The 105,681-nt window shown below is 41.1% G+C and overlaps 2 protein-coding genes and 1 non-coding gene across 3 annotated transcripts; 2 read left to right on the plus strand and 1 right to left on the minus strand.

The window, feature by feature from the left end:
- Window positions 1-2,097: 2,097 nt before the first annotated feature.
- arpc5b (actin related protein 2/3 complex, subunit 5B) lies at window positions 2,098-7,118 on the plus strand. The gene is made up of 4 exons (XM_070832445.1): window positions 2,098-2,385; window positions 3,629-3,701; window positions 3,880-4,056; window positions 4,661-7,118. Exons 1-4 carry the CDS (start codon window positions 2,246-2,248, stop codon window positions 4,721-4,723), a joined length of 453 nt encoding a protein of 150 aa, XP_070688546.1. The 5' UTR covers window positions 2,098-2,245; the 3' UTR covers window positions 4,724-7,118.
- Window positions 7,119-7,611: 493 nt separating this feature from the next.
- On the minus strand, window positions 7,612-88,708 carry hmcn1 (hemicentin 1). The gene is made up of 107 exons (XM_070831948.1): window positions 88,453-88,708; window positions 70,899-70,969; window positions 69,030-69,188; window positions 68,826-68,948; window positions 67,426-67,597; window positions 66,731-66,837; window positions 62,154-62,274; window positions 61,776-62,039; window positions 61,509-61,653; window positions 60,506-60,627; window positions 56,665-56,934; window positions 53,647-53,788; window positions 53,236-53,363; window positions 52,960-53,073; window positions 52,610-52,768; window positions 51,120-51,311; window positions 50,940-51,035; window positions 49,179-49,306; window positions 48,933-49,077; window positions 47,661-47,773; window positions 46,461-46,620; window positions 45,702-45,867; window positions 44,975-45,102; window positions 44,399-44,650; window positions 43,976-44,071; window positions 43,554-43,748; window positions 43,296-43,426; window positions 42,231-42,378; window positions 41,863-41,989; window positions 41,609-41,763; window positions 41,200-41,478; window positions 40,484-40,765; window positions 39,059-39,167; window positions 38,801-38,970; window positions 38,403-38,557; window positions 37,926-38,049; window positions 37,646-37,747; window positions 36,977-37,153; window positions 36,588-36,739; window positions 36,206-36,329; window positions 34,054-34,229; window positions 33,738-33,834; window positions 33,251-33,373; window positions 32,958-33,113; window positions 32,203-32,484; window positions 31,892-32,059; window positions 30,430-30,543; window positions 30,117-30,203; window positions 29,811-30,002; window positions 29,506-29,679; window positions 29,315-29,428; window positions 28,946-29,091; window positions 28,649-28,799; window positions 28,137-28,334; window positions 27,937-28,050; window positions 27,640-27,827; window positions 27,192-27,288; window positions 26,795-26,956; window positions 26,489-26,602; window positions 26,186-26,388; window positions 25,831-25,912; window positions 25,566-25,697; window positions 25,227-25,376; window positions 24,828-24,987; window positions 24,580-24,704; window positions 24,280-24,463; window positions 23,670-23,767; window positions 23,287-23,565; window positions 22,995-23,191; window positions 22,758-22,839; window positions 22,484-22,620; window positions 22,252-22,393; window positions 21,848-21,992; window positions 21,506-21,633; window positions 21,238-21,394; window positions 20,885-21,006; window positions 20,562-20,726; window positions 20,206-20,313; window positions 19,878-20,015; window positions 19,630-19,764; window positions 19,223-19,492; window positions 18,485-18,675; window positions 18,043-18,256; window positions 17,759-17,893; window positions 17,450-17,640; window positions 17,091-17,172; window positions 16,584-16,853; window positions 16,138-16,308; window positions 15,857-16,027; window positions 15,243-15,413; window positions 14,938-15,108; window positions 14,573-14,743; window positions 14,028-14,198; window positions 13,793-13,939; window positions 13,514-13,651; window positions 13,222-13,343; window positions 12,747-12,984; window positions 12,445-12,507; window positions 12,101-12,220; window positions 11,853-11,987; window positions 11,649-11,762; window positions 11,392-11,517; window positions 11,121-11,249; window positions 9,553-9,921; window positions 9,219-9,338; window positions 8,995-9,121; window positions 7,612-8,861 (listed from the first exon to the last, which is right to left on the minus strand). The coding sequence occupies exons 1-107, from the start codon at window positions 88,706-88,708 to the stop codon at window positions 8,495-8,497; spliced, it is 16,875 nt and encodes a 5,624-aa protein (XP_070688049.1). The 3' UTR covers window positions 7,612-8,494.
- Window positions 39,590-39,671, plus strand: trnas-aga (transfer RNA serine (anticodon AGA)). Its single transcript has one exon. It is a non-coding gene; the product is annotated as a tRNA-Ser (tRNA).
- Window positions 88,709-105,681: the final 16,973 nt, after the last annotated feature.

Raw genomic sequence — 105,681 nt, forward strand, 5'->3', positions numbered from 1 at the left:
CCTCGGCTTTTGATGTGCTGAGTCATTCACATAGCGCAGACGGGTTGGGGCCCTCCACAAAGCCAGCAATGAGGATACTCATGACCAATGCACGCAAGGCTGTGTGTGTGTGTGTGTGTGCATGCGTATGTGTGTGTGCATGTGTGTGTGTGTGTGTTTGTGTGTGTTAGACAGAGAGAGAGAAGGAGGGAGTGGAAGGAGAACAGAGAGAGTGAAGGAAAAGAAACGTGTACACATGATTTCATGTTTTCTTACAGGACTGTCTAATGACTGTCTATAGGAAAGCTGTGTGTGTGTGTGTGTGTGTGTGTGTGTGTGTGTGTTTTTACCGGCAGAGTCAAGACTTTTTTGGGAAGTGAGGTTATTTTGGCCTTTGGTTGGTTGGTCCTCCCTACTTCAAAAGGTTGTTTTAAGGTTAAGACCTGGCCTTATGGTGAATCTTAGGGTTAAGCATTTAGGTGTGATGGTTAAGGTTAGGGTAGGGGGCTGCATTATATAAGTGAGAGTTCTCGCAAAGATTGAAGTACAAGTTATATGTGTGTGTGCATGTTTGTGTGTGTATATGTGTGTGTGTGTGTGTGTGTGTGTGTGTGTGTGTGTGTGCACATGTGTGTGGGGGTTAAATGATACTCCCCTGTTTCACAATCGTACCATCCTGGTATCTTGCTATTCTTATTACTTATCCAGCGCAGTGAGCAACACTGACTTCCTCACTCCTCTGAAACCTCCTTGGTCAGATATGTCTGATATGATGCGTGTGTGTGTGTGTGTGTGCTGGAGTGAATCGGAGGTGCGCAATGGGAAATACATTAACATGTGTTATCCTCTCTCCTCCTGAGGCGAAGGGCCGGCAGTCTAGACAAGGAGATAAGGATATTAGAAATTCCCATTCCAACAAAAAGAAAGGCATCAATGTAAACTAGGTGTGTCCCACTTTCTTCACTTCCCAGAAGATGTCCGTGTTTAATATAATGGTTTATATTGGCCAGGATCCATCGCAATGAACTGTGTGCCTGTTACCCATGGCAACATCACAGGCCTCCCAGCCAAGATTTAAAATGAGCCCCTGAGTTTGAGGACGAAAAAAGTCTGAAGGCGCCAAAACTTTCACTCATTTGTCTTGCAGCTCGTCAAGCGGATACGTCTGTTTGTGTTTACTGCCTCTCTGATTCAAAAAAAAGATGAGTGTGTGAACTGGCGACATGGAAAGTGTGTCTTGCATCCTGCAAAGGCAAAAATGCACTTTCACATGACGCAGTAAGGCCCTGAGATCATGCAGCTGACGTGGTGGTCTGCGGAATTACCACAGACCACCCATTACTGGTCCAGTTAAATAAATACATACGCCACAGCAGTGATCCGTAGCACAGCAGTGGTCAGTCAGTAGATGACTTGAGTCAGCACAGACATACACACACACACACACACACACACACACACACATATCAGTGCAGATCATCTTTGGTTTGGATTCCAGCTTGAAAACCCCAAATGTAATCACTGGAGTAGTTGCATCTGGGTCCAAACATACGGGTGAATTATAGTCTGTGTCAAAACCTCATTCCTTAAACGTTGTTTCATCTCAAAACATTAGAATCTGGCTGAATGCCTGAATCACTGCAGAGATAAGGTCTCAACATTAATCCTGGATACTGGATTATTATAATGGTTTATGGTCAAACTCCTTTTTTTTTTTGTCCACGTGATGAAAGTTTATGTGATTTCTTTCCTTAAAAAAATTTAATTTTCTAATCATCCTGCATCTTCATATAATTTAATTTACTACAATCCAAAATAATTTGACCCACCCCTGGACATTGAGTGATATCTGCACCTTTTCTGTCTCTTGACTCTCTGCTGCTGTAATAAGTGAATTTCCCCGGTGTGGGATAAATAAAGTCTCTCTTATCTCTTAATATCAATATTGATGTGTTTGGCAAAGTGGTTTAATTTCTTATGTTTGATCGCCCTCTAGCGGCCAAATGTGGGAACTACAGAAAGCGACCTGCAGTTCCACATTCTGACCACCAGGCGGCGACGACGTGTACGCGGAAGCAGAAACCGCACAGAAGAAAAGGGAGGAAGGAAGTGAGGACGCTGCCTGCCTGCCTGCCTGCCTGTGACAGCCGTATCAGAGAAAAGCAGTAAAAAAAACAAAACAAAACGAAAACAAGAGGCCGGACTTCAACGTGGACTCTTGTGCTTTTCTTTTGGTTAAAACTAAGACTCCCGAACCGCCGTCGACATGTCGAAGAGCACCATGTCCGCCCGCTTCAGGCGAGTGGACGTGGACGAGTACGACGAGAACAAATTTGTGGACGAGGAGGACGGAGGAGAAAACCAGCTGGGACCCGACGAGGCAGAGGTGGACTCCCTCATCAGACAATATCCTTTTACGTGATTAGCTAGCCCGGCTGGTAGCATACACGGAAGACGGCCGCAGTCGGCGGGCTTGTGTTTGTTTAAGGCCACGATTTATCTGCTCATTTTGCTCCATATGTGTCGCCTCTGTAAACGGGGCGTTTTTGCAAGTAGGCCAGTCGCTGTTCAGACCTGCCTGGCAGTCACATACCAGGGATTTCTGCCCCAAGACAGAACAGGCTGTCTACGTGTAATAACTGTAAGCTAGTGTGCATGAGAATAACTATAAGGTCGCCTTTATTAAGCTCAGTGTGTACAGATTTGTGTCTGTGAGTGAGCTTAGTAAGATGAGTGTTGCAGAGGTGTGGCTCTCTGCTAAAGGTCTTTTTTTTTTTTTTTATATTGTCTTTGATACAGCTGGTACATTTTGGCTGCTAAGTGCTTCTGCTGAGGTTGTGTGTTGTTTTACAATTGCTGAGCCTCTGGTTTTAGTCTTCTAGGCCTTATAAGGCATTAAAGTGCTCCACTTCCTCATTGAATAAGAGCTACTTCCCACCTCATGTCACAGAGCAGGAGAACTACCAGATAGGCTCACAGCTTTTTTCTTTATTGTCAAATTTTGTAATAATAATACTTAAAATATGAAGATAAAAGGAATACTGACATGTGGCTGTGTTGTGTGTAATCATTCCTCCTGTTTATTCACTTGCCCTCCACTTTATCTCAGAGCTAACGAGGGATCTCTTCGCAGCAAGTTTGGACAGGAGGAATAATATGGTGGTTGTAGCATGAACTCTTTTAAAAATACATACACTGTATGTGTGTTTTGTTTCAAGACAGACCTGAAAACAGTGTGAACCTATCTTTTAAGGTGGTCATTTCTATTCTTTTATGAATGCAAGACACTGCTATTTATATTGCTCATTTCATTAAGGCAAACTCAATGTGCTGTACAGTAAAATGTTTGTGCGAGCACCCACCCTGCAGATGTACATCACACACACACACACACACACACACAGTAACTAATCCTAAACCTGAGAAAACTGAAATTTGTTTGCTTTTGAAAGTGGAGACAGTTGTGACAGATTTCCGGTCATCATAGACTAGATTATCTTTCTTTTCTACTTTCCTTTTTCTTTTTAACAAAAAAATGTGTTTGGAGTCAAACTAATAGCCATTAATGTGCAGATTAACTTTTAGCCACTATGGTGATTCAGAGGAGGGCCCCTGCTGTGCTGTGTTGTGCCCTTGACCCTCCCCGCACAGGAAATCTCATGGAGGCTTTGCAGGCAGTTCTGAAGAACCCACCAATCAACACAAAGAACCAGAACGTCAAGGTGGGTTTGCTTTTCTTGCTCAATAATGGTTTGAACCATTTCTAATAAATCACTTTGTAGGCTTTAATGCTTTTGAATGATCCATCCGTCCATCTATGCAGTCTGCAGAGGCCTGGAACCAGGCTCGCCGCTAACTGAACTCCACAGCAACTCCTCTTGTCAAATGTCTTGTTTTCAGGACCGAGCAGAGGGTTTGGTGCTGAAGGTGCTCAGCGCCTTTAAGAGCAGCGACATTGAGAAAGGGGTGCAGTCCCTCGACAAGAACGGTGTGGACCTGCTGATGAAATACATCTACAAAGGCTTCGAGAGGCCGTCAGAAAACAGCAGCGCGGTCCTACTGCAGTGGCACGAAAAGGTCAATAATCACACTGTATTGTCTGACATAGTCATAAAGTGACGAGGGGAGATGTTTCCTTTAAAGCCCTCTACACAAATTCTATTCTACAGACGCACCAATCCAGCCTTTTTCATTCTTATACCGATTCTGATAACCAAACTCAAGAGTATCAACTTGAGCGAACCAAAGAATTCTATAATGAAATTGACAAAAAAAACGTATTATTTGTTATTTGCTTAATAAGGCGAGTCTCTGATATCAGTCATATCAATGTGTCCCACATTGATTTTGTCCTATTTAGATAAAACTGGCTTGACTTGAGGGAAAAGCTGACATTTGAGATGTTTTTGATGAGACAGATTTTAAACTAAAACCCCTCCAGAGGTCTAAAGACAAAGATTACAAAGAAAGATAAGATTAATCTTATAAGATAAGATTTGTAGAGCTGGATCATCAAGAATGTGTTGGAAAAATGTAAGTCTGTGAAAGTGAAAGTTTTCTCTTAGATGTGGCTTTAGAAATATTTTTTCTTTTAACACGTCAAAGAGAAATGGTAACTGTTGAACAGAGCGTTAGTTCTAAAAGAAAAATCCTGACCATATTTTCCCTCCTGTGTCTCCAGGCTCTGGCAGCCGGAGGAGTGGGCTGCATCGTCAGGGTACTAACAGCGAGGAAGACGGTCTAAAAGAGGGGCGGAGGATCCGTTCGCTCCACATCGCTGACAGATACAGGAGGACTGCATCTGTACTGTACTGTTCATGTAATCTAACAGATGGCATAGGGACTAACAGGGAAAAACTGATTTTTAACCCGATGTGATCCTGATGCGTTCAAGGCCAGACTAAAAAAGAATCAAATCTGGGTCACATTATGGTAAAAATGGGTTTTCTTCTTTCTTCCCATGCATGATCACAGCCTACTTAAATCAAATTCGTCACAGGGTGCCACAGATAGCTTCACAACCCATGTGTCTGTGCTCCTTCGCTTAACTATTTACCCCCCACCCCCCCTTCTCTCCTCTCTCCCTGTCATTCCTATACAGTTGGCGCTCTTTCTACTCACCAGTGGTTCTCAAACCTGGGGGGGAATAAATCTTAGAAAAACGCAAGTAAAGGCAGAAAAACATGTTCTAGCAAAAATACACAAGATTTTGTTTGAGACTTTCCTCTAACTTTACATCTTTTTTTCTTCTAAATTACTGTAACATTTACCTCTTCAAGCCTCTAAAAATAATTCAAATAGAACAAGAATAAAAAAAAGTTACTCCATGTTTGAACCGGTCAAAACCAGGAGACACATGAACGCGATGCGACATGCGTGTGGACCCCCTTCATTTTAAGTGCTCACAGGCAGAAAAAGGTTGGGAGCCACTGCCACACACACACACAGTACCTACTCACTTTACACACATTTGTGCTCAATCACAGGCATGACGCTTAGAAATGTATCCTCCACTGACTTCCACACAAAACACACAGAAGGTTTCAGCTTTGCTTCTCTCAGGAAAACTCTGTGTTTGTTTTCCACCATCCTCTTGTGTTATCTTCGCAGCAGAGACTTCCTGATGGAATAAAAGCCCGATTCTGTGTCAGTAAATCCTCTCATTGCCTCTCCCGATAACACTTAAGCAGCGGGAGGCTTCTGAAAAGCACAGTCACAGATGGAGGGTGGTGGATTTGCTCACGGGGGTCGTCGTGCACGGAGGGGAGGGGTAGGGGTTGCCCCAGTTAAGGATTATTACCCTCAATGCATCTCCACCGCCACTCTTATTAATCCCTGTTTATTGCTCCTCACATCCCTCGTGTGTCTGACTTTGTGGTGCACCCTCCGCTACTGTACAGGACATCACGCGGCTCTGCTGGTACTGTTTGTAGGAGCTGCTTTCTGTCTGTAGTTTCAGGAAAATAACCCGTCACCCCGAGAGTCCTTTCTGAGATTGCTTTTTTTATTTTGGTATTTAACAGAAAAATAATCTAGGATTAAACATTTTCCTCTTGGTTTTGCTTTTGTTTTATAGTCACCATTTCTGCATCAAGGCCAAATCCCGACTTAATAGAAATTAAAAGGTTTGACAATATCAGCATGCTTGAACTGCAGGAGACATTAAGATAAGATCATGATAGTTTGTCTCTACGAAAATGGAGAGGGAGTTAAGAAGTATATATGTGTATCATTTGCATGATCCCATTTTTGAGATTTTGAGTATTTTTCTCAAGCATTTCATACCAGTCTTTTGTACTTGTTCTGTGTCTCTTCTGGAAAAAAAACAAAAAATAGATTTTTGTATTGAATTTAAGTTTGAATTTAAGCTCATTCATTCACACAAATGGTGTTGTCTGTCAGTAGGATGTCACACTGTCACTACCACGTACACTTTTAATCTCCATACGTCTTATGAAAAGAGGAGGCAAACTGAAAATGTAATAGTTTTATCTGCCTTATCTGGTAGATTATGTTTGTTGCCAAATGATTTCTTTTGCTTTCATGGAAAAAAAATGTAGCTTACATTGATGATTTAGTCGCCATTGTGTATTAGAGAAGAACTTTAACAACAGAGTGGTGGAGTTATAACTATAAACAGTATAAATGAACATAAAAGCAAAGTGTGTTATGGATCAAAAAGTTGCGACCGTGCTCCTTATGTAGACGTAGTGATGTGGGCGGGGAGTCTGTTCCAGCGTAATGTTTTGTTCCAGCTTATTTCCAATCAAACACTGAGTGGAAATTTCTCAATGGATGTCGCTTTTTCTGAAACACAAACGTATCATCACAGTTGTGTTTCACTCGCGAGTTCTCACCAGTTGATATTTAGACATGGCTTTTCATGTTTGAATACCGTCATCAGTGACATTAGATTCCTTTTTCTAATGCAGTAACGTCTAGTTTTACATGAAAACAAAAAGGAAGAATGGTCTGGTTTCTTCTTCTGCTTCATGTATTTCTAGTCCGATGCTCTTCTAGCCAAGGGCGTGAAGACGAGGGAGCATACCAAACTGATGTACAAACTGCCTTACTCGATATTCCTTTTTTATGTTTGTGCTTTTTTGACAAAAATAAAAAGGTATGAATGCTGATCATAACACGGTCGTGACTTCTGATGTTTTACGTGCACTCTGCATCTCTTTGCATTGATCAGGTGTGCAAACAACAAGAAAACAGGTTATATTAATTGTGTTTGCCATCACTTTTCATGCATTTTCACATTCTGAATAGTGGTACTAATTTCTCCTTAAAATTTTATACTTTGTCTACCAGCTACAGTATTTATTTATCCAGTTTGGCTTTTTTCTCCGTTTGTTTCCATTCCAGCCAATTTTTCATCATTTCATCCCTATTTCTGTATTTATACATTATACATATATCAGATTAACATATTTATTTCTCCTAAAGATAAAGAATTTCACACAAATAAAAATGACTTCACACAAAAAAAACACATCACTGAGTAAAATGTAAGGATGATTCCAGAGCATAAATAATAAATGTGTCTTATTCCTGACACCGTTTTTACTCCATTCTTGTACATAATTCTTCAAAGTTTGATAAACCCTGTCCCAGATGTGACGTGCTTCATATGCAGTGGTGCTGCAGACATACATTAAGCTGAATTTCAGTGTATATTCATTTATTACATTTTTATTACAAAATGGATACAATAAGTATGACAATACATTATGAGGAAAAAAAAAACATATGTACAAGTCATAAAAATAAAGTACATCTTGGTATCAACTATTGGATGGAGCAGTATGATGTGATCAGTGTACTGGTTGGATAGAGTTTCTATTTTATGCGCTCGTGTATATGATAGGCCACTACCTGAGGATGTAGAATATGTAACAGTCAAGTTTTTTTCTATTGCCGTAATAAGCACCATATCTGAACAGTCACAACTCCACGTATTGGTGACTGATGACACAAAGGTGGGAACAGCCCGGTTCTCTCGTTCAAGCACTTCCCAATAAGTTAATAATAGGTAGATGTAAATAAAAGGCTAGCCAAGCTTTCTTGAGTAGGGTTGAAGCCTACTCTCTGAGCCAGTGGTGGACGCTTCGGCTTTGAGGAGCAAAATCTTGTTGATCTTATAAATAGATCTAAAGGGGCAGGGGAAAATAACAAGGCACAATATCAAACATTTCACCGAAAAAGTCATGACAGACTGAGGAGAGGATTCCAGGGATTAGAGCCAATGAATAGTTTCATCCAAGCTTCCGGTTACCCTCCAGTTGCCTGTACTGTATCCACTTCAAATCTACTTCCTCATGTCTTCAGGGCTGTATGCACTCACCGGGCTCTCTCACACTGGACGCAGTCTTTTTTTTTTTTTTTTTCTCAGTTTGTTTACTGATGTGGCAACTGCTCTAAAACCACACCCACTCACTCTTATCTCAGTGGTGCTGCACGCGGAGGACGCAATTCATCGCCACGCCTTTGTCCCGCGTCATTTAAAGTGCTCTCAGTAGGGGTAGGCAGAGACGGCGATGTAGACGATGAAGGTCGTCTGGTACTCGATGCCTCCGTCTTCGCTGTAGGAGAGGGCGCGGACCTTCATGCGGTACGTGTGGGGCTCTCGTAGCGCCTGCGTGGTGAACAGCACTCCCTTCAGGTTCTCGTCTCGCAGGGCGAAGGGCAACGTGAGGTCCTCGTCCACCACTAGGAAGGTGGTTCTGGGGTGCATCACTCCGTCCTGTGTGTAGGCCACCAGTCTGATGAGGTCCTGGTTGGCTGCAATGCCAAAGGGAAGAGACAGCAGCTTGTACTCCAGAGCGTAAGGGCTCAGCGCACACTCCAGGTCATTTGGTGGGCAGTTCTTCAGGCAAAACCTTTAAAATTTAATGCAGATTTCAGTTGAGTAGAGTGTGGGAAAGCAGAAAAATAACGAAATAATAAGAAAGAGTCTTTTATTAAACCAAAAGGGACATTTCTTTCTTTAATGGATTCAGTGTCAAGGCTTACCCTGTGGTTGGATCCCTCTGGTAGTTTGGTGGACAGGGTGTGTCAATACACTGGTAACTTCCTCTCATGTTAAAGCACATCTGGTTCGCTCCGCACTGGATGTTCTGTTCCAGGCACTCGTCTATATCTGTAGATACCACAAACATTGTTGCAGAGATGCTACACTGAACGCCAAATGAAATGATGCCGATGGAAGGACTCACGGGGCAGCTGGGGGTTCTCACCTTGACACGTCTTGCCATTGGTCATGAGGCGGTAACCAGCAGGACAGAGACACCTGTGACTCCCTGGTGTGTTCATACACTCGTGCTGACAGGCATCCCTCACCTCACACTCATTGATGTCTGTTGGTGTCACACACGTGCACAAACACACAAACAGTCACAGAAAAATGTATAGAAAAAAAAGAGAACATAAATGATGTACTGAGACACATTTTTAAAGCTCACAGTCCCATATTTAGAGCAAACCCATAAGCAGCCATGAAGCAAAGAGACACTTTGTCTATTAACTTTCATCCTCTCCCTCATCTCAACCCTGCCTTTCCTCCATAGTTACCTAAGCAGGAGCCACCCCTGGACTCAAACCCCTGCAGGCAACCATGGAAGCCCTGCTGCGTGGAACGTACAGGAGTCTCTCTGCGACTCCGGCTCCTGTAGCGCCCCCTTGTGTTGGCAGAGTAGGAGTGGTAGCTCTGAGAGGCCAAGTTGTGGTACAGTCGCTGGTGGGAGCTGCGCTCAGGAGAGGATTGTGACGTTCGGTAGCCGAATGAGTAACTTTCGTAACTGGGCAGACGCTCCAGACCAGCACAGGATTTGCCATCCCCCAGCAGGTGGCGTCCCGGCGGGCAGGTACACTTGAAGCTGCCGGGTGTGTTGATGCACTCGTGGGCACAGGGCTGCGGTAGCCGCTCACACTCATTTATGTCTGCCCTCAGCACAAAGAAAGACCAGCACCAGGAAAAGACAGAGTGATAGAAAAGAAGGAAGGAGGGATAAAAAAAAAAAGTAGTGTAGTGAAGTAATGGAAAAGGGTGATATTTAGGGGGATGAATAGAACGAATAAGATGGTGCAGGCCATGAAGACAGATGAGGGAGATGAGAATGAAAGGGGGAAAGGGTATATGTCAATTACCCCACTGTACAACAATACATGTTCATGTCCCTAAGACAGAAATGTATTGAGACTAAAAATACATGATTTGAATGAGAAACTGAGATTACCTCTTCTCATATCAAATATAAGGAATGCTTTGTAGATTTAAAAAAAAAAAACAACTTATATTTAATCCTGAGTCTAGTTTTGCCTGTGAAATGATATCAAATATAAGACATATTTGATATCAGGTACAAAATCCAATTCATGCCAGATAAATATGTCACAAAGACAGACATCGGCGTACAATGTTAATGATGTCACAGGTGAATGTGTGCCAGGAAATAGCCAGATCCAAACATTAAGGTAACAGTTTGAAAAGTCAGAACCAAAAGAGAGTGAAAGGAAACAGAGACAGACAGAGCTGTGAGGTCATGGTGCTGGTCTTTTTATGGTCCCATTTATTTTCAGTTTTCCTTCCTCTGCAGTCCTTTCTTACCCTTTCTCTTACTCCTATCTGCCAGCGTAGGTAAACAGGCATAGCATCAACCTGGAGCTACAGAGGACCTGATATCATGCACTGAATCTTTGCAGGGTCTTTGCGTTTAATGTCATGAGTTAGTCAGCAGTTTTAATTGCAGCATTGTAGAGATGTAAGCAAGCATTGGCAAACTATAAAGTCTGACCTATACTGGAGATGACACCAGAGTTATTTTAGACTTTCAACAGGAGTGAGTCACTGACACAAAGAGAGAAGTATGCTGGCAGAAGCAGGCAAGCTGATGCGAAGTGTAAAGGAAGAGCAGTGCAAATATGTTTCACACTGTTTAATTGCTTAACATGCTGTATGCTTAGGCAAATCTCCTCAGCTAAACAGGATTACACACCAGCAAGTGGAAGTATCACCTGTCTAATTGCTGCAAATAAAGCCCCTTTGAATTTCATAATATATTGGCTAGTGTTTAATTTGTGTTTTCCTCATGCTTGATTAGGAGTTGACAGGATATGAGAGACATAAAGGGTGTACATACCGACACAGGGTCGTCCTACTCCCTGTGATCTGTAGCCACGTGGACAGGTGCAGTGGTAGCTGCCTCGGGTATTCTCACAGATCTGATTGTATCTGCACTGATGAGTTCCATCTCTGCATTCATCGATATCTACGACAGGCCGCGGAGGACACAGAAGTATAAATCAGGGTGTCAAACTAAAATCTCTCCCAGTTTGAACTTTTCTAAAATCTGTATTTCAGCGAATGCTCTCTGGCTCAACAAGAAATACTGCATGTTGTTGAACGCTCACCGACACACGTCCCATTGGCACCTTTGGTCATACCATTGGGGCACAAGTCAATACAGGTGTAACCACCCCGTGTGTTTTTACACTGCTGATCTGATCGACAAACTCTCTGTCTGCATTCGTTTATATCTGGGGAGATGAGAGAGAGAGGAGAAGAGAAATTAGGGAAATTATTGTTTATTAAGAAAACCCAACTAGTAATCTACTATTATGAATAATACAGATAAAGCATTATATGGATAGGTGTGTTGCTGTGTCACCTATACAGCGTCGGTTCCTGAGTTGAAAGCCCGGCTCGCAGGCACATCGGTAGCTACCAATCGTATTCAGACAATGCTGATTGCACGGATTGGACTCCTGGCACTCGTTCACATCTGAGCAGCAAAGACAGCAATTGCAAAAAGTTTCTTGTAAGTAACACTCACAGCAAAAACTCAGTAGATCGATAAAGCCTGTTGATGTACCTGAGCAGCTGAGACCATCAGACGTTCTCCTGAAGCCACGCCCACAGCGCATGACACATCGGTAAGAGCCAATCGTGTTCTCACAGTCCTGTCCATCATGGCACACGTTCCCACCCAGCGAGCACTCGTCAATGTCTATGAGAATGAAGAACGTAGACTTATTTAAACAACGACCTGTTTGGGCAGTAAGAATGCCAACAGCACTGATTCAGAATAGCTGGGTGTACGTTCGTGAGTTGTGTACCTACCCTGACAGGTCCTGCCGTCAGCTGAGATGGTGAGGCCCCGGGGACAAGAGCAGTAGTAGGTGCCCATGGCGTTGTGGCAGGCATGAGAACAGGGATTCCCGACCTCACACTCGTTCTCATCTACAGCACATAAATAATACATCAACAACAATACAATACAATATGAAAGCTCTGTTGGGTATGTTTGGATATGCTGCTAAATCATTTAAATGTGCCTTTTAATCCAAAACGTGTCTCAAAAAGCGAATTACATATCACTAATAATAAGTAGCCATAGAGTGCAATGTTATTTAACTGATTCTGATTGAGTTAGGATCACCATAATTTGTTGTAATAAACGCTACCTGCACAGTAGGGCCCAGCAGACACCAACGTGAATCCCTGTGGACACTGGTTACTGCGATCTCCTGTGTTTGGTAAACATTTCATCATTTAATTGAGATTATATTTGACAAACATAACAAAAACATAACAAAAACATAGAGAGAAAAAAGAAATACCAGTTGTATAAATTGATGACTAAGGAACAGCAGAGGAAAAACACAGAGACAAGTAACCTAAGCAGTCTTTTTCAGTCCATCTCTCACCAGAGGTCAAAAAATGAATCCTACATTCATTCAGTCCTTTTCTAGACCAGTATCCTCACCCTTGGCGATACTAGCTTGGATGCTATACACCAACATCTCCTCCAGGGGGTGGTAGTGAGCGCTGATAGCTGTGGCGTGCAGCATCTCTACGAGGTAGGGCATCTTGCCCTTGGACCGGTCATAGGAGATGGTGTGGTTCCAGGAGTAGGGCACACTCTCCCTGTCGATGCTGAACATGCGGGTGGACAGAGCGTACAGCTGGCCTGGACCCGTCTGGATATAATCCTCTGTGTAGTCCTGTTAGGCAGTTTGAAAGTATTTTGACACACTTTAGCTAATTAACAAGAAACCACATATACTGTAATGGATATGTGATTTGTAATAAACTGGCTAAAATAGAACTGAAAATCATTGGTCCTGTTCAAGTTTGACACACTGAACTATGCAGCATTTGTCGTAATGTTTGTGTTTTTCTGAGTTTCCCTGGATTCAATCTGTTTTAAACCAAGTAATGCATATACATATGCTTATCACCTTGATGCTGATGTCAGCATGTGAGGGCAGCTGCAGGATGTGTCCATTCACTACGATGTCCAGTAACAATGCTCCATCTGAGTCCAGGCCTCTGGCAATGTGGGTCATCCTCAGGATCTCACCTATCGAGACCCAATTCCACCAATATTATTCACATTCAAAATGATCAGGCAACATTTTCACTATTTCGTTAACAGCCCCAAGGCTCCAGGTTGAACCCACTCTCTGTATTCATATTAACAGCTCACCTTGTAGAAATGACACAGACACACCAGGGCTTGTCCATTCTTACCTGTGGCAAACTCCACCTGTGTCTCTCGCCTGAAGATGCCTCCTGTTAGCGTGTAGCCGTTGACAGCCTCTCCTACTTCCTGTGCAGTGGTCCAGTAAACAGGGTTCAGGATAGAGATGAGTTTTCTCATTGCAGGGCCTTAAAATTAAAAGCAAAATCTCATTTATTATGAGTGTTATTGAGAAAATTCACAACTTAGGTGCATTTGTTGCATGGAGTCAGGTATTATTTAGCTGACGACACATCTGAACATAGAAGACTTCAACATATGAAACTGACCTAATGTTCTGGGTACATTAGTGATAGTTGCCTTGATGATTCTGCCGCCAGACTTGCTGTCTGTGATGGTGGCATTGAGGATGGCAATTCCAAACTCAATGTCATTGATGTTTCCTATGATGCTTCCTCGTGCCTTCTGGGGCCCACCTATCAAAAAAAGAAGGTATCTAAGAATGCTTTGTCTGCTGAGCTCAACTGCACACATATACAGTATGTACTTACAAAAACGGCTTACCTGGACAGGCCTGAGTGTTACACCTGGACAGCTGAGAGGAGTCTCCTGGACACGGCCGACCACCGTTGCTAGAAGATGGATTATTACAGAGACGGACACGTGCCCTCTCTCCGCCCCCACAGGAAGCAGAGCATTCTCCCCATGGCTGCCATGAACCCCAATTACCATCAACTGCAAAAATATAGCCCAAAAATGTACAATAAAAAACACACATTAACATACAAATGATACAAAAAAACATGGCAAAAAAAAATACAGCAATTGCCTCATAATCTGATTTTTTCACACATTATTCCACATTATGTTTCCACTATGCAGGAATACACTAAAAAGGGACTTGTGGGTTTGTTTCTCTCTGGTCCCATGTTACTCACCCTAAACACTCAGTGACTTCAATGTAAAATAGAGCAACAGGTTAGTTTTATTTATTTGGACTATTTACAGCTACCTAATTTTTCTTGTCAAGAGCATTTTCTGCACATGAAGGAGCCTCTCTACCCTTAACATTGGTGACCCCTGACACAGTCTTAAACATGCTGACTCACCTGGACAGTTGGCTGTGCCACATCTCTGTATCTGTGTGTCTGCACCTGCACACGCTCTCCCACCATTGGCGGGTCTGGGGTTGTCACATGTCCTGTAGCGCCTCATCTGACCTCCATTACATGTCTTGCTGCAGCTGCCCCAGCTACTCCATGGACCCCAGTTACCGCTGACTGACAGAGAAGAAGTAAAAATGTCAAAGACACAAAACGAAAAAAAAGAGGTAAGCCAAAAGAGCCGACACATCACTGGGAAGATGTTTTTACAGATAGATATACAGACATAATTAAATATATAGAGAATATGTGTTTTTGCTGCATTTCTAAAATCTAAGCAGTGAGAGCAAATAAAAGTTAACATCGCTCACTGGGGCAGGGGTCACTATTGCAGAAGTCAATGTGCACGTCGTTGCCTTCACACTGCCTGCCACCATGCTGAGGGGCGGGGCTGGCACAGAGGCGTGTCCTCTGTCTGGTCCCGCCTCCACATGAAACACTGCAGGCTCCCCAGCTCACCCAGGATGACCACTTCCCATCCACTGGACGGCACAAAGAAAAGAAGACTTAGACTTAAACTTAAATATATGAAATTAGATTTTAGCATTGACTCTCAGATCCACTGAGATCTCTTTCAATCTGATTTTATTGTAAAGAACAATCCCTGAGCCCTCACCAGGACAAGGTCTCTCCTTGCACACTTGAGTTTGAGTGTCTGAGCCCTCACACTGCCGCCCATCAAATGCTGGAGGAGGGTTGTTGCACAGCCGGATTCTTGACTGCATACCCTTACCACAGGTCTCACTGCATGGGCTCCATGGTAGCCAAGACCCCCAGTTACCCGCCACTGCAGGAGTAAAAAGATTTCGATACATACAAGCCTAATGTCACAAATTGGCCCAGTGGTGGAAAGTAACTGGTGCATTTTCTCAACAACTGTACTTAGGTGCAATTTTGAGAAACTTGTACTTTACTTGAGCATTTCCATTTCCATTTGAAGCCACTTTATAATTCTCCTCGACTGCATTTCAGAGAGTAATTAAACTACATGAAGTTGTTAAAAACCCTTAAAAAATGGAATTTCGTTCATTGTTGCCCTCTGAAAAGTCAAACACTAACTTCAATATTTAGAAGTTGAGATGTGTGATTTTACACGGATGGGATTTTCACTGTTTGTACTGTGTGGCACATCCAACACTCATTCCTGCTAGTTGCACCTCCTTATAACAGCTATTCATAAAGTTGGTATTCTTCTGCTGCATTTATGGAAAACTTAATTTGATTACTCACCTGGACAAGGTCTGACACTGCACATGATGACCTCCACTGCCTTCCCCTCACAAGGTCTGCCTCCATGTTGAGCTGGAGGGTTACTGCAGGTCCGGACCCTGGTTCTGTTACCCTGACCACAGGTACGAGAGCACTCCTCCCAGAGAGACCACTCTGACCAGTTACCATCCACTGTAGAGAGATAAAGGTACAGATATTGTTACCATATATGCCATTTGCTTTTATAAATACTGAGAGAACAGGTTGAATCCTCTGCGTCTGATCTTTCAAAGCACTCTCACCTGGACAGGGCTTTCCCTGACAGCTACGTGTCTCTGTGTCTGATCCTGCACAATGACGCCCTCCATTGGCAGGTAGAGGATTGTTACACTGCCTTAGCCTCTTCTGGGACCCAACACCACAGGACACACTGCAAGGACCCCACTCTGTCCACTCTGAGAAGCCTCCGTGAACTGGAAACCAAATTATTACACATTAACACAGCATATCTTTAGTCATTTGGTCAATTTAGATGGTAGGCTGCTTTTGATTTCTTCTTTCTTTACTGGATATAGAGAATGATTGAAAAGACAAAAAGTTCTGTTAGCAGTGCTCTGTGGAAGAAACAATGCCCTCTTGAACATGATTGAATATTTTGTTCAGTGCAACTACATAACTACATTTGTTACGGGTTAAAATGAAAGTTGACTCAAAAGTAAACAAAACAAAATCACAGTGTCCAGCTCACCTCGAACAGTAACAGTGACCCTGACCAGCACTGATCCTAGCAGGTTTCTGGCCACACATTCATATTCAGCAGTGTCCTCCTTCTGGGCACTGCTGATTCTGAGGGAACCATTGGACAGGATGGAGAAGCGGTCACTGCGCAGCAGGGGACGCCCCTGGCGGGACCACTCTATCATGGGGGTAGGCTCACCCTCGGCCTGACAGTTGAGCCCAAATGTGGTGCCAGCATCCACCACTGTATCCACTGGCTCCACTGTGATGGCGGGCGCACCTGGAAGAAGGGCAGAACCATGTGATCTAGCATTTAAAGGAGAATTCCACTGATTTCATCAAAATCGGCTTGCTAAACACAGGGAGCACTAAAATAACCCCCAATATCACCGTTAAAGGTGCAGTCCTAAATCACCAGATAACTCTTTTAGGTTAGAATAGCTTTTATTTTTTATCACGTAGCAAACGCCAGATCTTATGCTAAATAAAACTGACACAGAAAAGACGAGACACTTACTCTGCAGAGTAAGCGTGACACTCCTTTCCACCACTCCAGCATCGTTTGTTGCCACACACATGTAGTTGCCTGCATCTTCACTCTGTATAAAAGTTCATTGAAACACAGCTCATTATTATGATCATTAATAAGTTTCATAAGGTGTATATATATTTAACAAATGCCTGTCTGAAAACCACACATTATGAAACTACTTAAAAGATAGTTGTTCCCAAATAAGCACACTGAAAAGGGAAATTGGGTTTAAATGATTCTATCTCAGGTGGCTGAACCACCGCAGCACTCAGATTTGACCTTTTTATCAACATTATGTACAGAATATCACACAGAACAGCTCTCAGTCTCGTGTGTTTTCCTACCACTGTGCCATAGATGGCCAGAGAGCCGTTGTCCAGCTGACGGATGCGGTTGCTGATCTGGATGTTTATTCCACTTTTGCTCCACTGGATGGTGGGCAGGGGGTCTCCCCGTACCTCGCAGTTCAGGATGGCATTGCCACCCAAAGGTTCAATACGGTTGGAGTGAGGGTCCCCGTCAATGATAGGAGGCTCTGGAGACAGACAGAAGAACTTGCTGTGACTTTATGGACACAGACCTTGATTAGTGTTGAGTTGTGAGTTACATGGTAACACTTTACTTCAAATAGTTTCATGGCAGTGTGGTTTTACCTTTGACATAGACAAAGCCCAGTGACTTGATGGTTCCTACGCTGTTTTCTGCCACACAGGTGTAAGTGCCAGAGTCGTCTTTGCTCACTCTCTCTATCACCAGCTCACTGTAGCCGTTCATGTGATCGTAGTGAACTAAAGCATTAACAAAGAGCAGTGAAAGACACTATGAGAAAAAACTGTTAAAAGACTTAATTTGATTTTTATGTACTACTCCTGATATAAAACATGCTAAATACAACTGATATAGAACATTTCCTAATCAGTGGGATCTTGCTAGATACCTGGCATTATGTTGTTGTTGAAGGCCCACATGATTCTAGGTGGGGGGATGCCACTGACTCCACAGGCCAGCAGGAGACGCTCTCCCTTATTGAGAGCCACATCTCCGAGCAGCTCAGTGAAGACAGGGTGAGTGTGAACAGACAGGGTCACTGTCCGACTGTCCTGTCCAACTGCATTTGTGGCAACACAGGTGTAACTGCCTGCATCATCAGGCTGATAGAGAGGGAGGGGAGAGGAGGAGAACAGGAGCATGCAGAAACAAATGTTTAAATGGCACAAGACAACAACATGCACTAGTGGTGGCCGAGCTCTAAACAATCTTGAACACTTGGATAGAATCATAGCCAACTAAGCATAATTAAATACAAGCAAATCTCACTTTTCAGCAATCTAGAGACATTAACAAGTGGGGAGATTTCTCTTTCTTTGTGTTTCCCATACCTGGGTGATGTCGATAACCAGCTCTCCAGAGGGCAGGATTGTGTACTCCCCTGTGCTTTCCATGAGGGGATTACCATCCTTCTCCCAGGACAGGCTGGGCTGAGGGACCCCCTCCGCTAAGCACACCAGTTGAGTCTGACTGTTTTCCACCACTGACACCTCCTGCTCTCCACCACGAATAGAAGGTGGGACTGCAAATGCAGAGGGTTTACTTTTTCATTATCACATCATCATCACATTATCATTTCAAAACATTTGTCTTGTTAAAGTTTTATGAAACATACAATCACAGAGCTGTTTGGTAGCCACTTATACCGTGTAAACTACATTTTACATATTGAGGCAAAAGTCACAAAAGGGAAAATACTATACACCAAGAAACAGACATGACATTTTTCTTCCAGCTTTATGGCAATCACAGATGATGTAACTACTAAAAGTTTCATGGGAAAACTGAAAATAAATTCACTGGAAGTGGAGTTACATGGGTTGGGCGAAGTAGCCACCTCATCTTTATAATGAGAAATGGTACTTTGTATTTTATGTAAATGCTGTGATAACAAAGTAGGTGGTGCAGTTTAACAATATACTGATGTTGAATGCTGTCATACTGATTGTACGGTATGCTCTAAAGAGACAACTTAAAGGACAACCATGATGTAAATTTTACACAAACTATGTTTGGGGTGTCTGGTGTTCAGTGACGTGGTTTAAAATACTGTATTGACTGTCACTTACTCTGTACGGTGAGGCTCATCTCTAGACTGACAGTGCCCGCTGCATTGGCAGCAGTGCAAGTGTATCGTCCAGTATCACTTGGCTGGATGAAGGCGATCTGGAGGGATCCTGAACTGAGCACCCGCTGGCGTACGGATTCTCTCAGCGGCTGCCCGTCTTTATGCCATGACACAGAGGGGGCAGGGGAGCCATCAGCTTGGCACTGTAGCGTCACAGAGGAGTCCACAGGTGCCAGGTACTTTTGAGTCGCTGAGCTGATCACTGGGGGGACTGCAGGACACAGCAAGTAGAAATATTACATGCAGGGCTATTGTATCATAATACATTAAATTCTAGTATTCTTCTTACATCCCTATACATAGTACAACTGTTTAATCAAATTACCATTATTTAAGTGTGTGCCCTACCTTGTACTCTGAGTTTGGTTTTGCCCAGTGCAGTGCCTGCAGGGTTTTGAGCCACACATATGTATGTTCCAGAGTCGGACACAGAGGCCTTAGAGATCTGCAGACTTCCATTAGGCAGCACTGTGAAACTTCCACCTGTCATGAAGCAATATACATGATGTTATGACTAATGACTTGTGATTACAGATTCACACATGCCCACACACACACACACACACACACAGGATTAATCAGACAGGATTAATTACGTGTGGTGGGTATATTGATGCCCTCCTTTTGCCAGGTGATGGTGGGTCTGGGCGAGCCTGTGGCCCTGCAGGGCAGAGTGATGGGGTTATTCAGGATCACATCCAGCATGGGCGGATGACTCTGGATTACTGGGAGCTCTGGGGACAGAGATGGGAGAAGAATGATTCACAGAAAGATATTGAAAAAAGGAATGAAGTGTTAATGTAAACACATGCACGGTTTGAATTAAATCAGGATCCATGACTATATGAAATTCTGAATAATGAATATGTTTGGCTTGTTGCACTCACAGCCACTAAACAGCAGTGTGTCTCAGGATGTTCTTACCCTGCACTGTGAGCTGTACATGGCGGTGGGTGGAGCCTGCAGCATTCCTGGCTGTGCATGAGTAGCGTCCTGCATGACTCAGCTGAGCTGAGCTGATTTCTATTGGACCTGAGCCAAGAATCACACACCAAATCAATATAACTAATAAAGCTTATCAGAGATGACAATTAGTAACTAAAACACAGCCTCTATATGGACATATCAAGTAACCTAAACATTTATCAGTTAGTCTTAAATTTAGCAAGCATATTTTTGTAGTGATTTTATATTATATTTATATTATATTTGGGTACAGTGGTATTACCAAATAAAAGTTGTGTACTTCTGGATGATATTTGCATTAATATAATTCTGACCTGTGGCCAGGATGCTGTAGCCCTGTCCCTCTTTGGGAAGCTTCATGCCATCTTTGCTCCAGTTGATTGTGGGCGCTGGGACGCCAGATGCAGTGCAGGCGATGACCACTGGGGACAGTCTGGTTACAACTAGCTCTGTGGGTTCATCTGCTATGGATGGAGGAACTAGAGGGACGTAAGTTAGAACATGTGTGAAATATATCTGTGAAATGTATACATGTTGAAAATGTTTACAACTGAAAGATCGGTTTAATCACATCATGATAAAATATCAATGAACATGCATAATAAGAATGATTTGTTAACGGGTGCTGTGTACTCACCATGGACAGTGAGGTTGATGAATCTGGAGTCCTCCCCTGCCTCATTAGAGACCACACATTCATACACTGCTGTGTCCTCCACTGTGGGTGCTATAACTACCAGGGATCCTGATGATAGTAATCTGGAAATAACAAAAAATTAGTATTTCATTCACTATGATGCCCACCATATAAAAAAATGGCAAAATCAATACGATTTTCAAAAAAGTTAATCTTACGACGCATCACTCAGGCAACAAAACTATTAGCTTGGTCTAAGTTGAGTGATTATAAAATGTCTCTTATTTCCAGTTTTGTCTGCTGAGTTTTTAATCTTGAATTAGAGAACAGAGAGGGAGAAAACCTGGATCAACCTGTACATATTCTGGTTCTGGTCAGTATTGATGACTCGACTATTTTTCATCCAGCTGACAGTGGGTTTGGGAATGCCGGTGGCCTCGCAGGACAGGGTCGTCTGAACGTTGACTGTTACTGTCACATTGGTGCGGCCGTCAGCGATGGAGGGAGGGACTGAAAGATGTGAACCAAGGACCATAAAATTACCAGGTGACTATATTTGTGGGTGACTGAGACCATTCAAAAAGTATTCATGTGTTCTGTATGCACGTATCTACCACTCACCATATACCTGCAGATCCACTCTCTTACGTTGCGTCCCAGCTTGATTTGTTGCCATACACAGGTAGCGGCCAGTGTCGGTCACTTGAGCAGAGTGAATGTGTAATGACCCATCCTCGGCAAATGTGTACCTGCATGTTTGTACACACTAGGTAAGGCACAACATCCAACAATTCCAATGAATGAGTTGTGCTAAATTATTCAGATCCACCTCTGTTATTTAAAGTATACAGATCTAATATCCTGGAAACCATCAACACCTAACATCAATCAAAAAGATTAGAAAATAATACTCATTTGAGAATCAGCAAAAACTCATCAATGTTATATGAAATGTGGATTTACCTGGGGTTGTTTCCTGCCAGTATGGCACCATGTTTCCGCCAAGTTACGCGAGGAGGTGGCACTCCACTGACAATACACTCAAGCACTGCTGGCTTGTTGATGTGCACCGACACTGTCTGGGAGCCTTCCTTGATTGTTGGGGCCACTGATGAGACAGATACATAGTTTTTAAGTCATTTGTAGTTGGGTAATAAATTCAGATTTATGATGAATTATGGAAGGAATTGTGAAAAGACAAGACTTTTTCAAGTCTATAAGAAGGGACACACACACACACATATATATATATATATATATATATATATATATATATATACACACACACACACACACACACACACATATATATATAAAACAAGTATTTCTATAGATACATGAGGTGTAGATAAAAGATAAAATTGTACCATTGACAGCCAGGTTAAACTGTCGTGTAGTCTTGCCAGCGATGTTGCTGGCCACACATGTATACTGAGCTCTGTCACTCAGCTCAGCCATGTTGATCTGTAAGTAGCGGCCACCTGATAGAATTCGCACTCGGGCAGAGGCCTACACAAGGATAAAAAGTGATTTGTGAATACATTTACGGAGAAGTCATAGCATTGTATGGATAGGTTCTTTATTTGTTTGATTTCTGACCTGCAGTGGTTTGCCATCTTTGAGCCAGGTCAGAGTTGGAGGTGGGACAGCATCGGATTTGCACTCCAGTGTCACCTGTCTGTTCTGCAGCACTGACACGTCCTGAGGAGTACTCTCCCCCGCAATGTTAGGGGGAACTGTTACAAGAAAACCACAAAGAGACCAGCACCGACATGGATCAATTGTCCTTGTTTGTGCATGTCATCTAAGGTAATTAACTTCAAGCCATGTGTTGTGCACACTGCAATGTGTGTTACACATTTGTGTCACTCACTATGCACTCGAACCAAGAACTCCTTGTCATCATCTCCTGCTGGACTGTTGGCTAAGCAGCTGTATCTGCCCGTGTCCTCCAACTGAGTACAAGTGAAACAAAGAGTGTCAAAGAATGAAAACAATGAAAAAAAACAAATCTCTGCACTATATCTATACTGTATGTAACGTATCTGATCAAGTTTAAATTTAATATAGAAGACATGGGATTTCACTGTAACAATCCCTGGTGACGAACCTGTGCCGAGGCCACACGGAGCACCTCTCCTCCCCGGAGGAGGCGCAGGCCGTCTGTCTGTGGGAGCGGGCGTCCATCCTTCAGCCAGGTCAAAGAGGGTGCAGGGATACCTGAGGCCTCACACTGAAGCTCCAGGACATTATTAACCACAACAGATACTTCTGCTTGTACACTAGAGTCCTTGATGCGTGGAGGGTCTGACAAAGACAACACAGAAAACAAAATGTATTTTCTCATCCATGAATCAAAAGCTGAAGCTTAAGTACAGGAGGTATGATATGCTTTTATTCACCCAGAACTTTCAGGTTGAAGTGGCGGCTTGCTTGACCAGCAGTATTATTAGCCACACAGGTGTAGCGCCCTGTATCTTTGACTTGGGCCTGGATGATTTGCACAGTGGTATTCAAGTTGAGGAATTTGAGGTGGGGGTCAGAAATTAGAGTCACCCCGTCTTTGAGCCATGACACTGTTGGGGTCGGGGTCCCATCAGCAACACAAAGAAGAGAAGCCAAGTTTCCCCTGACTACAGTCACATCCTCTGTGCTCCCTGCTCCATCCAGACCAGGAGGGACTGAGAAGAGTAATAAAAATTACAGTTGATAATTATTTTTTGCTGAACAGTGTTCGGTGTTTTATTGTTTAGATTTTACAAGTGAGCAATGTTTTTAGACTCACCATGCACCTGTAGGTTATAATGTCTGTTGTCCACTCCTGCTCTGTTTGATGCGACACAGGTATATGTGCCACTGTCGGACACCTGGGTTCTTGTAATCCTGAAAAATATAAGTATCCTGTTAGATTTTGACTCTCGTTGAAGGCATAAAATAACCGACAAATCAATACACCGACAACATTTACCAGACTAATTCTTAGATTGAAGTTTTTAACACTTACTATCATTGCTAAAGAAGTAAAACCTTAGAAATCATGTCAGAGATCCCAAAATACTTCTTATTGCAACCCATTACAATGAAATAGTATTAGGTAGGGTAGTATTAGGTAGGGAGAATTTCCATGCTGATTAAATAGCAGGAAAATCTGTAGGATACCAATTCAAGTGATTCAGTAAATTGGCAAGCAACAAGATTTCTTTGCAAATTTTACACATACAATTAGAACTAACGAATTACCCTAATGTAACACAGTGCTTTGCAATAAATCCATCTTATGTGTGATGCTGGTCAGCATTTTCCCCTCATATAAGATTCTAAGCTAATTCTTAGTTAAGAAGTAAATGCAGCACCATGTGTTACAAATTCTCCCGGAGCCCTGTCCACTGACCTACCGGAGCACCTGTCCAGCAGAGAGAAGCCGTATGTGGGAGGACACAGGCAGAGGGAGGCCATTTTTCAGCCAGTTGAGCTGGGGAGGAGGAGAGCCTGTAGCAACACACTCAATGTTTACAGAACTGTCCAGAACTGTGGTCAATCGCTCAACTGTCTCGGTGTTGCCGTTTATCACAGGAGGCACTGAAAAAGAAAGTGAAAAGCAAAGTCAGTGACATGAAAACATTTTCATGCCATCATCAAGGACAAGTGGATGTTTGTACTGGATGATAACATGTAGTATGTATTTGAAAACCCACCATACACGTTCAGATTGAATATCCTGTCCTCTTCTCCTGCAGTGTTGGTAGCCACACACGTGTACTTGCCACTATCGGTGGTGTGAGCTCTAGTCACAGTCAGTGTGCTGCGATCTGGACTGATCCTAAACACAAAGGCATCATTGCATCAAAGTTGTCATCATTACAACATCACTTATAGCTGGATTAGCCCACTGTAAAATCCCCAATTTCCTTTTATTTTATTCTTCCTTTGTGGTAAGCATTACCTGAGCCCCATGCTTCTCGTATTGTTGATGACTTCCCCGTCCTTCAACCACTGGATGTTTGGAGTCGGGGTTCCCTGGGCTCGACAGACCAGCTGGATGCTTTCATTTAGCAGCACTCCCATTTCACTGGGCAGCTCTGATCCAGAGATACTGGGAGGGACTAGAAGAGTTTTTTAGAAGAGTTAATTACTGGTCTTAGAACAATCCTATGATAAACCATAAATTGGTAAATACAGGCATTTGTGTGACAACATATAAGCTTGACAACATACAGTTGACACATATAGACTGACAAAATCATGTCATAATATTCCAAGGTGCTTCTCTGGAAACAAATACGCAAGTGATTGGAGGGTTAGGTTTATTTCATAGTGACTGCGACTATGCGTGTGCATGTACCTTGTATGGTGAGGTGATAGCTCTTGCGTGCCTTGCCCTCCACGTTGGAGGCCACACACGTGTAAGTACCACTGTCAGAAAGCTGTGACCGTGCAATCTGCAGCTTGCTTCCTCCTGAGAAGATGTGCATCTCAAGAGACTCCGAGTTCTCTAAAGAAATATGATGGTCATACATTTGATATAAATGAAATGACAATGACAAAGTTACCCCTTTCTCTTTGCCTAATCCACCTAAATAATCAATGTTCTCTCCCAGGACGACAGATGACAAAACTGTTGTGGTTTGTGTGATTAACAAAAACCTTTAGTACTGCTCACTTAAACCTAAATGCAGGCTACCTATGGGTCGTCCATTTTTCAACCAAGCAAGGCTGGGAGGAGGGATTCCTGTAGCATCACAGGCAAAGGTTACTGGGTTACTGATGATTTCCACAACACTTTCCTCTGCTGGGCCATCAATAGTGGGAGGAACTGAAGAAAGAGAGAGAGAGAGAGAGAGAGAGAGTTTTTGTTCAATATTATGTTTTAAGTGGTAGTCATTGCTTTAAAATACAATTCATGAATTTCACGATTTTTGAATAAATTAATATCAATCATGTGTTACCATAGATATTCAAGTGGAAGTTCTTGTCCACTTGTCCAGCAACATTGGTGGCCTTGCAAACATACTGTCCAGTATCAGACACCTGAAGAACCATTGAGACATATGAGGAAGATGTAGAAAAAATACACAACAAAAAAACATTAAAAACAACAGTCTGTCAGTATAGAGTAAAATGTGTCAAAGGTTTGGTGAGAAATTCCATGGAAGCCCAGTATTCATGTTAAAGTATGTTTCGACCTAACACTAGGTGTGTATAATACATTTACATTTGACTTGACATGTGACCTTTGAAAGATAAATAAATAAAATTGATTGAGGACAAGAACAGACATCATGGCAGCCATTGATCTCTTACCTCTGAGCCTTTGATCTCAAGCATCTGTCCCCCTGCCAGGATGCGCAGGTTGGCTGATTCTGTCACCACCCTGCCGTTCTTGTACCAGGTGATGGTGGGAGGAGGTACAGCGTTGGACTCACACTCCAGAGTTACTGATTTCCCAACAAGCACATTCACCACCACAGGAGAGTCCCCACTACTGTCCCGGATACTTGGAGGAACTGAAAGGGGGAGGAGAGAGGAAAACAATATATTATGTAGAACTATAGGCCAAACTCAGGCCATCAGTGTACAGTACACAGAGTGTGGATGTGGACTGACCGAAAACGGTGAGTTGGATGTGTTTGTAAGCCTCTCCTGCTGCGTTCATGGCCACACAACTGTACTTTCCTCCATCAGACACTTTTGCTTTCAGAATCTGTAGCGTGCGACCACCTGAAGGCACAAACGGACACATAGACACATTCAAAATCTACTGCAATGATGCTGTTCACGATCTTTTTATGGCACGATCATAATCACATATTTTAAATATTCTTTTAATGCAAAATGGCTTCAGTTGTCATCTACTGCTTCAAGTTCATTCTATTAAATGTGACCCTGTAGAAGTTTCCAGGTTCACGGTACCTGGCATGACCAGTGCATTTGTGTTGGCCTGAATGGGGCCCCTGTCATTTAGCCAGCTCAAGGTGGGAGGGGGGAAACCAGTAGCTTCACAAGAAAGAGACACAAAGTTGTTCACCACCACAGTCACAGTCTCAGGACTTAGGCCGATGATGGTGGGAGGCACTGAAAGGAAACAGATAAGAAATACTGAGTAAAGTAAATATTATTTTTACGCTTTATCACTTTAACACTTTTACATCTTTAACATTTTTACACATTAATTTGCAGGACTTTGACAGTCTTGATGCGAAAGCAGTAGCTTATACAGTAAATGTAAGTTTATGTTTTCATCTTGTTCATCTGTTCACAAATTGAGGCAGTTTAGAAAATGCAATTCATCGTTTCACATATAACTCACCATGAACATTAAGATTAAAGGATTTTTCTGCACTTCCAGCCACGTTGTCAGCTACACAAACATAGCGCCCCGTGTCAGATACCTGAGCAGTCAGCACCTGGTGGTTGGGAAAGACGGAGAAACATAAAACCCACTAAGAACACAGATTTACTGTAAACAGACCTAATATACCATATTAAAGCGTTTCTTTTTAATGGGACAGAGATTTCCGATGTAAATGTGTATTTCATTTATCTGGACGCTTTCATTTAAATATAAGTGGATGGTCTCAACAGCTTTTAATTGCTTATTTATTGCATGGCCCTACTTACACAGTATAAGGGTTTTTAATTTTCTGGTCGTTCTGTGTATAGGATATGAATGAATCATGAAATATGAATTTCAATACAAAAATGGGCTATGGCATAAGCCGTGTTGAGAACAACTATCTGTGATTCCTGGTTGTTACCTGAAGTGTTCGCCCATTGGACAGGATTCTATGTGGGCCCTCAGAGCTGATTGGCTGGCTGTCCTTAAGCCAGGTGATCTTGGGGGTAGGGTTTCCATCGACATGACACTCCAGTTGGGTAGTCTTATTGACTAAGACTGTGACCTCATCAGGAGAATCGCTGTCTGTTCCGTGTATGATCGGGGGCACTGTTGCAGGACAGAAATACACAATAATAAATTGTTCTACGTAAAAGGGCTTTTGCTCCAGCTCTGTTAAACTGACTGATACTTTGCACCACAAAGCGTTTTTACTCACAGAGTACTCTAACATCGTACTGAATGGAGTCTTCTCCTGCTTCGTTGACAGCCACACATGTGTACCTGCCTGAGTCTTCAGCCTGGGCTCTGGGAATCTGTAGCACTCGCCCCCCTGAGAATAAAATGAGGAAAGGTTAGTATAAATCCATCCTTTGTCTTGTTTCCTGTCTTTCTTTCTGTTTTCTTTGTCTATCTCACCTGGCAAGATCAGAACTTTGTCATTGGAGGTCAGCAGTTGTCCATCTTTGTACCAGGTGAGTGTTGGAGGGGGAACAGCATTGGTCTCACAGTACAGAGAGATGGGATTGTTGAGTATCACATCACGAACATCCAGTCCAAAACCTGGGGAAGACGTGGTATCACCAAATCCACCAGGTCTGTTGAAATTAGGTGGAACTGAACAAGGGAAAAGAAAAACAGGAAAAATATGATAAAGGAAAATAACCCTTCTTTGAGCATTTTTGGAAACTTGTTGTGAAGTGTGGTTGGAAACACAATCAAAGCTGTTGCTGCTTTTATTTCAAAGGCATTGATTTTAAATTGAATGGTAATATTTTAAAAGGGAAAATGATTTTGCAGGTATTAACCATTTACACTACGCAGTTTTAATATTACAATGAAAAGCCACAAACAACAGTACGAGAATGCTCTTTGATCCCATGAAATGCACAAATAGTCTCAACACATCGGCATCAGTCAACCCAGTTCACCTTGTATATTTACATCAAAGTCCTTCTCATCCTCTCCAGCTATATTAGTGGCTACGCAGGTGTAGCGGCCAGTGTCTGACACCTGAGCATGCTTGATCTGAACAATGCGACCGTTGGCTGTTATGGACACATGGTCATCTGCACGCAGGATCTGTGGTGGAAAAAGTGCACAAGAGGAGAGAATCAAAGTAGCACTTACAGATTATTTTAAAGAATTAGAAAGATATAAATAATACATATTATATTATTTAATCCCCGTATCCCATAAACTCCCATGGAATCAAATTTGATTTCTACCTGTCCGTCTTTATACCACTGCAGTGCTGGGGAAGGAAAGGCCTGAGCTGCACACTCCAGGGTCAGAGTGCTGTTGACTTTGATCTTGACCTCTTTGGGGGCCAGCCCTTCTCCTGGGATGTCATTCTTATTGATCTGGGGGGGAACTGACATATGTATATAGGTATGTTTATATGATCATCAATCATTTTTCATGATACAGATTGTATGTAGAGTTAAACTATTGATAAAAATCAGATTACTGATGATTATTATCAGTGATTTTAGTTATATTCAGTTGCTCATGTAAGCACATGAAATGTCTCATATGAAAACCTTTTCTTTTCTGGTAAAGCAAGATACAGTTTTCAAAAGATGCAGGAATCTCACCATAAACCTTGACCTCATAGTGCTTCAGCGTGTCTCCTGCCTCGTTAGTGGCCACACAAGTATATCTCCCAGCATCCTCTTCTTTAGCATTGAGGATCTGCAGTGTTCGCCCACCTGCGAGAGCATGAGCGATGAATGACATACTGCTCTATTCTGTTCAGCTTGACTCTTATCTGCATGTGATCTCAAACCTGGAAGGACTCGGACGTTGCGACTGGACTCAAATGGCGTGCCGTCCTTGAGCCAGGTGATGAGAGCAGGAGGGTAGGATTGGACTTCACACACCAGAGAAGTGGGGCTGCTCAGAGTTACTGTCACCTCCTCTGCAGAACCGTCAGGACCTGACCCAGCAATGGTGGGAGAAACTGGCAAAAAACAAGGAAGGAAGTGCTGAGCAATCAAATCTAAAACATGACGTAAATCCATTTAAAATATTTTGAATTCTAGAAATGATCCTTGATTGATTAAAAAATTTAAATTATGTTAGAAATTGTACCCAGGACATTGAGGTTGAAGTGACGGCTGCGATCTCCTGCACTGTTAGATGCCAGGCAGCTATACCTGCCGGTGTCTGCCACTTGGGCCCCAGAAATTTGGAGAAAACGGCCGTGAGACAAAACTTGGTGGCGTCTGTCAGGCACCAAAAGCTGTCCATCCTTCAGCCATTTAATCTCCGGTACAGGATTACCTGGGGAATTATCATATTGTTTACATTAAGGATTGATCAAGGTTCAGAGGCAGAACGTATGGTTTAGATGTCAATGTAGATATGTATATATTATAAAGATAGTGTGTTAATTACCTGACACCTCACAGGTGAGAGTAATGTTGTGTTTCTCCTTCACTTTAGTATCCACCACAGTCCCCTCGCCCACAATGCTTGGAGGAACTGTCGGATTAGACTGAAAATCAATTACATGGTTCTCACTGTCCCCCATTCATTAAAAAGCTTTCACATTTTCACAAGTTCATTACATTGCTTCAGATTCAATATCACCAGATTTTCACTCCACAAAGGATTTTAATCCATACAGTGAAGTTGATGTAAACATTTTCATTCAATATGATGCCATCTCACAAAATACTTAAATACAAGATGTTTATTATATCTTTACCGAGAATGTCGAGGTCAAAGTTCTTCCTTTCTTCTCCAGCACTATTTGACACAAGACAGGTGTACCTCCCAGCATCCTCTACTGCAGCATGCATTAGACGCAGGCTGCGGCCCCCTGGGGATTAAATAGACTAATTACTATCATTTATCTATTGTCATCATGGAATGTTTTCAAAGACTATGTTAGCATTAACTTGCCCTTTTTTCCCAAAAGGAAAACATCCTAAGGAAGTGTAAACAACATTTGAAGGCTGTTGAAAGTAAATGGTCCCTATCTCTAGAACCTGGATCAATTAACAAAGAATTTAGACAGTTTACAGCTGTTTAAACCACTTTACAAACCACTTGAATGTGATTCTAGTCAAATTGCATCTGTCTTTGTCAACTTTGTCTTAACATGGTTCATGAAAATCTCCTGAGAAAACAAGTGACAAAAATGGACACGATATGAATTCTGCAGTTCACTGAATTAACCCTCAACAAAACATCGTATACATAACTGATACACTTTTTTAAGACACCTCAACATAAGCACACCCCTCTGACCACACCAGTGTCTTTACAAGTGCTTTGTTTTATGAGAGTTACATGGTCAACTTTTTCTAAACAATGGTGCTTATTTGGTTCCAAAATAATTCCCAAAAAAGAATGTCAACTTGGCAGAGTGATTTAGGTAGCCTACTTAACTTCAAAGGGCCACAATTGAATTAGGAAGAACCAAATACATCTTGTTATTTGAAGCAACTGCTTCAAATCTCTGTCTGTTGAGTTTGGCCCCAGTTGCAATGATCCTATTACCGTATTTACCAGACTATAAGCCGCTACTTTTTTCCCACGCTTTGAACCCTGCGGCTTATACAACGATGCGGCTAATCTATCTATAGATTTTTCTTCGCTAACGTTTCAGTGACGGTTTCAGTGCACAGGAGGAGGGTGAATAAAAACATTAATGACTTTTCTGTTTTGTTCGATCAGCCGTTTTACTGCCGTGTTACAGGCACCGTTTGGAAACAATTAAGGTATGTAAATAAACATTTACAAAATCTTTCTGTGTAAATATCTCATTTCACAACGTATATATATCTGCGGCTTATATTCCGATGCGCTCTATAGTCCGGTAAATACGGTACATCTTATTACTGGTGATGTATTGCAACTGCCTGGCCTTTGAAACTATCTATAAAGCAAGATAGTTCAAGTTACTCCTTAGAAGATTTAGCCTGCCTTTCAAATTCTTGCTGATTTGCCTCTCTTCGTCTGTTCGAATGAGAATCTAAACTAAGAAGGAATTTCATAGACCTTTAAAGATATCTGGCATGATATATAACGCATGAAGGCCAAGCTTGAAAAACAATTTCAACTTGAAACACTGCGTATTCTGTGAGATTTTTTAACTTGGGTTTATCTAAAGAACGTCTTCCCCACAGCATGACAGACAGTCAGAAAGCCACCCAGAAACTCACCTGAGAGGATGCGTACTGAGCTGGTAGCTTTGATTGGCCGACCGTTCTTTAGCCAGGTGATGGTAGGAAGAGGGATACCAGAGGCCTCGCAGCTCAGAGCAACTGGGTTCTTCACTACCACTGACACATTTTCTGGCAACTTTGCCTGACCAATTATACTAGGTGGGACTGAACAAGATGAGAGGGAATGGGAGAAAGGGACAGAAATAATTTAGGACTTTGAGATGAACTGTAACCTTCCAAACTGAAGCTTGGCGATTAAAAAAGATAACAAAAAGAAAACAACTTAAAAAGCAGTTGATAATCCATACCATGCACACTGACATCATGCTTGCTGTCAGCCTGTCCTGCCACATTGACAGCGATACAGGTGTAGCGCCCCGTGTCTGACACCTTGGCATCTTTAATCTGCAATAGCCTCCCCTCATTCAGGACCTTGGCACCATGCTGGCCTGTGATAGGCCGCCCATCTTTCAGCCATGTGACTGCTGGTCGTGGCACACCCTCTGCAGCACACTGTAGGGTCACATCACCTCCTTTTGTCACAACAGTATCATCACTGTCGCCCTCGCTGCGTCTGATGGAAGGGCGGACTGAAGTGAGAAAAACAAGTGAGAGTGATGCACATGCTCCCTTGAGAGATGCTAAGCACTTAGAGTATAGCACAGCCAACATACTGTATGTACTGTCAGCGGTACCACATCATTTCATACTGAGTGGCTTCAAACTAATTTGCTGGGCAAACTGTCTGCATGATGTTTTAGATTTTAAACATCATACAAACATTTTTAGATTTGTAAATGTCATGCCTCTCTTAATTGTTTTGGTAATAATGGGCATTCTTTTGGTATCTTACCCTCATTCTAAGCCCTGGTCCAAAATACTAAAATTAGAGGACACATTTTGTGGACTGGACCTTTTTTTTCTTACCATATTTAGCACACTTACCTCCCAACATGTGAAATACATCACTTCCTGTTGTCTATTTACAAGTGTTTAGTAATTTGACCAACCTATAAAATAACTTTGATCACTAGGTGTCCCAGATATGGTGGCAAACACGTACCATAAACCTGCAGACTATACTCCTTAGAAGTGGTGCCAGCAGCGCTGGAGGCTGTGCACGTGTAGGAGGCTGTATCTGTCCTCTCAGCGCTGGATATGTGCAGCTGGCGACCGCCGGACAAAACCCTGAGCCGTTGGTCTGACTTGAGCTCTGAACCTGGGACACACACAAACCACAGGTTAAATTTGATCCTCAAACATGTACTCAATGCATCATACAATGACCAAATAGCATATTTCTTTCTTGCTGTCATTTGGAGTGTCTCTGTCCCTTTCAAACTCACATACACTTACCGTCCTTCCTCCAGGTTAGGCTGGGGGGTGGTATGCCACTGGACTCACACACCAGAGTGATGAGACTTCCTTCAATCACTGTCAGTGGAGACACCTCCTCTGAGCCGCGGATACTGGGAGAAACTGCAGTAATGACAGGACACCAAAGGGAGGCGCTCACATGTCAAGCTAGATTTTTGAATATTTCACCGATGTTAAAGAGAGTCTAACAAAACCAAACACAGCAAGAACACTGCTGTAACATCTGTTTGAGAAAATGTGACAGAAGAATAACACTAAACAGGTCCCAAAGAGGATAACAATAACAACAATGTTTAGATCACTTTTGAATAAAAAGAAAACCAAACATACAACACTAACTGTGGAACACAGTTAATACTTTTGCAACTTTTAACAAAATCAACAACAGAATCAACTTTTTAGTAAACACAAACTTATTCTCATGAGCAATAAGAAATAATAGAGCCAAAAATTAAGATAAACTCACCCCAGACATTGAGGTTATAGTTCTTCTCTGTTTTGCCAGCAACATTGGTGGCTTCACATGAATACCTGCCTGAATCCTGCACCTGGGCGCTAACGACCTAACAATTAGATTCACAGACAAATAATGAGCTATGGTAACAAAACTTTGATACTTTCTGATACTTTGAACAGGACATTTATTCAAAGAGGTGAAAAGTAAGAGTACAAAAGTTTCGATCAGGAGGAACCACAGAAACTGATGACATTGAGACTAAAGTGAGTGTCACCTCTTACAAAGATTTACAAAATTGTTTTCTAATCTCTAACACCACCTGTACCTTGAGCACACTCCCATCGGCTGAAACTGTCAGACCAGGCTTCCTGAAGAGTGGGCGGCCATCTTTGCGCCAGGAGAGGGTAGGTGGAGGGATTGCATCGCTCTGGCAGTGCAGCTCCACTGGACGACCGAGCATCACTGTGGCATTCACCTCCTCGCCCTTGATGTTGGGTGGCACTGCGGCAAACAAAGAGGCAAGCTACTGAACATGTTTCTTTGATAGATTATATCACCAAACATGTCCTCTGAAAAGAGAACCATGTATACAAAATGAGGCACTAAATGAGGCACCAATACATACTATTCACATGTTCTTTTACATTAACTGACGTTGAAAGTTATCCTGCTAAGCCCCTCTAAATGCTGTAGACTCCTCATATGACCTCATGAGGAAAAAAATGAATTGCTTCCTGAGATTCACGGGCTCTGTTAAGTTGGGCATCTGGTGCTCTTTAAGCACTAATTCTGTTTTGGGGTATGACAGAACCATTAAACCAGTTCAACATTTTTTTGACGTATTAACAATCAGTACCCTCATTTTCATGAAATCTGATCTCCATGGAAATGATTAACATGCACTGGGATGCATGATGACTCAGGAGCAAAGAAATTCCCATAACAATGTTCCCCTGTGACTATCTAAGCATAATCACAACCAAAGATGAGTGCTGCTGAGACCTGTTAACAAAATTGGGCTTGATTTGCATGTGGCACAAACATGTCTGGGACCAAAAAACACACCTCTGAGCCACAAAGAGGCAGACGTTAAAAAGTAAAAGTTAATTGACAACTTTGGTACAACGACTCAGGAGATGCCTGGAGGTCTTCGTCCTATGTTAGACAATGTCTCTGCCCTAACAGCAGACTGGACTCCTTAAATATAACATCTAAATCTATCTAAACAACATCTCCTCTGCATTATAGGTATTAGAGAGACAAAGCACATTGGAGAAGGACAGAAACAGGCTCTCAGCTCAGTATTTGGCCAGACACAGGAAGCTGCTGAAGAATGGTAGCAATTACCACAACAAATCTGCCTTTATTTCTCCGGACACGCTCTTTTTGATCTTTCTGGGGAAATGTATGTCATGTGGATGTTAAAATAGGCATTGAGAGATAAACACACACAATCTCACAGACTTTACAAACCCATGTATGCAAACTCCTTGTCTCCTATTCCCTCAGTGACATTAGCTTTGATTAGACTTGTATAACAACTGATTTGTCATCAAGCTCAACTCTGTGTAGGAAACTGGCAAGGTTTATTGAAATGCTAAACTTAGTCAAATCAATCTTCCTCTGCTCACACATGTTTTGCTCAAGGCCTTTTTCAAATATTTTTCCAGTATTTGATTCAATTCGTGTGTTGTGCTGGATCAGGTGCTCTGTTGAAAGAAAAACTACAGTTGGCCATAACAATGACTTAGTAAAACATGACGGGGAATGAGGAAAAGACATCAAAGTCATGAACAAGAAGACTTTAGGAGAGGAATTATAAGTACTGCTCTTTCAACGGTGCCTGTCAACAACTTGCCTAATAGAGCTAATGTTTTACTACTAAACTAACCCAAAATGCATGCTCATTTTAAAGCGTTTAAAGTAATAATATATTATAATACTGGGATAAAAAGTTCAATATGCAATCCAAAAGTCAGCAAAGGGGAAATTCTACCACCTGAAGTAAGAATATAGGATTAAAACTTACTGGGGCTGCAACTTTCACTGCTGATTTGTCTGTCAGTTGTTTTCTGAATTAATAGGTTAATTGTTTTGTCACATTTTGTTGTCTAAAATTTAGAATAATGACAAATACTCAAGATTAAAATACAAATATATTCAGTTTGCAATCCTAGAAGATAAAGACAAACAGAAAATCACACTTGAAAAGCTGGAACCAGCGGAATTTATATTCAAAATTACTAAAACAATAACTCTACCTCATATTCTTATAGTAAAATACTAATGATTTTGCTTTGGTGCAACTAAATGTCTGTAAATACAAACATTACTAAAAAAAGACTTTTTTCACAATGTCTCCTCCTAAAAGTAAAGTATGTTGCAATGTGTATACATACAGAACTGTATACTTACAGTTGTATGTAAGCAGAATGTACACCACGTACATGTATTTAACAGCTGCTGAACTTACTCACCATAAACCCTCAGGTCGTACTCTCTATGTTGTTCTCCGCCGGCGTTGACAGCCACACAGGTGTACCTGCCTGTGTCACTAACCAGTGCACTGTTTAGAGACAGCACTCTGCCACCAGACAACACCTGAGAGGGAGACAGCAAGATGTGAGAAACCAGACCAGAGCGCATCACGCACATACACACACACACACACACACACAATCCATCAAAAACCCTACATTATAATACTATCACTCTGACGTATGTCATGTAATGTATGCATTTAATGTAAATGTATTATTAAATTATTTAGTAAATATCACAATTTGAGGAGACATTATGCGACAGTTTATCTTGAACAAAAATGTATAATAACAGAGTTCAAGAGTAGTGTGTATACACCTGTATGCCATGTGATACACTTGCCACAGGGCTGCCATCTTTAAGCCAGGTGAGGCTGGGCACAGGAACACCAGTGGCCTCACACTCGAGCCTGGCAGCTTCATTCACCACAACTGTTACTGTACCACCTCGGCTGGAGATGACTGGAGGCACTGCAAGAAAAAACACAAAATGGTCTAGAGTAATTGCATAAATGCATGAGAATCTAGTCAGATACAGTGGATTTCTACAATGTTGCTTGACTTTTATGAAGTTGGATAAGGTGGATAAGGCTTCTTACAAGTCATCTCCTAGTTATAGGGAAACATTGCTGTGTTGTCTTCCTCTCTTTGATTTCATGAAGATTCAGAGAATCTCTGTTTAATGTATGCCATATAAAAGTCACTCACCGTACACCTGCAGGTTGTGGGATATCTCAGCAACTCCGGCCAGGTTGACCGCTACACATCTGTATATCCCGGCATCAGACAGTTGAGCCCGTTCAATCTCCAGCACCTGGCCACGCTTCAGCATAGTCACCCCAGCTGCACTTGTCAGTGGTCGGCCATCTTTGTACCAAGTGATAGCTGAATTTTGAGAGCATGTGGTAAAGGCATGAAGGCAATGAAAAATAATATTAATGTGCATTTTTCATGTTATTGTTTTAATTGTTGAATTATGCAAAGCTAAAGTAAAGTAGCTGAAAAACAAGATCTCTGTGTTTTTGGAGCTTAAAATAGATTTCTAATAAAATATTTTCCAAATGTAACAAAGGTTTCACAGATCATTAGATTGTTGGAATGAAACATCTGCTGTAAAATTCAGAAACATCCCAAGAAAAGAGTGTTTAATTACACTGGAGAGCGACTGCTTATCTGTAATGAACCGTAATGAACACTGGAGAGAAAGGCTGCCTGTAGGGAGTCATCTGAGATCAATTTTCTGCTGTTCTATTAATGGGTCAAGATAAGGAACGCAGCAGCACAGACAATTCCAACTCAGCAGTCAGAGGAAACTACACCCTGGAGATTGTCAGTGAGCACAGCAGGATGGAGGAGGAAGTTTTTGAGCCTTCTTACCAGGTAATGGGCTGCCTGTGGCCTTGCACTCAAGTTCGGTGGGAAAGCCTGACAGGATGGTCTGGTTGATGATCTCTCCAGAGGAGGGGATACTGGGAGGCTCTGGAGGACACACAAGTATTACACACAAGTATAACAATTTATCAGATGATATTCTCCTCTTCCCACCTTGTCCCTTGACACAGACAGTAGAGAGAGGTATATATGACAGAAACCAGGAGATGAGTGAGACAAAAGGGACAGAAACACGCAGAGATTACTGTGTGTATCTTTAAGTTACCATGGACACTGAGCCGTATGTGCTGTTGGGCTTCACCAGCTGCATTGGTGGCCAGGCAGGTGTATCTCCCAGAATCCTCTAGTCTTGCCTCTGTGACCTTTAACATTCTGCCTGCCGACTCCAGCTGTGACAGAAACAAGCAAAAACACACGCAGGATGCAGAGTTGAGACTGAAAATTACTTTTCATGTTAAAATGTGTGCATAGAGGTATATTCTACATGTTGGAAGAGTATACACAGACATTTACTGTTAGAAACACCTCACAGGCCAATAGTCAGAGTGGTAACTTTATTTTTTCTTTTGTGTTGCATTGCAGTGATTTAGATGACCAAGGGCAACCTTGAATCCAAACAGTGAAATTCAGTGACCGTTTGGTGCATTTCAGCAATCTGAGGCTGTGTGAACAGTTAGCCTAAAACTGGTGGTATGTCGCATCAAAAGGAATAAATTCATATTCAGTCAATCCGGAAACCAACCTTAAGGTGCCCCCGTGTTGTGTCAACAGGTCGGGCATCTTTAAGCCAGGTAATGCTGGGAGGAGGGATGCCACTGGAGATGCACTCCAGACTGATGGTCTTGTGGAGAACCACTGAACGTTCTGCAGGCCCGTTGGTACGAATGGATGGAGGAACTGCAGGGACGAAAATGATTTTCTTAGAAACACTTCACAAGAGCAAATTTAGAAAAAAAGGAATTACAAAAGGGTGGAAAGTGGTATTTACTCAAAGTGGGAGCATCCTTGCAGCTTGCATTTAAAGTATAAATGACATGTATTACAATTTTATTTTAGTGCATCCAACTATTCACCATGTTCATTTGCCATCAGAATGAATTGCAACTGCAAATCAAATGACAAAGTGTTTTAATGTTTTACCATGGACAACCACATTGAAGTCCCTCTCGTGGTCTCCAGCTTCGTTAGTGGCCACACACTGAAAACGAGCCGTGTCAGAGACCTGAGCGCGGGAAACCACCAGCCGTCGACCGCTGGCTGCCACCCGCAACCCCCCACCCTGTCTGACTGGTTTTCCATCTTTATACCACCTGGAACAGAATTGTTGTTACAGTGAATATGCGTGTGTTTTCATGTGTGTGTTTGTTCGTTAGTGTATGCATGAGATGTAGAGCTTACGTGATAACAGGTGCAGGTGTTCCAGTGGCCTGACACTCCAGCTCCAAAGGGCTGTTGATTATTACTGTGCTGTCTGTCACGTCATCAGCTCCATCGATGAAAGGAGGAACTAGAATTGAAAACAGAAAATATATGTCACGTTTTGATGTAACATTTCAATGTATTCAACTCTGAAAACAACAATAAACACTTGGCTAATTTCTTCATATTTGAGACTGAAAAACCATGTAAATAATGAATTAAAGGCTGTTTTTAAATGTTTAAACAATTATAATATCATGTTCAAGTTTGAAACTTTTGTTACTTTTTTTTTTCTTTCTTTATTACTGCTTCTGATAGTAACCATATCAGAAGAGATCAGTAAACATTAAAATGAATGCACAGACTTGCTCTGTTCAAATGTTTTGAACTGAACTGAGTTCTTTCAGTCACGCAAAGCCACTGTGAAATGGCAGGTGTCTGTTTCCCATGTGGAATGCACACATGGTGTCGTCAGCACAAAACAGCAGTGTCAGCTAAGGTTTCACATGAGTTGTCGTGGCCGAGTGGTTAAGGCGATGGACTAGAAATCCATTGGGGTCTCCCCGCGCAGGTTCGAATCCTGCCGACAACGTCAATGCTTTTCCAGCTGTCACACACTACTAAAGACTAAACTAATCATGACAGGCTGTAGATATTAGAGTGCCTGTGGTCGCTCATAGAAGTGCCTTGCCATAAAAGGGAAAATTACATAGCTCTCGCTGTTTCATGCCCAGATGAAAGCACTAGCGCTGCTTTTCTCTGGTATCTAATGATAAGGATTGTGAAAAAGTTAAAGGTAGAAATAAAAATGAGCAAATCAAGGTACTAACATTTACTGAACACGTTCATCTTGGAGCCTTATTGAGAGTGCTTTACAGACAATATTCTGATTTATGATGACAGCTTAAGCCATATTGCTCTACCAATCATTGTATGGCTGAGCTAACATGGACCAAGGCAGGTCATCAACAAATGTCCTGCAGCAATAAAACACTTGTTTTATAGCTGCATTTGTGGCCACTATAGGTATAGAACTGCTGGTAATATACTGTTCTGTGAGTTTTTATTAATGAGGACAGCTTGAGTAAAAAACTAACTGGAACCAACCAAAGAAATTGATGTGAAAAGAACAATGAGGTCAGGCCAAGGCTTTAGAAAGATTATAGTGCCCCAACATGCATGCACATGAACAAACAAACCTTCCAGAAAAGTTATGTTTTGCAAAATTTAAAAAGGTACTACATGTTCTTAAGTGCATAGAGGTAGCCTGCTTGTTATCCCATCAACTCTCCTTAGTTTGAGTCTGCCTGACAGTGACATTGACAGAATAAAACCATAGGGAATGTGTGTATGTGCTGTACATGTTAGTACATAATTATATCAACAGTTATTGTGTTTTTATACCTAAAACTCTGACGTCGTATTTGACTTCCTTCTCCCCAGCGATGCTCGTAGCCACACAGACATAATGTCCTGAGTCTGACACCGTGGCTGACAGGATTTCTATTTTCCTCCCCTGCTCGATAACACGGACACTTTCACCATCACGCACAGGAACTCCATCCTTCAGCCAGGTGAGGGATGGGGGAGGGTGACCCCCTGCCTCACACTCCAGGACCAGTGGCTTACTGAGGACAACTTTTCTCTCAGTGAGCCCATCATCACCCCCCACAATGGTAGGAGGCACTTGGGGGAGAAAGATGCATAAAAAAAGGAACAGAGCAAAAGGAGGGTTAAAGTTTCAAGGGCTTTCCTGCTTGACTGATATCTTACTTAGATCTCACACTCAAGCCTTTCATCAGCCAACAACATGTAAACATGCTTTATGCCTCAAGTCCTCACGACTGTTTGAAATGATTCTTGACAGCTACAAATGTCTTTATGTTTTGTGAGTGAAACCAAATGTCTTAAAGCTCTGATTAATGCAATAATAATCTTCAGAGCTGCGCACATATGAGAAGGATTTGCAAATGCAGAGACAACAGGAGCTTAACTTTGTATGACTGGTGAAGTTTCAGTACTGCTTGATACAGGGCTCTTTCGGTCAATACCTTGAAGGTATGAAGTACCGATACCCAGACTTAGTGTAGATCACCCTGTGTCAAATTTCAGGTTCTTACAGTAGACGTCCAGTTCATAGCTCTTCTCAGCGCTCCCGGCCACACTGGTCACCTTGCAATTGTACTGCCCAGCATCTGATGCCTGAGCCCGAGGGATCTTTAGGTAGTGGCCTCGCTCAACATACTGAGCCTGTCGGTTGGACAGAATGGCCTCTCTGTTTCGGTACCAGGTGATGGTGGGAGGCGGCACACCACGTGCCTCACACTCCAGTGTTACCACCGTGTCCAGCAGGGCTGTGACCTCTGTAGTTATGTTACCGCCTTTGATGGAGGGGGGCACTGGAACAATGGCACAAAAGAGATATAATCTGAAATTTGTAAATCAGCTGTATTTGGCGGTGTTAGGAGTGAACATAATTCTAAATATATACAGTAGAAAAAGTAGGCTTTGCATAAAACCAACACTCACCATAGACACTGAGGTTGAAGTCCTTGGACTGTTTTCCAGCTGTATTCATGACACTACACTGGTAGCGGGCCTTGTCCCCAAGGCGGGCACTTTTTATCCTCAAAACCTGACCCCTGTTGATGATCTCTATATTGGGATCACCCAGAAACACCAGCCTAGAAAACAAAAGTTTACCCATGTTTTCAATTTGTTTGATCATTCTTACCGTAGTGTTATAAAGTTAAGTAAATACAATAAAATTAGGAGGTGCTTACTTCCTGTCTTTGTACCACTGGATGGTGGGGAACGGCACTCCTTGCACCTTGCACTCCAGACTGACCTCCTGTTTGACAATGGCTGCAACATCTTGAGAAGAGTCTGAGCCTTCAATAGTTGGTGGGACTGGGGCACAAAGCGAGAGTATCATTTTACATTGGCTTACTCATCACAAAACTGATTAAATAAGAGAGCCCGAGAAGCTTAGAGTCCTACACATTTGGCTACTTTTACATGTTTAAGGGTTTAAAGGGTTTTCCATTATTGTTGAATTAATTTCAAGTCTGCATGTCCACAAGGCTGCACACTGCTCTTTCCCTGTAATTTTTGGAGTTTCTATACACAGCTGCTCATTGCCCTTACTCACTCAGTACATCCACGAAGAAGTCCTTTTCTGTGCTGCCAGCGATGTTGATGGCTTTACAGCTGTAGCTGCCTGCATCTGTTGTGGCTGCCTTCAGGAGTCTCAGGGTTTTCCCCTTATCAAGAATCTGGATGCTGTTACTTGCAACTACCTGTCAATCAACATGAAATCAAACACAAAAGCCAAAAAATAACAACGAAAGTTACAGTTTAGGAAATAATGTCTGACAGTAATTACGGGGTGAATTGTTAAGACATCACAATGAAAGGATCTAAACTAAGAAAGCTGTAGCTTATAACTCAGGAAGATTTGAAAAACAGCCTCTGTCTGAGAGCCAAATATCTATTCAGCTGAGGAATATAATTTTAAAAGTGTGCAAAACATGAAACGTTTTGAAATTGCAGCTTAGAGCCAAAAACCGTCAGAAAGCAGAGCATCTTTATTGAGATTGCTCATAATAAGCAGATTGAAGTAAGCACTCTGATTTTCCCATGTGTGCCTCGCAGGAAGAATTAGTAAGGCAGCCATGGGAACACAAAGCAGCCAGCTCACTGCGATGTTAAAGTGTGTGCTAACTCTGTGTTCTCGCATCAATTTATCATAATTATTCTGTCATTACAGCTTTGACCATGCTGCCACCATGGCTGGCCTGACTGATCTTTCTTACACACACACATGCATACACACAGGATCCGTAGTGGCTTAAGGTCTGTTCTCTTGGACAGTGCACCCTGTAATCAGAGTTCATGCAGTTTCTATGAGCACTTTCATTAATAAATGAAAGGAAAGGTCATTATAATTTCTCATTACTTTTATGGATGTGTGTGATACTTTTATCCAGTCTTTGTAGAGGACTTACTAGACCACAGTTTAAGTATAGGTTATGCAAATTATAAGGCAGCATGTTACTTAATCTCTCTGTCTGTGTCTTTGATGTGCATATTTACCTTTAAAAGAACTAGCATTTGCACAAAAACTGGATCTTCTTAGAGTTATAAACATGAATGACTGTCAACATTTTTTGTATAAAATATATGTTAACATCTTATTCAAAGGAATTTCACCTACAGGAGTCCCATCCTTGTACCAGGTGATGACAGGGGTTGGACTTCCTGTGACGTCACAAAACAAGCTGGTGGACTGGCTCAGGACCAATGACACGTTGCCCGTTGTTTCACTGTCACGAAAATCTGGGGGCACTGTGGAGGTCAAGCTTGGAGCATTAGTTTCTACAGAATCAAATATATGCTAAATTTAAGATAAAAGGAACTGTTTAAATCATAGTGCAGGTGGTCTATGCCGGACCATAGAAAACAGGGCAATCACCATTGACTTTGAGCTGGTACTTCCTCTCAGTGGATCCAGCATCATTGGCAGCAGTACAGACATACTCTCCATTGTCCAGCGGTGACACAGAGGCAAGAATCAGCAGGGTACCGTCCTCCAGGATGGACACACCGGGCTCATTACCCGTAAGTTCCTGGCCATTACGCAACCACCGGATCACTGGCTTAGGTAGACCTGAAAGAGAGAAGAAGATCAGGAAAGGATAAAGTGATGTGTTGTACTTGACACAGTAAAATATATACCTTCAGCAGAAAAAAGTGTAATGTTTAGAATGTTTAGAACTCTGTCTCACTAAATGTCAGGTATGTAGGTGTAAGTTTTGTTATTCTATACAGGGAAGCAAAACGGTCAGTCATCCTCTTCTCCACAATATCAGAGGCTGAGTGGGAAGTTTCCTTTACCTTTGGCAGGGCAGGGGAATGCAATACGCTGGTTTGCAACCCTCTCCTGCAGGGGACTGTTGAAGGGGGGCTCCAATACCTCTACCACAGGGGGCACTGATAACACACAAACACATAATTACTGATGAATAAACGCTAAAAATACATTTGTACACACTACAAAGGATATATAACAGTTTCAGTCATCAAAATGTACAGTATTGAATAAGTCACCATTCAAACAAATACAGAAGTAAACAAACTGAACACACGGTGCAGTATTTCTTTTGAAAAACTAAAGGAACAATATAATCAGACAGGGACATTCATTTTTGTCATATTGTCATATTTTTGACATAAACAACTCTGAAAACATTTCAACACACTTAAGTACAAAGAACACAGCGCAAGTCTGGAGGATCAAGACATTAAATGAAAACCAACCTTGCACTAGAAGCCGGACTTGAGCCTCGTCTCTGCCTGCTGTGTTGGTGGCTGTGCACGTGTAGGCTCCTTCATCACTCAGCCCCACATTTCCTAATGCCAGGCTCCCATCTGGTGACACTGGGTACATCTTACCATCCTTTGTCCAGGTGAGGGTGGGCTCTGGGACTCCTCTCACCACACAGGGCAGCTCTACGGGGTGACCCACCTGTACCTTCATTACTCGGGGGCCAGCCTGGATACTGGGGGGTACTGCAGGACAAATGACAGAGGAACAGATTTAATACACTTTACTGCCTCATCTGTACCTGCATTCTGTTTATCACACAGATACATCGGCCTGGAAGCTTAGTGTCTATGGTGGATGTGCTGCTGTCATTCTATAGATATTCTATTCCCACATAACAGTATGTCTAGACTGCTACTCTCTAATTGAATAATGTATGTGTAGCTTTCACTGTCTGAATCTAAAATGCTTATATCAGAGGAAATATATGACAGCAAAGGGATGAAAATCACAAATTTTATGTATTCAGTCAACAAATCTTTGTTAGCATTTTTGATCTTTGAACTTACCCAAAACACTCAGTGCAATAGATTGTGTTAAGTTGCCAGCAATATTGGAGGCAACACACACATAAAGTCCACTGTCTGACACTCTGGTCTCTAAGATCTTCATAGAGCCTGATGGAAGCTGAGTGTGCCTGGGAGAAACACATGCACACACAAACAGCAATAAACTAAACTGTAAGTCAAAGTGTGACTGACAGTCATCCTTGCAAAGCTTCCAAATACAAAACACAAACAAACGCTCACTAATTTATTCCACTCAGCAACTTATTCAGTTTTCCTATAAACAGATACCGGTAATTGGGTGAAAGTAATTCTTACTAATCCACCATCAACCACAATTACAGCTGCTGTGGCAGGCGCACAGTAGGTAAAACAGATCACAGAGAAGAGTATGATTACTCAGTCATTTTATAAAACCACAAACTATACCCTGAGGCAATGAACGGTCCAGAGGCAGAGCACAGCAATGTAGATAGCATGGCAGTTCTCTTAGTCTTATAGAGCAACAAATCTAGGTTATAGCCAGGACAATATGATTTTACCAAATGGTTATTTCTAATTAAGGGACAATATTATTTACAGTGGTATATTATGTCAGAAAATATTTGGGTGATTTTAGAGAAAAAATGCTACATAAATATATAAATACTGTACCCCAGCAATACGGACATGACTGTTGGATTATAAATAAATAACATCAGTGTTGTGTGCGGTTTTGTATGTCTTTTACCTGGGAGAAAAGGGGGAGATGAGCTGCCTCTCCTTTGCCCAGCTGATGGTGGGTGGTGGGACACTGCGGACCTCACATGGCAAAATGGCGTCCTCACCCTCAATCACTGACATACTCATTGGGCCTGCTGAGTCTCTGGTGCCGCCAATATTAGATCTTGGACGGACTGGACATCCATACATGGGCACGCAAACACAGAAACATTGATTTAGTTCAGCATTCTCAAAAATATATGTGACAATTTCAGACAAAGTATAAAAAATTATAAAGATGCAACAAAAAGCAAAAAGGAAAATTAATTTGGAAAATCAAGCAAAAGCAAGATAAGATAAGTTAGTACTTTCGTTAACCTCACACCTATACATACTGGGCTAAATGCTATCGAAAGTGAGCATGACTGACAGTGTATTTTAGATTTTAGAAACATTAAACCTGGCCTTAAAGATTGGCTTTGAAAATCAATAACATTTATTGATGACACTGGATCTACAACCATTATTCCAAATTAGTGGATATTAGATCCTGTTTTATGGTGTTAAGCTTCTATCTTTGTGCTCATCTTCAAGTCTTGTAAAATCCAGCACAGTGACATTACCTGTAATGTAGTTTTCCAGCTGGAAGAGGCTGTCAGTGATCACAGTAATCATACTAATGCATCAGAATGAATGTAGCCATAATTTGTTGACATTAAATGCTACCTATAGCACCTTTAACTTTGTTCAGACTTTGTTCCACCTTTAGTCCACTGATGAGGCTTACCATAGACAGTAAGCTGGACCTTCCTAGAAGCGTAGCCGGCAGCATTGGTGGCTGTGCAGATGAACTCTCCAGTCTCATTTCCAGAGGGGGACGTGATGAGGAGACTGCCGTCAGAATCCAGGGAGAAGGCTGGACCACCCAAGTGCAGCAGCTCCCCACCCTACAAAACAAATCACAGCAGGGGAAGGGCAGGGGCCAAAGTTTGTTTGATTAACTTGGCTTTATTAACACTTCACACAGAGTCCAAGAGAGAGGTGGGATGTGTGGTTTGATCTATTAAGTGCTCTTAAATTTATGATTTGATTTTCTTCCCTGCTGTTAAATAAAAAGGCTGTGAATAAAAATGTTAATAGTTCAATCATATGAACCATAACAAGAAGCAAATGTGACGCTGGTGTATCGACATTGTGTTGTCTCTGGAATGTCGTTCTGGATCTGACATGACTAACCTGACTTAACTTGATTGATGTTATAGAGAACAGCACAGGAATCTGAAGGAATCACATCTTAACAGCTGGTGCAAAACTTAGCAGGGTCTAGTTTCATATGTCCCTGTAGCCCTGTTCACTTTAACAGCATCGCTTTTACAACTCTGAGAAGCTAGTGTAGATGATGGAAAAGAGGGAGGCATTCTCCATGCACACACACACACACACACACACATGCACACACACTGGCTTATAGTACATAATAACACACACAAGTACAGGCCAAAGGACACAGGTAGAGCTGATTTCATGGAGCAGCACATGAGGCATGCACATGTTCCCTCATGCAGGCATTTACGTGCTATTGTCTTGCCTGAGCCCATCAATGGACAAAGTATTGTACCACAAATATACATCAACCCAGATCTTTGAGACAAAACAGCATAAGGACCTGTTCCCTTTGACTGAAAACATTGCATCCACATCTAGACTCATTCAAGTTTAACTTATCACTGCCCAAAGCTGCACATGAACACTGCGTAAATACAAATAGTACACATCTTCATTCCAAATGAACATCATAACAGCATTCAGTTACAAGTGAAGAGTGGATCTGTGCATGAGTGGCTGAGCCTGTAAGTCAAGATTTCATGAAATGCTTCTTGGACACATGAAGCAGTCAGTAAGAAATTATGACTTTGGGATGGCATGACATTGCTCAATTTGGTGATCACACATTACTAATACTCAGAGAGGTAATGCCAATACGTACCTTGGACCAGGTTATGTCAGGGGTGGGTACTCCACTGGCGTGGCAGGGCAGAGTGATGGGTATGCCCTCAATTGTGCTGAACACCTGAGGGCCATGCTGAATGGTAGGGATAACTGAAAACATAAGAAAAATCACATCGGTTGGTCCAATATGTTCTTTTGTGCATACATACATTATATTATATACATTTACAAAATCTAACAGTTGTAAAGATGCATTTAGTTGTCTCTGTATATGGCGCCACCACTATTTTGTTTGTCTCAAGGGTGGAGAAAGCCTGCACCTAACTCAACATACAGTATTCAGTTAATTATTCTTATTACACTTATTTCACTCTTCCCTTTCTTTTCCTTCGCTCCTTCACTATCTGTGTTGTTTACGTTGTTTGTCACGACCCTGAGAATCTGCAGAGAAAATCAACTCTTGGAAGCTTGGAGCGTCTTCTTGGAAAATAAAAATATAATTTAACTGAATAAAATAAGCACACGCAGAGTACACAATATTACAAAGTAGTCCTCTATCTGCACTCTTTAAATGTACTTCACATTGTGTGGGCTGTGGAAAGTATTTCCCAAAGGTAATGGCAAATCAACAGCACACTGACCTACATTGTGTAAATGTCCAGTGCTGTGTGTATGTACATCTGAAAAGGACTGACCTAATTTCAAGCGCTGAGGGAGCCAATACTTTTACATACATGCTGCGGAAGTTGGTAAAATCTGGCAGTGACTGAATAAAGTATAAATGGAGAACAGATTTTCCCCTCTGACTGTGTACCAAACTCTGCTATACCCTCAGCTGCTCCTGGTTTTAATACAACCTCAAAGATAATCCTATTCATGAGACAAAGAGAATTCTGCAGTGTAAAGGAGGCATTTAGGAGAGGTACAGGGGAAAGGAGGGGGTAACAAAATGAAAGATAATAGCCCTTTTTCACAGAGGTTGCTTTGACTCACCATTGTAGAAAAAGCACAGGTGATAGATAACATTAACCATGCCTCAATTCCATTAAGCATCCCAGTATGAACAATACCAGGAAAATGACACTAGTTCCACAAAATGGAATGAGGCAATTGTTTTGTCCAAATTTTTGTTGCATGTACAAGTTTGACCTGGTGTGTGTGCTGATAGAGCATGCACAATATGAGTCCAGCTAGTGCTCTAAAAGTCCACATGGTGCCTTTGGGATTAAACTGCTGTGCTTTTCCTCATTTTCTTACATGCTTGTTTATAGTTTGTACTGTTGGTTTTAAAGTATTTTCTGTACATTACCATAGACATTGACTGTGGTGGTATGATTGGTGGCCCCAACAACGCTCTCAGCCAAGCAGGTGTAGTCACCCGCATCGTCCAGTCGGACTCTCTCAATATGCAGACTGCCGTCCCTCCTCACTGTCACATAGTTGTCTGAGGTCACCTGAAAGTTTTGTAGGTTAAAATAAGTTCAAATTAAATCATGGTTATTTAATTCAGATGGAAGAGAAGTAAAAACTGCAAATTTCCTTTCTGTGTCCTCACCAAGCCATAGTTGTGTAGCCACTGCCTCTCAGGCAGCGGATTCCCCGCCAGTAGCACACAGGGCAAAGTCAACTGCTGGTCCTCGATCACACTGAGCAAAGTCGGACTCATCGCAATGATGGGTGACACTGCAGATTCCATGCAAGCAATTATACATATAGGGGCTTATACAGGGCTTATATGAAAAACTCAAGCAGGCTGAGAAGATGAAAGAAAAGTATTCAATCAAATAATTAAGTAGATTCATATCTGCAGGGAGCTGTAAAAGTCCTGTGAGGCTATTCTATGCTGTCCAGATGTATAACCTCTGCTGTGCATGGGGGCCAAAACACAAGTCAAGTACCTTTGTGCTTCTGAAAGCATACAACCAAAAGAACCCAAGCATTACTGCAATCATCCTTCATCCTTCACAAAATGTCACATGTTCCAGTCTTAAAATACAAAAAATACAAGAAAGAATGGACAAAAAAGTGTGGTTATGTTTTTTTTTCTTAAATATTTTCAGACAAAAATAACAAACTAATGATCAAAGGTCTTTAGCACTCACAAAACTCAAAGGAAGCAGATGTGTAAATGTTTGTGTGTGGACACTATGATGAATAGGGAATGCTTGGTTGCTATAAACACATTAACAACACTGCATAGACAGTATACATTTTCCACAGGTGCTGAAAGCATCAACACACCCCTTTCTTCCCTCACATATGCATACTTCTACACAACACATACACAAACATACACACTGAATGATTAAATGTGACATCACGTTTTTCTAATGTTTTGGCTGTGGTCACACGGACAATGCTGATGTCATCCGCGGAGACTGTGATAGACAACAGGGTGTCGCCAAGGAGAATTTGAAGACCGCCCTGACTGGCCTTGGGAACACAACATCACACACACAAATACACATGCACATACATGCCATGGACATGCCAACTTCTTTGCTCTCTACTTCCACCATGGTCCAAAGAAACTGCTTCTGCATTGGGTGTGTGTGTGTGTGTGTGTGTGTGTGTGTGTCTCATAAGACAATGTTGTCAATAGGGAAATGGGGCAGTGGAGCAGTAATATATCATCTGGGTGGGTCTGTGGTATCTAACCTTTGGCCCACATATAAGAGCTTAGTGTGTTTCCACTGAAGAGAAAACGGTGAACAGAAACAGTGGTTAACAAGGCACATGTGTTCAAACACACCCTCTGAAATGTACTAATGAACTCACACTCACGTGCAAAGACTGAAAAAGAAACACACACGTCCACAACGACATACAGACAAATGGAGGTACTCAAAGGTATTGTGTGTTATTTCACTGGACATTGAAAGTAGATATTATCTTTGATGAGAAATACTCAAAAGAAATACCCACAATCAGCAAAAAGTAGTGCAAGCATATGTTAGTGTGTGTATGTATTTTGGGCTCCACAGGGCTATTTCTGTGAAATGCAAAAGCATTCTAAGGCAGACAAGGCTATCCGAGCACTTTTTCAGTCCAGCTACACTTATGTATTTCTTCACTTTCCACTAAACTGTCCCCTTAAGGATTGTAAAGTTAATGAATCAATCAATTATAAATCCCAGAGAGCCCAGATGCAAATAAAAAAGTTACAATGCCTACAACGCCTTTCTAAAGTAACTATGCTTTGAACACTAGCATTCATTTGAACATTAAGAGACGCCAATTTTTCATCTCTGAAGAAGAGACAGAAAGAAATAGACAGAGAGTGACAGAGGCAAGACTTTTTAAATGTTGGACCTACCCAGTCCAGTCACAGAGACTCTGGCCTGGGCCTGGATCCTGCCAAAGTGGTTCTGAGCCTCACAAATATACACCGCCTCATCCTCCACCCACAGGTCTGAGAGAAAAAAGGATATTTAGGCGTAAACCTAAAACATTTACATCTGTAATGCATATGCACAGTACCACTAACAAAACTCACTGGTGATATGTAGACCTCCCCTGCTCTGCATAGTAGCGCCATGTGTGCGGGGCCTGTTGAAAATTGGAAGTCCATCCTCTCTCCTCCAGGTGACCTGTGGTTCGGGATAACCTTGGGCGAGGCACACCAGGGTCACATTGGAGCCAATGTCCATCGCCACATCTGAGGGCTCTCGGGTGAACTTGGGTATAGCTAGAGAAGTCAAAGTTGAAGATGGTCAACAGATTTTACAACCTGGTGTACTTAAACGGAGTGTATATGGCACTTCAAAGTATTTAATATCAAATAAAGAAATGAATAATTGTGAAATAAGCATGAACAATTTATGGATACATTATAGAAAATATATAAATTATATTTCATAATGTAATTTCTGTTATTCCATACTGTCACTTTTCATGACAGTGGTGTTCAATGTCCCCTGGCTCTTAAGCTAGCAAACCTTACAACAGCTAGCAGAATTAGCCAGTGAGCACTTGTTAGCTGGAGTAATAGCAATGTCCAAGTAATTGTGAATCGACTACTTAGCTTCAGCTGTAAATAAACACAGTTCACAGGCACAGAAACTAACGTCTTTTACTTACTTAGTTTCACAAGGCCGCACATGCTACCTAGCTTGCTGGCTAACTTGCTAAGCGGTGTTGTGACCTTTGTCTATTACTCAGCAGCACAGTGCTAACAGCAGGAGCTAGCTAGTTAATTCAGAGTTACCTAGGCAACATTTTGATTCAAAAGTCTAGCTTGGACAGCTCACCATACATGTATACTATATACCACACCCCTGTGTAACTGTATGTAGGTGTCACCCAGACATGTTCTGCTCTCAGTCTGGCAAAGGCATCATTCATTAACAGCACCAAAACAGCCTTTGTACACAGACATCACACATCAACATAAACTATGAGCCATAATAGCCAATTCACTGATGGTTTCCAGATTTTAGGCTCCAAATAAAACGTTGCCAAGATTCACTCTGATTCTCCATGCCATGACATTTTAATAATCTAATGCATGATACTGGGTTTATTGGACTATATTGTGAGATAGAAAGGTATGTACTGCTGGGCTGGACTGGATAGTAAAACTAAGCGACCCATCAAACAGATTTTATGGTCCAGAACAGGATCAAAGGTCTGTTTATCCTGGAATATGGACAGAAACTCCAGTGCCTGGACATCCTGTTGGATTAGGGGTTTGAGATGTATATCATGAAACAATTATCTGTTGCAACCTTGCAACACAATAAACAAGCAACGACTCTATCAGTACCAAACTCGCTGCAGTCTGCACATTCACAGCTTTGGAAAGGCTACATAAGTAGTCATTTTGCCATTTATTCTACTTTTATTTGAGGTTTGGTGTCAGAATCAGAATCAGAATCAGATTTATTGTCATCATACAGCAAAGTACAATGAAATTCCGTCTGACCTCTCCCATCCCATCCTGAGTGGTGCTTTTACGAGGTTGATTAAACTTGATGCCACACTCACCTCCTACATCAAGAGAGATCTTTCCCGACGAGGTGCCGGCAGCGTTGACAGCTACACAGGTGTATTCTCCAGCATCAACATCCTGGGTCTCCTTGATTGTCAGTGTGCCTCCTAACGTGTCGACGTCCAAGACGGATGATGAATGCAGCTGGACATCACCTAGGATTAGAACAAATGCAACAGTGGAGTTTGAAAAACAAATAAGATTGAGCAAAAAAACTAAAGATTAGTCATTCCCTGTATGTTGTTGTAATTTGATTGGGCCGTTGTCTTGGCTACACACTGAGCTCTCAATGGCATGGTTCTTGCTTGTCTGTTTTCATGATTGTTGTGTTTTTGTAAGACGCTACCTTTGTACCACCAGATCTCAGGCTGTGGGGTCCCAGATGCAAAACAGGCCATCACTGTGGTTTCTCCAGCACCAATGAGAATATCACTCAAAGCCACTGTCACCACAGGAGATTCTAGAGAAGGAGGAGTGTTGAACAACAGACCAAACGTCAGTATGATAAAGTAAGCAAATTGAAATGCAGTACCATTTGATTGAATGTGCTCTGCATGTGTCAGCCCTGTGGTTGAGGGTGTACCCAATGGATGGATGGATGGATATGTTCTGTGCCACTCACCAATGAAAGTGAGGATGGAGGTCATTGTATCTGTCCCAGCCTGGTTGCTGGCTAGGCAGCCATACACTCCTCCGTCTTTTTTCTCCATGTTTCTTATAACCAGTGTGCCATCAGGACTCATCCTGTGTCTGAGCATGCAAGACACACAATTCACTATTTTCGTGGATTTTCAGCATGATAACAAACTAGCACATTTACAGTAGCTGTACACCTTCGGATTCTAGCTTTAAACAGACTGAACATGTGTGAGGTTAGCAGCAATACAACTCAAATAAGAAACATAGCACTTATTATAACCAGCTTAGGAAATGATTCTGCAGGTCTATTAAAACTTTCAAACCTGTAAAATGTCCAAATTGTAAAATTAAAATACATAACAGTCATCAAATCTATTCATGTGAAAGGGTTTACCTGCTGGATGCCATGATGAACATATCATTGTGGGTCCAGACCAGTCGGGGTGGAGGGTAGCCGCTGGCCGAGCATCTGATCCTCACTTCATCTCCTCCTGTAAAGGTTTGATTCCGTGGCTCTACCGAAACCCTGGGCACCTCTAGAGCAACAGAAAAGGATTTCAAAAAACAAAAATCAATTCAATCAATTAATTAATCCTCCATTCCATTTCAGTTGGAAATGGCTAAATTCATCTTTGAGATGGTCAAGGAAAGAAGTTGAAAATCAAAGTTAAAGTTCAAAATTTGTATAAAGCTGAGTTGGAGCCTCTTCTCTCATTTCATTTAAAATACGAGTTAGGATATGAGGATAGGAATTAGGATATGAGTGAGGAATGTCAGATAAAAACATGATATATGCATATTGTTACATATTAGTACATCTTGAAATTGTTGTTGTTTTTGATCTTCACATATAAGACAGAAACATCTTCCATAACCCTGAATGAATTCAGGCACAGCCACAAGATTTAACATGGCATAAACTTTTATTGTCACTGCAGCAACAAGAGTGATGGCTGTTACAACAACTAATAATGTTTCACGGCATATCTTTCACCCTCATTTCCTCTTTATTGGTAAAACAGGGGGGGGAATATTGAGTCCAGACCCAGAGAAGCTGTGGAATCTGAAAAGATTTTCCAATTGATTCATGATGTGTAACTCAACCCGTCAAGGGCGTGTTTTCTCTATTCTATTCCCAACGCTAGAATCATCTCCAGAGTCTCTGACCTTTCCATCGTGTAGAAAATACAGTGTGAGAACTAGTTGTCACAATGGAAAACAACAAAATTCCAATTTGAGTGCATCTAGGTTTCCTGATATATTTTAAGATATTTATTCTTTTCTATGACCAAGAGGAAGACAAGCCCAAGTGGCAATCTTGTTATTCCTTGCATGCCATCTTTAAATTAAAATTTGACACTGTCTGCTGAGCGTGAGTGAATACGCACACTAGCACAGTAGGTGTGAAGGAATGTATAGAGTTTTGTACTGATGCTTCAACTTCAATCACCTGTGCTGCCATGTTTTAAAAGAAATACAGCACATTTACCAGATGCTGACAATAAATTTACAGGCAATATTTTTGATATATTACAACCTTTACTTGGAACAAATTGAAATACCTCCACTTGCTCCTGTATTGATCTTTATCTTGGTGGTGCCTGAAGCTGCACTGTGCTGACTGTATGACCCAGACAAGGTCAAATGTAAGGGCGTCAGAACATTTGTAGGGCCCCTTTCTGTGTTTACAGCCAAGTCAAGCTCTCTCCTTCCTTGCTTCTTCCAACTCGCAAAGTCACGCTGCCCTGGGGGGGGGCAGGGACACCTCTGAGTACTGGAACACGGAGGTTCCTAAAAGGGAAGACGCATTCTTCTCCTGTGACTCAGCAGCAGGCTAAATGTGCCAGAAAGAAGCCTGTCTTCAACGCTTTCTTAATCACCTGCTGCATCTGTCCCTCTTTCTTCCTCCCTCACTCATCTGCAAGTCACCCCCCCTCACAGTGCATCCTCCTCCTATCTCAGCTTCTCCTCCTCTCTGACCTCTCTCCCTGTGCATCAATATCCATGCACATTAGTGTTTTCAGTTTGCTTTCCTAAGGATTTCCAAACACATTAAAACAGCAGGAAAACTGCTACAAATCTACGCTCCTTCCTCCTATTTCGTTTGGTAAACTAACAAAACAGTGCATCAAGTAGTGTGGATTAAGACCAAAATAAGATTGCATTTTCAAATTTGGCTATCTTAGTGTGGACATGCACTGTGTTCCCTCCAAGTGTTGTAAGCTGTCAGCAGACTTGACTCGCTTCAAAGTGAGGCTAATAACTAGGATGGGACTGACCAGGGGGTGATTAAGAAACCCCCAGGGCTTGCTGACAGCTGTTTTAGAGAGAGAAGGAGATGAAGCAAAAAAGATTATGAAGAAGTAGCGAGACAGAATACAAAGAAAGAAATTTATGACAGGATAATATGTAAAAAGACATATAGGTGAGAAGGAGTGAAAGAGAAATATATTCAGTTAAACCAGGGCAAACTGCGCAACTTATCATTCAGTAAGATGAGCCAAATGACAGAGTTCTCCCCCAAACCTGTCCGCAGAAATGGTATTAAACCTGCAACTTTTCAATCAGTGTCACCTTGCAAAGACCACTCTTCAAATCACACTGAACTTTTCAATTATTCCAATTCAGGTCAAGAAAAAAATCAGCTTAAGGTGAAGTGGATGAATTTCATTTTTGTCCAAAAGAAAGATTTATTTTTTTTGCTTCAACGCATCAAAACCTGGCAGGACAGATACAAGGAGGAATTTAGGCTACAGAAGGCAGCATATGGCCTTTGAATTAAGTTCTTCTGGGACTAATGGTTGTATAACAAAGCAAATACTGGATGTTCATTTGGACAGATTGGATTATGTAAAACTAAATTCTTTGCTGCTCTCACTTCCTGTCTCTCAGCTCTCTACCTCCTGGATTCTCATCATCTGAAATCATCTGCTAACGACAGGTTTTAGAGGCTGTATTGCATCTCCATTTCCTGACCAGGTGCGGGCTGATGCTCCGTGGTGCTGGTCAGACAGGCAGCCATACTATACATATACTCTCCAATACTTCCATCCGTACAACAACAGTGTTCCTGATTCAATGTCAGTGAAGTGTGAGGAACAAGACCATTAGAGCTGTCTGGAGATGGAAAACTTTAGTGCTGCCTGAGAGTCTGGCATAAATCATTTTCACACATGCCATAAAGTATTAAGTTGAATTTTAGGGCGCTGGGGAGGGAAGAAGGGTGGGGGTATTTGGGAGACGATCATGCATTTGGGAAGGAGGTTGTGTTTGCCAAGAGCCCAGTTCCCCCACTGTGTAAATCAGGTAGAAGACTAATTCACACATAACAAAGTCTCACAAACACACGCAGGAGCAGTTCAACTTTGCCTGTTTTATTTAGCACATGCAGATATAGACGCACACTTCTCACCTTGCACAGTGAGGTAGATCCGCTCTGCCATCACCCCTCCTTCATTTATAGCGATGCACTCATACCAGCCCGAGTGATCTGGGGTCACAGTGGACACCTGGAGCGAGAGGTTGGCCAAGACGTGCACTTGTGGGTCCAGACGGGCATCGTGACCTCCTCTCAGCCAAGTGAGGTTGAAGCTGACCGTGCTAACGACATGGCAGGTGAGGACAGCACGGGAGCCAGGAGACACGGTTACATTACCCTCCACTGTGATGGCTGGAGGCGGCTCTGCAGGATGAGGGCATAATATTGTTGGCAGCTGCCAGGCACTTAACATCATAAAGAAAAGCTAAACAGGCATTTGAGGCAAGTGGTTACTTTCTTGCTGACACATATGTAGAAATGTAGTATTTTCCAGCCATGCAACGATGTTGCAGACCATGGTGATTTTTTAAATGATATGGTCATTTTTACCCTGAATGTATCTATCTTCATGCCAAAAATAGTCTTTCTGCTTGAGTCAAGGTGGAAAAGCCTCTAGCCTCTCATTAAGACGAGCTGTTCCCAACAGATAGACCCCAGGTGGTGCTCAAGCACCTGCCCTTTTGTTCTCTGACTGGATAAGTAGTTGTGCAAGATGGTTGCAAGATCCAGTAACTTCAGAGCTGGATCCCTACTAGAGGTTAACAGTTAGGATATCTGGGCCTCTGCTACTTCTATTTTGCCTATTATTTATTCAATATGTCTGTCATAAATCAACCAACTTTATTACAGTGCAATAATCAATTGCTGGAGAACCCCTTTAACAAAAAAAGTGCTGAAATAAAATGTTATTTTTCACTTAAGAGACTGTAATAATGCATGTAGGTGTCATCTGGGAGGAACCTTCATCATCTGTATCAGCAATTTAAATGATCTATAGCTCATCACCAAAATCAACATACTGGTCTGTCTAGCTCTCATACAACGCACTGCGGTCACTTAGAGTGTATGTTTGGATGTATGTGTTTCTTAGATTTGTATAAAGGTATTCCATGAAGCTTATGTAGCTTATGTAGCTTGTAGCTTATCTATGTGCAAAATAAATTTAATTTCCTAAACCCCCTATTAGAATGAGATTCATCATTCATCCCTATCCTATCTTATTTCTCTTTCTCTTTCTCTCCGCTGTTTCCATCTCTTCTCTCGTCACCATGTCAGAAATACTTATCATCAGTCATTTTCAGGGAAATAGGGAGAGAAAGAGAAGATGAGGGTGAGGAGAGGCAGCAGAGGCTTTGGCTCTGATAGAAGGAGGATACTGGGGATTTCTGCACAGCTCATTGGGATTAGAATGACATAACTTTGGCAGCTGAGTGGGTGTTATGTGTGTGTTCATGCATATACAGGTGTAAAACGCAGAGTCAAGAAAATCACACACTTAGTAATAAAATTTGGAGTAGTTGCTGTGGAGGATTAATTACACCTAATTTTAGAGACGTCACAAGAGGTAACGGTTGGACATACTTAGTCTCCTCTGCACCATTGGACAGTGAACATAGTGGGTGATTTACAGTAATGAGTTACTGTCATACATTATACAGATCCCTGCCTGGCTCCCTCTCTCCTTCTTCTGTTTCACAAAGTGTCTTTCAACTACTTCTCACTCTCTTTTTCTCTGCACTCCACCTTCTTCCTTTCTGCCTGGCATTCATCATGTTGATGAGGCTCCAGTGAATTTCATGAAGCAGGAAGTTTTTTGGAAAGCAACATTTGGAAAAGGAGGCCCTTACTAGCTACACTGGGATTGGTGGTGTCAGCTCTGGTGTCTCATAATGGAAAGGGTTCAGACTGAAAAATAAATGCACTACAGATGATTTTGGAATAGGCAAAAATTTATTTTGTTTTGGCCAGTGTTGAGACTACGGGTACAAATCATTGTGTGATCCTACTGGCATTATCTGAGCTCAAAGTAATTTTGTAATCCAAGTAATTCATTGCTTAGGTTATGAATTTATCTGTGAAATCATAAATTGCTATGCAGTTACTTTTGTGGTAACTGGTGAATATTTGTGTTGAAGTTCTGCTGTTGTAAAAATTGAAACTAAGCACAGTTTAACCATCTAAATGACCACTGTACTGTAGTTTTTGGTGCACAGCCAGGAACTTATAACTTACAACTTTTTATGTACTCTCATCTTACATCATATTTACAGTCCATTGCTTTACAAATCAGGCACGCAAACCATACAATAAACCCCATGACATGACTGCTGTGAGGGATGGATTACAACATCATGTTAAGGTCAAATTTTCCAGAAAGCTGCATTCATTCTGCCATCATGCAGGTTCTCTGCATGGAATCCACACAAAGAGACCTTGAACCCTATAAAATCCAACCCACATCGACTGGTGCTTGGATTCCAACCGTATGTCCATAAGTAGTGTGTGAGTTTCTGTGTGTGACCTTGTATGTGTAAAACTACTGAGCATGACTTGTACTTCAACTTGCTGCACTCAAGGTATTTTGTGTCTTCACTCATTATGTGTGTTATTTTCTAAAAACATTTAAAGGCCAGCTGACATCACATTTAGTCTTCCCTTTTTGATGACTAAAATGTATTGCTTTTTAATGTACAACTTTTTTATTATCAAAAGGAAAACAAAGCGTATTTGTTGAAATATCAGACATGCTCCTTTTTGTCAGTCGACTAGAAGGACATGTCAGTGTTTGACTGACAGCGACTGGTAGGCTGCCAGAGTGCCGGTGTTACAGGGAACAAGAGACAAGTAAACAAACTTACGTTGTAGCTGACATGTAATTGGTAAACAATGTGTTGTTAGTGGCACTGAAGACTGAGGACCCCAACAGCTTCTAACCAAAGTGACCTTTGCAGCTACATTTACATGCTGTTTAATGTGCTGCAGCTAAGCAGCTAGTCGGCTATCTAGCCTGCAAACTGGCAGTGCAATGTCCCCGTTGATTGTTTGGTTGCTCATTCAACGAAGGTGCAGGACAACATGTGTGTTTATGTGTCTAAGTTAGATAAGATGGAGAATTTAGCAGGAAAGCTAATGTGGGTTATTGTTCAAATTCTGTGACTCTTGTCTTGTGTAGCAGGCTGCTGACTGGCTTGGGGAAATTGTCCACTTGACCTACGATAGAACGCTGACGTTACTGCTTTATGCAAGATTTGATTGATTGTATTCAAATAACATCGCCATCTACATAAACCAGTCCCTAAAGATATTCCATCAAACTGATGCAAAACTAGGGGGGGGGGCAACGGAGAACACAGCTCTGTAAAGTGATTTACAGAGCAGATATGCATACTGTAGCAGACACAAAAGCATGTACTTTAAGTTTAATCGAGCTTTAAATTGCTCACTGTAGAGTAGATCCATCATGCAACAATTAGACTTGTTGACAGTCTAATGCTTGCCAGCCCCTAACAGCAATCCTGTCGGACAGTTCTAGCTCATTGCTCATACTGATGGAGGGTAGCTCACCATACATTGTAGATTAACACAAACTACAGCATTACAGTCCATTTAAAAAGCCAACACGGCTGTCTATGTAGCGAGTCTTTCTGACATGCTGTAATAGTATCTTTATACATCATTTGTTTCATCCTCTGCAAATTTCTTTTGCTTCAGTTAATTGTTTATAATGAAATGGTTGCTTATATCATAGTAAGCAACGGACCTGATTTGTGCTGACAGAGAGATTATATTTTCAGGACCTTTGTATTTTTTATGTCTGCTTGTAATTTTGATTTTAATGCAAATGTTTAATTACAAGTAAATCGCCAATTAAGTTGAATAAGTTGCCTGTTATCATCCTGTGACAGGCTGAATGAGCGTTGGTATGTGTGCCTACCTGATACGTCCAGGAAGGTGCGAGCTCTTCCTGTCCCGGCGCTATTGATAGCAATACACTCGTAGTAGCCCTCATCCTTCAGAGTTACCTGGGCAATTTCCCATGATGCGCTGTCGGACTCACTAGAAGCAAAAAGAAAGAACATTCAATAACTTTATCTCCACTACTTGTTGAGGATAATCCATTCAATCTGATTCTAACTCGTCCCTTGATCCAGTTCGATTTAGTTTTAACCTCCAGGAGGTCATGTTTTTAATCTAATCTGTTTATCTTTCAGCCCACTGGAGGTGTATCTCTGAGAAGGTATCATAATTAGTATGGTTTCTCATCAAGTAATGACTGAACAGATTATCATATCATCATCAAACTATGTCTTTCTATCGGCCGAGACAAACCCTTCATCATTGGCCTAATCCAACAACACAGTGCATCTGTAGAGCTCATTTCCAATTTAAACATGACTGCATGGCTGATTACTTTCTAAGTCCTGGTACGGTAGTAGAAGGGTGACCCATAAAGCTGCTGAACAAATGCAGTAGTAGCCACATGCTCTGAAATGCTTAAAAAGTAGCTATGACTTTAACAAATGTATCCCATCTGACAGTTCAGGTACAGTCATAAAAATGCATCAATCTCCTGACTTTAAACAAGCTGGAAATGAGACAAAGATAAAATGGCCTTGTGCTGAAAGTACGTGATACGGAACTGGCATATACTGATATTTCACTTAGTTTTACAAGGGATATATACTTTCCTGCATGTCTTTTTCTCTTGATATCTGACTTGTGGGATATTTGCTTTTATTTAGAAAGAGCAACAACGGAAGGATCCCTCCTCTGTCTAGGAAGAGTTTTTCCTTGTCTGAATAGAGAATCTAAGGAAAAAGGGTGCTGTATGCTGTGCAGATTGTAAACTCCCCTGATAGGTTTGTGTTATTGGACTACATGGCTATATTTTACTTGACTTGAACTTCCTCCCTGAATGCCTCCCCAGCCCTGCTCACCTAAAGACTTGATCCACCCCAAGTCGCCTCCCATCCCTGCTGAAGCGCAGAGTGAAGGGGATCAGGCTCTCAGCCTGGCAGACGACAGAGCCTCTCTGGAGGTAGTAACCATGAGTTGTGGCTGGCATCAGCACCTTAGGGGCATCTAAAAGACAGATAAAGAAATAACAATAACAAACAATATCATCCATTCATGTTAATCCCTCAAGTTACTAAGCAATCTGTCTCATTTCCGTCTAAATATGGGTGACAACCTGCATCACTGACCAGGTATAATGCTGGAGAAGGAAACGCTGGAGACTCTCTGGAACAGAAAACCATCTAGGTCATATCCTGTCACCCGCAGGAAGAAGGCCTCGTTGGGTGGAATGAACTCAGTGATGTTCCAGAGGCCGTATGGCTGACGGTCAGGATAGTAGCGGATTGGCAAAGTCTTAATCACGTTGCCCGTGATTGACAGCAGTTCGAGCCTGTCAGCCCGAGCAGGAGGTGAAAGCCCGGTGGTGTTCAGAAGGATGTGGGTGGGAATACCTGGAAAGTTGGTATGATATGTACTGTATACTTTGCTGTCCAAAAACCAAAAGATGTAAGTGAACACAACAGGTGAAAGCCAAAGCAGACGACAGCTGTCGTGCCCTCACTGACCTTGAATCGGCCGACTGGAGGTCTTTTTCAAGTCGAAGGTGGGCTTTCTGGAAAACCCGGCTCGGAAGTCAATGGTGCTGAGACCAGAGATACGGACTGAGTGCCTTCCTTCACTAGAGGTCTGTGATGAAGAAAGGCGACATGCAGATTTACAGGTATGTAAGTTCAGGACACAGATTGTATGTCTGGTAAAGTGACTTAGAGCTACATCAGAGTTTCTAGCTTTACCTTCATGATAAAATGATTACTTGCTACTATGCTGTGTAAGATCAGTGTTTACATAAAAAAACACTTTTGAAAATTACATCTTTATTATAGAAAATGGTTTGATAAGTGATACTAGGTGTTTGGTTGTCACTTGGTTAACAAAAGAAAGAAGAGTTATTGCATCAAAGGCAGGACTGAATGACAGACACAGCACTGGAACTGTTGTGTAACTGTGTTTTGTGTGCCAGCCATCCCTGCATGTGTAGACAAGCCACACTAAGTAAGTCAAGACTGACTTATAAAACATTCAGAGATGACCCATTCAGTCAGACATTCACACTTTAATTAAACAAACATGACCACTATAATCACAGAGTGGCTAATGGCTCATGTGGTCTTCATCACGTGGAGGTCCTTTGAAGCTTTGCAGAAACAGAGACAGAGTAATTAGAATGAAATATAGGTTGGGGAGAAGTGGAAACTCCTCACCTTAGGTAAAACACCTTGGATGTGTCACAGACATTGACTGAGTGCAGAGTGAGGCATGCAAACCTAAACTGTCATTTGCAATAGCCTGGAATGAATGAATGTGTGGATTTACTGTATTTCACAATTAGCCTACTGAGTTCTACTTGACATAAACTTAAATTCTCTGTGAAAAGAAAACTGCCAAACAGGATAGTGAAGTGTATATAGGCAGGCAGACAACAAAGCGAGAGATGAAATTGTTAAAACAATGAGGTAAGACCAGAACAAAGGGGATCTGGCACAGCCTTAAATGCTAATGCCTGCCATCATGAAAAACAATACATGCCGTGGTCATTAACTCTGCCCTAATGGCTGCCATGGAATTGTCCCGGGTCTTTAGTTGGTTGTAAATGAGTTCCTTTAAAGGTCATGCTCTTACCAAAGACAAGAAGTCATTAAAGCTGCTCATTCCCCAATTTCACGCCCACCCATTTGGACAGACTGACCAGCAGCGGTCTTGGACACACCCTCATTCATTCACATCAGCTTTTGTGAGACGTTTTTGAAATAATTGATACAGGATTTTACTCAGAGGACCTACTGATGTGATTCTGTAGAACACATGCAAAGATTAGACGTTTTAATTTAATTTACGTTTTAATTGCTCATGGTTTGATTTGCTAGACACACTATTATGAACAATGAAGTGACATCAACATATGATTTAGGCATAGTATTTGCTCAAAATCTTTTTTTAACACTAAAAATAGAATAGTTTGAGATTCTTTAAACGTTACATTATACTTCATTTTGTTGAATGTCTATAATGTATTATGTAAAATACATTGATTTGCCTTTGAGCTGGAAATGTCCATTTATCCATCTCCATGTACCAATGAATTTCATCTCTCTCTGACAACGCAATGACTGCCAATGCCTGCATGGTATAGTTTTCACTAATCCATATTCACATCCTGGACTACACAAATTATTATTCTTAGGACACTCAAAGAAAATATATGAAAAACATGTAATAGCAATCTAAAATCAGTTCAGTATTTAGCTGTAATTTGCAAAAGATTGGCTAAAAGTATGCAGCAGCATGAGGAAACAGGATGGAATTGACTCGAAGATGCTGGTGAAGATGGTGTAATGGTCAAATATACTGTCTAGTCTTTTTTTCTGTATTTGGCAGGAGAAACCTCTTTAATAATTGCTTAACAGTTGCTTGAGGCCCTTTAAAACAACTGTCCTGCTTCTCCTCCCCCATTTTTAAAATTATCTGATTGTTTGATTGTTTTGTATTCAACAGGATACCTGGCAGCTCATCGGGACAGAAGACTATAAAAAGAAAGAGGAGGAGACTCAGACAGAGAAAAGCGCAGACACAAAGAACAAGAGTAGGGCAGGTCACCGGCACTGCTCTTCCTTTGAGCTGTCTGCATGCTTTTAAAATTACAGTCTCTTTAAACTATTATCATGGGCTATAAAATTCAGTATGAAGCTTAAATGCCTTCATCTGAGGTCACTGTAACACAAAGAAGTCTCACCTGGATGACTCTTAGTGGAGCACATCTTTAAACACACAGTCTGTGCACACCTGGTACCTTTTCATCTAAGTACCGAACAACAAAATTCACTAATCCTCATGTAGTATTGTGGTATTTGCAGTTTAAAAGTAGTACAATAGTAGAATATAAAATGAAGATTCACCTTATGTTTAGTTCATATAAGGTAGCAAAAACTATAGGCAAAACTGAGGGAGCAAGGGGTCATAGTGGGGTGAGCCCATTTTCTATATGCCACCACAACATCCAATTAAAGGGAGATTAAAAAGGATCAAATTCCCTTTCACACACAATCTATGGCCTGGGCTTTACACTGGGGTGTCACAGGCCATTAGCCTTACTGAAACGCAGCATGGCAGAACAGTGAAATCCCCCTAAAGTATCTATCCACATTTCTTTCGATATCCTGGGAAACAAAGCTACAGATGAGCGAGAGATATTTTTAGTCTGCAAGCCAGATAGAATACTGTGGGGTACCAAGGTTGGAAAGGGCAGTGTCCAAGAGGGGAAATGGGGAAAAAAACAAGATGTACTGGGACTAAGGAGAGAACAGAAGATCCTCCTGTGCTTCTCAGAGGAAAGGGAATTAAAGGAGTTAATGAGTTAGGAGGAAGATGCATGAGGAAACAGAGAAGATGATAAGTGACAGAAAGAGATTCATGAAGAAATATGAGACAGGGAGAAGAACAAGAGGGAAACACTGGGCAGAAATAAGTCAGAAGACATCTTATATATGTCTGTTTGATATCACTCATCACTTCTATGAACACTGTCCATGAACCAGGCCACCATGTCAATTGGCTAAAGTCTGAAAGCAAAGGCATCAATCAAAACCATCGGATTTGGTGATTAAGCTGATATTAAACAGAACACACAGTTATTCAGAACTATTCAACTTTGACCATCTTTTAATCCCCAAAGTTTCATTTAAGTTCTGGCAACAGAGCAAACTGAGTTTTATGAAGCCAAAAAAAAATCCAATGCAAACAATCAATCATAGTTTGAAAAAGGTCTCCAAGAGGTAACGCAACGTATTGGGGAAGGATCTTAAGTCTCTATCACACAGGAGGAAAAAGACAGCCAGTAATACCACAGTTAGAAATGTTGAGCTCCTGCCTGTTTTTCTGTGTGAACGGAGAAAGAGATCCCTACACTGGCGGCTAGTGACAGATCACTGCATGAGATGAACATCTGGGCTAAGTGTAGTCACAGATGGAAGGGCCTTGTTTCATCTTTTAGAGTAAATCAACCTCAGTCCAAAAACAAAAATGTATTACTGTTTGGCTGTAACATCCACATTCACGTTACGTTTTGAGATAATTCAACATCTAGATGAATGAATGCTTGTGATTAAAACATTGAGGATAATGGTTCTCCCACAGTGCCCATAATGACCCATAATGTCATTACTGCCTTCTAAGAGGGGACTAGAGAGACATTAAATGACATAACAAGATAAAGAGAAGATGAGGCTCAACAAGCAAGGGATACTATAGTTGTATTCAGGGAAGTTTAATGGATTTGCAGGTGAAAAGGGTTTTAGTGTCAGAACAAGTAATCGGAAGTCCAATCTTTAAGGCAAATATGCAAAAGAAAATCAGCATATATGCATTCTCTTGTGCTCACAACTGTGCTTGTTGAAGAGGAAACACAGAGATGACAGTTAATCTAATCTATTCCCCTGTAAATCAAACAGGCGCTAACACATAACACAGCTATGCAGAGATGAGGGAAAGTGTCCTAGCAGGAGTCTACAGAGAATACAGGGGCCATCAAGGCCCCATCAACAAATCACTCAGGTAAAAATGCTTGTCATTTCCCAACATCTGGCACTGACAGTGTGGGCAGTCGGATGTGTGACCTGCTTTGCATTACCTCGACAGCAGGGTGCCAACAGTTTCAGCTCTGCAAGGAGAACACAACAGCACGGGTGCCCCGAACAAAAATGTAGCAAGTTGTGTTGACAGCAAAGGCCTTGAACATACTTTATCTTCCTCTACCTGGACTGGTCTTAAAAATCATCCCAGTGCTCAAATGTGTCTTCCTGATCATGCGTTTTGTTTGCTCAGAAATGCTTTCACCAGACGTCATGCATGTTAAATTGATTACATATCACTGTATCTCAACATGCTGATATATTACTGCAGTAATTCAACTTAAGAACCTTCCTCAGGGGCACAGCTCCCTCCTGGGGTGTGAGGTGTGACCTCATTCCAAGGTTATACTACTGAACTATTTGCAATAAGTCTTTTTAAAAGACAGCTCAGCTCTGGGAATTGTTAGGAGTAGCCTGTAATTTTACACACATTCCCAGGTAAAGACTGAATTGTTTACCTTGATAGACCACATCCCAGGCTGTGGGTCCTTGATGTTGACAACTCTGGCAGAGTTGGGAATGTGCAGGAGCTCAGTCAGGCCATCACTCTTCCCCACGAGCTTCCCTAGGGGTCAAAAATGAACATGGAGACAATTATTCACCTTTTCTGCAGCTTTGACTGATACAAATGAATTCTTAACACTTCTTGTAAAAGATTCTGATGTTAGCTGTCAAAAAATAAAGATGCATGATATGGTGCAACGCAGTCCTATGAGAGATTAAAAATGGTTTGGTTTTTGGCTAATTCACTATAACTCTACCTGATCTGTGTACTGTACTTCCAACTCTTCCTGTAAGACTGTGGAACCTTGATCCCAAAATAGTCTAGAAAAAGCTTCTGCTCTTTCATTTAAAGACACTAACACCAAAACCAGTTTGCAATGTATGGATGAGCCTCTATTGTACCAAAGTAGCAGCACTAGAAATGTCTTAATGCTGCAGTTATCAATGTTTGCACCATTATCTATGCAAACATGATAGACCCTGAGATAATTATTTGAATGATGAAATGATTATTATTTATAATCTTTTTTTTTTCTATTTCCTTTGTCATCCAACTGTACGTGTGTTAATAACTGCACTGATTTTAAAAAATCTGAATTTTTGGAGCCCCGCTGACAATCCTATTTTTGCATGGTAAAACTTATCATACCCTGGGGGTTTCTTATTTCAATGTTAGGTGCTGGGCCGCTGAGGGCCACAGTGACTTCCTTGAGGCTGGGGTCAAAGGGCATCTGCCAAGTGTTGCTGACCCCGCTGATGTGATCGGTGGACAGCAGGTGGACTTTGGATGACTGTACTGCCTCCTCCACCCACTTCAGAACCTACAGCAATAGGAAAGTGAAGAATGCAAGAATTACACATCATTTACGTTGTGGAAAAATGTGCTCAGTGTCTACGATGGTTTAGAAGCTGGATAAGGTACTTCTTTTAAAGACTTCAATATTCCAAAAATTAAACTAAAATTGTTAAAGGAAGTAAAATTATTCATTTTTGAACATGGATAATCTACCATGTAATACACACAGGCACACAGAGACACAGACACACACACAGATACACACACACACACACACACACACACACACACACATTTACCCCCTCAGCTGCATACAAGGTCATCCCCTTAACATGTGCAAAACTTTCATCAGGAAGTTTCTCACATTCCCTTTTGTCCTGCCCCCCTTTTCCCCCGTCTACCAAGAACTCAACAGCTACTGTGTGAGACTCAGACTCAGACTCTCTTAATCTAGAATATGTAAAGGAACATGTGTTTATGAAAATAACATGAAATGGTATAGAAAAAAAATATTTCTTAATTTCTTAAAAGGAATTTTCATGTATCTCTTTCTCAAAGCCACAAGCAGTTCTGTGTATTAATGTGTCATTGTCAATTTAAATCTATTTCTTCAGTACAAGCACAGCAAATAAACCAAACTATGGTTCGGATATTTGATACTAGTGTTTCTCAAAACTGGTTTTGAAACTACATCTCTATATCCTTGCTGACATATGCTCTGATGGCACAGACGGTAGAAGGAGTGTTGCACATGATCGTGCAAATGTTTTTTTTTAAAATTACACTGCTGATGAGCAGTGCTGATATTACTGAAAAGAGGCACAAAGAGCAAAGGACTCTCGTGCAGTCTTGATATAAAACTGAGAATCCCTTCCTCCCATAGTAACGACTCTTATCTTGCAGTAATAAAACAGCAATACTATTCAAACTTCAGGCTTTGACTCACTGCCCAGTCCAAGGCTGCTGATTTACATTACTTGGAAAAGTTAAAAAGATACGGTATCCATCAATCAATGAAATGTTTTCTGCATATTTGATCTGGAGTCCAGCCTTTAACATGGGCACAGAAAAAGACATGAGAGAGGCTGTAAAACCTTCTACTGCCATTTAATTTACACTGCTTAGGGGTCCAACCCAGGCCAGACTGAAATGATTTGAATACAGTGACCAAAGCACATCTTTTGAAACCAGAGAGTTTTTCTCCTGACTCTTAAAGACTGTTTCTCCAAATTTCCGTTCAGTGATGCTCTTACCTCATTGACCTGTTTCTTGTCTAGATGGAATACCTGCCCAGAGCTGGTGGAGGCTATCTCTTCATAAGCTTTGTAGCCAATGTGAGTCCTGTCATCACAGTCCCCTGTCAGCACAAACACGACCTACACACAGATGCACACATATGTAAAATGTGATGTCTTTACTGCAGAACAACATTCTGTATATTGCAGTAATATCCAAACCTGTGACTGTTTCTGCTGAATGAGCTGCAGGACTTCATGGGTCAGCTTGTAATCTTTGGAGCGGGCATCGGTGAAGACGTAAATAAAGGATCCCGGTAAGGAGATCTCCAAGGCAATCTTAATGGCACCAATGCTCATCTCTGGACAGTCCCCACCTCCCTGAGAAAGAGGGCAATGTCATCAGCAAATGTGTGCATGTGCATATGCATGTATGAGTTTGTGAACCACCAACACAGTTGTCTGATTTTCAGCAGATATTGTTAGCTATAGTATGCAGTCAAAAGGAATACATGGCCACGTTATTAGGTATACCTGTGCAATCTAATGCAATCCAATACAACATCCCTGTCATAATATCTATCTTTTCATTGTTAAATGTGGTGTTGTACTGGACTGCATCATGGTGAGGCATTCTATTGCTTCCTCTTTACATGGAAATGAATATTAGAAACACCTCTGAGTATAATGCAGTACAGTACAACATATAATTTAATTTAAATTTACACATTTATGACAATGTCAGCAAAAACTGAACGTAACAGGCATCATGCAAGTAGATTTTATGGCACCAATTGAGGAAATGCTTAGACAATACTTAATGCCTGACTTTTTCTAATAGAAAAAAAATAGAAAAGGGGGTACAATAAGAGTTAAAAAAAAAAAAGTGTGACAGGATGTGTTCAATCTGTCTTTGTCATCCACTATTTTCTCTGCCTCTGTCCTCTCAGTGGGGTCAAATACAAATGTCCTCTGCGACATTCCGACTAACACATTTCTGTCTGTCTGAGGGGTTCAATGACCAGCTAAGATGAACCTCCCCAAGAGTAACATCTGGAATGGTGTGACCCATGATTTTAGGCCGGGGGGACGGAAGGTGAAGAGACATGAAGGAATCCACTGACCTGGGCCCCAACATCTCCCCTCTGGCCAAAAATCCACTCCCCCATTGCCCGAATGCCCCCAACACTAAGCCTGATAACCCCTCTGTGCACTTTTGTTCTTGTAGCTTAAAAATATGAAGTGTTGCCCAACATCTTCACCCCTAAACACAATGCACAAAATATCAATTCCAAAGAAGAATTTTCCATGCACTCTGGCCGAAACCTCTTCATGGGTTGGGCAGGTAAAGAGGGGAGGGGAGGAAAAACAGACTTAGGAATGGAGCAGAAAGTGAGAGAAAACTGGATCTCTTCCATGCTACACACAACACGCTCGCACACCAGATTAACAGTAGTGCATGCCAAGGATGCACAGACACTTGCCAAAATCTTTTTCTTCAAAGGACAGACCTCAGAATGCTACTTGTCTGAGTCTCTCTGTCATCCTTAGACATGGAGGAGTACCAGTTTTTCAGATTTTCCTGCTTTGCTCAAATAGCACACAACAGGGTTTCTGCTCAACTTCCCTTCTCTCTCCAAGTGATTACACAAAAATTTGAACTTGGCAGAGCCCTGTTTAGCTTTCTAGCCATTGTGTGTTTTTGTTTATACATTTGTTTGTAATGGTGCAAGAAGGCATATAAACATGGGACGAACAGTTTCTTTTCACTTGCAAAAGCAAGGCCAACATATGGAGTGTCAGAACCACTAGCTACACTATATGAGATGAAAATCCATTCAAAATGGGATTGGTGATTAGAAGTGTCTTGTAAAAGTAAAGAAAAATAAATTGTTGTTTGAAACTTCTTTCATCATCCATTGTAGACCAATCAGGTTTGGTCTTAATCAGTTAGCAAACGTTCCTACCAGACGTCTGGTATGACCACAGTCTGCCGGTTTTATCAAGGCCAGATGACCTTGTGCTACAACTATAGCTTCCAGGCTACTGCTGCTGTCTGCTTGGTTTGATGAATGTGATCACTGAACCCACCTGAACGTACAGCTCTCTCAGCTCATACTGGAACTTCTTGGGGTCTGTTGTGATTGTTACTGGTCCAATCTCTGCAATAAAAAAGAAAGAAAAAAAAAGCAACAGAAAGAGGCTCTGTGATTAATAGCGCCACAGGCTGAAATGGCTGCATCAGACGAATAACTGAAAGCATTTTTGTTTCCTAAATTCTTCTCTTTAGCCAAATATTAGTTTTGGCAGATGTGTGCGGATGTCCAGATTAAAATGTCACAATATGAACTGCAGTGAGGGAAAAAAAATCAGGAAAAGAGATATATTTAACAGGAAATGGGAAAAGAAGGAGATGTGAGAAAGATACCTAAAGACTGACAAATGAATGGAAAAACATAGAAGCAACGACGATTGGAATTATAGTCTTAAATGTTTCTCCAAACAGACAGATAGATACAGATATAGTGATAATGAGTTTTGGAATCACTTCTGTCGCTGAAGCACTAAAGCTGGTATCACCCGCAAGTCATGAACCAGAATTTAGACTAGAAATACTGGAAGACAGAGCAGAGGAAGGCGCAAATGACTAAGCCCATATTGTCAAAGAATAAAGATTCAAGAGGGATGAGTTAAAACAGCTGCAGTCATTAAAATAAACATCATATGATGTCAGTTTTTGAAAGATTGAATGAATTTATCCCAAAATTCACTGAAAGCAGCCTAGCAGGAGTGTTATGATTCCTTTCGGATAACTCACGGCCCCATTTCTGGTGAAATAACTAATAATAATTAATACAAATATATCTTTATAAACAAACATAATAAACAAAAAATACACAGTAAATATGAAGTATGCCAGACCTTCAAGTGGAAGTTTGCCACCTCTACCTCTAAAAAACTACCTCTAAAAAACAATCATTCTCAGTTTTGTTTTCTATTTCTTATTCAGTGTATTTGCATCACCACTCAGATCACAGATGCAAAAAAGCAACATCAAAGTTTCTAAATCATTTTCCCTTCTAGTTAAATCAAGTCAGGTGCCCAAGTTCACAAATCATGCATTTCCCTTAAAGGGATTTTCAATCTTTACAACATATCAACATATCCTCAGTATGCTCTTTCTTTAGATTTAGGATAAAGAAAAACTCCAAACATAATCCAATGGTTGGGGAACGAAAAACAGAGGTTAATTAATTTACTGATTTGTTATAAGATATCAGAAAATGTGTGTCCAACCAAGGAGGTTTGCCATATATGCATTTATGTAAAAATACTATAATAACTAATCAATTATAAAATTCGCTAGAGATTCATATTCTGTCAGTTGACTAATTGTTGACGATCTAGTTGTATATTTAAGTGAGGGAGCAAAACTCCTGAAACATGAAACACTTAAATTGTTCCTGTGTCAGTGTCCAGTTAAGATGTTGCCCATCTGACGCCATCTTTCACTGTACCATAAACTTCATCACCACTAAGTGATAACATGGCCTGTGCTTTGTAGCTCTGCCAGTGTTGGTAGTCACTGCTGTTTCTCAGCTTACTTTGTTCTATCCGTTAATGAGCTGCTAAGCCCCTTCTCGAGTCAAACTGTGTGACTGCAGCCACTGCAGCTGTGCTGTGGAATGAGCCTGATGAGGGGCTGCAAAAAGCACACACACGTAGGCAAACACACACACACACACACACACACACACACACACACACAGTACAATTCTGCACATGCAAGCAGATTGGAAAACAAGGTTTCCCTTGTTGAAGAGAGGGCAATTTCAAAGGATCCCTGACTTTTGAAAAAGGATACAGTGTGAACTGTCTTACAACAGCCAGGGCCCAATAGAGAAATGCAGTTGTTCAGTGATGGTCTGGGACTCACTTTATCAAAGTAAAACATTTAAGATTGTTGTGAAATAACTTCACACTGTTTGTAATGGAATGGAAGGAATCAGAAGCATTTTCTTTGCAACCAGGATCACCTTACGTTTCTTCTTAAAAAAAACACTCCACAAGAACTTTCAATTTCTACTATAACACTTACAAAAGGAGTAAGAATCTTTTTCCAAATGACCCAGATTTTGGCATCCCCGTAAATCCTCAAGGTGGAGTGAAGGAACATTTGCAGCGATCAGAGGTGCTTTTTAAAACTAACATGGAAATGTGTCTGGCTGCTCCGAACGGAACATGAATCCCGAGCCAAACTCTACAGAGATGGAAAAGCTGACATCTTTTTCCTTATGGGAGAAGTTCCCATGGCTGTTGTAAGTATTCTTTAGACTGTTTTGGCTACGGTTGCCGCTAACCACAGCCACCGACTTTGCACCAGCACTGTGGAAAACCATAGCTAATACTCATGACCTCTAAACAATATACGATGACATAAACCTCACTCTTCAAACTCTACTTATGGAATGATCTTTGACTTTGACACATCAAGACAAAAAAAGCATTGCTGTTCACGGTTAACTCTATCTTAAATGTGCATTTATCCACATTTAGAAACAAGAGCATAAGTGCTCTTTTTCAGTGCCAGAACCAGAGTCTAACAGCTACAAACATTCATGCCTGGAAGCTTCCCAGTTCCCGCAGTCCAATAGAACTGTTGGGGGCTAATTGCCTTGCCCAAGAGCACCCCATGAATTGCAGAAAAGGCAAGGGAAATCATTACTGCTTCATTTCCAAAAACCCATTTTCTGTGCGGGACTGGAGAGCCAAGCCAGTGGTTCCTTCCACAAAGCTCTTTTCCTCACTTACCACCTCACTGTCATGATCAAAACATGTTTGAGGACGAGGGATGCTAACACACTTTGTATATATATATATATATATATATAAGGGAAATCTCGATGCAGTCTTCTGGCTGTCACACAGAAAATAGTTTTAATGCTTTCTCTGTGATGACAGGAAACACACAAGTGGCACGAACATGGCCAAGCGAATGATCTCAGAGTGAAAGAATGCTTTATAGTCTGACAAGAAGGAAGAACACAAGAGAGAAAGACAAAACAAACACATCAGAATGACGATCTGCATCTCATCCTGTTTCCAGTCTGTTGTGTATGTTGTTGACACAGGTGGACTCAAAATAAACGGACAAAACAAATTACTCCAACCTCCACCTTGATATTCTTACAGCATTCATCCGTGATGCCGGCTGTAAAAGCATGCATCTGCAAATCACGTGCGAGCATAAACACTCACGGAAAGTCTAATGGGATGGAACAAACCGGGCAACTGTTCAATGGCAAACTCAGTTTCACCTCCACTGACATGCGGGCTTAACCCTTTATAGGGCACTCATTGAAATACTAATAAATAATTCAAAATTTCAATCCTAGACCATTACTGGTGGTCATTACCAGACTGTTTTACTTTCAATTTTATGGTGAAAATCAAGGCCAATGAAGTTACGGTGGTTATGGTGTCTTGCCGGTCTGTCATGTAGCCTGATTGTCGCTGATTGGCTTGGAGAGATCTCGTAGTTCATGGAGAGGCAAGGGGTGGGCATTTTGAACTCCCACTTAAGTTACCAAATATGGTCCCTTGCCCGATAAAGGGTTAAAGCAATTTGCTGGGAATCACTCGCGCATCCAGTGTGGAGCGAGTTTCTCTTTCCTTACAACATCAGCAGCAAGGAATTCCAAGGACAATGCACTGAAAGGTCTCAGCCGTTAATGTCTTCCAACCAAATCAATTCTGAATTTTGGCAGCAATACATAAGGCATGAGAGCTCCGCAAGCTGCTACAAGACAGACACTTGAAAGAGAAATTGCATTATATGAAACTGACATTTCCACAAAGTTGTGACCATGATGCGACTTGGCAGTTTGGGAAAGTTATGCTCTTTATATGCTCTGTGTTTGTTCGCCTCCAGGACTTTCTGCCTCAGTGGGGAGAGTTTATGTGGCAGTGGCAGTGGCAGCAATCACATTTAATGTCTATTTGTTTTCATTTTTTCATTCCTGAAGGCAAAGACCATTATGTTCCGAACTCAAAGTTATTTAGTAGCAACACAGCCACAAAGGACTGCGCTTTTTTTTCCTAATATACAGACACCAGTTCATTCATAGTTCAAGATTTTTAATAATGATTTTATTAACAATTTTTTAATGTGTCAATGCGCCCAGTTTTTCAAACATATGTAATGTGCAACTGTAAGTTTTTCACTCAACTAATGGTCAGGTAAAGAGGTTCTGTGGCTTTCCCTCGTCCAACAAACTCCAACAGGTTACACAACATGTTGCTGTTACAGCACTTACCAGCAACAGAGGCTGTAAACACACACTGCTTTCTGTCATTCTGCTGACTCAGGGTAAAATCTGCCAGAATGAGTGTGGCTGTCATCCTGACTGTCAGCTATGGGGCATAATTCACTTAATCAGCCCCACTGAGAAAACACATGTGAAACAGCATACTGTGCAATTAGTGTGCCTCAGTGAGGAAAGTGTCCAGCCCTATACATAAAGCACACAAAGGCAACATGTCTGCAGACACATATGTGAGGGAAGCCCATTTACACTCTTGACATATAAATGCACACACAAACACAAACAATTATGTTGTGGATAAAAGGTCAACAGCACAGGACTCTACAATTACCATAGTATGGGCAGCCATCACTCTTAATAGAGTGTGCACATGTGCTATGTGCTAAGCAGGCAAAACTAAATAGGTCTGAGCAAACTGCATACAAAAAATTACATGCAGCACCTACTGCTCTCTCATTTCTTCCATTACTTGTTAACTATGAACTTTTTTACTTTATTATTTATTGTTAATTTTTTTATTGCTTCATTTTCTCTCTAATTCGTCCTCCTTTTTTGCTTGCCTTTTTAATAGAGATCTAAATCCCTCATTAAATTTGTTCAAATTGGCCAGCTTCCCTCAGACACCGGTGGTGAAATCAGCCTGAAAGACTTTCCCAAACAGGAAATTGCAGCCTTGTGAAAGATTAATTCCTGCTTTTTACCAAGTTCATAAGTATTGCCTGTTTGAAATGGGAGAGCGTAGTGGAGAGGAAGTGGTTAGACTCTCTCACTGGATAATAATCCTATTTTATTTCAAATAGGGTCTCATTATTTTTGATGTTGACGGTGATGCAGTGATACAACCATGTCCACACTGCTAAACAACAATCACCACACTTCACCTGATCATCACACCGAGCTTCATTCAAGTCTACTATTCTTTTTATCTTCTTACAGTGTAAAGTTTGAGGAGAATTCACCAAATAAAGTATTCAAAAGTAGCTGCTTCTAACATGGACAGGGTGCAGTTGACATATTTCCATTTCCTGTTAAATGTACTGTCGGGTATAGACTGATGATGTTCTCACAACTGACAACATAAAAGGAGAGCATTTCGACTTGATGTAAACAGACTGTATTCAAAATCTTTTTCCTCTTTCGTCTGGATTGGATTCAAAGCTTATCAGTCACCAAGGTGGAAAATCTATGCTCTATCTTGCCTCTGCTTTTCTCTCTTTCCATTTTGCCTCTCTGTTTCTTCATTACACTTCCCGTCTGTACTTCATTAGAGTGCCTCCCATATGTCTCTCTCTCTACATTCCTTTATCATATCCTTGCTCTTTTAAACGGCATCTTTTACCCTCTCTGACTTCATCAGCTGCCATCTAGGGCCACTGAGGTTCGGCCCGGGGCAACACAGCCGACAACAGGCTTGATTTCAAACCACCACAAACTGAATGTGTGGTGGAAACGTCTCCCCACAAAAAACAGAGAGAGAGAGAGAGAGCAGGACCACCAGGCAGTTAAACCCCATTAGCTGCTGGGTTGCATCTCTTGTTTCGCTTCACTCAACGCAATTGGATGTGTCTCTGGACAATGGGCCACGAAAACCACAGATCTCTATTAATGGTGCTCCAGTGATCACACACAGCCACTCACACATAAACATATAGTGAGACCCAACTGATGCACACACCACACACAGGCATGTAATCCCTCCCAGATGCATGGCCTGATGGGGAGCATGTTCCAGAGACCCATGACAGCTCTGAACCTCATTCATCTGACTGGATAACTGGTGCTGGAGACAGAACACAGAAGAAGATGCAACCTGAGGGTACGGTTTAATTAAGTATGTGTGTGTGTAAATTTATGATTGTCATTTACAGGCATGTGTGGTTCTATGTTGTGGCCATTAATGCAACCAAAGAAACATGGCACTGTATGTTTAAGTGCATACTGTATAAACCTGTGCATAGTGAACTGTGTGTGTTCAAGGTAATGAGACAGTGAAATACTGAAGAGAGAACAGCAAATGTAGTAAACAGTAGTAGTTACTGTAGTAAACAGCAGACACCTGTCCTCCTATCTTTGCTTTCCAAGAGAGGTTTAAATCAGTTGAAGTAAAAGTAATACTGTTATCTGACATTATATGCAAATATGGACGCATGTCCTTGATCAAACTAACATTGTATTACTTTATAAAAACATATTGTACTATGACTGAACAGCTTTGGCCCGTGGAGGTAAAGCTCCACCATCCTTTTAATGTCTTTGACAGCAGTAACTCTCTAAAATTATCCGAGGAAATAACTGTAGTGGTCAACCAACGACTTAAAAAGATGTGAAAAATATCTTTCAACACAGGCCATCTGTGTGCTATTATCGCTCCACGGTCTTTAGAAGCATTATCTAGAAGTCACAAACGCTTCACAGGCTGTAAAGTTATGGAACTGAATGATGATTTCAACTTGTTACTGCATAGCTTTTGATGCTCCGTTTATATCTGGTCTGGGAACAGTTGGGGTCTGAGGCAATGATCATAGCGGATCCAAGGATGTCTTACATATAAACATTAAGACGAGTTGGCAGCCAAAGCCTTTAGTCTAATTCTCACCACAAGCTCTATATGACTAAATATGACTTGTGGATTTGCGAATTTCTACAAAGAAAAACTTAAAAGAGAAAGTCAAATGTAATCTGTCTGCGTGGTTGGGTGACCGCCCAGACTTTGTATCTGAATACCGGCCACGAGAGGAGAAAGCAGATAAATATGGAAGGAAGAGGAGAGCAAAATCACAAATATAATTTGTTGCACAGAACAAGATAGGGAACTAGCTGATGGCTACTTTATTATCTTTATGAAGACGACGTTGAACGTTTGCCGTTTATACATTACGCCGACATGCAACAAGACAGATGTTAAGAGAGATTGTTGCAAGTTGTGGCATTAAAGTCCTGCATTATGTGTCCAGGCTGAATCTATAGAGTTTGCACTGTGTAAGAAAAGATGAATGTTTTACTTGGCATGTATTCAAAACAAATGTCAAACATGTCGTACGCTGCGTGGATTGGAAAGACATTTGAGGAATATTTGTGATCTTGTGCTAGATATGTAAAACTCTACTTTGTGGGTTGGAACAGATGTACGTACTCCTGTCAGGATTTTTAAGGAAAGCGCCTCGAGGAAGAATGAGTTATAACTTTGTGAGACCCTGTCTGACCCTGTCTTCAAGGTTGACCTCTGACCTTTACAGGTTATCATCCATGCTCTTGAACTCTGTGATCTGTAAATGGTCTGGACAAGGTAAACAATCCCATCTGAAGGACATTGGTTTACCTTTCTATACTGTTTAGGAATTTTTCTAGCAAGTTTTCTATTGAGCATTCTTTTATTTTTTTTCCTGTAGTATTTTTATTTTGAAAGGAATTTGAGGTTTAGCTCATGATTAAAAACATTCCCAATTCAACAAAAAAAAGTTACCATCTTCTAAACTGTGATGACTTTTCTGACCATTGAAGCTTTATTGAAGCACGACACTCCAGTCGGTTGTGTTTTAGGTCACATAATCTTGGTTATCTTTTAAATTCGTGAATCTTTCACATATCTGAATACAACTGTATGTGGGCAATGAATCAATCAAGACTTTCCCTTTTTAGTTAATGTGAAGAAACTTGGCTTTTATCTATTATTTCAAACATGAACTCAAATGCAAATGACATTGACTTAGACATCTAAAACCAAAATGGTTTACGCACAAACAATGATGCGTAAAATTTAAAGGAATGCGACTGAGTGGGAGAGTTCTGGTCTGATTTATGGTCGCTGTTGTCAGAGCTGTGTCATCAATTCTCTGCTCAGCACCTCCCCTCTTTTTACATTCAGACATGCATTTCTCTCAACTGAACAAACTCAAACTAAAACAAACAAACAAACAAACAAAAAAAACCCAAATCGTGGTAAATCCAGGTGACAGCTTTGCATGGTTATGAAAACTGCTTGTAAAACTGATCCCCCCACCTGTTGAGTAGTGTTGTGCAATATTTCCCTTACCCATAATGCATCACAGGGAGTGAGTAAGACAGATGCTTGCTTTATTGCCTTGACAACATATTAAGGATGAAAGGGAGTGCTGGGGTAGAGGATGAAAAAAGACAAAGCTGCGGCTTTGAGAGGCATCAGGTGGTGTTGTCTCTGTTAAGTCTTTAAATGCTTCTCATTGAAAGGGCAAAAACTGGCACAGGCAGCAGACACACAGAGAACGTTGTGACGTTTCTACATATGGTACCCATTGTAGAAATAAAGGTCAAAACCCCAAGACTTGGCTGAGGCTAATTCTATGATTCACTCTCAGAAGTAAAAATGCTTCACAATTAAATGTGGACTTTTAATTGCAACAATTTGCCTCAAATTAAGTAGAAGGTTTGAAAATAAATGGCAATCAGCCTCAATATCACAACCACAGAAATGCAAAAGCTCATGACCAAGCATTTTATGAGTGATGCTGTAATGCCGGAGTGCTCAAAAGTGACTGGGTGGCGTTTTCTGTTTAGTGTGCCTCTTTTGTTTTACTGAGGAAATTCTAATTGTGCGTGCTGAAGCAGACGGAGAAACCTCAGATGCAGCAGATCAGCACTGTCGACCACACACAGATGCACACTCAGATGTCTGAGGCAGTGACTGCCTACCAGCCTGCCGCAGCACACAAGGGCGCCTTCAGAGCTGCCCAGGTACGTTGAGAAAATCCAAAAATGATAAATTGTTATGTGGAAAAAAAGATCATTTTAGTCTTTTATGGATTTCAAGAGAGTTGATCATGAGCTGAGAATGAGCTTGTCATCGATTTCACGCACAGCACCAGATTCATCAGAACAAGCTCAGGTTTAACACTGAATGATACAGTATTTGTAGGGAATGAACACAGTTTAACATGTGCATATTATTTTGTAATGATTGTAATGATTTATGTGAGCCCACTTTTTTTTTTGGAACATAGAAAGTGCGCGATGTCATCGAAAATATTGGGAAACACTAGTCTAAGGTGGTCTTCGTGATAAATGACTTCCCCCAGCAAATACCCTTCAGAGGCAGGGGGCAGAGGGCACTGACAGCCTGACCTTCAGCCTTGCAGCCTGTAATTCAGATTCCTTAAACACTTGTATGGTTCAGACACATTTAAAACCCACACAGGCCTACGTGTCAATCAAAATTCTTAGATTCCTTGTTGTTCCATCTCTACCTCTACTCCTTGCTTCTATCTTTACGGCCTTTTCTCCGGTGCAGACACACGGACATGCCACCAGTTGTGCAGTCTTTCAGCACTACACATCAAGTCTGTTTGCAAGAGGAGCTGGCAAGAAGAGACAATATGGGAAGAGAGAAATGCGAGGATGAGAAGACCTATAAAAGCGACCCATGAGCTCATCTATTTTTGTAAACATACTATTCACACTGTCACTGAAAAACTCCTGCATGTGTATGGCTGCAAACCTGTGGTCCTGCGATAAATAACATCATTAAACTTTTACAAGGATGTAGTGCCCTGTTTGGTCTTTTCCAGTATAGTAAAGCTGGCCCAGTAGACAGCATTTCATGAACGCAACAATAATTAGCTTTTTGGCAACAACACTGACGTATTATCACCTTATAAAGTTGTTCTCATGAGCGTGTTAGCAAACAGTTTACTATTTATACATCCAGCAGATGCAGAACAACATTAATATTCATTTGGAGTTGTGTCTGTGGCCCACTGACACGCATTATTGTGAGTTCAATATGCTGCTGAGATAAATATCTAGCTCTTTAGCAGCTAGAAGCTTTACAGTGTTACTCGCTTACTTTAGGTAGGTAGAGTACAGTGAGTACAGACACAGTTGGCTGCCGATGTTGGAAACAGGGTTGATGAGAGTGGTGAGGGTAGGAACCAAAACAGCAATGTTGTGGGCAGTAAATCTGAAACCAAAAGAAAGAGCTGGAAGAGGGAAAAAAGCTCTGTAAGGCTGAGGGGAACTGCAGAGTCAGGAGCTAATTCTCTGGAGGTTTGACATAATTAGCAACTGTAGTACGCTGACACAATGTTAATATAAAGATATTGATTAGTGCATCTTTAAGGATTCAAGTCTGTACTAAAAAATTTAAATAAAGTATGGCCACAAAGCGATTTGCTGTAACCCTACTATCCTGCAGTCCTGCATGTCTACCTGTGTACATGATGTGTTAGAGACTCATCCAGCTCAAATAAATGTCTGCATGTGTTGAAGACAGAATAACTAAAAAAAATGTGTCCTATATCTATTTCTATAAGAAGAAGCATATCAATCTTGAGCCAAGCTACTGAAACCTAACATACGCTTCAGCTGTAATGTACATAAACAGCTTACACAGTAAAGAAAATGAAGTCATGCCACACCAAACCATGGGAATGTCCATCATTGGCACCGGATCCATGTGGATGTAAACCTAATGTGCTCCAAATGAGTCCTCCAGGCCCCAAAAGCATGATGTAAAACAATGAAATCAAATGAATCTGTGCTAAAAAGTCCTTTAGGAAAAATGTTTCCTTAATAATAACGTCTAGACATCGATCTGTAGCGTTTAAATTGACTATAAAAAAGCTGATGTGAGGAAAGCCCTCATTGAAAGGCCAACAGTAAAAGTGCTGAGGTTGCTGCTTATAATTATGAGCAATAAAGCGCTAAAAATGCTGACTAGCAAATACTAATATGCAACACAGTATACGTAAGTCTGCAGCTGGTATAGCTGGCAATGAGCAGCTGGAAACAATCCACTTGGATTCCAAGGTAGTAGATTTTGAAAGAGCGGTTTGAGAAACAAACGTTTGTTGTAGAAGCATAAAAAATGGGTCGGTATGTTATTCATAACTATCTTGAAATTTCTGACCATGTTATGTGGCTCAAGCCTTCTCTAGCCACTGCACTGTTACAGGAATTGACCAAACAAACCGCAAGACCAGCATTTAAAAACTGCTCCCCACCAACAAAAGGAAAGGAACGCCAGCTGTTATCAAAATCACCTGACTTGCCTCGGGTGCTCAGCTCTCCCAGATAAATGGACTCGGAGTGACTGGCTGCTTATGCTGTGGACACATGGTAAGAGTTAGGGATAGGTCAGGTAAACATGTCTGCCCCAGAACAGGAAAAACACATCTTAGACATGCAGCAAAACACGCGTTTGTGGCACGCAGTGCAATTCCTATGAACAATGGTCACATTCTTCTGAAAAGAAACCTGCTTTAAAAGACTTTTAAGTTGTCTTTTATAATAACTTTTATAATATAGGACTAATATAGGGAAGACAAGGGCTTGTTGTCACACTCTTTAGTTTCATGTGAACTGCTCATCATCAACACATCTTACAATAGTCATTCCTTTATTACAGGGAAGCTGAAGGTCTTGAGCTGAAACGGATATCCTCATCATTCGTATAACTTATCTTATTTTTTAAGTTATTAACCGTCAAAGACACTCTTATACATTGTGACGACCAACTCTGAATGGAGTTACTGGTCATTATAGAAATCAGTGGGGCTTCAGTAAAAAGTCAGATTTTAAAAGAACATTTGTAACTATTTGTAACTTATTCACTGTAACGACAAGTAAAATGAAGGAATTTACAGTGTTGAAAAAAATCTAGCTGTTATTTAAGCCATAGTTTCATAACATCTAATGGATGTCTCAGGTATGACAACAAGCCCCACTTGACCTCCTGACAGAGGGTTTATGCTAGCTAGCACATGTCGTTAGGTAGCGCCTGAAAGGTAGACTGAAATTAAAGCTTTTACCTTCCTCTTTTTCATAAATGTTTGATTAGGAAATGCTGAAACACTTACAAGCTTTTATTACAAAAACAACAGCAACATGAAAAATTACTCTGACCCATAAAAAATCTCTCACCTCAATGTTTTGTTTCTCTTACACAGAATGGCCAGATAGAAATGAGCATGACTTTTGAGCATGCCAAATGTTTGATATCCTCTAGTTTGGCTGTAATAAGCACCGTGACAACCAACCTATGAGACAGCTAACCCTGTTCTCCCCCACCTTTTTTGTTGCAGATATCATGCGTTTGCCATCTGCATTGGGACAATTATGGTCTAAACTTGAAAACTGGGAGACAATATTGAAGCTGATGTGACATGCATAGAGGTCTAATGCAAAGATAAATAAATAAAATAATAAATTACAGAGAAATGTATGTATAAATAATCATATTATGTTAATTATCACACATCTTTAGTCACAGGGTAAACAGTGGAAGTGCAGCACTGACTTTATAAAGTAATCAACTCAGGATGCATTCTTGCACATATTTGATTGACCAATGCAGCATCTAACCAGATTATGCCTCCGTGAAATCAATTACCAAGGCATTTACAAGGTTTCCATCATCAAATAATCAACTCTCTCAGTCTGGGGAGATGAAAAAATATTTAGTTTTTTTGCTAAGCTAATGAAAGTTTCTAGTCTGTTTCACCATTTTTTCACTACTGCAGTCTATCCAACATCAAAACAGCAAAAACAAGCCACAAAAGGTCAAGAGGACATCGATGGGACCCCAGACAGTGATGCCAAAGAGCTCTGAAGGTCACAACCAGGGCACACGAACCCTCAGGACCTCAGGACACTGCTCAGAATTCATCATAGGTTGGAAAAGAAATCCATAACCTAGAGGGAGATAAAAACCCAACATGTTGGAGGGTACAAAGTGCCAGAAACATTTGACAAATGACTCCTGAATGGGTCATTCATGCCAAATGGGTTCATGTCAACCAGTGCATCCAAAGGTCAACTACCTGTGACTTTTCTAAACACCAGCTTCATCCTTCATTCGTAATAGCCTTTTAATCTCTAGAGCTGTCATAGATAAACTTGTAAACAGGGGACAGAGTGTGAAGTATTCCTGTAGAAGCCCTCGGGTATGTGCTGCCTTCCAAGATGAAAGGGGGAAAAGCTCTGAGCACCGATTACAAAGCTAAATGCAGCTTAAACTATTGCACTAAGAGCGCCTCAGGGCACTTCAGAAGATACATGTACGGTCCTAAAAATTAAAGACCATTTTAATATTCCCGTGCAGGCCTATTAGAACATGAAACACTCAGACTCCAGACTCATATTGTAGTCTGCCACACTCCTCTCTCCTCCTCTAATTCTCCAAAAACCTCCACCTCTCTCTTTTGGCATTCCTGCCTAATAGCATCATTATTGACTCTGTCCAGCTAAACGCAGGCTCCTTGTAATCTCACAGGGGTGGGGCGGTTCAGACAAAAAAACTGCTGCTCTGGAAAGAAAGAAACAAAGGGAGAAGGGGATGTTGGAAGAGGACGGTGAACACCAACAAAGGGAGCTCTGAGATGAGTGCCTTTGATCATGCAGAGGAGGTAGAAGGTATCCCGTCATCACTCCACGCCCAGGGCTTTGGTCCATCTCCTTCTAACTACAGTTAGGAAAAGGGTAGCAAGGCAGGCCATCAACTTAACGTAACCAATCTACAGCGAGCATAGCTGAAACAAACACCAGATACCAATAACACAGAGGCAAAACTCTGAGTCTGAACTTCTTCATGTGAGCACCTGTTAGGCAGATGTCACTCGGTCAGCCAGTCAAAATTTCTCTGTTTGGCCGCCGCCATCCCTTGTACCTTTCCATCAACACATCCAGCGCAGTCATTAGGACATAGATGTGCTTCTGTTTCAGGTCTGTAGTCCAGCAAACTAGATTGGATGTCTAAATTGTCAATACGCTTGAAACAAAGTGTCTGTCGGATTGTTAAACAGTGTTTACAGGCTAATCCTTCACAGGTCACACAACTACTTCAGTCATTTTTTGCATTTGCAAACGTTTGCACGGCTATCCCCATTGGAACAACTATTGCGTATTGCCCAACTTTTGCCTTCAGAAATCATTGGACAACATTTTCTACAAACTTGCGTACCATATCTATCTTTTTATGAATGGTCACTCAAGTTTAGGATAAAGCAGAAGAACAAAAACATTCCTGAACGTTGAAGATTAGCACAATTCCAGTACATCGATTGACACATTTCATCCTGGAAGGGGTCCAAAACGTAACTGACTGCAAAGACTTCGCAACCAAATATTAAATGTAATGATTTTATGGAAATTGTTGGCTAGTCCTTTGCTTTCTCACATTTGAAATTAGGAACTACACTGCTAAACAATACAGAAAGGGGTTAAAATTATGCCACTTTTTGGTGTATACACAAATACCCTCAAATTAAAGTACTGAGTCAGAACATTAACCTTACAGTCAGTCATTGCTCCTTTTTTACATCCATTATGCTGGAATGCACAGCTAACACAACAACAGATAAGTGTCGCTGCCTTAATACTGACTGCACTGAGTGTGTTCGACTATGGTGAGAGTGCTAGGCCCCCCCACTGACCAAAGGAACTGGGCTCTGACCCATCTCATCCTCAGCTAATTAAACACTCACACAAGCACATACAAGACACACACACACAAACACACCCTCTCACAGCAAGGAAGTATTTACAAGGACAAGCATGTGTGTGTAAGGACGTCAGCAGAGCCACGAAGAACGCCGAATCTCAGAGGAATTGGATTGGAAACAAAATTGCAGACACACACACACACTTTTTTATCTCATGTCAAGTCCCTATGTCAACATTGCAGTTTCTTTATTTGTGGTTAATTGGAAACCTTGCAATTTGCCATTAATTCCGGGGTAAATGTCACATTTCCTTGCTTAAGAATGGTACGAGTGTTGTGAAATAAAGTTTATTTGGCTGTAAACTCTCAAATAAATGTTCCATGGGTCCAGAAGGTCTGCTTGCAATGCACCTTTAACTTCTCAGCCTAAGACTGAATTCCTTAATGACACATTAGTCATCATTTCTTGGACTGAAGCTACAGAAGAGAGATGTTCACATATACAGCTGTTATCTGAACAGCTCACGACGGCCTTTCACGGTAGATCATCTCATTAAGTGGACGCCATTTTTCAAAATAAGCAGGGTATGAAATGATAACACAGCAGGGTAGCCAAAATTCACCCCTACCACTGTTTCATTGGAGTGTTCTCAGACTAAATACACAACCCCTGTGCCTCAGTAAAATGACTTGTGAAGTATCCTCTTGCTTTCTTTCTTTCTCTCCCTGCAGGATGGAGGAAAGGGGGGGCTTCCTGACTGATCTTCCCGCACAAGCCTGACCCCAATATCCAGACATCCTCCTGACACTCTCGCTTCGCACACACAGACAAGCATACGCGCAGGCCGAGAGAAACACAGATACACAAACACACACTCTAATGTTTACCGTGTCAGGTTGCAGTGTAAATAAAGGGGAAGCTCCGGCCTCTGATTTAAAAGGAGCCAATTCAAACAGGAGGGACTGCGGTATCGCACTGGGTTGGACGGAAAGCAGAAAAATGAGTCTGTGTCAGAATGAAATAAACCCTAAAAAAAAAGTTCTTATGAAAACAAAAGTGATTCTCTCCGAGGGTCTGGGGTATCGTCGGAAAAGGACAAAAAGTGAGACGGGAGAGATGGGGGTTGAACAACATTTAGGGAAGCAGCTACCCCAGTTTGCAGTGTGCTGTGCAAATCATTCCTCTATTCCCCTGGGGGTTTCGAAGAACACATTCTGACATCCTCGTAAACATTTTAAGGAGCAAGCGAACGTCACTTGGTGGTGAGGGACAAACACAAAGACAAGGAGTCTGTAAAGAGAGGATAACACCAGATTTCTGAGTCAAGCTGTTGCAGTTTCAGTTTACTGTAAGAGGAGAAGCATAATTGGTTCCTACTGAGGGGAACATTTGCTATGAATCAAGCCTTGAAGTTAGACGCAGGTTGTAATCACAGAATTCTTTCACTGCTGTTGCTTTGCCCAGTATACAGTTTATCACAAGTCTTTTATCATCCCGCTAATGATTCAAGATTTACTTCCCCCCCTGACGCACACAATAATAAATTCATCATTTGTTACACTTGTGTATACTGAGCATATTTCTTCTTTGAATGTAATTATTATTCTAGGCACAGAGCTGCCGCTTGACTCTGATGATTGAGGATTTGAGCTTCATAAGTATTTGCAACATGCAGAAGTTTCGCGGAGGAAGGCAAACATCTGGAATAGGAATCTGTCTCTTCACCACACAGATCACGTCTGTCCATTCATCTCTTTCCTAAACCCCTCAGATCTCTCGGATCAGTTTGTCTCTGCTGCATTCAAGTTAAACCGAGTAATTAGAAATGTATATATCACGAATGAGTGAGGGGGGAGCACATTTAAAAAGTCCTAAATCACATTTTGACAAGATGCTACACAAATATAACAAGAAATTCCTAGAGTAAGTTGTATCCAAAGATCTTTAAAGGCCAGAGGGCAACAGACATACTCATTTCTGCCACTACCTGTCTTTCTTATAAGGCCTGTCTACAGAGGTGTTTCTGGAAATGGTTCTGCAGTCCACGTTTCAAGCTCTCTCCAGCGTGCCATCCATTGCTCTTGCTGTTGATGGAGCATCTTCGCAAGTGGACATCTCACACGTCCCACCTCCAAATCAGCACACAACCCCCTCCCCACACACATGGATTCACAGCAGTCTTTGATGGTGTTTTTGCAAGCAGGTAAGTGACTTCTCCTCCCTCTCAGAAAATAGTAATTAAAGGGGCTTTAAAAATCCTTTAAAAACACAAAGCCTCTCCGTCACCAAAACTTTCAAACTTCAAATGTCAACTTCAATATAGCTGTGCATGTGAGAGTAAACATTGCATTTTACTTGGAAACTAAGAAGTCAGCAGTCACTCTGAATGCTGGCCAACAGCTTTGTTTGCATTACCACACACCACACCACTGCCCAGGGGGACTCCGATCTGAACTAAATGTGAGTGCTGATTATTCACCACTAATCATTTGTTATATGACTGTGCGCCAGGACATCTGACCTACAAGCCCAATGACATATTGTCTCGGCATTAGCTGCTGAGAATGAGAGAGCACCCAAAGGTGATGATAATCATCAAGCTGCATTGCAAACCTAAAGCCACACACTAACTTTGGCGGAATGCTAATGATAGTGACCGCCAGGTTGAACATCTGCGTGCGGAGACGAAATCCCCGAGTCCCTCCTCTGGAGGTGTGAGGAGCATTAGGTATTCAGAGGGCGGACTGTGAGCAAACTATCACATTTCTCACTTTTCTGCGTGCTTTTGTTGTCACATCGGATAGTGGACACCTAATTATCTGAAAAGTGTGCAAAATTAACTTTTCCCAACAAAGCACAAAGTTACCACTGCAGAATTAGACACTCCACATATTTGAATTACATTACCTGGGTCATGGAAGGGGACCAGGGCAAAGTTATACAGAGTTTTCTTCGGTCTGCTCAGGGATGTTTCCAAAATCTTGGACGCGCCCTCGATGACCTGGACCAGGTCGTCGTACATGGAGCCGGTCACATCAAAGACGAATGCCAGGGTGGATGCGCCCTCCGGGATGTCCTCCTTCGTGGCCCCGGTCCCTGCGTCTTGCCCGGCAGAAAAGGCCACGGAGAGCGCCAGGGACAGCCACACCAATCTGCTGCCCATCTCAGATCCAAGATGCTTCTCAAGCAAAGTTCTTGGGTATTTTGCTCTCGCCAGTCGGAACCTCAGGGTGAGTCTCGGGAGAAAGGCTGAGACATCGGGCTCTCAAAAATGGACTGAAACGAATATATTAGAATTTAGAAAGAAAAAAAAAGCACATCAGCCAAAAACAAATGTATTTAAGGAATCCCTCGTAGTGTGCGTCTTTGGTTTCCTCTGCAGTTTCTGTGCGCAGGAGTCGCAGCCTCTCACTTGTGTGTGAACTAAGACTCTGCGGCCCCAGCAGCTGCAGCAGCGCCTGTTGTCTGCAGAGTCAGGAGCCCTTGTTCAGCTCTGTCATACAAAGACCACCTCTCAGCTGGCCAGAAAGTCTCCAAGGCGCAAACGACCCCATGCAGAATAGCCCTGCTGTGATTGGACGACCTGCTTTGGGTAACCGCGAGGCACCGCGTGCGTAATTTACTTTAGTTCAGTCAGGTTACACAAAGAGCTGCTGCGCTTCGTTTCCCCATGATCAAATGCACACACACACACACAAAAATATATAGAAATGAAGTTATGCAGATAGATTTGCATGCCAGTAACGCACTTGTTGCAGTTTTCATGGATTTTTTTTTTGAGAAACAATGTGGAATCTGAACCGATAAGATGCAAATTATTACAGGAGCAATTCATGTCCAACTCTAGTGAATCATAAAGCTCAGACACACAAAGGCAGCAAGAGTTTTGACATGTTGAGTGTAAGGTAGAAGACAAGCTGGTAATAAACCAGGACCAATAGGAGCTCTGCAGTGACTCTGAGCCATCTAGTGGTTATAGAAGTGACCCCACACTTAACTACCTTTCACTGTAATATATACCTATAAGAGTAATACAGTGATACAGTTTTATTCAGTGGGCAATGATAGATGTCTACACCATTGTCGTTGAGAAGTCTTGATATGAGACATTTCGTAGGCTGTGTTTAGGAAAACACACTCAAATAAAGAACCTGAAATATAAAGAAGTGAAACTGATCATCACTCAGGTGACGGATGTTTGGGTTAAAAGTCTTGATCAGTGCATCAGTATTTTCATGGCTAGCCTGTGATCTTTCCCCCAGTTCTTGTAGGCAGAAGTAAATGTTAATAACGCCAATAAGTTATAAGTATGAAGAGACACACAGAACAATAAATTATTTTTCCCAGTTGAAGCCAAATCAAACAGTTTTACTTCTGTTAGACCTTTGTGTACTTTTAGTTCTTGGGACACAGTGGGGAATATTTGAGTATTGTACTTAAGGGTAGTTTTGAGGTATTTGTACCTATTATTTGAGCATGTCCATTCTCCGCTACTTCATACTTCTACTCCAGTCGATCTTATAGAGGAATATTGTATTTTTTAGTTAACTACATTTACCTGACAGCTGTTACTGGTTAGAATTAAGGTATTACATTAAAACATATGATAAGTTGATATGATTATGGACATTAAAGCAGATCAAAGGTTAAACCAGTGCTTCCTTTACTGTTTGGCTTGTGAGTTCTACCAGTGCAGCTGTGTCTAGTTGAAGCTCCCTGTCATGTGTCAGATGTCTATAAGACACTTCCCCTCTGAATTAAAAAGCTGTTCAAATGATCCAGTATTTCACAAAAAAGCAAAGCTTTGAGGAAAGTCTAAAACAAGACAAGGTACAACATATTTGTGCATCAGGCGCGTTCTTTCTTCTTTCTTCTACCATTAATCATGTCATGACCCCTCATGTTTATCTTGTGACCCTTCGGAGGGGCAGTAATATGTCTGACACCAATAGTTGTACGATGAAACTATCTAACCACTCTTTCATGTTCTCTTCAGTCTTCTAATGATTTCAACCCAAATTATCCACCCTGTCACATCTGTCAGGCTAAAAGACTCAAATGGAATTTCCTGTTGATTTTTCTTCTTTCTTTTTAATCCCGGTCCCCATTTTATCGTGACCCCAGCTCTTGTTTTACCAGAAAGGAGACTCTACAAACAGTAACTGGTGGGGAAAACAAATTCAACATCTTAATTCAGACAGTGTCTGTTTGAACAAAGGTTTGAAAGTCAAAGAACTGCTGACGAATAGCAGAATTGTAATGATTATGTTAGAGTTATGATGGATATTAATTGAATGTTTAATTGTATTCAAGCTGCTGGGTTGTTTGCATGAGAGACTGCAAAAGATAGGTCTGTGTATCTGCACATCGGTAAGTACAAAATAAGTTTCTTGTGTTTACGACGTGTTTTTGTGTATAGTGCTGTATTCTGTATTCTAATTGTTTTCAGATATTTTGTTTTGCTTTTAGATTTTCAAATATTTAGCCAAAACCTCTGAATGAACATTGAGTGAAAGAAGAAGGGAAAAAAATTAAAGGAAAATTATGGAGAAATGAGTGGCTGATTTCTTGGTCAAAAAGTCAAATAGTTTTTTGTCTGAAACTGATGGCACTTCCTGATTATGACTCATATACGACGCATCGATATGTATAGTTTCCAGATTGTATGTTCTTGGCCATTACAATAAAAGGTTGTATGTGGATTCTTAAAATGTTGGTCATGTTATTACTCTTAGTTAAGAACTGGTCAGAAAAAAAACAAATTTTTGTATTTCACAATCTCTAAAAACATTTTCTGTATCTGATTCCTCTGCAGACGTTCTTTGCTCTTTCCTCTCCTCAGTCACTGCAAACAGTTTGCACATTTTAACACTAGAGGGAACCAGTAGACCACTGATGTCTTAAAGTGAACCGAGTGAGATTTCTAAGAGATTAGAACATAAGGACAAAGATAGAGACATACATTTTGAAAGTAACAGACAAGTAAAGGTAAAGAGAGAGAGCATATGAATAGTCTTTTTTTGAAAATACATGGCTTTGTAAAGTGATTTTAAAGTCAAGTGACTTGCTTTTTTCTGTGCATGGAAAGTTACATGGAAACATTCAAATGAGAAGTCAAACCTCACTACCCAAAATACACTCAAACGATGCAGGAAGAGAGCATCCGCTGAGGAGAATTTTGCATGTCAAACAAATAAGGAGGCTAAAGCTTTTTGAAAATGCACCACAGCAAATCTAGCATGCAGGCAATGATTACACAACATGTTCAACAGTATAAATAAATCATGTCATTCCCCAAGCTGAAAGAGCCGCTTGGAGGTACATCCTGCCCCTACCAAGTTCATTCAGGAAACAAAATAATAATGGAATTGTCCGCACTCGTTCTTGAGATATAAGGTGAAGAGGTTCTGATGTAATCTGAGGCAGAGAGCAGGAAGTGTATGTGGAAATGTGTGTGCTGTCACACACACACACACACACACACAGACGAGGTGTAGTTTGTTTCCAATGTAAACGCCAGATTAAATTCTGCCAAAGTAAACAGATTCATTATCGTGTGTGGGCAAAGAGGGTTGAACATTGATTGAGTTCAGCAGAAGATGGTACATTTGTTTCCACATCACAGGCAGGGTCAGCAGGTAAACATTCAAAAAAAAAACCTCCATGATCTTTTGACAGTAAAAATGTAAATGATTAAAGAGATTGTATAATCAATCATTCATCGTTACAGGAAGGGATTCAGTTTAACTTGGAGCATCATACCCAATTAGAATAGAAAATTAAGTTCTCATTTGGCATTCTTTTCCCCAAATAATCTGTTTAAAAAAGAGAAATTGGTGTATCTAGATTTACTTTATAGTTGCTGCTGGAGAACAGTTCGTACAAAGAAGATATTTGTTTCTGTCCCAAGGTAACCGCCAAGGCTACCGCAGCTCTATCCAAAGGATAAATAAATCAACGCAAAGAGTAACGAATCAATGATTTACTTGTAGGCATGGATCTTATGCAATTGTACGTGCTGTACATTTTGTCTCACAGACACATCAAAGACATCACAGTCTTGTTTTACTGCTTTTTGGTTTCGCAACCTGGAAATCATAGGTAATACTTTCCTGTCTTATTATGAAATGTTTGTCCCACTGCTTATATTAGAAAGACCCACTCCTGTGGCTGTTAATGCTGGAACTGGTGGAAAACCCTGCGTCACTTTCTTTTTTTTTTTCCCCCTTTTCTACAAAAAACAAACACACTACAGCTCTAGTTGTCTTTGTTTCTGGCAAGTTTTGGTGACTTGGCAGGAACACACTCGCCTGCGGTAGTTGCTCCAGAGAATTACCAAACGTGTCAAAACCAAATAATACAATGGACTCAACATTAGAGTTACGCAACACCCTTTTCTATTGCACAATGAATCTCAACCCAGCTTGCGCATACTGACATTAGACCAACTTTCTCCTTCATTTACCAGTAAATTATGCAGTAAGGTGATGGGAAAGAGGAGGATGAAAAACTTAGTTGCAATTGTAGTCCATCTGTCTGACTGTTGCTGTATTATGAAATATTTTGAAAACGCTGCAGTGCAAGTTTGGGAAAGCTAATAAAGCTATTTGTGTGAATGACTGACAATAAATCATAACACAGACTTGTACATGCACAGGCTAATGGAAAAGGCAAAGTATCTGCCCTGAGAAAAAAGGGAAACAGAGGAGAGAAGAAGAAACCTCCTTTGTTATAAAATAAATGACATAACAGTTTTAGCAGAATAAAGATAATGTGCTGACACGGAATCATCGTGGATCTCAACAGAGATCAATGAGAGTCCCACATTTGATTTCACATCATGAGCCATTACAACATTTCTAAAACATCTGTGGAAATGTATTGTGCTTGTATTGTGTTATATTTCTAAGGAATAAATAGAGTCCTTTGTCACTGTGAACGAGAGGGGCACAAAAGCCCCTCAGAGGGAAGAGATGCTGAGCTAATAACAGGAAGGAAAATGTGAGAAACTTAGGCCACAACACAGTTTCTCACCAATAGCTTTCTCCTGCCTGCGCTGCTCTCTGCTTCTCACACTCAGTCACTCTGTTTTCGTGCCCCCCCCCTCTTTTGATTGACTATTGCTCAAAAATACTCAAGATGAAAAACAGGCTAGAAAGTGCTCGTAAAAGTTAATGTGTTCTTAGTGTGAGCTTTGCATTTGTTTGTAATCATTTTCAGAGATGATCCCTCTGCATATGCCATTTTTACAAGCCAGGAGAACCACATTACACACTCTCTCTCTCACTCTCTCACTCTCTTTCTCTCTCAGTGTTTGTGTATATGTGTGTGTGTGTGTGTGCGTGTATTTCCACCTGGGTTGTACTTTTCTATTGCTAGTTAAGTGCAAACTACTTGCTGCTGAGTGCAGGCTCATAGGACAGGCATGACTGTAGCATACAAACACCAGCCTCCATCTGCCAAACAAGATCCACATAACACATGGGCTCCATCCCTCCAGTAAGCCAACCAGAAAGCACGCCCGGGGGCCTGGTGCTCTGTTGCCCAGCAGACCTAATCCCTGGGTTTACTGCCTCTCATCTCACCAAAGTCCCTCTATTGTAGTGAACAAGTCATCTGGCCAATGAGGCTCACTGCTTGTGCACATACACACCAACATACCCTTTGTAATCCCTCTCCATTCTCTCACTCTCTCCCACTCTAGGTCTCTCGCTTTCATAAACACACACAGTACAGTACAGGCATGGGTAACCACGCGAATACCAGCATTTGTGTGCACAAAGAATCGTCCCCATTCTCTTACTCCCTCATTCTCCCTTTCACCCTCTCAGACATCAGTCAGAGACAAGCAGCGATGAGAACACTACTTTGTTCCTTTGCTATTTTTATCAAGACGTTGCCTGTAAATAATTAAAGAAGGAATGAAAGAATGGAGGAGTGAACAGTACTTAAGTGTGTGGTTTATGCCATGTGTGACTTTACGACACAAATCACTGCAGACATCACTCAAAGGGAATTTGGGGCATCTGGCTTGTGGAGAGTTAAGACAGACTGCAGTGTAGTCAGGTTCAGGTGAAAGTGGAAATCGCAGATGAGGAGAGAAGAAGCATCTCTGTCTGTCTCATTCAGATCTAACTGGATCTGGCCAGACTGCTGCCTGCCTATCTCATTCCATTGTTCCTTGTACTTTCCTCTGTCACTTTACTCTGGCCACCGCTGCCATTTGGTCTGCACATTCCTCTCTTCAAAGCTACTGCTAATGCTGATCACATAATTAAGCGTTCATTCAGGCTTTCTTTTTCACCGACCGGGAGCACAGACTCTGCGAGAACAGCGTGTGCACATGCGAGCGCATGGGCGTGTCAGAAAGTGAAAGAGAGACACAGAATAAGAGAGAGAACAGCAAAGAATGAGAGAACCAGAGCAACTGCAGCTTAGCAAGGACATTGTTTACTACACATACTAACATCTAAAGGTTCATTTACATTTGAAAAGGCACCTGTTTGTCTACAGCTACTACAGCTGTCACCGCCTTGGTTGCTGTGGTTAAAATTATGGATATATTGCAATCAGGCCAAGTGAGATGATAGCATGCTTAAACAATTTACTGTACATGATTAGTGTGGATGATAATGTGACATGTGGGTTTATTGAGCAGAACAGCATGACCTCCTTCAACAACTTCACAATTTCTGTGGGTATACAGGGTTTGGTGTGCTTGTTAATGTATTTGCAAATGAGTATGATAATATTCCACAAACTCCATTACTAAGATTATAAGAACACCATTGCATACAACATATGTGTGTTTTAAACAGCTATTCGACTTAATTAACTGACATAAATTAATCTGCGACCAAAATTCTTTTTTTGAAAAACGTTTCGTGTTTTTGAAATGATGTTTTTCACAGGCTGACTGTTTATGATGTTGATGATATGGATGTTTGTGTAAATACTAATTTTGGTCAAAATCATTAAAACTGTAGAAATGTGGTTTCACATATGCAAAAGGTTTATGCAGAAGGAAACTATTGCAGATTTGCAGAACTAAGCCAACTGAGGATGTTCAGTCACTGCCGCTTTGTGGGGAATGTGGATCTGTCACGCTCAAGTTTAATCCCATAATATAAATTGATACACATTAATACCCAAACTGTTTGGAGGATATGATACTGCCCATGTTACATGTCACTGTAACTAGAGCTACATTTAGTCAATTAATTGATCAGTTGTCAACCACTGATTTATTCTCCAACTGTTTTGATAATTGATTCATTGTTTTGAGTAATTTTTTTTCAGGAAAAAATGTGACTATTTTCTGATTTCTATACTACTTTCTATGACAATATACTGAATATCTTTGGATTGTAGAGGAAAAAAAAGATATTTAAGTATATCGCCTTGGACTTTGGGAAACACTGATCAACATTTTTCGCCATTTTCTGACATTTTATGGACGAAACAACTAAAGGGATCAACAGATTAATCAATGCTGAAAGTAGACGTTAGTTGCAGCCCTAACTGTAACATTTACGTCTGTGTAGGGGAATTTAGGTCAGTCATATGACTTTTTATCTGGGTAATTACAGCTTCCCCTCTTTACTGCTCTGCTAAATGGACCAATCGAACTGTGGCAATTGGCTATTGTCTGTTTGCCAGCCTGCCTGCAGCACACAATGGACAACAGTAGGAAGAGGAGAGAAGAGTGGAGAAGAGAGGAGAAAATTCTGCTGAACTGTTATTCTCCCTCCTTGTATCCTTCTTACCCTTGTTGCTGATATCATTTTTTTATTTCTGTCACGAACATCTCCTTCCTCTGCCTTCTTTCCTTTTTGGCATGCATGCCTGTGTAATGGAGAGTCCCTGTGGAAATCAGGGGACAGGATAACAGTGTTATATCATGCAAAAACTCGCCAATAGTGACAACAGTGAAGGAATGTGCCATAAATAATAAAATTAGAGAGGGATGGTGGGATGGATGGATGGATGATGGAGAGTGAGAAGGGATTTAAGTTGAAAAGAGTAAAGTAAGAGCTTAGAGAAAAAGGGATGAAGAGGATGGGAGGACATGCACTGACTGTATTACACACTGTGTCTCTCTCAGTGTGGTTGACAAGAACTGCATTTCCTTTTTACATAAAAACTAAAACCCACCTGCATGTAGGCAGGCTCCACTCAATCACTCACACACACGATAAAAAACAAGAAGTAGACACACACACACATGCACTAGAGTATTATGAGAAAGCAGACTTTATCTCTTCCCATACAACCCTTTGCTCAAAACATTTCCTTGACCTTATCCCACTGAAAGAACTTCTACCACAATCACAGTTGATTTTTGACAATAAAGACTCTCACAGCCCACCAACACGATCTTCAGACAGAGGGCACTTGTGCGTGCGTCAGGCAGAGGGGGTGTGAACATATTTGTGTCTTTGTATGTAAGGAGACATAATGTCTTCACACTGGGAAGAACCATCAGTCAAAAATGTTTCATCAGTAAGTCTCACTTCCCATGGCCTTGAGGAAGCTGACTTGTGGATGTTTATCTTACATAAGAGCATAGGAGAAAATGCTAAGCATGCATGTTTGAACTCACTGACTTTTTAGAGTTGAATAATAAACAAGCTCCAACGTGGATTAACTAAGCTAAGCAAATTTAAGGCTTCTATTACTTGTCGAAAGTCATGATGTTAATTAATTAAAAAAAGAAAAGATAAGATAAGAAAAGAAAAGAAAAGAGTAAGAAAAGAAAAGCACGTTGCAGTTAAAAGTAAAAAATGCTTTTTGGGTTGCTTGCATATCACATCCATTAAATAACACAGCCATGGTCAATTCTTTATAAAAAAAATATAAGAATATAAATATAAAACTATGTTTATACATTTGTAATGTTAATTTTTTTTTCTTTTTTGCTGACCAATGAGACGAGTTGGTGACCAAATTATCCACAAAGATAAAAATCACATGCTAATCATATAGCTAACAATTTAATAGCTATGTTAGCTGCAGCTTCTAGCTTATCGGCATTATTTTATTTCCAAATCAACTTAGTCAAACTCAATAACATTTACAATGTTAGTAAATGATATGGGCACTATTAACCATGTATGTGCCCTCACAATTATAGAGACAGTGTTTTTGGTTTGGACAGAAATAAATCTGTCAAACAGCCGTGTTTATGTAATTTTTAAAAATCAGCTCACTTGTTATTTTCCATGAGGAAACCATTAACTCCAGTGTTAGTTAAAGATTGCTGGTCTATTCTGGTCTGGTTTGACAACAGTGTCAGAAAAATTCATAAAGTTAATGGAGAACTAGCATGGGGCCTTAATTAAAGTTTAATATTAACATATTTGTACATTAGAGATAAAAAATTCAGCTGAGGAGGCAGAATGTAGTCATGTAATCTATGATCTAAATGTATTTTAGATATCTATCAATATAAATCTTTCCTTCGTTTGGTGTTATAATGTGTGCCTGGCCAATTCCAGAGAAATAGGTGCATTTGATCACACACAGAAACATAAAGATGAATCTGTAAACATGTAAACAATAACACACGCTGCAAAATATGTGGAAGAAATGTCCTACTTTACTGTAGATACTGTATTTGACAGACAAATCTATATTCCAACCCCGTCTACCTCAGTGATACCACAGAGACTCACGTGTGCAGGTTTCAGGTTACTAATATACCTCACCATGGTAACACCGTGATGTAGGCTATGTGAGCAGATTTATATGTGGGCAGAGGCGTATCGACAAGGTCACTGCAGGTTTTCCTAATCAGACTGGGTGCTGTGGTATGTGTGCATGTGTGTGTGTGTGTGTGTGTGTGTACTATAGTGTATTGTGTGTATGGATGTCAGTGTGACAAATTGAATGCTTCTCATCTTGGTGAAGCAGGTGACCTCGGATATCTCTTGCTTTGTTGTAGCTTTTCTAAATGACAAAATTGTGGGAAAAAAGGAAATCATTACTGAAATAGTACAAAGAGCTGACAACACAGGCGGACTGTGCTCCAACAATAACAGTCCTGCAACGAAATGTATATCGGCCCAATGCCGTTGGTCATAAATTAAATTCAAGGATCTGTTTCTGAAGTGGCTCTGATAAGAGAAGCACTGAGAAAGTGCGTCAGGAATGTTTACATTATATGTATTTCTTGTCATTATCCCTCTCTGCTGTGACACCATTTTTTGCTCAGGCCATTAATCTGTCACTTATGGACTATTTAGGTAAACTTACTTCTCTGACTGTACATTACTGTCAGTCTGTCCTCCAATCAATGTCTCTACCCCAATGACCTCACCACCCCCTCCCCTCATTTTTCTTTCCCCTCCCACCTTCATATCTTTGTACATACCCATATACCTACACATACACACTAGATTTCAAGACATAATGTTCACAGAAAGGAATCCTGTCTCTTGCTTTGCCGTTGGGCTAACTGCCATTACAACAAAGGGAACATTCTGTGTCACACGCGAAAGGCCTACTTAGTTTCTACCTGACATGAATGTCTTTTGACAGTCTATACTTCTGTGAATCCAGTCCAATGATTAATTACTACTACCGTTTTCACAGTTTCACAATTGCATGCAGTAAGAACTTAAAAAGGCAAACAGCTGTCTAACATGTATTTTAAATGTATTAAGATCTTTTCAGGATGTGCAGTTGGGGCAGAAGATTACCCAAATAGTCACTGATTGAGGATATTGACAGCAGAGGTTTCACAAATCAAATGTACTTTTGTGGGTTTTGGATCAAACCCAACCAGAAATTAATCTTTTCCATTTAATTTCCATGAATCCATCCATCCATAAAGAATGTAGAGCTGACGGGCGTGAACACCTCTCTTAAAGCGAACACACATTAGAGTCGACAGGGCCATTGACTCTCTACCCTACAGTCCTTAATGCTGCATCTGTCAGAGGTTAAAAAGTTCCATTTTAGTTCAACCAATGCAAAAAGAGATTTTCTTGATTTCTTTTTCTGGCACCAAAATGTGTTAAACTGCCTCTGTGTAATGGAAAAGCAAATACTATTTTATTAATCCCCTTTAACCACAGTAAAGACGGAAGTGATGGCAAGTGATGACCTAGAAAACATGATTGTTCCAGCTGACCTCAACTCAAAAACAGCAACCTGTCCACAGTCTCACAGAGAGGAGTGTTTTCCTCGCTTCATTCCATTTGACACAAAAACAGCTTGGTGAGACCTTTAGGACTAAAAAAAACTGAATGATTGTTTTTAGCCAAAACACGAGATGATGGTCAAAATATCAACATTTCAATGCTGGAATGTGACATTGAGAAAAATACAAGATACTTGTAGAAACAAGCTACAATACTGGACTATTTTGAAAAGAGCCGCTCCATCTGGAACACTTGCATTATTAATGCATCTACAAAAAAAGCCTATGATTTAATTCAAGAAGCACCTCACGTTGCTGTCTTGCTGTTTCTTTCTCTCTATTGTCCTCTTCCTTTTCAGTGCTTTGAATAAACACACTGTAGCTTTAATTGTTATTTAGTTGTTTTTCCACACAATTTATTGTGACAAACATATAATATGAAAACGTAATCTCTCGTTCATGGTGCATTTCTTTCAGGGATTTAATCATTTAGTGATTAAGAAATTTAATTAAAAGTAGTATTTTTGATTTGTATAGATATAGATATACAAGCCCCTACATGGCATGTAGCACCGACAGATAGAAGAAGTGGCAAATATCAAGAAATCCCATCAGTGGCTGGAATAGGCTGGATTAAAAGACAGCACAGAAGCACTAATCATGGTAACACAAGAGCAGACACTGCAAAATCAATAGTGGCAGTGGCCTGCCTTACCAGACAGGACCATAAAAAAAAAATCTGACCCTTCTTTTCCTCATAACTACATGGCTATTTTAAGTTGACTTTTATAATTGAGGTCTTAGAAAAAGTGGTTGCTAAGCAGCTTATAGCTATCATAGATGAACATTTTCGACAAGTTTCAGTCTGGTTTCCGTCAGTTGCATTCAACAGAAAACAGCTCTTCTCAGAGTCTAAAATGATCTGTTAATGCCAGATGGTGCAAGAGAGTGCTTTGTATGGGTACTGTACTGATCTCAGAGCTGCCTTTGACACTGTGGACCATCATATATTGATTGAGATGTTCAGGCAGTGGGTGGATATCTCTGGAACAGCTTTGGATTGGTTCTCCTGGTACTAGTTACACAGGACCTTCTTGGTTACAGTTAATGATATACTTCATGAGCTGAAGCTCTGTTTTGTGATGTTCCCCTAGGCTTTGTCCTGAGCCCAATGTTGTTTGCATTGTACTTGCTTCCACTCTGGCCAGATTCTCCTTCCATTAGGCAGACATTCAATTATATATTTTGTTTTAGCCTCAAAATGTTTCAAAACTGTTTTACTGAATGGCCTGACTACAAAAGATTTTATGGCTGATAATTGTCTTGAGCTAAATACTAGTAAAACAGGAGTTCTCATTTTTGTCCCAGGTGACATTGTGCTGAAGGTGATGGAAAGTCTATGCTCTTTATCTTTTTCTGTTTAACCTTCCTTCCATGATCTAATATTTTTATGGCCCAGGCTTGACCAGCTTGTGAGAAACACTACTAAACTCATGCCCACTCCATATCCATAGCTAAGATGGAGATAATCATACATGCTTTCATTTCCTCCCATCTTGATTAGGCTACTGCAATTCCATTTTCACCTGTCTTAGCTAGACATCCCTAACATGCTTACAAGAGTCCAAAATGCTGCTGCCAATTGCCAGATCAAGTCCCAAAGGGTCTCATTTAACACCAATCCTGATGTCTTTACACTGGCTTCACATCAAATTCAGAGTCTTGCATGGTCACGCATCTGCCTACATTAAAGACAGACTGCAGCCATGTGACACCATTAAAAATCTGAAGTTGTCAGATCAGGATTTGTTGGTTGTTCCTTGATCTAGGAGACTGGATCAGAAGGAGACTATGCTTTTGATGTTGTAGTTCCTGGATCTCTTTCCAATCGGATTTAAAATCTTTAGATTAAGATGTAAGATTGTTCTTGTTCTTGTTTTTGTTTTTGTTCTCAAAGCAATAAAAGTATAAAAATTGTGACACTGGATAAAACCAAATATTCATCACACTTCTGTCTTACTGCACTCGAAGCTTCACCTTTCCCACAAGCCAGTTTTTGCTATCTTTATAGTCACAAATGCAAAAGAATACAATTATTGTACTTAATATATGCAATGGTTATTATATAACGTTGTGCAGATTGTTATATAATTTTTCATAATTTATAATTTTCGTAAGTTATTTCCTTGTTGTGACATGTTCGATTATGTGTTTTCATATACGATGCTATAGAGGGCAAGACAGCCATGGATTTGTTATGATCCAATTTCTAAAGTAAATGTTATGGTCCACCACGGCGGAATATGCTTGCTGACATTTGCTTTTGGTGCCATAACAAAACACATCACAGACAATAATGATAAAACAGAAGCTGCTGGAACAACACAACAGCACAGAGGATGATCTGCAAATTTTCCACAAGATAAGCACATGGTGTAATCATTATATGCTGAAACCACAGACATATTATCAAGGCCACTGTGTCTATTTCTCTTTGGGCTGTTGAATTTAAACAGGAAACATCAACGCAATTTGTACGTCTGCTGTCTCAAACAGAATGCGAAGTGAATCCTCTTTTCACTCACACTGGCTAGATCTGCAAAGAGCTCTGAAAACATACTGGTTTTCTTTGTAATGTATACAGAAAATGACAGATAGTCAGAGAACTGCCACATATTCACGCATTAACACTCCAGTCTCTACACAACTCAGCAATTAATTCACACACTCCAGCCTGTACTATAAATGTCATGCCCTGTCCTGTACAGCACTGCTCTGTACTCTGTATATGTAATTCAACATGCCCATTTAATCCTTCATTCAATTCAACAAGCACATACAATGAAGTTGAGAAAGAAGTAGATTACTGTAAAAGATCATTTCTAAAAGGCAATCTGTATTGATAACAAAGGTGAATCCATTTTATCCATGAAACATCTGAACCCAGAACAAGCATGAGGCATGTTCAGACATCAACACAGGGGTAAAAACTGTGCTCAACATTAGAGCTCACATCTGGACGTAGTTCGCCCTTTCAATCAAAATTCAGCTCAAATTTTGTAAACAAGTAAACATGGTCAGCCGCCCAGATATGAATGCAAATATTCAGACTTGGTTATTCTGCCACTCAATTCTGGAGCCCTCACTATCTAAGTAGAGCTGTGACTCTGTGTCCAATCATTTCTCCTGTTAATCAGTAGATAACCTACTGTTCCAGTTTATTGTGGGGGCTTTGTCTGATTCTGAAATAAGCTCCTCTACTCAGATAGTCAAGCCGATAAGGTCACAGGTACAACTTAGATGTGCCGTTATACCACTTTGATTATTGATTAAACTCTTACAGTGTGGGAAGATTGTAAAACCTACCGACATCTTATTTTATCTGCATAAAAATGTTTGAGTTTTTGCTATGTTTCTACACAAAGTAATTGCCTTTCTGATAAAGTATTCTACTGTGACACTGGTGGTATAACTTCAGCTGTTACTGGATAAACGTGCCTAGGGGCCAAAGTGATGTCTGGTTTCCCCTCTGAGAGCACACTGGTTAAAAGTTAAACTGCTTAAAGAGAATATTACTGATAGCCAACAGCCACTGTGTGTGAGCAGATGTGTACGATTGTGTTCGCGTGCATTTGCCCTCATGCATGTGCATACAACATGTGCTTGAGTTGTGTGTGCCTGTCTCCGCTTGGTGAAGCTTGACCTGCGATGTTATCTAGGTCACATTTTATTTCCCCCAGTTTCAGGGATAACCCCCTTAGCAGGTCAAACACAGAGAAATCCTATTGCAACATCAGCAGCCCTGTCTTAAGTCCCAGTTGAGTGTGAACCGAATAATGATTAACCGTGTATGCAGTGACAAGCCTCTCACCGCATGTTTAGTCTATCACCAAAGTTATTCAAATCATTATGCTTAGCTCAGGAACTGGGCTCATCTGTGTCTTACTGTAGAAGAAGTTGATGTATATGAACACATTTTCAAGGGAATTAAAATAAAATTGCTAAAAACTGATATAACCTCATAATCAGTACTGATGGGTAGAATGCAGAAGTGTGATGAGACAGCTGATGATGATCAAGCTGTCTATTTAGCATGACCTCATAAACAGGTTTCTGGCAATCGGTGTCACCAGTGCACAACATGAATGTGTATCATTGCACTATTCCTCAAAGGGGACATGATGCGAACCAGCTCATTATGGAAAGCACAATGTGATGAACTAGCTGTTGGTACACAACTAATTAGGTATTGCTGGCAGCTTTTCCCAGCACCCCACTGTCACCATGGTTGAAGTGTGTTAAGAGGAAAGACATGAGAAATTAAAATGTCATGTAGAAAGACAGAGGAATTAAACAATAGAGGGTATGAAGGGTATAGTGCATGAAGCTCAGTATCAGAGTGAGGTTTACAGCTTTTAACATAAATCAAAATCAGCAAATAAAGTGCTAAACCCTGACTAATTTAAGCAATCCGATATTTTCTAACTCAATAAGGGTATTAAGAATAGGAATGTATGGGTACATGTTTACTTAAGCAATGAGTTTACTATTCACACATAGCAGACTAATATGAATGTAGCAGTCTAAACAAAGAGGGAAAGGATCAAGAGATGATAAGAGCCTTAAATTGAATTGAAGCTACAGCTTCCATTTTAAAAATCAGAAAGGAGCTCTCCTGTTTGCCACTGTGTTTTGTTTTTTATGTCCTCTCTCCTCCCAGCCACTTGCCCTGAAGTAAACACAAACCCCAGAGGAATCTGCTGTGCATGTGGGAATACAGTAAAGAAGCCCTGTGATTTGGATTTTACTGTAAATAATTCATAGTCACAGATTATTACTGTCTAGTTGTGAAAATGTGTTTTGTTGATGATGTGCTGCATTTGTTCCCCCACTATTTACTTGAGGCTTCCATGTGATAGCTCTGATACCAATGCTGAGCTTTTTAAAATTAATGTTATTTCTTGTGAAATTCACAGCAACACTTGCTCCTGGCTCTGTGTGCTATGTATGAGGTTTTATGAGCCCAGCTGAGATAATCCCGTCTCAACAGTTGTAAGGAAAAGAGAAGAGAGCTCACTGCGAGACAGCATCAGATCAAAAATACTGGCTTAGGAGATAAAGAGCATCGAGGATGACGGATGTTTATATATTTACATGTTTCACAGAAATGAGCATCTAAAAAATTGTCGACTCATCTTCAGCCTTATTCACAGAAAGAGAGATAGGAGGAATCTAAACAGATGGGAGCAGCCAGTCATTTAGACCAAACACACAGTCACATGCAAATCTACAGATTATGAGAGGTCACATGTTGTCTTAATTGTTTGCGTGATCTCCAATTGGTCGCAAATACACACACAACCACACACACACACACACACACACACACACAAACACACTCACTCACATCTGTAGACAAATGTCTCCAACAACAGTTGCATCAATCAATCATTAGACAGTGACGTAACGTTCTTTAGAGTCACTGATAATTTGAAGGGATCAAGTTATTGATCCTCTTTGTTTTATGTTGCTTTTAAATAGCAGTTCTGCGTCTCCGCTGCTGTCAGTTGCTGACATCTTCAGAGAACACTGATCACGAATTGACTTGGAATGAGGAAAAACAGGTGAGAAAAGATCCATGTGACAACTTGAATGTGTCTGTTTTGTGCTTTTAACCGACACGTTTGACATCCTATTTTGCTGCTGGCACCCTTGTGCATTGTGCATTGCCAGTAAGTCAAGCAGATGTGTCAAGGTTGATGCTGTTACATTACTGTTCAAAAGCAGAGATCAGAGGGCAAGACATGACGCAAGGATCACGACCTCTGAATCTGCCTTCGCAACACAAGACAGTCACATGTGAGCGTCTGAGGGAGTGTTTGTTAAACTTATTAGCACGTACAAGCAAATAGGACTGGTAAAAACTGAAAGAGCAGAATTCAGTTTGATACAAGCGATACAACTTTGAATTCTTAGAACATAATCAATACAGA

This window comes from Pempheris klunzingeri, chromosome 6, assembly GCF_042242105.1.
Source record: "Pempheris klunzingeri isolate RE-2024b chromosome 6, fPemKlu1.hap1, whole genome shotgun sequence".
NCBI classification, from domain to species: Eukaryota; Metazoa; Chordata; class Actinopteri; order Acropomatiformes; family Pempheridae; genus Pempheris; species Pempheris klunzingeri.

What these genes read in the sequence shown, in the direction of transcription:
- arpc5b (XM_070832445.1), top strand. Translation starts at nt 2,246, where the DNA reads ATGTCGAAGAGCACCATGTCCGCCCGCTTCAGGCGAGTGGACGTGGAC. An exon ending in CAAAGAACCAGAACGTCAAG is followed by an intron (nt 3,702 to 3,879) that starts GTGGGTTTGCTT and finishes TCTTGTTTTCAG; the next exon opens with GACCGAGCAGAGGGTTTGGT. An exon ending in TACTGCAGTGGCACGAAAAG is followed by an intron (nt 4,057 to 4,660) that starts GTCAATAATCAC and finishes CTGTGTCTCCAG; the next exon opens with GCTCTGGCAGCCGGAGGAGT.
- hmcn1 (XM_070831948.1), bottom strand. Translation starts at nt 88,708, where the DNA reads ATGGGCAGCAGATTGGTGTGGCTGTCCCTGGCGCTCTCCGTGGCCTTT. An exon ending in AGTCCGGCTTCTAGTGCAAG is followed by an intron (nt 44,072 to 44,398) that starts GTTGGTTTTCAT and finishes GTGTGTTATCAG; the next exon opens with TGCCCCCTGTGGTAGAGGTA. An exon ending in CCACAACCTGCAGGTGTACG is followed by an intron (nt 36,740 to 36,976) that starts GTGAGTGACTTT and finishes TTTTTCTTGCAG; the next exon opens with TGCCTCCAGTCATCTCCAGC.